Source organism: Peromyscus maniculatus, chromosome 12 (assembly GCF_049852395.1).
Source record: "Peromyscus maniculatus bairdii isolate BWxNUB_F1_BW_parent chromosome 12, HU_Pman_BW_mat_3.1, whole genome shotgun sequence".
NCBI lineage: Eukaryota > Metazoa > Chordata > Mammalia > Rodentia > Cricetidae > Peromyscus > Peromyscus maniculatus.
Window position 1 is genome coordinate 81,724,552 of NC_134863.1, and position 136,078 is coordinate 81,860,629.

Sequence of the window (136,078 nt, forward strand, 5' to 3'; positions counted from 1 at the left end):
CCCCTAGGCCAAGCAGAGTTAGGAGGTGGAAAGAGGCACAGTGTTGACCTTTGGCGAGCAGGCCCAGCAGAATTCCTGAAGATGGTGCTGCTTTGGCTCAGAGGCTAGTCCTTTATAACACAAGGTCTCATGCAGCCCAGGTCGGCCTCTGGCTTACTTACTAGTTAGTAGAAGATGACTCCGATCCTCCCGCTTCCACCTCCCGAGTGCTCAGTTAACCAGAGTGCACCACCACACCTGTTTTTATTCGGTGCTGGAGATGGAATCCAAGCCTGTGTGCATGCCGAACGCATGGCCTACACCAGCTGAGCTGCGGCCTCGGTCCATGCAGCGCTCTCCATGTTATAAAACATGGAGCTGGCTTGTAACTTAGTAACAGAGCATTCACTTAGCATGTCCTAGGCTCTAGATTTATCCTCAGCACCGCAGAAAAAAATCTCAGCCTCGTACTGTAAAATGTGGCTATGAACAGTTGGATTTAGCTACATGGGTAACTAGCTATGCTTTATGCTTGTTTCTGGTTGAAATATGTAAATATGAACAAATGTATGCGTAGAGAAAGATAACTAGGTGGAGTCCTACAAGAACAGCAGCCGAGGAGCATGAAGAAGTACTCTGCCGTCAGCACCCACCTTCTCTGTCGCTGGGGACGATGGACTTCCCAAGCCTAAACGGGACAGCAGCTTTTCATTGAACGGTTCTAAGCTGAAGTCTACGACCTTTGCTTTCGCCAGCCCCATGTTACCCTCCTATCTCCTATGAAATCTAGTCTCACAGTTCCCTGGGAGAGCAATCACGTTTGCTGACAAGCTTGCCAGAAGCCTGGAACAGTCAGATCCTGGAGGTCAGTGAGAAACCTACCCGGCTGTCGGCTCTTCACTGTCCAGCCTGAGCCGAGCATCTGCATGGCTCTAACAGATCGAGCAGGACTTGAGCCTGGCTGGGGTGGAGGAGGGGGGCTGAGCTCTCAAGATATAGAATGGGTCTTAACAACGTGTCAGGGTCCCAATCTTAGACTTAGGTCTCACCTCTTAGAGTGTAGAGGATGGAAGTGAGGGTGATGAAAGGTTGATCTGAGCAGCTGTGTGGAGGTTGCACTACTAACAGAAAGAGCAGGGTGAAGAGACAGACAGATGGACTGAGGAGCGTTCTAGGTTAATCAAGTGTGTCTTCTGAATGTGTGATGTCTGAGGTATCTAAGACTAAAGGTGGGAATTGACTTTTGAGTCTGCAGCCGGAAGAGGCTCAAATCTAGACGTACACTGGGTGTTCCAGGAACTCTTGATGCCAGGGAACTCTTGACACCTCACCCTGGAGAGGGTGAGAGAAGTCTGGGCCCCGGGTCCAGAGCCAGTGCAGGGGTTCGAGGGCCTGGGAGGAGGAGAGAATGCCTCAGTGAGCAAAGGCTGCGCAGAGCTAATGTGGCAAGGTCCCGCTTCCTGCGGGCACTCAAAGGCAGGCAGGGGAGTAGATACCTTCACAGAGGGAAAGGGGAGGCCTTCCGGTCCGCCCTGGCTGGAGGCTGCTGGCCTGGGAAGCCGCAGGTGGGCTGGTGGGAGGTAGGCCAGAGGGCATGTTTGGCTGCCTCTGACCGGGACAGACATGGGGGAGACGTCAGGGACTGATCAAGCCCTGGCCATCTGGGCCGAATGCTAACGATGGGATTTCTGAGCTTCCTGGAGTGGGGATAGCAAGCTGGCTTCCTACGGGTCTGACCCATGGCAGACTGGCTTCCTGGCCGCTTGGTTTTTTATTTGTAGATAAAGGAGATGGTGTCCAGGCGGGCTGCTGGAGGTGGTGAGCCAGAGCTCTGTTGTCCATGTGGTTTGGTCACTGTCCGCTGGGACACTGGGTCTCTCTGAGAATCAAACAGGGCAGGGACCCCAGGAGAAAGAAAGAGGGGAAAGGAGAAGAGGGAAGGGAGGGGGGGAGGGGATGGGGGAGGGGATGGGGGATGGGAGGGGGGATACGGAGGGGGGATAGGAAGAAAGGAGAGGAGAAGAGAGAGGAGGGGGGAGGAGGGGAAGGGAAGGGAGGGGAGGGGAAGGAGGGGAGATACCTCCAGCAGAAACATCCTCTAGGAAGTCATGAAGTCTTAGTGGGGTGGGGGTGGGACACGGGACAGTGGCAGAAGCTGCTTACCTATCTCCTGCCGGCTAAGAAGATGATGACAGGTAAGGGGAAAATGTGTTCCAGACGAAGAGGAGACCCAGCCATTGCTCCTGCTGAGTTCTCAAATGCAAAACACACACCTCCCTGTGGCTTCAAGCAATAGTGGGCTCAGAAATAAATAACTGAGGAAGAGAAAACTCCCCCTCCTTCTGGGACACCAGCTGTACTCGCTGAGAACTGAAGGGCCGGCTGACCGGCCACCGCCATGTTCATTACTTGTCTCCTGCCTGTCACAAAAGGAGGGTTTGTTTGGTCCTCACCTCTCGGGAGCTAAGGCAGGAGGCAGGGGGTGGCTGGTCAGTTTCCAATCAGGAAGCGGAGAGAGATGAATGTCCCTGCTCAGCCAGTTTTTTTTTTCACCTTAATTAGTCAAAGACTCCAGTCCATGGAGTGGAACCATCTAATTTAGGGTGAAACTTTCCACCTCAATTAATCCTGTTTAACTATAATTTCTCACAGGGGTGCCTAGAGACTTGTTTCCACGGTGACTGTAAATCCTGTAAAGTTGACAATCGGTATTAACCGCCATAGCCTTCTGTTCTGAAGAAGCAACTCCCAGCCTAGCCCCGGGTTCCTGAGTGGCTGACAGCCCCAGCAGAGGCAGCAGCCCAGCCAGGCCCAGGCACTTCAGCTGTAAAGCCGCACTAACCCCTCTCATTCCCATTTCACTGACTCCCCTCCTCAAGTCCCTGTAGGAACGTGTGTTACAGACAGGAAGAAGAAAAATTGTTTCTGTATTTCGCCCCCTCGTATTTCACCCTGGGAACTTCAGACCAGCCCCAGGACTGGCAATCACACGCAGGGGTTGTTTAATAATACTTTTTGTTATCATCACAATGCAGACTTCTTCTACCGAAGTAGGGTAGCCATGTTTCAAAAATCTGCAAAGTGGGAAATAGGTGAAATTTACCAAGAAGTCAGTGAGTTGCCAAACCAAAATAAATAAATAAATAAAAAAAAGGGAGGGGCATGGAGTTGAGAGGGTGGGGGTGGATCTGAGAGGAGTTAGGGGAGGCGTGGGGGATGACTATAATCCAAATACATTGAATGAAATTCGCTAAGAGTAATAAAAATATTACATACTTTTTAAAGTTACCCAGTCTCTCTACTTAACATAGCCCTTCTAGAATCATTGTATAGTCATCTTGTTATTTTTATCTTATTTTGTCAGTTTTTTGAGACAAGCTCTCCTTCATGTATGTCAGGCTGACTTTGAACTCACTTTATAGTCAGAGATAACCCTGAAAAGAGCCTGCTTCCTCTACATTCCCAGCGCTGGGGTTACAGATATGCACTGTGGGGATTGAAGCCCGGGTGCTGTGTGTGTGATGGGCAAGTATTCCACCAACGGAGCTCCGCCCCCGACCTCCGTGCGGTCATCTTTGATGAGCAGGGATTTCTGCATCTCTGTGCCAGGGACACTCTCCTTGCTTGGTGTCCAGACAATGCTTATTTCCTCGGAAACTTCCTTAAAGATGCCAGAGGCTGAAGAGCAGAGCAGGGTGGGAAGGGACACTCTTGAGTGACGATGACGTCAGTTCCAGACGTAGGTTTTCTTAGACTCAGGCTTTCCTTCTGGTTCTCCTGTCCCTGCAGCCCAAGCCCAGGTGGCTCTTGTCCTCCAGTGCCCTGGTGTGGGGAGTTATCCTACAAAAGCCCATTCATCAAAGTCTTGGTTGCTGCCCCTGCCACTGCTGGGAGCTTGTGAAAACTTTTAAGATGTGGAGCCTAGTGGGAGGCTTTCAGGCCTTTGGTGTGTGTCCTCAAAAGCAGTGGGGGGGGTTTGGGGATTTAGCTCAGCGGTAGAGCACTTGCCTAGCAATCACAAGGCCCTGGGTTCGATCCTCAGCTCAAAAAAAAAAAAAAAAAAGCCATGGTGGAGTCCTGACCCTCTCCCCATTCTTTACTTTCTGGCCGTGAAGGGAGCGGGTTTGCTCTGCCTCATACCTTTGCCATGATGCCCTGCCCCACCACAGGCCCCAAAGCAATGGGGCCAATTTACCGTGGACTGACGCCTCCAAGACTGTGAGCTCACATAAACCGTTTCTTTTTCTAAGCTGGCTTTTTCTCTGATATTTGTTATAGGAATGGAAAGCTGGCTAACATTCTACAATCATTCCCTAGTCCCTTCCTATCTGCCTTCCACACAGCCACCAGAGAGTCTTCCAAATCCCACCGTACTGCCCTGCTCCCCTACAAAGTCCCAATGGCTTCCCTTTGCTCGGAAGTTCTAAGGCAAATCCCCTAGCAACACAGCAAGTTCCTTCACATTCTATCTCCAATGAGTTGTTCTCAACCTTGGCTACATTCCAGGATCCGGAGGAGCATTAAAAACTGCCCGTGAATTGTTGTTTAATGCGTCTGGCCAGGTCCCAAGTATCTGAATTTTTATTTCATTTCCCAAGACCAGGTACTGCCTTGTGAACTAGTTGTAGATTCCTGGGCCGCCACTGGAGAGCTGGCTGCTTCCTGATCTCAGATCCCAGGAGCGATGTAGGAACTTGCCTCAGGGCTTGAATCATTTTCCCTCCACTCTTCATCACTGATAAGCAGTCCTCAATATTTAGAGATCAGAACCGAGAAAGCTTCCGTGTTACCAAGTCTGGTCTCACTGCTGCGCACAGCAGGCTAGCCTGTGCCAATAACAGGCTATCCCAGAACACGCCTTGTGAAGGTTATATTCTCACCTTGACAGGGTCGAGAATCACTTGGAGATCCATTTCTGGGCATGTCTGTCAGGGATTTTCAGGTTAGTTTAATTAAAGTGGGCAGATTCCCTCTAATTGTGAGCGGCACCATTCCCCAGGCTCGAGTCCTGAACTGCACACGGAGAGGCCAGTGGAGCTCTAGCAGCCAATCCTCTCAGCTCTTGACCACAGCCGCCTCAGCGTCAGCACCTGCCTTCAGCACTAGGATGGCCTGACCCCAAACGGTGAGCCCAAACAGCCCTTCCTTCTTACGGTCAGGTCATGTTGTTGCAGCCATGAGGCAAGTAACTAATACATGCTTCTTTGGCATATGGATTATTGTGGCCTAAGGACCTTTGAGAACAAGAGATTGAGGAAAAGGTCTAAACACACAGAGTAAGTTTTCAGACTAGAAAGGATCATGGGGACGCCACTTTCTCAGGAAGACCCTTAACAGCACAATGGGGGAAGACACAGACATAAATATGTACAATAGATCTCACTGAGCAAGTCAGTTTATCACTTCTCCTGGTCACCTTTCCATAACTTGTCTCACCTACCCAGGTACATTCAACTCCCGCCCTCCTCCCCCTTTTTATAGTTGAGGATGGCATTTAAGCCCAAGTCTCAACCTTATAATTGGGTTGCCCATTTTGTAGCACTAGGAATTTCCCATCATTTGTGGGGCAATGTTGTTGCAAAGTATCTTCAATGCCATGTTCTGGAGTATTCTTGACTTCCCAGATATCACCTGTCAAACAGTTATTGGTCTTTTGGAAGTTGAGATGATCATTCCATTCAAATTTTGTTGCTTATTCTGTAAGACACAGCTTAGCCTGGCTCACTCAGTCTTCATGATTCCTGGGCTGCACCTAGCAAGAGTCAGTCTCTGTTGGTTTTCAACACACTTAGGTTAAGTTAATGAAGGCCAGCCTCTGCTTCATGCCACATCTTGGCGTTCATAGCCAAAACAACAAATCCTGCGGGAGCAAGTATAAAGGCAAGGCATCCTGAGAAGTGTTCATCGCAATGTGTCACACTCATATTTGGCTGAATTTATGTGGCGTGGCTGTTTTGGAAAAATGCTTTCAGTCCCTTACTACATGTATCAGAATAATTTCCTGTTGACTAAAAGATGTCTTGATTAATACAATGTTTCCTTTCAGTGCATACAAACATCAAGGGACAAATTCTTCAGCTGAATTCATCAGAGAGACATATTGCTTGATTGGTCTTTTTTTGTTTCCTTTTGAGCAGGTTTTCTAAAATACCAGATTTTATTTTAATTATTTCCCCAACAGCAGCAAGTTCTGGCACATTCATACAACACCCAAGTCCTTGGCAAGAGAGGAACCAGATGTATGCCAGAGAGTCCCAGGACCATTTCCAAGTACTAGCAAGTCACCGGGCGCCTCTCAGGAGGGAGACACAGTCTCTGGGGATGGACTGGGGCATACTGTGCACTCAGCCCTTGGACAGGGAAGCAGAGACACATCTTACAGATGTGCCTTGTCTGAGTAGTTTTAAATTTTTGTGCAACTCAAGCTGCTTCTCCAACGTAGAACCTCCCTCCACCAGAGCCGCTGTGCCCACGGAAGACTTCTTGCAGCTCCAGAGGACACTGAACTGCCTGAAAAGAGCTATGGAGAGAAATGGAGATCCTTGTCATTGGGACCAAAAGAGACCGTGCAGCAGGATAAGCCATTGTGGTGCCAACGGAGAGACAGGTGGAGAACCAGGTTCGCTTCATGCAGACAACAGAGACGGTGTGCTTATCAAAGAAGCTGAGAGCCGCTCAAAGCTCCACTTGGGGCGGAGAAGTGGTTCGTTGCAGAGGTGGGAAGACACTTCCATCACCCGTCCCCGCCCCCCCCCCAAGCTTGTTATTTCCCTGGAGGTAGATACTCTGCTGTCTGAGAAGGAAGATGAAGTCATCCCCGTTGGTTTCAGGGTGTGTACACGGAGGGGCAGGACCCTGAGGGGCAGGATGGAGGTGGATTAGAAGGTTGATGATGTCTGGATCCAAGAGGTGGTGGCTGATGAACCACATGGGCGTGCTAAGGAGCAGCACTCCCCTGGGGTGTGGAGGCTGGCAGAGGACACCTCTGAGCATGTGGGCCCAAGCCAGTACCCGGGAACAAGCTCAGACATGGGGACCCACCCCCGAACTGTGATCTTATCCCTAGCAGGCCGCCACTCTACAGTTGGCTCGCCCATGACTTCTGCACATGGAGGATGGTACCTGCTAATCACCTGCCTAGATCCAGCCAAACGCTGGACACAATGTGCTCCCAAACAACCCCAAGCAGCTGTGAGATCAGCACATCCCAAGCTTGGCTATGAACTTGATGTTATCACTGACTAGCTAATGTGGATCTGTTGGTCCCACATCACAGTCAGCCACACATATGGAGGCCATGGGGAATTGGGGATTGTGGTGGTTTGGATGAGATGTTCCCCATAGTCTTGGGACATTTGGACACTTGGTCCCCTGTTGGTGGCACTGTTTGGGTAGGTTTATGAGGGTTATGACCTTGCTGGAGGAAGTGTATCACTGGGGAAGGGCTTTGAGTTTAAGACTGAACCCCGTCCTTCTCATTCACCTTCTTCCTCCTTGGGGTTCAAGACTTACTCAGCTTCCTGCTCCAGCTGCCCTGTCTCCACTAGGCCATCAGAGACTCTTAGCCCTCTGGAGCCAAAAACCCACATAAGGTCTCTCTTCTGGAAGTCGCCTTGGTTGTGGTGTTTTACCACAGTGAGAGAAAAGTAGCTCATGCAGGGCCAGAAGAGAGGAAAACATTTCTATGTGGTTTTGCTGTTGTTTCAATTATCTGCGATGATTTCCTTTTTTCCGTCTGTGTGGGCAGAGACCTTTCCATTTGTTAGAATCACCTTAGTAACGCTGGACTTTGTTTTTTGAAAGATTTAATAACAATAATAACTGTATTATTGTTATTATTATTATTATTATTATTATTATTATTATTATTTGAGACACGTCTCACTGTGTAGCTCTGGCTGTCCTGAAACTCGCTCTGTAGACCAGGCTAGCCTCGCATCAGCCTCTGCCCGCTGAGTGCTGGGATTAAAAGCGTGTGCCACCGTGCCTGGCTTACAGTTTATTTTTACTTTTTTATTACATGTAAGCACATGTGTATCTGTGTGGGTATGTGCTTGTGAGTGTGGTGCTCATGGAGGTCAGAAGAGGGTGACAGTTTCCCTGGGGTTGTCAGAGGCAGGTGACCTGCCATGGGTGCTAGGAACCGGACTCAGGTCCTCTAAAGAGTATAGGCTGTCTTAGCTGCTGAGCCATCTCTTCAGCCCCGAGTGCTGCCTTTCTTGAGCTCCTCTTGAGAAGAAAGACTCCGTCCTTCACTCTGGTTCCATTTGTGCCCAGTCATAGCCAGGTCACGATGATGACTCGCATTCCTCTCATTCCCAGTACTTAGCTCCTAATTACTGTTCATTATAAGTGAATGAATGAACAAAAAGAATTCAGCAGGAAAAGAAACCGCTCTGAAAAGCGTCTGCCCATTTCCAAGGTCAATCAGCTCTGCACCTACTGGGAAGTAAAGGTCCCAAGAGCCTTGTTGTCCCAAGAGCTGCTCTGTTCCCTGTGCAGGCCATGCCTGGGGTTCTAATGGCCACTCTGGCTGTTGTTCCCTCCCTGAGCTCCGGGGACCTCACCATGGGCTGTGATTAGGACAGTCCATCCTTACCCCTCAACGCTCGCTGACCTGACTCCACCTGATGAGTGACTAATGGGTCTCCAGGTCAATCACAGGCTTTGCCGAGGGACTGCCATCCATTGTGAAGAGATGCTTGGGGCACTGGTCCTGGACACAGCCAGATCAGAGATCACACTAACACCCCCCTTAAACCACAGGATTCTGAAAGAAACAGGGGTCTAGCCATGTTGGTGACACAACTGGGGTCCCAGCTGTGTGAGCGGTCGAGAGAAGAAAATCACAGGTTCAAGACTAGCCTGGGCTACGTGGTGATCTGTGGCCAGCCTTGACCTGTCTTCAAACCCCATATCAATCAGTCAGTCAATCAACCAATAAATAAACAAGCTCGCAGCTCCAGATCTTTCTAGCTTCTCTGTAAGCTCAATCATCGCTCCCATCAGGTATGAATAAATGAAATGTGATACACACACGATGCAATTATCCAGGCATTGGAAGGAGTGAAGGCCCAACTCACAGCACAGTGGAGTTGAACCTGAGAAATAATTACCCTAAGAGACAGAAGCCAGCTACAAAAGACCACATCTTCTGTGATGCCTTTCAGAGGAAAGCCGTAAGCAGAGAAACCCATGGAGACAGAAGTTAGATGAATAATGGCCGAGGGCTTGATGGGCACGCAGAAAAGGGACCAGGATGAAGCAGAGGCGACAGCTGGTGCTCAGTTTCTTCCAGAGTGATGGAAATGTTGATGAGCAGGAGTTTCTGTGACTATACCAAAACCCATCGAACTACACGTGTTAAGCGGTTAAACTGTCTGTGTGTGGATTGTATCTCAGGAAATCCATTAAAAACAAAACAGCTGGGCGGTGGTGGCGCACGCCTTTAATCCCAGCACTCGGGAGGCAGAGGCAGGCGGATCTCTGTGAGTTCGAGGCCAGCCTGGGCTACCAAGTGAGTTCCAGGAAAGGCGCAAAGCTACAGAGAAACCCTGTCTCGAAAAAGCAAAAAAAAAAAAAAAAAAAAAAAAAAAAAAAAAAAAAAATCAGAAAACGGAATCGACGGGTTGTGTGTGAGAGGTGTGAGACAAAAGGGAAGCAGAGACGTGAGCAGCGGTCTCCCCCTCTGTTCACCCCCCCACCCTGCAGTCACCGCAGCTAAGAATGCATCTATTTGTGCCTGTTTCCTCCATGTGTCCTGAGTGGCCTGTGCACACCTGCCCGCCTTCCGCCTCACCAGTGAGAGCCAACACCTGATTGGTTACTGTCACCCAAGAGAGGTCAGAGCAGGTGTCCGTGAAGGACTAGACTTGACTTCTGTAGTCACTCCCCAGGACATCCACTGTCAGAGTTACTAAAAGCGGAGGATAAGGTCCAGGTTTCACACTTGGCCATCAACAAGCCCGGCCTGCTGTTCTATCTGGGTGTGAAGCCATCTCTCCCCGGGCTTTGACTTTCCACTTTCTCTGTGGCATGGAGCATCTTCCCCGGCTTCTTGGCCATTTGTTTTTGGTCTGAAAGGACAAGGCTCCTCTGGCAGAGCCATGGACCACCTTACCCTCCCTCTCCTCACTCCCTTCCCAGGTCACCACTCACTCGGCAAGACAAGGGACTCCTAAACAAGGGGGGTCTTAACTGTGGCATGTTTCTGGATTATTTATTTGTTTTTATCGTGTGTTATTTTATGGTATGTGCGCATGGGTGTACCTGCCACGCGGCACAGGTGGAGTTCGTTCTCTCCTTCCACCTTTCCGAAGGTTCCAGAGATTGAGTTCAGTCCTGTCGCAAGCACCTTTACTCACGGAGCTGTCTCTGCCCCCTGCCCTGCCCCCACCCCCTCCTATTGGCCAGCTTTGCTCTATGTTTACAGAACAATGCTTAGTAAGTGTGTCAAGACATACCTTCTCAGGTAGCTGGCCAATGAGCTTGCAAATGCTCCACACTGGGGGTTGTTTTGTTCTTGGGTCCCAATAGGAAATCCCCCAGGAATGAATGCTACTCTGCTCTCAGAACGACGTGGCCACAGCGGTTGCATATGGCAGGTCTGAAACTCATGCACGTTCCCTCTGTCCCAGCTCTTCAGACTGGGCCTGAGGAGACGCTTCCAGAAAAGTTCCTGGGTTGCCGGGCTTCTCACGTCTTTGAAATGCTTTCTCGATCTTTAGTTATCGCTTGCTTCAGTTTAACTCCGCTGGCCTGGCAGGTGACAGTGTCATAACCAGGGGCCCACAGGAGGAGAACTAACCCGTCCTCAGCACCTGGGGGAAGCCAGGCTGAAGTTTCCATGTTTGGACACAGCCTCCACTGAGAAAACAACCTGCCCAAAATATTTACAGCCACAGCTGCTTGGCCCCCACCCACACAGTCTCAGCCTGACCCGTGGTGTTTGCGGACATCTGGGTCTATAAAGGGTTAATGAAAAAGAGGGAATTGAGCTGAATGGAAGTAATTCATCCAACAATGACTCACTGAGTAGAGACTGCATTCCAAGCCTTCCGCTGAGAAATCACAGTTCAGCTGGACACAGTCACAGGGTTGGGAGAATTGGGAAAAAGAAGCCAAGTGTTGCCATGGAGTTGAGAGAGGAACAGCTGTGTGGGGAACACCTTGGCTGAGCAGGGCCATATCATTCTTCCTAGTGAGACTCGGGTGTCAGGCAAGGTTCCCCAAAGGACAAGAGGCTTGAGAAGGGTCTGGGAGAGCGATCAGAGGCTGGAAGGTCAGAAGAGGGCACCGCGGGGAAGCCACAGGGGTGAGGAAGCATTGCGCATGCCCCAACACATCCGTGGTCTGGTCTCCATAAGAGGCAAAGGAAGAGTCTCTCCATAGAAGGGGCCACGGCGGGAGGCTGAGTTTGGTCATTGCAGACGAACACGCCCTTCACCCTTTGAAAATCCCATCTTGACCGCAGTGAGGAGAACGGACCAGGAAGACTCTGCTGGTCACAGAGTGAGAACCCGTAAGGGAACGGATGAATGAAATAGCTCTGAACACGGTGGCTACGTCCTAAAAAGAGAAGAGACTGGCCAGGACTTCAGACGTGGCTGATGCAGGGGACGGGGGGGAGGGGGCTAGGGCCGCTTCATGACCCTGGCTTGAGTCACCAGGCAGCTCGGGGTACCCGTTGCTAAGAGCAGAAAACCTGAGGTGCTGTGTCTTGATGCGTCCCCCGAAGTGCGTGGGTTGGAAGTTAATTCCTAAGATCAGGGGCAGCCGCAGAGCCTGTGGGGCAGTTCTGCCCGGAGGCCTCTGCGCTCATGAGTGGAGAAGGCTGTCACTGTACTGGAGCTCACGTGGACATCTGCTTCAAGCGTTGGGCACTCGCTGCCCATGTGAGCCCTCCAGCCGTGCCGTCCCTGATGCAGGAGGAGGCCCCTTGCTAGATGTGCTGCTCCAGGCTCATATGTTATGGGTGTTCCGCCTGTATGTTGTCTGTGTACCTCGTGTGTGCAGTAACCTGCAGAGACCAGAAGAGGGGGTAGGAGCCTCTGGAACTGGAATCACAGATGGTTATAAGCTGCCCTGTGGGTGAACGGAACTGAACCCGGGTCCTCTTCACTGTTGAGCTGGAGGGGAATCTTTAATTTCTTTCTTCCTTCCTTCCTCCCTCCCTCCCTCCCTCCCTCCCTCCCTCCCTCCCTCCCTCCCTCCCTCCCTCCCTTCCTTCCTCTCTTTTTTTTTTGTTTTTTGATACAAAGTTTCTCTGTGTAGCCTTGAAGCCTGTCCTGGAACTCACTTTGTAGACCAGGCTGGCCTCAAACTCACAGAGATCCACCTACTTCTGCCTCCTGAGTGCTGGGATTAAAGGCGTGCGCCACCACCGCCCGGCTTAATTTCTTTACAGTCCTATAAAAACTTGCTGAGATAATCTTAGAGTTACCTTGAGAATGTAAGCACTCGTTTTCTTCTGTCTAGGGCGTTCTTCCCTTCTCCGTATGGCTAAGTCCAACAGTTGCTTCCCCAACCCTGTAATCTCAGGTGCTCTGTGTCCTCGTATCCTATGCGGTATACTGAACCCGCCCGCCATGTCCTTCCCATCCATACAGTCATGTCTTAATCCCAGACTCTGTAGTATGTCATTTTACATAGTAATAAGAGGTTTGCTGATGTGTTTACATTATTGATCTTGGGTTGGGGAGATTAGAATATTTTAGATCATGCGGGTAGTCCAAAGAGAGGCAGGAGGATTAACACCAGTCATAGGAAATGTGAGGATAAGATCTAAGACACAAAGCGAGACTCGGTTTTATATACTGCCTTCACATCTGGTAAAACTGGGATGACCTCGAACAGTCCAGCTGGAAGTCCCCGTGGACAGACAAGTCACCCGTCCTCCTTGCCAAACAGACCAGGGGCGGTTGTCCCTTAGCTATGAGTAGTGGGTTTCACGGGATTGTTTCATTCATGTCGATTGCAACTCCAAAAGTCAGTTACCTGCCCTTTGAAATTATAGCGCGCACACTGTGACATGAGTGTGTATGTTTGCCCAATTCATGTGTTGGAACCCAATTCAAATGCAATAGTATTAAGGAGTGAGACCTTGTTTGAAGATGTCCCTTCTAAAATCCAGGTATTGAAACTTAATGGTTAACGTGACAGCATTAGAAGTCACAGCCTTTATGTGGTGGTGTGTACATCTGTAAATTTCATCATGCGAGAGGCAGAGACAGGAGGATCCATTCGAGTTCTAGACCAGCCTGGTCTACACAGTGAGTTCCAGGGCTCCCCTTCCAGACCCTGTCTCTAACAGCTTTATATTTACCCCCTAACTAATAGCTACAGCACACATTCATCTGTCCCGTTTCCAGGGGCCGCAGCTCAGGAGTGGTTCCTGTCTTCAGGGCGTCATCAGGCTGGCAAGGTGGCAGCTGGAGCTATGGTCTCAACTGAGGTCCCAGGTTCATAGAGGGCAAGGTCACACTGCATGGGAGCTTGTCAGGGAACCTGGGTAGGCTGCTGCCAGGACAAAGCCCTGCTACATACCACAAGCACAAGCCTCTGGGCCTATGCTGAGTGGAGAAGACGTGTGGCTTGGAAGTCACCCAGCGGGGCTCTGTCAGGTTTTCGGGGCCACCCGAGGCGAGCCCTGCCACGGGTCCTTGATTGCCATGGTGTGTTTAAAGGGAATTGTTCTGAAACAAAGGGATAGGGCCGTGCAGACTCCCATTAGCCTCTGCTCTGTTAGCCAAACCTGTTTTCCCGTGGCGGTAGGGCAGGGGTGCGGTTTCCTGCTGTTGGTTCCAGGTTAGACTTTTTTTTTTTAAACCGGAGGTGGTCCCCAAGTGCTTGCCATGGACGCCCCTCTCCAACAGCAGCCACTTACCTTTTCTTGCCAGCAGGGGGCACTGCTGCTCCTGGCCTCCCTTAAGGGCCAGCCTCACGTGGCCAAGCCTATTCCAGAATCTCTCAAATCTCTCTCTCTCTGCCACACAAAAGGGCACAATGCAAGGGTGCCCATCATCATCCGAAGGCCTGCCCACACAGAGAGGGTTTTGCAGGGCCTGTCTACTCCAGGAATGGAGTGAGACTCCTGACGGCTGTCTACATTCATCAGCCACAACCCCTAGACCTTGTCCCTTCTATCTAGGCTCACAGCATGTCAGGGCTGCCGGCCCTGGGGACACACTGACAGCTATGATGAGGAACTGTCTTTCAGAAGGGGACAACCACCACTGAATCTCTTCCCCACCTCTGACAGGGCTGCCCCACCCACTCTGTGCCTGGTCACACCCTCCTCCATCTCTCCAGCCAATGCCCAGACGCCCTGGGCACACACTTTACTTCTTTTCTACTGGGAATGTTCCCTTCCTGGATACCTAAGATACTACAAGCTCTGGCCTTCATTTTCGTCAAGTTTTCACCCAAGCTGCTCTTTTGTAAAACTCCTTTCCTGTAGCTAGAGTTTTCCTGGTCCTGCCTGGCCCACAGTCAGGACAAATCTCTCTCACCCGCCAGTCCCACAGCCGCTCAGACCCAACCAAGTAAACACAGAGACTTATATTGCTTACAAACTGTATGGCCGTGGCAGGCTTCTTGCTAACTCTTCTTATAGCTTAAATTAATCCATTTCCATAAATCTATACCTTGCCACATGGCTCGTGGCTTACCGGCGTCTTCATATGCTGCTTGTCATGGCGGCGGCTGGCAGTGACTCCTTCCACCTTCCTGTTCTTTCTTTTCTCCTCTCTGTTAGTCCCGCCTATACTTCCTGCCTGGCCATTGGCCAATCAGTGTTTTATTTATTGACCAATCAGAGTAATTTGACATACAAACCATCCCACAGCACTTTCCCGATCTTTATATGATCCAGGCTCCTTCTGGGACGCTTCCCTTCCCGTTCCTTCCTGCTGCTGTCCTGGGCTGGTGGGATGCTATGGAGGGAAGCCTAGCCCCCCTCAGGCCCCTGAGCAAGTTCCCCAATTCCCAGCCTCCTCAGGACTGGCAAATCCTGCATGGGGAAGAGACCATGCTGTGTGGGTGGTCTTCCCTCTCCCCACCAGGCCGAGGTGTCCATAGAGGAGTCAGGCTCTGTCCTCAGTTGGGTGACAGGGGTGTGGACCAGCACAGGCATGCATTTGTCCATGTATTCATGATTGTTCTTGGCCTTGTGTGTGCCAGCATGGTGAGGTAGGTGCCAAGCAGGGCCTAGGGGGAAGGGTCTACCATGGTATCCCCGACCGGCTCTCTTCAGGTGGCCCCAAAGAACCTGGCAGAGCCCCGCTGGATGGGCTCCCAGCCACACCACCTTCTGCACTCAGCACAGGCCAAGAGGCTTGTTCTTGTGTTGTACATCAGGTCCTCCCACCATGGCAGCCATGTTGAGCCCGCCACAGGCCCTCAGACCCCTTGCCAGGCAGTGACAGCAGGAGTAGCCACTGCCTGTCCCATCAACAAACCTGACTTCCGTACCTGGCGGCCTCACTTCCAGTAGCCCTCTGTGAGCTTGTGAGATCAGAAGCTGTCCGTAGGGTCCAACCCTACCTGGGCAGAGCTTAAAGCAAAACAAGCCCTTTGGGGTGTCCTTGTCACTTGCCTGAATGGAGAACTCTCCCCATCGGGGAGGGCGGCCATTGGCACGGCACCATCTCAGCTCATCCAAACCTCGACACTCTGCGGCATCCAAACAGTGGCCTCAGGAGGGAGGGCCACTGCACCCAAAGGCCGAGCCTCTTAGGATCTATTAGTCACTCTTGCTTCTCCTTGAGCACCGTCACTCAGGGACCATCCAACAGTAATCCTGTATCCTTTCGAGGAGGATGGATTTTCCCGAAGAAAAAATTTAGGATTTTTTTTTTTTTTTTGTAATTGGTGATTTCTAAAAATACAGTGGCACACCCCTGCCTAGCTTCTATGGCAGGACCAGCCTGGGTTTCATTTCATGTCTTGGGTGTCTGCAGTATTTCTGTCCTGAAAGAGTCAGGGTCCATGGCAGGGACCAACAAATCTTGCCATGCCCATGTGTCTTTCTACAGTTTACATACAAATGTATATTGTTCTTGAAGAAAAAAAGAACACTGGTTTTAGGTATATAGGAAATCAATCATTGTAGCAGGAATCTTCAAAGTTCTTATTAATAAAATCAAACCCGAGGCCAGTTATTGGGGTGAACACTGGAAGATCAGAGAGACAGAACAAGCCACAGCTATCTCACCTTGCCAATTCCTCAGCTGGTCCTGTTTCCTCAGACTGGAAGCCTCTGAGTCCTCATCCAGAATGAATCTCAGCTGAACTATGTTGCTCCAAAGCCTGAAAGCTTAACCAGGCCAAAATCCTTCTAGTTTCTGGTCCTCACACCTTATATATCTTTCTGCTTTCTACCACCACTCTCTGGGATTAAAGGCTGGCTTTCTGGGATTAAAGGCGTGAGTCACCATGCCTGGCTGTTTCCAATGTGGCCTTGAGCTCACAGAGATCCCAGAGGGATTTCTATCTCTGGAATGCTATGATTAAAGGCATGTGCTATCACTGCCTAACTAGTGGCTTTTCTGTTCTCTGACCCCAGATAAGTTTATTAAGGTACACGATATTTTGGGGAACACAATAACACCACAAATCATATAGGAAATCAATCATATGTTAAATTGAAGGAAGTAGCTGCGCAGTGGTGGCACACACCTTTAATCCCAGCACTCAGGAGGCAGAGCCATGCAGATCTCTGTGAGTTCAAGGCCAGCCTGGTCTACAGAGTGAGTTCTAGGACAGCCTAGGCGACACAGAGAAACCCTGTTTTGAAAAACAAGAACAACAGCAAAACCAAAAGGCAAACAAAAAATTTGAAGGAAGTAAATGTGGTCCAAGTTGACTTTTTAAATTTCTATTTATCTTATGGGTTGAGTGTGTTTTGCCTGTGTGTATATGTGAGCACCATGTGTTCACCTGATGCCCATGAAAGCGGCAAGAGGGTGCTAGCTACCCCAGAAGTGGAGTTATGGATGGTGGTTGAGGGCCACCATATGCATGTCAGGAATTGAACCCAGGTCTTCTGCAAGAGCAGCAAGTGCTCTTAACTGCTGATCCATCTCTCCAGCTCCACAAGTTTGATGTTGGCTGTGGCTTGGGGTGTAGCTCAGTGATGGACGCTTCCATAGCATGTACAAAGCTTTAGGGTTGATCTCCTCAACACAACACACACACACACACACACACACCACATACACACACACACACCACACACACACCACACACACACACACAATTGGGCTCCTGCGCCACTATTCTGTGCAACACCATGTTTTAGGGATGTTTAGGTGCATCTTCAGCACATCTCTAAGAGGAGATGAAGGGGATTAAGAACTAACTTCCTTCCTTCCTTCCTTCCTTCCTTCCTTCCTTCCTTCCTTCCTTCCTTCCTTCCTTCCTTCCTTCCTTCTTCCTTTCTTTTCGAGACAGGGTTTCTCTGTGTAGTTTTGGTGCCTGTTCTGGATCTTGCTCTGTAGCCCAGGCTAGCCTCGAACTCACAGAGATCTGCATGGCTCTGCCTCCCGAGTGTTGGGATAAAAGACGTGCACCATCACTGCCTGATCTTCTTTCACTTTTTGTCCACTGTCCAAGATTTGAGTTTTCTCCCTGTGTGCTGATTTTTAAGTCAAATCACCTTTGCGAGGCATGCATTGACAAACTATTGCCATTTGCATGTGTTTGGTGCTCTGTGATGAACGCCCGCCCGCCTGCCCGCCCGCCCGCACCTGTGTGGCTTCAGCTCCGATGTCCCTTCTCTTAGCAGCTTTGATGTCGCTTCTGTCAGGAGGTTGCTCAATCAAGAAAACAAACAATCTCATTACTGAAGAAAGTTCGTCCAAGGCCTTTCCAGTCATTCGCCCTCCAGCCAATCTTCTTCTTAGAAGAAACCATTTTGAACACGCTTTTCTTCTTCTAGGTGATTACCCAGCACAGTCATGTCTCCTAATCCCTGCCTTTAATTTCCTGTTGCATCAGCAGCCTGACAGTTTGCTGGATTAAAGGCGTGAGCTGCTGTTCACGGGCTGGCTGACTGGAGAGGCAGAGATGGGCCCCATTGTTTCCCCATTCTTTCTCAGAGCAGCTCAGTTTTCACTTCTAAACTCCTGTTATCTATCTGTCCATTCATCTATCTACCCACCCACCAATCTATCCATCTGCCTGTCCACCAACCCATCTATCCATCCACCCCTACCCCAACCACCCAACCACCCCGTCCATCCATCCAGCTATCCAGTCTGTCTGTCCAACCACACACTTTCCCACCCATCCCCAGCACCCCACTCATCCTCCACCACTTGATCTACCCATCCATTGATTCATTGACCCACTGTTCTATTCAATTTAGTATTCATCAAGTATGGTCGACGCCTACCATAAGCCATTAACTGGCTACCTGAAATCCAGGTTCTACCCTATGTATGATGGAACAAGGGGGGCAAACAATCATGTTGAAAAGATGGTACACACGAAAAGGGAGAGTGTGGCACAATGGGAGACCCAGCAAGAGTGGCTAGCATTGATTCTCCGAGGAAGAGGCATTAATGATGGAGAAGTGTAGAACAATATTGAGTTGGCTAAGTTTTTATCAATATTTATAGAGCACTGAAGGCCAGGCACTGTGATAACTGCCCATGTCTGGGCACAGAGGAACAGGACAGACACAAGGCTACTCTCGTGGGTAGACAACATGGTGGAGTTAGCTGGGTTGGAGCATTGGGTAGTATTCTGAACGAAGAGTCCATGAGAAACGGTGCATATAGTACAGCATGGTAGAAAACCCAGTGTATGGCCAGAGGCTCCACCTCTGCCTGGCATTCCCAACCTGTGAAGAAGGGTGATCAAAGCCCGGTGAGAATCTCAAGAGGAAAAGTAAACAGCAACTGTGGTACCACAACTCAATCCCTTGCAGATAATTTCCTTGTGCTTTATACTCGTGGCCATGATGAAGATGACCTTTCACGAACAGCAGGGAAGGCTTCCTGGAGAAAATGGGGCATGTGGGAAGAGAATCTGTCTACCCGATGGCCATGTGACTGATGAGTCAGAGAGCTTTTCCAGTGTGAATTACCCACTGCCTATAGAAGAACACTTCAAAGAAAATCTTCCATGTCCTACTTTGGAGGCAGAAGCCCAGAGACCAGGAAAAGGAGAGTGTCTGAAACCCAGAGGATCTTCTTCCTAGGTAATTTTGAGGTAAATTATTTGTGTGGTTTCCATCTGAACTGCTGACTGTTACTGATACATACCTTTTAAATGGAGGCACTCGGCCTACACCATGATGGATGTATCCTAGCTGCCTGTTCAGTTTTGCCCACAACAGGTCCACATGGTGCATTTAATTCTTTGTGATTTAGTATTTTATAAAACCTATTTACTTCATAGGGAGTTCTGTATGTTTTACCTAAAAATTAAAGCGCTCTGAAAACCCAGATTTCCTGTGGGCACTAATTCACAGAACATTCTGCTAATGTCCTCTCCCACATGCTGCGTTTGCAGATTGCAAATCACTATCTATAACCCCGAGCTTCACAGCGTCAAGAACTACCACATTCTGTTCATCGAATGCCGCTATTCAGTTGGTTTAGCATTCATTTCAAGCAGCTTTGTTTCCTGGGATGATCCCAACTTACTCACCACCAGGCTGGGAATACATCCACGAAATCTCTACCATTTAAATATTAGATGATTTTTTTACGTGCCATGTGTTGAAGGCTTCACCCTCTCCACAGCACCTCAATTGGTGACACTATTTTGGGAGGTGGTAGAAATTTTAGGAGGTGAGTTAACTGGAGGGAGTAGGTCCCAGGAGGGGGGTTGTAGGGCGTGTCTGCCTCTGAACTAATACTTGGTTCCGAGCCCCTTCCCTTATCGCTGCTGCCTTCCGGCTGCTGTGAGGTGAGCAACCTCGCCTCCCCATGTCCTTGCACTACCATCTGCCTTCCCAGGCCCAGGAACAACAGAGTCAGCCAGCATGGGATGAACCGCAGAGCCATGGGCTAAGTCTTCCTCCTTTAAACTATTTCAGATATTTGTTACAGCAGCGAAACGTGTTGACACACTGTTTAAGAACTACATCCAACCAACAGCTAATTCCATCATGACCCGTCATTCGGCACCTCTCATCTTAGACAAAGGCAGGTGAAAGTCACAGGCATGTTGTCATCTGGGGGCCCTTCAGATCCAGGTGATGAAGTCAGAACTTTTTCAAACTTTCAGCTGAGATCACACTCATGTCCACCATGGAACTACTCAAAAGAGGTCTTCATGGGGGTGCTGGATGACCTGAGTTCTGTTCTAGGGTCAGCTTCCTCAGCAGTGGGTACCACTTTTCCACACCAGCTAGTCGGGGACTGCTCCGAGTCGGTTACTGGGAAACACTTAGCCCTCTTCTAGGGCTATCTATGAACTAGTGCCTGGGGCCGGAATACCGCTCAGTCTCAAAGTCACCTAGGATAATGAATCGGGACCCCATGCTCTATTCCTGTCCGGAAAACAGTCTCTCCTTTCTCCAGGTAGTCAGTTAATGAATCTGTCCAATATTTAGCTCTGACCATGATTGACATGTTTCCATCTTGAACATATATGGCTTTAAAAAAAAGAATAGCATGAAGTTCTCATGGAGGAATATTTAATGTTAACCTCCATCAAGATTATTTCCATATTTCAGCAAATACTTATCAAGGCTTTTACAGGCTGGCCAGGAATGTTACAATCCCCTTCCAGGGAAAAGGTGACCGGAGGTTCAGATCTTTTGAACAGAACTGGCCTTTAAGGCGGCTCAGCAGGTAGAAAAGCTTGCAGCCAAGCCTCAGGACCCAAGGTTGCTCTACCCCCGCCCCCATGGTCCTAAAAATCCTTACAGCCGAGCCTCAGGACCCCAGGGCGAGTCCCAAGACAAGCAAGGTCTCAAGGGAAGACTATAACCAGCTGCCCTCTGACCTCCACACGTGCAGTGAGGGGTCTGACCACACACATGCATCTATCTATACTAAGTAAATGTCTGAGAAATAGCTTGTCTTCTGTGGCTAATCCTTTTGGTAGAGAACCCCTCAGTTTAACCAGCATCACTAGAGCCGGGGTGTGGCTGAGTAGCAGAAGTGCTTGTCCCACAGTATGAGGTTGAAGTCCCAGCTCCACGAGGAAGGACCGCATGAACGAGTGCGTGGACAGCTCAGCGACAGAGCTGGTCAGCAGGGCTGACGTCATCACGCCATCTGCCCAGGGGAGGCGCTGACGTCATAACACTGTCTGCCCACCTGCCATGGGGAGGTGCTGACGTCATAACACTGTCTGCCCACCTTACAGAGGAGCTGTTGATGTCATAATGCCACCTGCCCACCTGCCCAGGGGAGGCGCTGACGTCATAACACTGTCTGCCCACCTTACAGAGGAGGTGCTGATGTCATAACACTGTCTGCCCACCTTACAGAGGAGGCGCTGACGTCATAACACTGTCTGCCCACCTTACAGAGGAGGTGCTGACGTCATAACACTGTCTGCCCACCTTACAGAGGAGGCGCTGACGTCATAACACTGTCTGCCCACCTTACAGAGGAGGCGCTGACGTCATAATGCCGTCTGCCCACCTTACAGAGGAGGTGCTCAGTTTGAATTTCTGTTTTATCTGTTTGGCCCCTTCCTGAGTGATGTGTGCTTGACATTCTGAATATAACATGACAGCAGGAGTTGACAAATGAATGCATATTCCTGTGACTAGTCCCAGGAAGAAAATGACAAACAACTTTTCCAGAAGAGCATATTGTGCTGATTTATTATAGAATGCAGTTAAAAAAAATATCTGTGAGGTGAGCCTCTCGGCTCAAAAGCACTGGGCTAGAAACACCGGGACAGGGTGCGACGGTCTCTCCCTTGCTGGCCTCCTCCCCCTGAGCACTGTAAACAGGGTTTGGAGAACATTCAATCCATTTCTCATTGCGAACTAATGGAAAACTGAATGCCAACACATATACTCCCCAGAGGAGACCACGTTCCGAACTCCCAAAGCATGCATTGTTAATTGGCATTAGGTTATTTCCGAGTGACAAACTTTGTGATGGCATTGTAAGACCAAAATAGAAGACCTATTTACCAGACACACACACGATGACTAGAAAAGGGGAAATTCCCAGATGCTCACCGAGTGTCACGGTCCATCTGGATGGAAGGGGAAAGGCACTGTGTCCCTCTAGCAACACACGGCTACGACTTTACATGCTCCAAATTCATCCCGTTAAACACACGACAGTAATTTCTACCACATACAAGTCACAGGTAGCTCGAGACTCCTGCCCTCTATTCTCACCCAGGTGCACGACAGGTAATAAGATATGCTCTTGGCTTTATTTACAAGTTTATCTTCACGTTTCAATGGGTGAAAAACTGTCTCAACCAACAGTTCCCGAAGAGGTTTTTGGCTGAAATTCACGCACAAACCACTACGTGAGAGAAACAATGGAAACTGATGTCTGAACCCAAACGCCTAACCTACAACTTCCCTCCCGCCAAAGACACCTGGCAGCGAAACTGCTGTCCTCTCCACCGTCTAAGCTAAACTCTACACAGGAACTCAAGGTCAACATCTTTTGCAAGAAAGCACAAGTGACATGGTGCCCTGGACAGGGTGACGTGTGGCCATCACGGGTGCGACCCCATGTGTGGGTGCTGTCGCAGAGAGGGCGAGGGACCCGGGAAGGCCAGTTTGTCCGAGCTTCTCCAGTGTCCCGGATGGAAACCACAGCGGAATTCCTACACGAACAAAGGTTAGTCTTGGAACCCAGTAAAACACATGCATGAGCATCAGAACATGAGGGAGAGATGAGGACGATTTCCACAGGTGCTGGGGTTGCCCCATAACCTTTCTGCACTTCACATGTGGTGGCTTTGTGGGGTGCCTCTGCCTACCAGCGGGGGCTGGACCCAGAAATCTCTCCCTGTCCTTGGCAAAAACAGAACCTAGAAAAGAGTGAGTACAAGACACTATCATTGCCAGTCCCCTCGAGATGTCCCCAAATGTCCTTGTGTGATTTACCACAAACTCAGTGAATGGCCCAAGGCATTCCCAGGTGCCATGGACATGGACTGAGGTGCAGTATCAGAACAAGGAGATGAAACCTTGATTCTCGTCTGAGCGATATGAACTGGAATTTCTGCCACAGTGGTCACGGCTGTCACCTCCAAAGCTATGACCAGCCACCTGCACAGTAAAAGATTCCTCCCTGTGAGTAGGGTTCAGGACGCGCCATCTTGGTCTGAGAGCCAGTTCAGCTGAGGTGGATAGGCGTGTACTCTGGCCTCCTTGTCTGGATGATTTTGGGCTTGGGTCTCTTCATTCTCTCCATCTCCTCCTCCTCCTCCTCATTCTCTTGGTCACTCTCACACACGTGGACCACCACACTGGGGGTGGTGTCTGTGGCTGCATGCAGCTCATACTTCTCGCCTAGGGAAGGAAACAGCTCCATGGTAACGAGGCAATCGGTAACTAGGGAAAGTCCTTGAGCATGACATGCGGTGGCTGAGAGACCACTACAGAACTGCTCTCAGTCGGGCACTGAGGCAGGGAGGGAGAGCGTGAGTGTGTGTTGTGAGCTGACCCTTCTCCTGCCCACCCAGAGGGCCCCCATTAGCGTTGTGTGGGGAGCGCCAGCTCAGGGGAAAGACAGGCCCAAACCACTCCGGAAGCCAATGTCCTGAGCCTCCCATGCGAGGCTTCCAGCCGGGGCTCCAGAGCACACCAGAGAGGGTGGGGAGGCCCTGTGTGCACGGATGTGCACACATACGTGTGGCTGGCTGCCGTGGATCTGTCCGACCTCCTCACCCCTTCCTTAGTTTGGAGTCAGGGTTCTCTATAGTATGGGCTAGCCTCAAGCTCAGTAAGTGGCTGAGGCTGACCCTACACTTCCATTCCCCTTGCCTCTGCCTTCCAGACGCACCAGAGACGCTGTACCGCCGCGCCTGGTTTACGTGGCATCGGCGGCCAAACTCAGGGCTTCTTCACGCTGAGCAAGCGCTCCACCACCAGGGGGACATCCTCGGCCCAGCTGTCTGTCTGTCTGTCTGTCCACTCATTCATTCTCTCTTTCCTGTATCAGCTACCAGCTGGAGCGGAGAGTGCTCCCTCACTGCTGTCCTGGGCTAGCCTGAGCTTACCCAGGCTCCATCACATTCCCACTGCTCTGCTTCAGCAAGGTTGGGGTGAGCCTTGTGTCACCGAGAAAGGTGGCTGGGAAGGAAGGGTCTGGGAAGTCTGTGGAGGGAGTCTGCACTGGCTGCTGACAGGAGGCAGCATGGCGGGGCGGCTGCCGTGTGGAGTGGGGGAGATACTCGTACCCGGGGATGGCGGGGCGGCTGCCGTGTGGAGTGGGGGAGATACTCGTACCCGGGGATGGCGGGGCGGCTGCCGTGTGGAGTGGGGGAGATACTCGTACCCGGGGATGGCGGGGCGGCTGCCGTGTGGAGTGGGGGTGAGGGGAGATACTCGTACCCGGGGATGGCGGGGCGGCTGCCGTGTGGAGTGGGGGAGATACTCGTACCCGGGGATGGCGGGGCGGCTGCCGTGTGGAGTCGGGGAGATACTTATACCCGGGGATGGCGGGATGTTTCATTCCTTTGTGCCCTTTGCCTCTTCTCCTCTAAAACGGGGCAACTGAGGCAGCAACATTGCCAATTCCATGGGAGAACGTGTTCACGACATCCAGCAGCAGGCTCATGACACCCGTGCCTGACAGGTGCCCCCCAGATTTATGTTTTAAAAAGTGGAGGGTGCTGGGATGTAGATCAAACAAGGGGCGCTTGCCAGCAGATGCAAGGTCCCAGGTTTGAGCCCCATCGTTAACTGAGGTGATGCAGGGGCTTGGGGGGGCCTCCAGCTTCCTAGCGTGCGCCTCAGATGTGGAGGCAGCGGCACTCATGAAGAGGGAGGCGGCCTGGCCCCTACCCCACCCGAGAGGCTAATAAAATGCCGCTCTAACTGCAAGTGCGAAGGAGTCCCAGTTTTGAGGGGTGGCTGGGGAAGCTGAAAATGGAGACTTTTCTACAAAGTATCTCCCACTGCCCCAAGTGCAGAAGGCTCGGGACTTGAGGCTGTATTTGTGAAACCTGAAAGGGACCCAGTCCGGGTTCTCAGGGACGGACAGCTCGCCTCACCTCCTGCCTACGGAACAGGCTGGCTCCTTGTCGCAGGGCCCCTCTGCTTCCACAGTAACACCCACAGCTGCTAAACTTCCCTAATGACGCCTGCTGGGAACTGCCACGGTGAGCCATCTACTTGCTCACGCGGGCCACTTCCAGTCTTGACCTTCACGCCACAATTAGCACTAGTAACGTGATTCTCGCTTCGTACCACAGGAGGAATTTCCGTTTAGGCTGTGTTCTCCGAAATGTAATCTTTCAGCTCGAAACTGCTGAGGGACCATGAAAATAAAACCTTTTCCCCAGAGGACCATCAGATTGCTGGTCAAGGGGAAACAAGGAGCTGGGGGACTGCATTTATCCAGCTTGCTGTGTGGCAGGCCGGAGTGATGCTCGCATCTCTGCACCCTAGACCGTCCTCCGTCCCCCTCCGTCCCCCCCCCCCCCCCCCCCCGCAAGCCCTAGTACATAGGAGAGGAGCGGCTGGCATTTTACCATTCCTAACACCACATACGGAGCACTTAGCTGCCTGTGGGCCAGACACCATGCAGAGTGCTGTTTACAGGGTGATGATTTATCTATGGCCTACGGTTCCATTGGGTGAGATCCATTTCGGGCTCTGTCCTCACCACGACCCGTGACTCTCTTCCCACCCATTAGGAAAGTCGGGTATTAGTGATGACTGCAGATGAACTCTCTAGAAGGTTGATCTGTTTTCCCTTTTCAAAATCCAGTTATTCATCCCATCTGGAACAACACAGTCTGTGGCCTGGGAGTGAGCTGCACAGGTATGCTTGATCGAGTGAACACTTTGGGGACGGTGGTGTAGAAAACCCACAGGCTACCAGGGTCTCTCCTGCAGCCCTCCCAGGGAGCACAGACGCCCAGCACCAGAGGCAGCAAGTGGAAGAATGCAGCCTTCACGGAACACATCTGCAGGGGGTCATGTGAGGCACCTGGTGTCCCGACAATCTCTCCACGCCTCCCAAGCCCTTGACCACCTGAGGGCGCTGCTTACCTGGCCCCAGCTTGGAGATAGCGTATAAAAGGTCGTAATTTATGACTGGGGTGGCATCTTCCACTTGTTTCCAGCCGACGGGCGGAGAGGCGGGAGGAGAGATGAGAAACTGCTTGTCTGGATTGGGCGGAGCGAGGTGTGGACTTCCTATGTGTAATGTCTGAGGAGAGAGATTAGTTCATCGTTATGCTGAGAGGGGGCCATCAGCAGTTCACAGCAGTTCATGGGAGCCTGTGGGAGGCAGGCAAACGACAGGCCTGAGGAACCCTGAAGTGGTCTGTAAGGAGGTGGAGGGAGGCCTGCCCTCTGGTGAAATCAGCTGATGGGAGAAAGGACTTCTCGTGGCCCACAGTCTGGCACGTGGCATGGCAGAGTTCACAGTGGCTAGGAGCTGTAGAAGCATGGGGCCTCTTGCTACACGGTGCCAACCAGGAAGCAGAGGGAGCTTCAACCAGAAGTGGAGCTGGGCTCTAACCCCTCAGTGTCCACCCTGAATGATCCAATCCCTTTAGCGAGGTCCCCACTTCATAAAGGTTCCCTAACTCCCCAAAGCAGCATCACTGAGGACCCAAGCATTACATTGCATAGTCAAACCCCAACAGTGCCAATCCGGTGAGAGCCCCCTCCAGGGCTGTGAGCCTCACACTGCACAGATTACGCCTGCCCTAAACCGGCAGGAATGAAGAGACACTTAGAATAAATGACGGCGCACCTGAGGTTGGCAGGATAAAGGGCGAACCCATCCACAGTCCCCCTCAGCACCTCAGCTAAGCGAGGTTTGGGCCATCTGCTAACTGTGTCGGGGCCCATCCTCCCACCTCAGGACCGACAACCCTGTGCTGATCTGCATACAGGCTCTTCACAAAGCCAGGGCTGCTGGAAGCCATGAGAACCTGCACCAGCTGGAGACCTCTCTTGATGGGTCACTAGCCTAATCCCTGGAAAGTTTCACAGAGATCCAGTGCCCACATCCCAGTGTACCAGGGTAGCCTGCAATGGTGCCCCACTGCAAGCTCCGTGGGTGAACAAGGAGGGTCTGCTTTCCCTCATTCATGGTTCACCCTAGGAAGCTACAGGGTTGCCACCTCTGAGGTGGTTTTCACAAGCACCGGACTCCTCAGAACAGGTGAGAGCCCCAGAATTCAGGGAAGGACTCCTTTTGAGGTGAGCGCTGGCTTCCCAGTGTCTGACATCATCAGCAACAAGATGCTGTGCTGCAGAAGTGCTGGGAGGGGGGACCTGCCTCGCAGTGAACATACTCACCTGAGCAAAATATAACTTCATCTCCTTCCCCAGAAACTCAGTCTTGTGCAGCTGCAGCCTGGCGTCAGCTGCAGATAAGGGGTTGCTGAAGTTTATTCGGACTCGCTTGAAGCTCTTAAAATACTGGAAGGTGATGTCCTTGTCATACGTCCTGAAGAGGGATTCAAATTTGGCCTGAAAAAACACAATATCAATAAAAGGGTTTAAAATTCACCTACTTGTATCCCTAGTCTTTGCCCTCCTTGGTGAAGAAATGAGTTACCAGTCATTTTAAGGACTCCAAATGTCCGTGTGTGTGTGTGTGAGAGAGAGAGAAGCCTGCTTCTTCCAAGAGACTCTGCTGCCTGTCTGTTTTGGTGCTGGGATTAGGGGTTGGGAGGCCTTGCCCATGGCTAAGCATGTGCTCCACCATGAGACTACTTCAGAAGGGCAGAAGACAGGGTTTATTAAAATGAATTCATTTAACCAGCAAGACATCTATCACTCCTTTTGAAAGCAGGATAAGCTAGCTGGGCGCTGGTGGCGCACGCCTTTAATCCCAGCACTTGGGAGGCAGAGCCAGGCGGATCCCTGTGAGTTCAAGGCCAGCCTGGTCTACAGAGTGAGATCCAGGACAGGCACCAAAATTACACAGAGAAAGCCTGTCTTGGAAAAAAACAAAACAAAAAGTAGGATAAGCGTTTTCCAAGGAGGTCAGTCATTATCCGGATCCTGATAGTCCCATGACCCTCTGCTGTCCAGCCAACTCCATCCAGAGTGGATATTGTGTTCTTCGAATGTTTCTTTATGGCTCAAAATCCTGCAGCAAATTTGAAGGAGGGGGACTTCTTTTAAAAGGGAAGAACAGAGGAACGGTGACCTTAAAAAGAAAGTCTTACTCCTCTGTAAAGGAAGCTCTTTGTGGACTCCCACTGTGGGTTTATCTCAGTCTGTTACTTTTTAACTTTCTGGAAGAATACTGGTTTAAAGTGTAATGTGGCTGAAATCGGCCGTCTGCATGCCGGCTCTGCTGTCATGCAGGCACACGCCTCACTCTGGTGTGGTAAGGGCTGCTGAGAATTAGCAAATGCCATGAGCTGTTAGCCTGCGTGGAAAGCCCAAATTCTGGGATTACAAGCTTGGCTCTCGGCTGCTGGAAAAACCTCATCAGCCTCCCAGGAAAGGCCGGGGAGCCCCACCCTTTCCTACAGCAGTGTGTGGGGATGGGGCTGCACCTCCCAGGGACTCCAGAAGATTCTGGAGTTTTTAGAAGCTAAGTGGTTTTTGAGTTCCTGTCTACATGCTAAACACTCAGGGCAGTTTGTGGGGACTTCTGAAGGCCGTGGTGAGAAGGCAGCTGACAGAGATCCTGGGTTCTGAGCAGCGCTCACTTCTGCACAAGAGGGCACAGGGCTTGTTTACAAGCCTACCCTGGAAACACGGAGGGACGCACAGACGGGAGTCTAGAGGCCCCGTGCCTGTTCCAGGTGGGGCACAGCAGAAATGCAGCCTCTTCTCTCCGAGGCAGGTGGCCAGGGGAGCCCAGATGTCTCCCCAGCGTGCTCTCTGTACATTCCCTGGCTTTTCACCAGCTGAGGAGCGTTTCTGTGACTTTCCCACTACAGGCGCGGTACAGAGGTGGACATGGAGCAGAGCAGAGCTGACACTGGACCTGGATCTCCCCAGCTGGGCGACTCCTCTCCTGCATCTCTCTTAGGCACTGAGCAAGTTTCTGGCATGAGGATATCTTGGTAAAGCTGAGATTTCGCATGACCTCATCAACAGGCACTGTGACTAACTGTAGTTTTAAAGTTATGATTCAGGATTTGGGAAAGATGACTTGGTGAATATTTTTAGAATGCAAGTCAGGGCTCTGAACCAGAGCACCAGAGAACACACATTATTGCTAAATCCACAGCACCACGCACTATGAAATAATCTCATTTGTTCTAATAGCCGATACCCAGCTGCTGCACTTGTTGAATAGGAGCTCTACTTAATTAAGAAACAATGAAATGATTTCACTTATCAGGCTAATATTCAGCACATCAAGTCCGTGGTCCCTATGAATAGAATGTGTTTTACAATCAATCGAGAAGCTCTGTCCCAGTTTTTCAAACATTCTACACAATTGGCTGACTATGATTAAACCCTCTACGCGTCCCAATATGGCTTGAACATAAAGCCCCACACAAACACCATCCCCACCAACAGAACACATTCAATATCCATTCATATGATTCTTTAGACTCAATCGATAGTAACTGATGGGGAAAAAAACTCTTATGATTTTTCCAAATAGAGAAGAAAAGTAAAGTGATTAAGACGACTAATTATCTCCATGAGAGCTGCTATCTCATCCCACGCTGAGTTTTACCATGTGGTATGCCTGCACTTTTCTCCAGTCGGAGGCTGGAGGCAGACCATTACTGCAAATGCGCGCAGTCCATTCACAGTGTTTACCTCCCACGGGGAAATCAGGTTATTTGGAACTCCAGGGGCAGGAGCTGGCAGCAGCCTCCCTCCAGAGTTCACAGGAGCCGAGTGTGGCCACACACAAGGTCCACACCTCCCGTGCATACGGAACCCCGGAGCGTTCAAAGCTCGACCCAGCTCCCTCCCCCAGTTAATTCTTCAGGCAACCGCTTCTGATTTTCAAGATTCTAGATACTTCGGTAGTTACCTGATAAACCCCACGAGAGAGCCACCCACCCCTGAGTATTTCGGCTAATTGTCCCAGTTAGCGGCGTGCTTGGAAAATGCTCAGAAAATCACGGGGCGCCAGAAGCCTTACCCTGGTTTCACTTTCGCTGAAGACATCACCGTTTGCCACACAGGCAATCAGGGAGCTAAAATTGTAGTTAAAGTCCCTAAAATGCATTCTGCTTTCTTGGGGGGGCAGACGCTAACAACTCACTCACGCAGTCAAGCCCCAGGCTGGAGGTTCCTTTGCAAGAGACAGACCACGGGTCCTTTCTCCAGCCGGGGCTTATAAAGCGCCTCCTCCGAGGGCCAGCCCCCTGGGGGTGGGGAGGGCTGGCTTCCAGAACCTCCTGTTTGGACAGCAAATTCCTGAGTCAAGTCCGGCATGCTCGCAGGCAGACAGGGACAAAGTGTAAGTTTCTACTGGAAAGAGGTGACGTCAACACCTTAGTCATTTTCCCTATGCTAATTAGCTCTGCTCGGAGGGTGGAAAAGGCCGCCGGCAGAGGTTTGCTGAGCCTCAGGCTTCACCACCCTTCTTGCGGCATAGTTCCCACTGGTAGTAATTCCACTCAGCCGCCCGGACAACACGCTTCTGGGGCTGAACGGGCCCGGCTTAGGATGGAAAATGTTACAGAAGAGAAGGGACCGAGGTCTGCGCCAGCAAACAGCAATTAGCCTCCAGGGAGTCGCGAGGCTTTGAGAGACCTGGAAACCCCAGCTGTGAGGAGTTGCTAGTCCTGAAAAACCTCAATGGATGTCTCTTGCTGGGCATCAGAGAAACATTTTGAAATCTGTCTTGGTCAGTGAGTTCTGTTTTTTAAGAAAAAAAGTAGGGTTTGTTTTGAAACGCTGGGCTTCGAGACAGGGTTTCTCTGTGTAGTTTTGGTGCCTGTCCTGGAACTCGCTCTGTAGACCAGGCTGGTCTCGAACTCACAGAGATCCGCCTGGCTCTGCCTCCCTGAGTGCTGGGATTAAAGGCATGTGCACCACCAACTGCCTGGCTTAAAGCGCAGTGATTCTACCCCTCCCCCAGGTGGACTTTATTGGATAAATGTCTCCCAGTTCCCAGTGGGATGGCAGGAAGGGTGCCCAGGATTCTCCTTTGAAACGCTTCCTTACTGGGCTGGAGGGCCAGGGATGGGCAACATCACATGTTTCTAAAGGGCTCAAGGAATGCCCTAGGAGAATGAGGAGGGTAGGACACAAGCCCTCAAGTCCGACAGAGACGCTGGGCTCTGAGACTGAGAGGAAGGCCTGTTCGACAACCACATACTTTTTCTTTTTATCATAAAAGGGCGGAAGCTATGGGAAGAATGCAGGAAGAATCCAGGCCTAACCGACAAGCGTGTCTCAGCAGCCTCTGCGCCCACGGGTGTGGGTGCTTGCTGCAGACCACCGGGCACCCAGAGGGCCCCAACTCCTCCTCCTAACTACCAGCCTTGGAGGATCAGTCCTTCCCACTTCCCAGCCTCATTAAAGTATTGACGCCTTCTCTAGGTGCTGTGCAGAGTCAGCCTTCGAAAGTCCAGAAGTTAGGCCGTACTGAAAGCTTTGTTCAAAGCACTATTAAAGTCAGTAATTACGGAGAAGATATGCAACCGGAACAAACAGGGCATTTATCCCTCCACAGAAAAAAAGAAAAGAAAAGAAAAAAAAAAAAGCCAAGGCTCCTCCGATGAACGAGTGTTGCTTAATTTCAAAGCCCGGAGCCTCGCTGCCAACTCTGGGGTTATGTAAGAAACCAGTTACGGTGTTTGCTTTGCCAAATCACCCAGGGCTGCCAGCCCCAAAAGACTTAGATCCATTTATTCTAAAAATGTTTGCAACACTGAGGGGTAGGTGCGTGTCAAGACCAGGGGAAATGGCGCCTTTGGGTGCTGCGTGGGGAGTCATGGTCTGCGTCGCCGTGTATCACACCCCACTCCTCCAAGGAGCCCCGGACGAGGCTGCTCCCCCTTAGCTAACCCCCACACTTCCTCCTTTTGTCTTCTCCGGAAGCCCACCGTGGCAAAGTTAAAGGGGTCAGAGGAGGAGAAGCAGCCTGATTTCGTGTGTGCGAGCATCCATGTGTGTTCGCACATGTGCACACAGGCTAGAGAGCAACCTTGGATGTTGTTTCTCAGGAAACAGACACCGGCCTGGAGCCTGCCAAGGGGGTCAGGATCTGCCTGTCCCCACTTCTTCAGTGCCAGGATGCACCCACCCTCACCCCCAGATTGTTCACATGGGGTTCTCAGGACCAAAGGTAGTGCAAGGTGAGCACTCTCCCTCCGGAGGTGCCTCCTCAGCCCGTCATCCTGTCTTCTTGTAAATCACGACCCGGGTTAAGTGTTGTGGGCAGAGCCGGGCCATTCTTGTCCGTCTGAGACAATGGAGCTGGCTCACTGAAATGGACAATTTTGATTTCATTATGTCAATGAAGATGGGGGGGATAAAGTTCGCCAAGGTAGAAGAATATTGCTCAACTCTTTCTCACAGAGGTGACACATCTTCCACGAGGCTGTCCCTGGAGCCGCACAAAACATGTCATTCTGTTCCTGTGTCTGAACGGATTGGCTTTGTCTAAATCAAATTTCACTCAGTGAATGTGAGACTTGCAGTTGCCGTTCAGAATAGGGGGGCTGCTTCAGGTGACAGCTGGCATTTTGCAGGGAGACTGGAACAGGGTGCCATCCAGAGATGGCAATGAGATCCCTGGTCACACAGTGTTCTAGAACCGTGGCCTAAGGCGGAGAGTGCACCTAGGATCTGTCAGCAGAGAAGGTGTCCTTGGCTGCAGCTCCAGGGACGAGGGGCTGACTGGAGGGCTTCTCTGTCACCGGGGAGCCTGGCTCCTTAGGAGCACTGAGGTACCTCCTGTTAAAGGGTGCAGAGCCCGGGGCGGGGGGGGGGGGGTTCTGGAGCACTCATCTCTGTGGAGACAGCACCCCTTCATATCCACGTCACTTCCCTGCATGCTGTCTCTTCCACATGAACCCAGATTCTAACTAAAGCTCCCATAGGGAAAGGAAAATCACCCTTTAGGTCATGACATGTCCTTACCAAGAAGAAAACTGGTCAGCACTTTATTTATTTGTGTTTGTTGTGGTGATCTATTGTGTACCCCAATAAAGCTTGCCTGAGGGTCAGAGGACAGAGCCCGCCAGTAGATTAGACATAGAGGTCAGACAGTGGTGGCGTACTCGGAAGGCAGAGATCCGTCTGGATCTCTGTGAGTTCAAGGCCACACTAGAAACAGGGCCAGGCAGTGGTGGCACACACCTTTAATCCTATCACTCGGAAGGCAAAGATCTGTCTGGATCTCTGTGAGTTCAAGGCCACACTAGAAACAGGGCCAAGCAGTGGTGGCACACACCTTTGTTTGTTTGTTTGAGACAGGGTGTCTCTGTGTAGTCCTGGCTGTTCTGGACCTCACTTGGTAGATCAGGCTGTCCCAGAACTCAGAGATCTGCCTGTCTCAGCCTCCAGAGTTGCTGGGATTAAAGGCGTGTGGCACCATTGTCTGGCCATTTTTGAGACAGATAACACTTATATTTTTAAAGGCGAACATTCTTGCTTGAATGTCCCCTGTGGTTTGGGAGACAGCTGCCTTCTTTTGAGACAGGATCTCAGGTATCCCAGGCTGGTTTCAAAGCTCTGATCCCCCTGCTTTTACTTCCAGAGTGCCAAGATTACCGGTATGCTCCACTATATCTGGTTTATGTGGGGCTAGGACTGAACCCTGGGCTTCCTTCGTGACCGGCAAACACTGTACAAAAGACCCCCCCCACCACCACCACGGGAAGCTGCACCACCGATCTTTATTTGCTAGTTAAGGGGGAGGCATGGAGGGCAGCAGTGCTTGCTGCAAAGGTCGTCATTGAAAAGCACATGAAAAGCTGCGCTCAGAACAGGAAACCTGAAGCCAGGCGCTAAAGGAGCAACAGCCACTTCAGTCACCCAAAGCGCTAAGCTGTGAGCATTCTTCCACGGAACCATGGGAGCCCGGAAGGAGCCTCTCCAGCTTGCCTTGCCCTAGGCGGGCCTGCTCAGGCCAGCGGCTTCTGTGAGGGTGAATCGCTGTTCAGTGAAGTCCATCCCTCCCCTCAGAGAACTGTAGAGCATGGCGCCGGGTTGGGGGGAGCAGAACTCCCGCTGTGAGAACCGCCAGGGACGGGAGGCCTCACCATACTGATGCAGGGAGGCACCGCAGTTCATATAGGGCTGTGGTAGGGGCCTCTTTCATAAGATCCCATGTACGTATTTTATATGTAACATCCCTGGCAGGCGGAGAATCTTTCCTTAAGAGACTGAAAGGTCTTGGGAGTGGGGCTCACGGGGGATTCTGAGGCTGACTGTCACCGTGGCAAGTTTATTAAAGGTATCAGACAGCACGGAGAGGGATGGGGTCTCCGAGGAGTCTGCAGCCTGACTCTGCTTCTCCACCAGGAGAAAGGAAGTGGGAAATCAGGGCACCTGAAGTCTGTTAGCTGGAGACTCAGGTAGTGCTCTTGGTAGGATGCCTGCTGGCATCCCAGAGACGGGGGAGGCGAGGGCGGGGGGGGGGGGGGGGGGGGGGAGGCGAGGGGGGCTGCAGCCATGTGACTGAGCTGCAGTCTGGGCTGGGTTCTAACAGACCACCACTCCCTTTCTTTAGACTTCTTGATGACATGCACGTGAAAGTGAGGAACTCTTGTTTCCGGTTTTAATTGTTTTAATTTATGTGTAGTGTGTGTGTGTACCAGGTGAATGGTGTCCACAGAAGCCAGAAAAGAGCCCACTGGATCTCCTGGGACCGGAGTTACAGACGGTTGTGAGCTGCCACGTGGGGGCTGGGATTTAAACCCAGGTTCTCCGCAAGAGCAGCCAGTGCTCTTAACCATCTAGTCCCTCCCCAGCCTCTTGTTTTGGCATCTTTAAAAGGAATTTCTATTTTGGGTCACTTTTAGGAGCAATCAGGGACCGGGGCACAGTGAGCACACGTGGACTCGGGGATGTATTGTTCTTAGTGTTGTTTTATTACTGGTGAAAACTTGCTTGGTCAAAGGGAAAGAGAACTGTTTTGCATTTGGGGCTAATAAAGGCGTTCTACAGACTGTTTACGCCAGCGCCAAAGGTGATGGGGACAACTGTGCTCCGTGTTCACACTGTTGAGAGTTTAGTAGGGTGAAGGTCATGGTCAGTTGAAGCTTAAAGCGAATATGAAAATTATAACCAGAATATTCTAATGAGAAGGCAGAAGAGGAAGAGGAGGGAGGAGAGGGGAGAAAAGAAAGGGAGGAAGGGAGAAGGCAGAGGAGGAGGAGGGAGAGAAAGATGAAGAGAGGAGAGTGGGGGAGGGGGAGGAGGGTAGGGAAGGGTGGAGGAGGAGAGGGAGGGGGTGAAGAGGGAGGAAGGGGAGGGGGGAGAGGAAAGGGAAGTGGGGGGAGATCACCCAACCCTCAAGTATGGAGGAAGACCATGCTTTTCTTCCCAAGGCGGGAGGTTGCGGCTCACGGACCTTCCGCCTCTTGCTAGCTACATTCCTCGTGTGCTCGGAATCTGATTAGCCCGTTTCCTCATTACCGCAATCTTTCCAGGGCACATAAAGATCACCTTCCTTCTGTTACTTCTTGGAAAAGCACCCTTGCAAATTTAAGATGAAGAAACAGCCTCGGGCAGATGAGAGCGTCCCTAACCACCTGGCGACCATCACCCAGGATTAAGGGAGGCAGCACTGATTGAGCCATCACTAGCCTGAGCTGCTGCCGGCAGCCGCCCCTGTTGGATCACTTGCTTTAATGCCCACTTTTAGCTTCAGCTCTGATCCAGTCCTCACCCAAAGACAGATGCTGGCCCCTCGCACAAAACCTGGGCTGCTGCCTGTGGGGTCTGACCCCGCAGGGTCACTCGCCTGGCTGGCTTCATCCAGGGGCCAAAGGGCTTTCACGACCCTCTGCCCAATCTTTCCAGCAAGTTTTCCTCTTCACCTCCAAAGTGTGATCCCTGCTTTCTGGTGGTGCCACACTCCTGAAACGTCTGCCTTTCCCAGGCAGCAGCTCACCCAACTCATGCTGAGGACTGAGAAAACCTTCCGGAAGTTTCCTCCAGGTAGCTGGCAGACATGGCACTGAGACCCGGTGCAGAGAATGAAAAGGGGAGCTGATCCTGGAGGAGGAGGAGAGAGGCAGAGCTGGACAGCAGACAGACAGGCCAGCTCCAGGGATGGGGCAGCGCAGTGGCAGGAATGTCTGCCTGCTGTACAGCAAGTCCTGGGGTTGGCCCAGCACTGCACACCCTAGCAGGACGCATCCTGTGATCCCAGCACTGCACACCCTAGCAGGACGCATCCTGTGATCCCAGCACTGCATAGACCAGCACGATGCATCCTGTAATCCCAGCACTTGGAAGGAGGAGGCTGGAGGAGAAGAAACTCAAGGTCGGGTATAGAGATGACTCAGAGGTTAAGAGCACAGGTTGCTCTTCCAGAGGACCTGAGTTCAATTCCCAGTACCCACATGGCAGTTCATAACTGTCTATAACTGTAATTCCAGGGGATCTGGAACCCTCACACAGATACACATGTAGGCAAAGCACTAATGCATATAAAAAAAGAAGAAGAAGAAGCTGGGCAGTGGTGGTGCACGTCTTTAATCTCGGCACTTTGGAGGCAGAGGCAGGCAGATCTCTGTGAGTTCGAGGCCAGCCTGGGCTACAGAGTGAGTTCCAGGACAGCCAGGGCTACACAGAGAAACCCTATTTCAAAAAACCAAAAAAAAAAAAAAAAAAAAAAAAAAGAAGAAAGAAAGAAAGAAATTATTTCAAGGTTATTTTTGAGATCCAGACTGTCTGAAAAAAGAAAACAGCAATAATAAAACCCCTTAAATCTAGTCCCCAATAGCCGTGGTAAGAAGCATCCCGTCTATACCCAAGCTCAGAGTCAGGGAGGCAGCTCAGAAGTAGGGTTTGGTCTTGCTGCCGGGACCTGCACTGGCTGCTCTTCCAGAGGACCCAGGTTCAATTCCCAGCACCCACATGGCAGCTCACAATTGTCTGTGACTCCAGTTCCAGGGGATCTGACACCTCACACAGACATGCAGGCAAAATACCAATGCACAAAAAAATAAAAAACCCTGTGATCAGCCATCTGCTAGAGCCAGGCACTATTGGGTGGGGTGCTGGGAGCAGAGGCAGGACAGCTTTGCCACCCCAGGCTCACACTGTCCTGTCTGCAGAGCGTGTGTCCCCCACCTCCGACAGCAGTTCTTTAGATGTCTTTACTTATTTCTGTAGACCATTCGCAGGCATGCCACTCTCTGAGATGACTTGCCAGGCACCTGGATAACGTTCTCTTCTCACTCCTGAAACCTCACGGTCAGTTCCTGGGAATCACAGGGCTGACATGGTTATGAGGACAGCCTCGGCTACACTCAAGTGTGCAGAGACCACTACTGGCTTCAACAGCAATTGCTAGTAAGAAGTGATTTTGCCATTTGGAGGTGAAATGTCCCCACAGGCTCGTGTGTTTAGACAGTGGCACTGTTCTGGAGGCTACGGAACCATGAGGAGGTGAGAGACGAAGCTTCACAGGCTACTGAGGGGGTCTTTGGGGGTTACAGCCCCCCTCTCCTCTAGGTCGAGCTCTCTGCGTCCTGTGTCACTGACCAAGCCAGGGGTCCAGCCGCCATGCTTTCTCTGACCCCATGGACTATGCGCTCTAATCCCCAAGCCCCGCCCCGGCCCCACCCTTCCGGTTGCTTCTGTCAGGCATTCCATAACGGCAGTGAGGAAAGGCATGAACAAAGGCCGTAACCGGAGAGACAGTGGCTGAGAATCAGAACCTTAGCATTTATGGGTCCCTACAGATTAGCTTGTGATGAACAGATGCATTGGGGGAGGGTTGAAGGGAGTTCCAGGATGAGATATTTTCAAGATTTATTTCAAGTGGGTGAGTGTTTTATCTGTACAAATGTAAATATACCATTACATATGTGCCCAGTGTCCGTGGAGGCCAGAGGAGGGCATCCCCGGGAACTGGAGTTGCTAATGGTCATAAGTCATCATACGGTGCTGTGGAACATGGATCCTATCTAAGAGCAGCAAGCGCTCTTAACTGCTGAGCCATCTCTCCAGTCCCCAAGGATTTTTAAAGATACGTTAAAAAAAAAAAAATCTTGGGAAGACAGTATTTTAAACTGTTTATGTAAAGATGTAGGACATATTTGATCAATCACCTTATATTGAAAATAACTATAAAAACCATTCAACCTGGTTTTATCTTTTTAAGAAATATCTTAGGATGAGCCAACATTCTGAGAAATTGTCATGGAGGCTCTATATTGCCCTCACCCGATATGGGAGGGCGATTTTTGGTACCTACAGTGATCAACTTTGTCAGCTGCTGAGGTGGCGGTGGCGGCAAGGGGCGGGAGGAGGGAAGGGGCAGGCCCAGGTAGATGGAGAGAGCTACACTGTGCCTGGCCCCCATGGACACCTTTTTGAACCTGTGGGGAGTCCCAAGGATGGATACCTTTCCCTGGAGCAGGAGGGGTGCTCAGGGGTGAGTACAGTGGTTCCCCTCAGCTCAAGTGGTCCCTAAAGATGGCAACGGCTGAAGGCAGCTGGTGGGGCAATCTTCATTCTGAAGAGTCAATGTCCCAGGTACCAACCGACCAAAAAGGCATGAGTTCAAGGAGATAGAAAGTTTCACCGTTAATCACCTGAAAGTTCTGACACACAGAGCATTGTTTGAACCACAAGAAAGCAGACAGATCCCTCAGACAGGTCATCAGCTCATCTACCGAGGTAAATAACTTGAAAGGAAGTGGAGAAAGGGAGTGTGAACTTTTAGTAATGTCCACTGAAACCCTCAGACTGACCAACAACTCACTCCTAGGAGCTTAGTTTAAGAAAATTCTCATGGCAGTGGACTAAGATGTAAATGTGCCTTTTGGGGCACATGAATATCTATCTAGCTAATGACCAGACAATAAAAAATTAAAAAATGCTAAAATGTATTTTAAAAAAAGATGCTAAATCCATTGAATAAAGAACAAAGACATTTAGGAAGGGCATGAACATGTTTAATATAAAAAGATGCTAACACTTACTGTCAATCATTAGTGTTAATAATAATTATTAATAGTACTATTGGGACAATTTTGGTGAAGAAAAAGAACATAGTAAATAGAAATAATTAGGAAGATTGATGTGTTTTCTCATGGCTTATTGTATTCACAAAATTTCTACAATGCATATTGATTACTTTTTGAATAACAAAAAAGCCCCCCCCCATTCTCCCACTTGATGCTATATCTTGATGGTCAAGGTTAACAGATACACTACATAAAGTTCAAGGCTAGAAAACTGCTTTGGTATTGGGGCCATTAATTTATATTGCATTTATTAGTCAAATTCCTCACCTTGGTGATTTCTTTTAGTCTTGTATGTGTGCACATGGGTATATAGGCATGTGTGTGTAGGCCAGAGAAAAAATCCCAGCTGTAGTTAGTTTCTCAGGAGTGTTATCCACCTTGTTTTCATGAGACAAGGTCTCTTTCATTGGCCTGCAATTCACTAGGTAGGTTTGGCTGGCCGGTCAGGGAGCCCCAGAAGTTCACCTGTCTCTGCCTCCCCTTTCCACCAGTGCTAGAATTACAAAGACACATTACCATACCCAGCTTCCTGTAAGTGGTTTCTGGGAGTCCAACCCAGGTCCTCATGCCTGCAAGGCACTCTACTGACTGAGCTATTACCCCAGCCCAAGTCTGGTGTTTTTAATATACTGATATTTTGTACTGTCAGTCATTGATTTTTTTGAATCCTTTTTTAAACCAAAATTTTACCAAAACTATTTATTTGACTTAAAACAAACAAACAAACAAACAAACAAACAAAAAAACCTGTTCTACAAACCATCTTTAGTGAAATACCTAATTAATGAGTTGTGCTAGCTGAAGTGTTTGCGGTACAATCAGGGCATCCATGTGCCAGGGGACAGTCATTTGATTGTCCTGTGATGTGTTGCAGGTGGCTGGGCCAACCTCTGCATTAGTGTGAGCAGACCTTAGAGCACAGAACGTTCTCCTGACTCCGGTGTGAGGCCGGCAGTGAGAACCCAACACCCACTGGGAGGTCTCCTGTGTGGACATTGCACTTGGATCCTTGCTCACCTGCTTCCACTTCTCTAGAGCTCTGGGATCATGCCAGACATGCATCCCCCCCCACCCCCCTGCCATGGCCCCTTCCGTGGAATCACCCTTCTAACGACACTGGAATGTTACTCAACAAACTTTCCCCATTACAGTGCTAATGATAACAGCTGTTTAATGTGCAAGGCCTTCTAAGAGGACTTCTATTTAATCAGCAAATTCTGGAGATCAAAGTCTCAACACCAAAGGAATGTATTGCTAAAGGGAAAATTCCAGGCAAGAAGTTAGTTACAGGGAAAAACTCTCAGGACCCACAAAGGCCTGGACCTACATCAGTCAGGCTTTCAAGTCTCAAAGAAAATGATGAATTGTCCATCCAGCTATCACTTATTATAGATCTGTTTTGTGTTCTAGTTTGCTTTTTTTGTTGCTGTGATAAATGCCATGACCAAAAGCAACTTGGGGAGGAAAGGGTTTATTCCAGGTCAAAATCTATCACTGCGGGAAATGAAGACAGGAACTCAAGCAGAAACTGAAGCAGAAACCATGGAGGAACGTTGCTTGCTGGCTCCCGCTCAGCCAGAATCCTTACGAAGCCCAGGCTCACTTCCATAGGGATGGTGCCGCCCACAGTGGGCTGAGCCCTCCCACATCAGCCATTAATCAAGACAGTCTTCCACAGACATGACCACAGGCCAAATCTTGTTCATACAATTCTTCAGTTGAGGTTCCCTCGTCCCAGGTGGCTCCAGGTTGTGTCAAGTTGACACTAAAACGAAGGAGCACACCATGCTAGGGCCAAAGGACTCCATCAGTCATCTTGTAAAGGAACCCCAGATTCTTAGCTCTTACCACATTACGATCGAGTTCCTCCACTAAACCAAGGGCAGACAAAGCTACATTCCCCAGAGCACTAAACTCCCTCGCAAGTATTTGCTGAAGGGTACACAGCACCCAGTACGGGCTTTCCCTGGAGACCTGTATGGGAGGAAGGCACAGTTACTCCTTCCAAAACTTCCCAGCCAAATCAGTCAAGACAAACAAACCAAACCTCAGCCATTACCAAGGGTGTAGTACAGTCCTGAACCGTCTACCAGGGGCTCTGAAAACCTACGGCACAATTCTTGGCCACACAGGAGCTTACCACTGCAGCTTGGAGACGGGACTGACGGCGAGGGCTGGGGAAACAGCTCAGGTGGTGAGGTTCTTGCTTTGCAAGCATGACGATTGGAGTTCAATCCCCCACTTCATTCATTTGGAACCCTTTGAGTTTGGCAGTCTTGGATGGTTGTGGCTTGTCCACTTCATTCATTTGGAGCCCTTTGAGTTTGGCAGTCTTGGATGGTTGTGGCTAAGTGGGAATACCTCACTTAAGTCTGGATTATGTTAGGGCATCCTATCTCTGCATACTTTATTTTCAAAGAAAAAACCCCACACAGGTGGCCACACTTAATATTTCGGTAAGAATATCAACATAAATAAATGAATATATTAGATAAATCTTTTATTAGGCCATATGCTGGAATCTGGGGCTGGAGAACAGTGTACACAAGATGGGGATAGATGCAAAGCTGCAGGCCCCTGTGATAAAGATCATCTCTGCAGTCATGGGGTAGATGCAAAGCTGCATGCCCCTGTGATAAAGATCATCTCTGCAATCATGGGGTAGATGCAAAGCTGCAGGCCCCTGTGATAAAGATCATCTCTGCAGTCATGGGATAGATGCAAAGCTGCAGGCCCCTGTGATAAAGATCATCTCTGCAGTCATGGGATAGATGCAAAGCTGCAGGCCCCTGTGATAAAGATCATCTCTGCAGTCATGGGGTAGATGCAAAGCTGCAGGCCCCTGTGATAAAGATCATCTCTGCAGTCATGGGATAGATGCAAAGCTGCAGGCCCCTGTGATAAAGATCATCTCTGCAATCATGGGGTAGGTGCAAAACTGCAGGCCCCTGTGATGAAGATCATCTCTGCAAACACAATTTCAAAAGTCAGCAGCAACACCATCCCTCATTTCACATGGTCCTGTAGGTCAGTGCCATTCCCTCATCAAGAGGTAGTGTGCCTCCTGTCCTACAATGGGGGGCATTGTATCAGTGCTTCAGCGGACACTGGACGGGAAGCATTCTTTGATGCTGACTTTAAAGATGGACGTGTCGGGGGCAAGGAATGTAGTAAGTGCTATTAGGCACAGGGAAGCCTTCGGCAAGGAGGATCTGACCACGCTGGGAGGCAGAGGCCCTCCACAGACTGACGGCAGTGCAGCCCAGCCACGACCCTGCCTCTAGCCTCTGAGAACCAGAGCACCCAGTGAGCATGCTTGGTCCCAACCTCCAGCCTTGTCAGACACCTGTGGTGCAAACCACACGTCTGCTGTCATTTGTTCCACAGCAACAGAAAACAGACACATCTGTTTACTGAGTCGGAAACTGTTTAACAAGCCTTCCAGGTGACTAGGATTGTGCAAGCTGGAATACCACTAGTATGGATAATGGGCCCACCTGGTATAATTCTGGCCAAACTGGATTTGTTTGCTCACATACATACTTAGATTGACCACTGGACATCCTGAAAACGCCAGACTAGCCCCTCTGGACATTCCTAAACAGATGTGAGAAGTGACAAGCCCACCTATGGTTTCCATGTGCTTTCAGGAGAAAATCCAGTCTCTGGACATGAGCTACCTACCGCCAGCTACCTCTCAGCTCCGGTCCGGTGTCCCCTGTGTCTAGACTATCCTGGATCACTGAGGCTCCCCCGAGGCTGTCTTCATGTCTGGTGCCCTGAATCCAGGTCTCCTCCACAAGAGCATCTCCCTTATCTTTTCCTGGCTCGTTCCTACTTTAATAGAAAGTTAAACAGCTCACCTCTTCTTGGAAAGCCTGCCCTGGATGCCTCCTATGGGTGAGCCCTCTGTTGGCCCTCCTTTTTTTCTGGCTCAGAGGACAATGACAACGGATCTTTTTTGTTTTTTGTTTTTGTTTTTTTCGAGACAGGGTTTCTCTGTGTAGTTTTGGAGCCTTTCCTGGAACTTGCTCTGTAGACCAGGCTGGCCTCGAACTCACAGAGATCCACCTGCTCTGCCTCCTGAGTGCTGGGATTAAAGGTGTGCGCCACCACCACTCGGCCCAGGTTTATCTTTTTAACGACCCAGGTTGCCCATGAGACTCCCCAGGGTCAGGCAAACAAACTTGACCCATGCTTTCACAGCTAGGCCAGTTCTAGGCAGCCAGGAGATGGCTCCCTGACTATCTGTTGACAGAATGCCTGGATGAATGATCAGTTCAGAGAGCTGTAAACTCCCAAATACTGACCTGAAAAGAAGAAATGGGTTTAAAAGACATTTGATGCCTTACCACCAAACACACTGGAGAACGGCTGAGATGGAAAGGTTTGCGTTTTATATCCTTCACAATTTTCAAATTAAGGGGGGAAATCCCTGATCTGTTTTAAATGACCGTAGTGGGTTCTGACTTGGGACGACATAAGGCTTCCCCTGCTCCTTCCATCAGTGGGAGGGGCCTGCTGACCCTGAGAGGGCAGCAACCGCGCACCCACTTCGGCTGGAGTCACAGTCCGCATGGGGAGCCACCCCGTAAGTCCTTGGGAACAGTAAGCACCTGGAGTGGCAGGGAAGAGGTACCAAAGCTCCTGTGGGCAGAGGAGGGAGGGCCCTGGCTGGCCCACAGCAGAGCCATGGGATGCAGGACACGAACCTCAAGGTCTGTCCTGAAGCTCAGGAAGTTGGTCAGAGAGGACTTTTGTTGCATGGCATCCTGGGTCTCTGGGACTTGCTCTAGCACTTGACGGCGACACCCTGGGTGCGGGCTGGATAGGCAGGCCTTCTACAGTTCAGCGTCACACAGGCTTCCAAAGGGACGCATCCCCGTGGGAAACTAAAGCACCTTGCAGAATCAAGGCCAAGTCACAAAGTCAGCTCCAGCTCTGGCTCCGGCTCCCTTCCCCCACCCCAGGGTCAGTACCACCTCAGGTGGGTTTCTGGCTGAGTGGGCCATTCTGGAGGGTCGCGCACGTTGTCTCTCAAAGCTCCGTCAGAAAACCCACCGTCTGCTCACAGAAGGTGGACTGCTCCCACACTAAAGGCCATTGCAGAAAGGGGGCAGTGAGTGGTGGGCTCTGCAGCGGAAGGGGCAGGCACCAAGGCATGCTTGGTGTGTGTGCCTGAGGAGAAGGAAGCCAGGCAGCTCACGGGGTAGGAAGGCCCAGTGTCCTAATATGCTGAGCCCTGTTTTCACTCAGCGTTTCTCAACAGAAGACATTTGGGATGAAACAGTATCTCTTTGTGTGGCCCTGTGTGGCCTTCCCCCCACATCCCCAGCATTTCCCCCACGGCCCCTTCTCCTGATTGTCCTCAAGACCAGCCACTGTCCTCTATTTGTTCCCGAAATTGCGAAGCCTTCCAGAGATTGCCAGATCTCCCTGGGAGGGCAGCCTTAGAGAATAGTAACGCTGGGATCTAAAATTAAGCAGGTTGCCCTAACATTCCAAGAATAGCCCCAGCACACCCAATGCACTCCTTTAACGTCGTATTCGACAGGAAAGAATGACCTCTTTTAATCTAGAACACCTTGGAAATGTGCCATTTCAAACAGGTCCCAGGCAGATCCTCACACTGGCCACAACTCAAAAGTGGGTTGGCGCGTGCAGGCGGAAACGCTGGAAGGCTTCCGGGGATCCGGAGTGAAACGCCTCACACATACAAAATGCTCTTTGGCCAACTGAAGGATGCTAACAGGAGGGGACTTACTAAGTAAAAGGGAGTGAGAAAAAACACGTTGGTGATTCAGAAAATGATTCAAGGGCTGGGAATGGGGCTCGCCTTGTAGAGTGACTGCCTAGCGTGAAGGAAGTTCAAGGCCAATCTCAGCTACAAGGGGGTTCAAGGCTAGCCTAGGCTAGTAAGATTCTGTCTCAAAAACAAAACAAAACCAAACAAAAAACCAACAGATTTAAGATCGTTTCAGGCCAAATGGTTTTTTCTTTGTTGTTGTTTTTTCCTGCTTCATTAAAGAAAACCCCACTTCATAACAGCTTTTTACTCCGGCCTATTCCTAAGCCAAGAACCAGTTACACTCTGGATCTAAGAGGAAATGACGCTGAAAAATTGATCTTATGGTATGATGACAGTTTCTTCCTTATTTGAAAAAAATAAGGAAGTTAGTTTAAAAAAGCTAGAAACTTTGTTTCAAACTAAGTAGGCTCTAACTGACATTTGCTGCTATAATTAAATTACTGGAAACCCCCAAATGCTAGAGTATCAACATCCCTCCTGTTTATTCTAGAACTCAATGGAAAAAACAAATGCTTACATGAAGACCTCCTGCAATTCAAAAGTCAACCACCCTTGTCTTTGCAGCCTGAAAACCCAGGCAGCCCTGTCCAGTACCATTACGCACGCAGTTAACTACAGCTCAGAGTGAAGCTGGGAGCCACAGACAGCAGCCTGCAGACCAGGAACTCAATAGGAGGAAGCAGGTTTAGAATAGCAATGGGTGCCCCCCACGCCACCCCGAAATATTTCACAAGAAATGTTTGATTCCATTTCAGATGTGGAAAGAGAGCATGTTTTTCCCACCAAGACTGGAAACAGGAAAGGTCAGGGGCCGTAACCTATGACCATGTCCTATCTGGAAACTGGAGACAGCGGAGCCAGTGACTAGTCAGGAAGGCATGACTTAGGAGAAGTGACTGAGCAATGGGGGTGTACCTGATGAGGAAACTCAGCTCAAATGCTGTGGCGGGTCTGTATGCAGGAGAGAGAGTCACACAGTATACAAGACGGTGAGTTTTGTAGGGCTTCTTCTTCTTGTTGTTTTCACAAAGGGAGCTAGGGTGAAGGCTTACTGGCTAAAGTATCTGTCATACATGCAGGAGTCCCCAGGACCCCCCTAAAGCTACTACAGTAGTGCCTGTCTGGAATCACAGCTCTCCTGTGTGAGACCGGAGGCAGAGGCAGGAGGACCCCTGGAAGCTGATGGCCAGCTAACCTGGAGGTCCACAGTGGTGAAGTGGGGGACTGTCTCCAACAAGGTGGAAGGCAAGTCCCGCCCCCAAGGCTGTCCTGTGACTTCTACTCATGTTGTATGGTATGTGCACACCTGCCCTTATATATGCGTGTGCACGTTTGCACACGCATGCACGTTTGCACACGCATGCACGCACGCAAAGATAAAGCAACAACATTCTCACTTAAGGACACAAAGCGCCATGGGACAGCAGCTGCTACCATGAACAGAATCACGTACAGAGGAACTGGCCAGGGACTCCCACCATACAGGCTCCGACAGTGACCTCGGTCAAACCAGAACAAGAGTCTCCACCAGAGCCAGAGCCTCTTGAGGCTGGAGCTTCCCTGTGGCCTGCTGCTCCTCTCCAGCACGGATGACCACTCTCCTCTCTCACGTGCTCCCTGGGAACACACCACAGGAGTCAGCCTATGACACAGCACGGGAGTCAGCCTACGACACAGGTAGGTAAATGAGCCAGACTGATTTCCCCACTGCTGTGGAATGGACTGTCTTCCACCATTATAGCCATTGGTGGAAGGGACTGTGGCAGATGAGGTCCTGTAGATGGGAATAGCTGCTCATAGGAAAAGACCAGGGAACCTCCTCCCTCCCCTCCCCTCCCCTTCCCTCCCCTCCCCCGCCCCTCTCTCTGTACCATGTGAGTGTCTGTAAAGCAGGGCGAAGCCCTCCCCAGGAACCAGCTGTGCCCTTGGCCAGTCTACCAGGGTGATGGGAAATGCAAGTCTTCTGCGTTAAGCCACCCAATCCGTGGCAGTTTGTGATAGCCTGAGCTAAGATGCCCTCAGGCACTCAGCTTTGGAACCAGGTTTTAACAGTCTATGGACTCGAGTCCAGGTTCCTGACTCACTGGGAGGCAATGATTAAGACAATCAATGTCTCCTTTTAATTACGGCACACTTTTTGCTTTCAAACCAACACAGGACACTGGTTTGCAAAGCTGGCTGTATGCTGGATGAGTGAAGAATTGGTCCCCTAGTCAAACGGCAATTCTTTCCAATAGTCAAACCTCAACTCTCTCCAACATCTGTCTCAGCTGAGACTGCTAAAGGGGCTTTTCCCTCTCCCCTTGGGGAAGCGCGATAACAATGTGAAGCAGCTTCTGAACAGGTTAAAGGTTCCTGAAACACAAGCATGGTACTCTTAACGGCTTTACTGAGTTATAATGTATACGACATTATAATAAGTCAATATAACATTTATGATGATATAGTATAGTCAATATAATGTATATGATATTATAGTATAGTCAACATCTTCAGAACTGAGATATAACTGACATATTGCTTGAGATCATGAATAATGTTTTTACAGTTGTTTTTGTGTGTGGTGTGTGTGGTGCAGGCATGTGATTGTATGGATTCACACCTGTGCACACACATATGGTGATGAGAGAATGACATCATGTGTCTTCTCTATTATATTCCACCTTACTCCCTTGAGACAGTATCTCTCAATGAACCGGAAGCTAAACGCTGTTTTGGCTGGCTGCCAGGGAGCTTCCAGGATCCATCTGCTACCACAGCACAGTGATGGGACTCCAGCTGTCGGCAGCCATGTCCGGAGTGTTCCTTAGTGCTGGGGATTTGAACTCATGTTTGCACAGCGAGTGCTCTAACGCACGGCGCTGTCTCCTCCCCAGCCCATGAGCACTGTTTTTGCTGAAAAATATTATTCATGAAAAATTTAAACTTCCATCTACTCATAAATTTACTTAAATTCCATCTAAAACATGTTAGCAAAACATGTTAAATTCTCCCTGGGTGCCAACTAAGTAAAACCTATTTTTCCAGGCTGAAGAGAACTTGCTGTTCTTGGAGGGGACCCAGTGTCCAGTTCCCAGCGCCCAAATGCCTAACCCCAGTTCCAGGGGCTCCAATACCCTCTTCTGGCTTTGTATGGCCCTGTACACGCATTTATACACGACACATACATTAATGAAACCGCACACTTCCAAGTTCTCCCTGTAAACTCAGGCAGAGGACTACTTGAGAGAGCGATGCGGTGGCCACGTAATGCGTGAGTTTGCTCTGTGTGCGCGCCCTGCTCATTTGTGCAGATTTGATGATTGTGCGGTTTGTAACTGCTGAACTGGCTTGTGGTCGAAGACAAGGAAAGATGTGTTGGCTTGGGACCCAGTTGTGCTTCCAGCTGTCGGGTGCTGGGCTGTGACCAAAGCCTCGTGTCTCGGTTCTCGGACATCTGCCTTTCACTGTCCTGTGGAGGTCAACTTCTGGTCCATGACTAAGGTGCTGTGCCCACACACGCTTGGCCTGAGTGCCGGCGTGTTGTGACTCATGCCCTTGGCGGCCCTCAGAGGGTGAAAGGGGAGTCAGACGGTAAGAGCCACACTTTGGTCAGCATGAGGTCACAGATGTGAAGTCCTCACGTGGGCACCATCCAGAACTTAACCTGTGATTTCATCTAAATATTGTTTTTATTTCCTTTATAATTGTCCACTTCCTAACCTGGTGGTGAGGTGATGGTCTAACATGCTCCGGGGTTTAAAAACACATTGACCAACTGATTCACTGTGGCTGCTCAGAACTGCTATTAGCGGTGAGAACCCAAGACCCTAAAAGGACAAGTCACGGAGGGCAACTTAGAAAACCGGTGCTCACAGCCAGGGTGGCACTGACCCTCCAGCCCAGGTTCAAACAGGGCTGCAGGGTGCCTGATTTATTTCCAATATGTAACACAGAGGGGGGCTTAGCTCGATTGGAGACACACACAGCGGAGACCCGTAAGGGGATGAAGAAGCAGAAGCCATCAACTCCGACCAGGACAGTTCCTAGCCCCCTTCCTTGCTCTGGGGCAACACTGCTGTGGGGTGGACTGATTCTCCAGCATTACCACTTCTTTCAGCCGCTCACCCAGTCAGCCGTTTGCTCCCTGAGCACCAGCCATGGTCTGGGCTCTGGTTAGGCCAAATCTTGGGGTCCAGATACAACTATGTCACCATTCCCACAGGGCACATGTGACCACCCAAAAAGACTGTCGGGGTCCCTGAGCATAGACCTAGGTATGCTCTCGATGCTCCGCCCAATGTCACTGGTGTGTTGGTGACTTTAAAGCGGCCCCCGAAGCGAAGGTCGAGAGCCGCCACCCAGTCCTGTAGGCAGGAGCTCTGGCACCGAGCAGCATCTCTAATCCCCTTTTACTCTGCATTTTGAGACAAGGTCTCATGAAGTTGCCCAGGCTGGCCTTGAATTCATTCTGCAAACCCAGGTGGGCTTTGAATTTGTGATCCTCCTGCCTCAGTGCACTGAGTAGTTAGGATTACAGGCTTATGTCACAGGCCCAGCTATGACTTACTACTTGTAAGTGGCAAAGTTCCACTCAAGTATTTCTCAAGAAGTCTTTGTATGGAGTCGAGTCTTCCCCAGTGGCCTGGAGTAAGGTGTGGAGAATTTCAGTTCTTACTTGCGGGCACGGCTCTAGTCTGCCATCTGCCCACTAAGACGGAGGCTGAATATCCTCAAGAAGGAAGCGCCAGACAACCCAACTTGAGGAATAGATCTGTGATTCACCGTGGGTTCCGTGACCTTGGTTATGGGCCGAACAGCAGCCCTAAATGCATGTGCTGGGAGTCCAATGTCTAGCACCCCCACACGAATGAACCTGAAGGGAGGCCCTTTAAAAGATGCTATGGTTGCCGGGCGGTGGTGGCGCACGCCTTTAATCCCAGCACTCGGGAGGCAGAGCCAGGCGGATCTCTGTGAGTTCGAGGCCAGCTTGGGCTACCAAGTGAGCTCCAGGAAAGGCGCAAAGCTACGCAGAGAAACCCTGTCTCGAAAAACCAAAAAAAAAAAAAAAAAAAAAAAAAGATGCTATGGTAAGAGGCCACGAGGGTGAGTCCTAATTCAGTCTGCCTAATGTCATTATGGCAGACTTGGAGGTGCAAAGGGCCACTAGACAGAAGAAACCTCGAAGGAGACAGTAAAAAGCTAATATCCACATGCCAGGCAGAGTCACAGAAGGAGACAGTTCCACCCCCACCCACAGGTTGATCTTGAACTTAAAGCCTTCAGGAATGAGAGAGAAAAGTCCCTGTTGTTGAACGCTTAGGCAGTGATTCGTGTTGGGGCGTTCTTAATCAACTAACAGAGACGGCAGCAGCATCACACACGTCCATTTTGAACTAACATCTTTATCCTACACAGAAGCTCTTATCTTGAAGGAAATGACCGGACAGGAATGTAATGGCGGCTCCAGGGCACCTACCCCAGAGCACGAACCTACCTTCAGTGCCTAACTCTACTATGGAGTTGAGGGCATTCACATTCTGCCATCCAACACAGGCTGCAATTCACTCCCACATGAGAACCCCGAAAATCACCAACAAGATAAAGGGGGACATGCAACTCTGAGTCATGAAACGCATTTCCCAAATGCCACCTTCCCGGCAGTCACTTGGAAGTCCTCCCCTAATGAGTCCAAGGGAAGTGGCACCAAGACTTTCCAAGGCACCCACCACACCAAGAGAAACACAGAGTGGACTTGTGCCAGGAGTGACTATCTCCCTGGAGCACTGTTCCTTTTCCAAGGGTGAGGAGGAAGGCCTGCTGGCTGGCTCCAAGGTGGAAAACTCACACAGCAGTGTGTCCTTACAGAAAATATCTCTAGTTATTTCTTCCCTGGAAAAAGGGATGCCAGAGCCTGAATCACATTGTTCCGGACTTTAATGATGCTGATTTGCCACTTTCCATTGCAGCAATCGAGGGGAAAGAGGTGTCAGTTCTGCCATGGAGACGGACCTCTCCATCTGGTCACAAGTCCACATTCTGACGATGGGATAGCCTGGCGTCAGCTGCTGAGGGCTGCTCTGATGCTCCCTAATGGCCACTCTGTGGTGATATACTGTGTACCCTAATAAATGTGCCTGAAGATCAGAGGACAGAACAATCCACTAGATTAACACATAGAGGCCAGACAGTGGTGGCACACACCTTTAATCCTAGCACAAGGGAGGCAGAGATCTGTCTGGGTCTCTGTGAGTTCAAAGCCACCCTGGATTGACTCAGTCTAGGAGAGAAACAGAGCCAGGCAGTGGTGGCACACACCTTTAATCCCAGCACTTGGGAGTCACACGCCTTTAATCCCAGCACTAGGAAAGTTGAGACAGGAAAAGATATGGGTGGGCGGAGAAAGGAATATAAGGTTTGAGGAGACAGGAATTGAAGTCTTTCAGCTGAGGAAAGCTTTTCAGACTGAGGAGTCCTAGAGGTAAGAGGTGGCTTGTTCCTTTGTCTCTCTGATCTTTCAGTATTCACCCCAATATCAGGCTCTGGGTTTTTTTTTATTATTATTATTAAAAGACCTGTAGGAATTCGTGTTACAACACTCTTTCCCCCTGTTCCCTTCAGTCAGCATTAAAACCCTGGTAGGCCTCCCGAGCCTTTCCACACAGGACTCTGGCATCTCCTCCTGCTCGTAGGTGGTGCTGGAGGTCCCTGACCCTGGAGGTTAGCAGCAAACCCCCTGGAGGGCACCTTAGCCTGACACTGCAGAGCCTTATAAAAACACCATGGAAAGAAGACGTGGAACTCAGCTGACGGGTTGTATGAGAAGACCTGAATGGCCGAGGTTCTAGACACACTCCTACTAAGACTCCCGAGGGAGAGGGAGGAAGGAGGGACAGCCCTCGATAGGCTTGGGCAGGGCCTGAGGCAGCTGAATGCTCAGGTGAGGATGCAGGCTTCCTAAGGTAAGACTCACACAGCATCTCTACTGGACACATTGTGCATGGGCAGGCCTGTTAGGGAAAGCAGCATCATTGTGACATTTGAGGCCGTGCTTGTTCAGGTCATGATCCTGTCATAGCTTAGGTTTTTGATGGCGCTACAAACACACTTGCTATATAGTCTGGGCCCTTACGGGATCCTGAATCTACATCAGACTTTCGGCATTAACCATGCGATTGCTGGAAACACAGAATCCTGGGCCGCAAGGTCCCTAGAGGACTCCTACGCATAGTGAGGTGTGGGGAGCGTGGCTCTGTGGAGGGGGCGTGACAACACAGGATGAGAACATGAAAACATCCTGAGGTAACTTCTCTGTAGGGAGTGTGTCAGACTGTCCCAGAAGGTCAGTGTGGTTTCCAGGATTCTGTCCAGAGAAAATGTTAGCGTGTTGTCAAGGGTGTTAGCATCACCTGAAATTCCGAGGGTACTCAGCACCAGGGCTGGGGATGGGCCCAGCAGTGTCAGGGCATTTGCGTAAACTGGGAATGGGGCTTAAGCCTGCAATCCCACCACTCAGGAATGGAGGCAGGAGGATGGGAGATTCAAGGACATCCTCTGCTGCACAGTGAGTTCAAGGCCAGTCTGGGACACGTGGGAAAAAACAGACAATGAGCACTTAACTACTCATATACATCCTCCATTCTGAACCGAGTCGTTCTGTTTGATGTGCTGTTTAAAAGTGTGTGACACATGCCAACCCGAGATCCTGGGGGCTGTGTCCATAAAGACCGGGGAGTGGCTGGCTGGACTTTAATTGATTTACATGACCAATAAAGCAATAAACTTCTCTCCCTCGATGAGCAGTTTTCGTGGTTGCCTGTGTTTCCAGCATTTTCCTCTAGAGACCAGTTTTATAGACTTCATATGACTCAAGCCTTTAATCTGCCCCGTTCCCACAAGTTTTTATTTTCTCTTTAATGGGATGAGAGAAGGCTGGGATACAATGGCCTTATTCTGGATTTCAGGCTACCTGAGACACACCATACAGAACCCTTTTTCTAGACCACAAGCGTGGCAGCTTTAGAATCTGCCAGTCCAGGGCTGTGGAAAAAGGGTCAGGCCCAAAAGTCCCATGGCAGCAGCTCTGCCACAGCTAACTAACTGCTTCTCAGACGCGACCAAGAAGCATCCACTGGGTTCCGGATGGACAACCAAGTCCTCGCTGGGGCTGCTGGGGCTGCTGGGGCTGCTGGGCTGCGGGAGCAGATGCCCTTCCCCAGTGGAGATTCTCTGGGGCTGGGGGAGCAGATGCCCTTCCCCAGTGGAGATTCTCTGGGGCTGGGGGAGCAGATGCCCTTCCCCAGTGGAGATTCACTGGGGCTGGGGGAGCAGACGCCCTTCCCCAGTGGAGATTCACTGGGGCTGGGGGAGCAGACGCCCTTCCCCAGTGGAGATTCACTGGGGCTGGGGGAGCAGACGCCCTTCCCCAGTGGAGATTCACTGGGGCTGGGGGAGCAGACGCCCTTCCCCAGTGGAGATTCACTGGGGCTGGGGGAGCAGACGCCCTTCCCCAGTGGAGATTCACTGGGGCTGAAAAGCGATTGGCAGCCTGTGCCAAATCAGCAGTTGTCAATTTTCTCTCAAAAACTAGGGTTGGAAAAAACGAACACCAGGCCCGGCCAGGTGCCTGGAGCATGCTGCCACATGACTTACAGTGCATGAAACCATGGAAAGTCACAATACTTCCTGCTAGCACACAGCCCGGCCGGCCACCGAAACACTCCTGACTAATTCATTCCATGCTGCAGTTTTCCACAGCTGACTCACAGCCATCTACTCTTCTCATTCCCTGAGTGATTCTGATGAGGATTAGTCCACATTTAAAAAGCTGGATATATATAAACCCCAGAAACCCAGGCACAATTCGAAACTCTTGAGTCTAAGCCCCCAATAAATGTTGGGTTTGAAAATCCCAAGAGTTTCGTGTTCTGGGCCCTCAGGGGCCACACCTACTCCAGTGGGAGAGCCTCTGGCCAGCACAGCCTTTGGGACCCCAACTCCCAGTTCAGCCCCCCAGTCAGAGTTACTGCCAGAGAAACAGGAGAGTGCGGGAGGCCTGGAATCCAGAGATCAGGAGTTAATGCGCCAACGGGCCAAGCCACAGCACACAGTCCCGCTCATGCAAGATGTGCCTTATTAAAGAGCATTTATTTGAATATGTTATCATTATGCTTTTCCTACCAAAGGAGCACTGCCCGCTCTGGCTTGTCTGGGCTTTAAAGCCACTTGTGATTTCTTGCACACATTTCAGCTGGCACTTACGGACAGACGGTGAACAACTCTAATTCGCCACCAGTCACTTCTCTATTTGCCTTCCTCTGCATCTGTGTTTTTATCCCTCTCTTCTTTTTTTCACTGTTGGGGATCACTTCCAGGTCCCCAGGGATGCTGGGCAAATACTCTAACCCTTGGGCCACAACACTTGACTTTGATTTTTATGTTTCTAGTCATCGACCTGAAAAGTGTCCCTAAAGAAAGACAAGATATTGTGAATTGTGCAATCACTTTGACCTACAAAGCATTACTTCATAAGAATCACTCAATGTTTTAAACACCTGCAATTAAACGAATTATTATTCTAAAAGCAAACTTTCAAACTGATTCACACATTGCGTGAAGGCTAGGTTCTGGGCTGCTGAAGGCTTGACACCGACGAACTGGAAGGTAGGGTCAGCAATGGGTTTCAGCCCAGTGGAAGGCGAGTGGACAATCAAACAAGACACTAACTGGTGACCAAGCTTCCACCATGACTCAGCGGGAAGAGAGGCACATCAGTGCTGCTGAATGGGTGCAGTCCGATGTAGGAGGCAGCCTGGGTCCCATTCCACTTGGGAGACCCTGCTGCAGATCATGTGTTTGCTCAGGTCAGGGCAGGAGTCACGGGCCAAAAGCACCTAGCTGGAGCAACTGTTCCCCAGCAGGCAGCTTTATTACCAGAAAATGCTGCAGAGCCTGGGAAATGATAAACTCAATGACACACCAGACGCATGTTAATGGTATCATGAGGGAGCTTTTTTGATTTTGAGGTAAGTTTTAAAAATAGTAAAGATGGAAACAAGTTTCACATGCAGCATACTTGAAAGATGAGAAAGACGGTGCCCGCTGTTCACAGACGATGACCTTGGGGATTCAGCAGCACCTAGCAAGCAATGGTGGTGACAGGCACAGTGGGACAAGTGGCACCCACCACGGGGCAGCTGACTGCACCTGCCAGGTGCCGAGGTGGGCGCCCACCACGGGACAGCTGACTGCCCCTGCCAGGTGCCGAGGTGGGCACCCACCACGGGACAGACGACTGACCCTGCCAGGTGCCGAGGTGGGCACCCACCACGGGACAGCTGACTGCCCCTGCCAGGTGCCGAGGTGGGCACCCACCACGGGACAGCTGACTGCCCCTGCCAGGTGCCGAGGTGGGCACCCACCAAGGGACAGCTGACTGCACCTTCCAGGTGCTGAGGTGGGCACCCTACATTCATTCTCACCCCATTCTGAGACAGGCCAGGTTGTTTACAGGCACAGAAGTAAGGCTGCATGTGGTCCTTAGGTCTCTTGGATATCTGACTTGCAATCAGGATTTAAAGCAACTTCACAATGAAACTCTACCCAGCTTGACACAAATTCTTCAAATAGTGAGGGATGATCCATCAACCCTGGGACAAACTCTGCTGACAAGTTTGAGCTGCCCCGGCAGTGCCCACGGTCCCAGGAAGCACTGCTGGAAAGAACCTATGGTGTTCAACCCTGGGGTACCCGCCCCCCACCTGCTGCTGTGCCGAGGGCATCTACAGAGAGGCCAGGGAGCGCCCGAGGAGAAGGCTGCTTCAGACGCGTCAGGCGCTCTACAGGCTCCGTGCTGCCCTGCAGAGGAGCCCCACACTAACTGACTGGTGTGTGAGGAAGCTGGGGGCTTGGCCTAGTGGGTAGAAAATCTGCGGACCGTGCACAAGGCCCTGGGTTTGATTCCCAGGCTGTAAGGGAAAAAAAAAGCCACAGGAATAATAGTTTTCTGAGCGTAATTCCGACACTCCAGAAGCTTCGGCGGGAAGGCTGGACATCTGAGGGTAGCTTGGGGTACACAGTGGAGCCCTGCCTCGAACACACGTGGGGGTGGGGAGAACCCACACTCAGCCACGGAAAAACACGCAAATTAAAGAGCATCCGGCAGGATGGAGAACCATCCTGGGAAGGTTCTCCAGCCCTGTCACCTCCCCCCAGGAGGGCACACCTTGAGCTCAGGCACTGGGGTTCCTGGCAGCCCCCACTACCTGTGACTGAAGCCTGCGGTGACAGATGAGCTATGGACAGCAAAGGCCTTACTAAGAATTACCAGGAAAGCCAGCGGATGGATGACGGGGTTGCTGAGATAAACTGCCTGGTAGAGGGACAGAGGTAGAGGCGCTCAGGTTGTCCTCTGAGGGCCACATGAGTGTGTGCCCTCTCCCCCAAGTAATAGATGTAATAATTTCCTTTCTAAAAAAGAACAAAATGCTGACCTATGTATAAGAATGCAGGGTTGGAGTGCACATGTCCTACACCAATGGTTCTCAACCTGCCTGATGCTGGGACCCTTTAATACAGTTCCTCATGGTGTGGTGACCCCAACCATAAAATTACTTCATTGCTACCTCATCACTGTAATTGTGTTACTGTTATGAATCATAATGTAAATATCTGAAATGCAGATGGTATTAGGTGACTTCTGTGGAAGGGTTGGTCGACCCACAGGTTGACAACTGCTGTCCTACACGGATGCCCAAATGGTCAAGCCACATCCATCCACTTGTAGAAACCTTCAGCTCTACAGCAAAAGCAGCTGTCCAAAATGATGGTTCTTTCTAAAGGATTTCTGACGGGAGCAAAGTTTGATTTTGGTTCTCTGCAGCAGAACCCAGTGGCACCTTGGGAGCCTGGCTCTGGTTTGTGCCCTGGCACTGGCTGTGACAGCCTCTCTGCTCCCATGGGCCTGACTTCCTGCTCCCTGCACTGCAGTCTTGTCAGCCCTGATGCTCAGAGCCCAGCGACTCCACAGGGGTGCTGCTGAAAGCCATCGTCCCGTTAGGTCAGCTTTGCTAACTGGACCCAGTGTGGGAAAGAAAATGCTAGCAGACAGCCATAAAGATGTTTCACCCGAACACCAAAAATAGGCTCCACGTAATCCTAACGGTAATAAAGACCATAACATTGTGTCAGTTTGGCTGCACAGAATTCCCACCGGGGTCACTGGAAACTGTGAGAAGGCGAAGGTGGAGAAATGCAGGCTGGAACTCCAGGAAGAGTCGGGAAAGCACGGCGAAGCTGAATTGGAGAAACAAATAGACAAACATGCAGCGCTGTCAGGTGGTATCAGGAAGCAACCCAGTATGTGTTTGATCCTCAGCACAGGACGCCTGCAGGAAGAGCCGTCCAGCTCCAAACCGTTCATGCCGGGCGGGCACTGGTCTACACACCGAAGAGTTCTTCAGTGTTCAGCGAGGCATCTCAGTAGACATCACTGAAAGGACCCCTTTAGTTATCATGGACAGGGATGAAGGGAGAGGATAAAGAACTCACTTATAAGGGGCAAGAGTGCCCCCTGGGCAATAGTCTAGTAAGACCATGCTCTGAAATATCTCTTTGTTCCAAGTGGGTTAAGTCAGTCCAAATGTCTGGACCGAGTCTCACAGAAGGGTCTGACATTCTTCTGAACGCAGCTCACATTTTCCAGCTTATGAGGCAGGCTCTGTCTGACAACATGTCCAAGTGACACTGGACCTACGCTGTGCAGCTGGCAATGTCCTTTTCCCTGCATTAACACACTCATTAAGAAATTCTGACATTTGTAGGGAAATGGGTAGAACTGGAGATCATGACAGGAAGCCAACTAAGCCAGACACAGAGACAAATATTAGGTACTCTTTCCTGTATGCAGAATCTATACGTATATATGTAACACACACATGCCATGCATATGACATGAAAGGAGGCGGAGCCACCTCTGGGCAGGTGGTTCTGTGTATAAGAAAGCAAACTGAGCAAGCCATGGGGAGCAAGCCTGTAGCAACACTCCTCTGTGCCTCCCTTCAGCTTCCGCCTCTGGTGCCTGCCTTGAATTCCTGCCTTGGTTTCTCTGGATGGTGGGCTGTAACATGTAATCTGAATAACCCTTTCCTCCCCAAGCTGCTTTTGGTCATGGGGTTTATCAGAGCAAACTAGAACCCTGACAGGTCCTCAGATTGCCCAGGAATTAGTGAGAGCAGTGAGTGTCAAAGTCTCTGAAAAGTTTCCTATGCTAGCCTGCTAAGTGCTGGTCAGGGTCTAGGGCACATCTGAATGCCCTAATGCACACTCAGAACCTGTCTAAATCAGTGTTAGAGTGCGTACACGGGGCTCCCGCAGCTGGAATGGTCAGTGTAGGGAGTGTGCACACACAGGGCTCCCGCAGCTGGACTGGTCAGTCTAGGTCTAGAGTGTGCACACACAGGGCTCCTGCAGCTGGGCTGGTCAGTCTAGGTCTACAGAGTGCACACACGGGGCTCCCGCAGCTGGGCTGGTCAGTCTAGGAAGTGTGCACACACAGGGCTCCCGCAGCTGGACTGGTCAGTAGTCTGAAGGCATTTTTTATTCCAGACACACTGGCACTATATTGGAGGGGCTGAAAGTTTCTTCAAAAGGGCTAATTTTAAAGCCTCGAATTCTCCATATAAGACTATCTTAGTCAGTGTGTGTGTGTGTGTGTGTGTGTGTGTGTGTGTGTGTGTGTGTGATGAAATATTTAAGACTTGGTAATTTATGAGTAAATTGATTTCACTCAGGGTTCCAGGGCCAGGAGCCACTGAGAACCTCCTACTCCTTCAACTCAAGACAACGCTGGGCCAGCAGGTGTGTGCTGAGGACTTGAAGCACAAGAGTGGTCTTGTAGTAACGCCCACTCTTGTAGGGAAACAGTCCATCCCTTGAGAATCGGCCCAGGCCTTTGAGAAGGGCCTTACTGGTTCTGAGCACCCCAGTCACCCCAGACAGTTCCCCCTCCTTCACCACTATTCCCGGGAGTTAGCTTTCACTGTTTTCAGCCCCACAAAGCACACCTGAGCACAGCAGACCCCTAGAGCTCTCTCTGAGGCCGGAAGCAGAGCACTCCATTTCCTTTCTCCAGCCTTTACACCGAGAACAAGGAGGCAGTGGAGAATGGGAATTCAAATTGAGGAGGGAGAGGAGGGGAGACTCAAAGGCTTTCTGTGTGGACGTCCTCCTTGGGGCTGTGGGCCTTGGTGGGGAACCAGTTCCTGGAAACATCTTTACAGAGATAGCTGTAAATGAGGAAAGCAGGCTTTTATAATGGAAACTGTTTTGCAATTCCTTAATACTTTTAATGCTTAATAGAATAATCTAGAATGTTCCAGAAGGAACCCTGGTTGAAGCGACAACAAAGCAGAGTGTGTCAGAAGTCAGTGATACTGACACGGCTTCAGAGACACCGGAAGGGCCACTCGGCCGGCTGCCGGGGAAGCTCTGGGGCCTGGGGCGGGGGCAGCGAAGACAATTAGTGGTCAATAGGAAACAAGGCAGTGCCGCCACGTCCAGTAAACCCTGACTGCGCTGTGAGGCGCTCTGTGCTGAAACCACGACAGCACGGACAGGCAACGGTCCCAGTCCATGACCAGCGTAAACAGAGGAAGCAGTTTCCGTCCAATTTTCTCCAGTTTTTTTGTTTTTTGGCAAGTGGTTACTTTAAAACTTTTATTTTTAGTGCAATGAAAAATGATCCCTAAAGTATACTTGTAAGCCACGGTGGGACTATTTCTGAATCCAGAAACAGTGACCTGCCTGCACACCCTGTCTGTATTCAATTCTATTCTAACTCTGTGTATAAACACAAAAGCATTCAGAACAGTTACATCTTCCTCCAAGGGATAAAAATACTGAGCAAGTTCTATGTGGCTCAAATATTTATTTATTTTAAAGAGATGTACTGTTTAAAATTTTTGTGTGTTTCACCCACGTGCATGTAAGTGCACCGCATGTGTGCCTGGTGCCTGCCGAGGCAAGGTCCCCGGAACTGGAGTTACAGATGTCTGTGAGCCACCAAGTGGGTGCTGGGAACTGAGCCCAAGGGCTCAGAGTGACTGAGCCATTTCCCCAGCCCCTGTGAAAGCAGAATTATAGGAACTAGCCATTTCTGGAAAGTGTTGCCTCTTTCTGGATTATTATAGGTAGAATCTGCACCAGACATTTCTTTATGAAAAGCCTGAATCCAGAAACAGTTATGAGGAAGTAAAACCCCAACTTCTGATAATCCTAGTGTGGTGGTTTATGCTTTGGGAGGCTGAGACAGGAGGATTGCTGAACTCCTGGGGAATCTGGCTGCACAGTGAATGCCAAGGCAGTCTGGGCTACAGAGTGAGACCCTATTTCAAAGCAACAACAAAAGCCTAAATTTATCTTAAAACATTCCTAATTTAACTTTACAATATTGGCTCCACATGAACAGACGGACACAGTAGTCTCCCTGTTAGAAAAGCTGTGGATGGGGAGCTGGCTCCCGCAGACTGAGTTCTCCCATACTCGAAGGACTCGGGGATTTGGTTCCATAAAAGGCTCATAGTCCTACTAATCCAATTTAGGCGCTTACCCAGAAATTCCAGGTCATTTATCATTCCTGCGCCACACTCAATTACATTTTTTTGCACGTAGCTGCATCAGCTTAGGTGGGGTTCTCCCCCACCTGCCTCACAGTTTCTGTGAGGTCATGCAGAGCAAAGTCTCTCAGGTGGAGCCCACTGGGAGCTCTGTGATTTCCATAACGAGAGTTCACTTCTCTCTAGGACAAACCCTTAAGGCAGAGTTTGGCTAAACATCAATACAGTGACATTACTGCTATGTCTTTACACTTCTGGAAATCAAAATATGGCCAACCGTCTGTATCCATGGGTACTGCCACATGAATCACAGACTGCATGGAACAAATTAAGAAAGGACCCTGCATCTCCATGTGCAGACTTCTTATTTCCTATATGACACAGTGCAGTGACTGTGCGCACAGCGTCCACGTTGTACTAGTTACTGTGAGCACTCCAGAGAGCCATGGGCTACATGCATACACTACTGAGTTTTACATGCAGGACGGGAGCACCTCCAGGCTGAGATCCAGGCCATCCCAGAGCCCCTCCCATGGGGATGATGATGCGGGGCTGTCCTCTGTATTCCACTCTCCTGTAAGCATTCTGCTCCCTTCAGTCATCAGGGTGTGGATGACGACTACATGCCAAACAGTCCCATATTTCCTAGGGGAGCCCAGCACGTGGGAAGCCCATGAGGAAGCCCAGCAGCAAATGCTGTGAGGGGAGCATGCGCTGGAGTGGTCCAGAGAGCAGCAGCCCGCGGCAGCCCATGCTCAGCAGCAGCAATGCCCCTCACATGTTCTGTTATCCCGGAGAGGGCTGCAGTCCCTGACAAGATGCTGGGTAGAGGGGCGTGGTGGTGGAAAACAGCTGTGTTATACAGTGGCACCACCGCAGACACACAGATGTGCTTTGCCGATTTCTTACAGCCCTGTGTGTGGAGGACAGTGTAAGATTTATTGTCCCCCAGCTCAGAAAGCATTGCTGGCCTTAGAAAGGGGGCCTACCATCCAACAGACCTAGAACCTCTTAACGGCTCAAAGCTTTTTCTTTTTTTCTCTCTTCCTGTCATTTGGAAAGGCAGCACCGGATGAATTCAGTGGCCTTCCTATGCGCTCTGCATAATTTGCAACGTGAAACAAACAAACACCTGTGACTAGTGTCCTAGTCACCATTAGCTGTCAACTTGGCACAGCGGAGAATCACCTGAGCAGTCCGCTGAGCAAGTGTCTTTATCAGGCTGGTGTGAGGGCATGACCATGAGGACTGTGTTGACTGTTATTGGTGCATGAGGGCCCAGGCCACCGTGGGTGGCATCGTCCCCAAACAAGGGTCTTGCGCTGTATAAGGAACTGAGATGAGCAGGAGCCTGAGCAAGCCAGGAAGTGAACCAGAGAGTTCTTCCACGGCTCCTGCCTTGGGTTCTGCCCTGAGCTCCTGCCCGGACTTCTTCAGTGATGGAGTGTGGCCTGGGAGCTCTGAGAAAAAACTAAGTTGCTTTTGTCCAGATGCTTCATCACAGCACACAAGGAAACTGGAGCAACGGATATGGAAAGGGGTGTGCTTCTCTGGGTGTGGGGACACAGACCTGTAATCCCATCCACGTGGGAGGAAAAGGCAGGAGGATTGCAAGGTCCAGGCCAGCCTTGTCTGCAACACAGTGAGAGTCTATCTCAAAGCAAACCCAAAAAACAAACTAAACAGAAACACGAGATGATAGATACACCTTTGACTCACACACTGCTGGGGTCTCCTCACTAATGACTGCGTTCCACAAAGGTTGGCGTCTGCCTGAGACAGCTCTAGCTCCAGCCCGTGTGTGTGTGTGTGTGTGTGTGTGTGTGTGTGTGTGTGTGTGTGTGTGTGTAAACATGCGTGTGCATGTGCTGTACATAGCACTGAATGGGGGACAGAATGCTAACCCTTATGATGGAAGGGCACAGGACATTGGTGAGTCTTGCCCTCTCCTGACTCTTGCACAGTGAAGGCTGCCATGACACTGGTCATGGTGAAGGTCATCACAGTGGTCACAGTGAAGGTCATCACACTGTCACGGTGAAGGCCATCACACTGTCACGGTGAAGGCCATCACACTGTCACAGTACTGGAATGCACTAGATAACAGCTCTGACGAAAGGGGACATTTCTGGCTGAGTGCACAGGAACACTACTAGAGAACCACGTGAAGAGCTGGCTGTCTGGGGCCTGAGGAGGCTGCTCTACCACAGCACAGACAGAGGCTGAGCCGTCACTGGTGTGGGAGCAGCATGAGCCAGTGCCAAAGAGCTTCTGGGTAAGGGGCTTTCAAAGTCTGTCCCAGCTCCATCCAGTACAGTCTCCCAGTTCCCTTTCCTCTCCGTTCTCATCACGTGTATGTGTAGTGTGTGTATATGTAGTGTGTATGCATGTATATGTGTGATGTGTAAATGTATGTGTTCGGTGTGTATGTTATGTATATGTATGGTATGTATGCACGTGTGTATATGTACAGTATATGTATGTGTGTGCACGAATGAGTATGTATGGTGTGTGTACGCATGTATACGTAAGCGTATGTGTGTGTGGTATGTGTGTATGTACAGAGAGATCACTAGCTTCTGGTGGTACAGCTCCAGTCTGCAGGAATAGAGACTCGAGCCCCACCTGCAAAGGGACACAGAATGACAGACCGTTCTAATAAACTCACACCATCATTCTTCAGTTGGATGATGGCTTTGAGCCTAAAATCTTACCCATCTACCCTTCCTACTCCTCCAAATGATACTGTGACTCTATGTGTTTTTTAAATTTGAAATTGTGTAAATATAAACAAAATGCTTCAAAATAAAGAGAAATACTGATAATTCACAAAAATAAACTGCAAACAGGTACAACGTTGGAAACCCCAGCTCTATGGGGGCGGCCTCTGATACATACATGGTAACCGTAATTATTCAGGGTGATCCCAAATCAGTTTGGAAGCTTTGGAGCTCGTCCTTGTAACTGCCTGGGAAGACACTGGGCCAGACTTCCGTAGGTGAATCACAGAAGAAGAAGGCCCTAGCAATATGGGCTTCGTGATAACTTCCTGCTGCTGCCGTTGCTGACGCCATGAACTAGTAACAGACGACAAGAGGGGCAGGAAGCCTCACTATGGCTGTTTATATCCAGAGTTCATTCATGGCTCCACGGTGGAGGAGAAGAAGCCTTTTCCTAGTCTCTCCTGCAATTGGTCAGCCAGTCAGGACTCAGCTCTGGGAACATGGACACACCAGGGTAGCAGTGTACTTCTAGCAGTTTCCACCTGAGTCTCCTTCAAAGGCCATCCTACCAGAAGGAAGGTCAACAGGTTTTCTTGAAAGCAGGCCTTGCTTCAGCGCTGCAGCCTCCTGCTGGGTCCAGGGCTCCCCCTCATTAGCCCCCTGCCGTCAGAACTCAGCCCAGAAGGCCAGGCTTCTTTGTGCCTCTAACAGAAGGAGACCAAAGGCCTTGGTGCTGGGTACAGCGCTTCCCTCAGCCCAGTGTCTGTCAAAGGGCTCTGCTGTATAATTAGAACTCCATTTCCAATGTGTTTTAAGGTTTCGATTCACTTTGAAGGTTGCGCAGCTGGAGCCTGGAGCCAGGCTGTGCGGGCTCCCTGCAGTTTCCTGGCGTCTGCAGTGGAACTACTGAGGTTTGAGATGGAGACATGTATGTGAAGTCCATGTTCAGCTGGGGCTCTCTCTGCAGAAAGCAGCCTTGTTCCTGGGAGGAAGCACGCTTACAGATGGCTGGCGTAACTACCGGCATAGGATACAGTCAGTTGCTTTCCCAGGATGCAGAGTGGCCGAGAGCACCTAAGTCTCCTTCCTTGGGGCTCCTTTCTTTTAGCACTTTGCTGTAGGGTTCCAGACCAGCGCTTGACCACATACATCTAGCTACACTGCTGGCCGCATAGTGTCTGTAGGAAAGACCTTCCCAGCACCAAGCAGGGGGCTCTCAGAGGCTCTGGAATTTCTGACATGGGGATTATGGCTGTGTGGGAGCCACATCCTATGTTCTGAAGAGCAGGGCCTCAAGAGGCTGTTCCATCACAGTTATCTTAAAATGATGTAATAGGGGCTGAGATGACGCAGAGGGTAACGGGACTTGGTCTTGTGGAGGAACGAGGCTTGGTTCCTGGCACCCACATAGTGGCTTATCCATCTGTAACCCCAGTTCCAGGGAATCCAGTGCCCTCTGTGGGCACAGACATGCATGGAGGCAAACACCCATACAAATAATAATAAGGAAGACAACACCAATAATTTAACACGATACTAAACCCCTCATGGCCTCCTGGATTCTGAAGTGATACAGTACATACTACCATGTCCTAGATGAATACCATGTTGTAATCACAGTCCGTAGAAAGAAGAATAGGGCTCTGCTGGGAAGCAGAGGCCTCTGCCCCACACTGAGGGAGGTCCTGCCCTTGTGCAGACTTAACATGGGCACTGCTGAGAACATCTGGATGAACAGGTGTGGGTGGGGAGGAGAGCACTTGGAGCCAGAAGGAAGGAAAAGGAGGAAGAATCCTGCAGTTTAAGTGCGGGTGTGCCGCACTGTGCCAGGTGTTCACGCACATACTTCAATTTCTCACCCTGGCTGTGAGGTAGGTGTGGATTCCTGTCTCAAAGAGGCTTTGCCTAGGCCCATTCAGAATTCCTTCAGACCCAGTCTTTGAAAAGAAACTGGGACGAGATCTGCCCTCAGGGACCTCTGTGGGACTCAGTGGAGGTGAGGAGGATGGAGGGAAAGAGGATGAAGTCAGGTGGGAATTCCATCACTTATCCTGGAACCCTGGGGCAGACTGATGGTGAGGGTGATGGAGGTCAAGGCCCCAGCCTGGACCTGGGGAGCACAACTTTCATTAAGTACAACCACAGAAATCTTTTTAAAAGATGCCTTTTAATTGTTTTAGTTGTGTACGTGTGTGCGCGCGCGCGTGCGCGCGCACGCACATGCATGTGGTTGTCCACTGAGGCCAGCAGCTGGAATTATAGTGTTGACCCTGAAGTTGGAGTTATAGTTGTGAGCCACCCAATGTAGGTCTTGGGAACCAAATTCAGGTCCTCTACGAGAGTGGTACCCACTTTTAACCATGGAGCCATCTCTCCAGCTCCTAATGGACCCCAAACAGGGTCGGGGGAAATGTCCTTTCCTTTCTACATATCTATATAGAGTCAAAAATGTTACAGGGAAAATCTGAGCCAAAGAAAACAAAGAGAGCCAGGAAAATAAGGAGGATGGCGAAAGGAGGCCTTCCTGGCTCCGGAAGTCCCCAGAGGAAGTTCTCCTGCACTCCCTCAATGCCCACTGCACTGGAGAGGAAGACTGGCATCTGAGAAACACGTCACCACATCAGAACTCAGCCACCTCGTTCACAGGAATGGCCTGTCTACAGCCCTAGGATTCTAGGAATGGGAGATGTTCATAGACTTTGTGGAAATGTCCTGGCTGACAGTGGACAATATACAGAGTTAGGGTTTGACTGTCCACAGACGTGCTAGGTGACTCATGCTCCTCAGTCGTCTTACTGTGCTTGAAGAACTCCCATCGCTTTCGGTACTGGTGGGCAGAGGTCCACTAAGGAGAACAGGGTAGGTATGACATCTTGGCGATCTGCATTAGGGCTTAGAGCATCCTGCCTCACCTCCTGAACAAGTCTGACAACTGAGAGCCAGCCCCTCCCCCTTTCTGATGAGCATTTGAAATAAAAACATGATACATGCAGTCAACGATGAACCCAGCAACATAATTTTAAACTAAAATAGAAAGTGGCCTGCTGTGGGATGGTCTGTATGTCAAATTATTCTGATTGGTCAATAAATAAAACACTGATTGGCCAATGGCCAGGCAGGAAGTATAGGCGGGACTAACAGAGAGGAGAAAAGAAAGAACAGGAAGGCGGAAGGAGTCACTGCCAGCCTCTGCCATGACAAGCACCATGTGAAGACGCCGGTAAGCCACCAGCCACGTGGCAAGGCACAGATTTATGGAAATGGATTAATTTAAGCTATAAGAACAGTTAGCAAGGAGCCTGCCATGGCCATACAGTTTGTAAGCAATATAAGTCTCTGTGTTTACTTGGTTGGGTCTGAGCGGCTGTGGGACTGGCGGGTGACAGAGATTTGTCCTGACTGTGGGCCAGGCAGGAAAACTCTAGTTACAGTGGCCATCACCCACCTATGATTCTCATGTGACACTCGGGGAACATGCGTTTAACATAATATGAAAAGATGTGCCACATGCTTTTAGCAGAAGCACACAACGCTGTATCAAGGATTTTTCTTTCCCTTTCTCTCTCTCTTTTTGAAAAGAATCATTTCTCTAATCACGGACTGTGCTAGTTGCACACAAAGACCCACAAACATGGAGCAGGTGAGAAAGAGTAAAGAGTGAGGGGAGCTGTACTGGGGAGCAGCTGTACTGGGGGAGCAGCTGAACTGGGGGAGCAGCTGTACTGAGGAGCAGCTGTACTGAGGAGCAGCTGTACTGAGGAGCAGCTGTACTGAGGAGCAGCTGTACTGAGGAGCAGCTGTACTGGGGGAGCAACTGTACTGAGGAGCAGCTGTACTGAGGAGCAGCTGTACTGAGGAGCAGCTGTACTGAGGAGCAGCTGTACTGAGGAGCAGCTGTACTGGGGAGCAGGTGTACTGGGGAGCAGCTGTACTGGGGGAGCAGCTGTACTGGGGAGCAGCTGTACTGAGGAGCAGCTGTACTGAGGAGCAGCTGTACAGGGGAGCAGCTGTACTGGGGAGCAGGTGTACTGGGGAGCAGCTGTACTGGGGGAGCAGCTGTACTGGGGGAGCAGCTGTACTGGGGGAGCAGCTGTACTGGGGGAGCAGCTGTACTGGGGGAGCAGCTGTACTGGGGGGCAGCTGTAGTGGGGGAGCAGCTGTACTGGGGGAGCAGCTGTACTGGGGGAGCAGCTGTACTGGGGGGCCGCTGTACTGGGGAGCACCTGTATTGGGGGCAGTTTTACTGGGGGCAGCTGTACTGGGGAGCACCTGTATTGGGGGCAGTTTTACTGGGGGCAGCTGTACTGGGGGCAGTTTTACTGAGGGGGCAGTTTTACTGGGGTGACTGCTTTATAAACACATGGGACTCAACTGAATGCACCACACTGCCATTAGTTTCCTGATATAGTTGTTCAATTATTCTGACAACAAAAACAAACAAAAGTAACTACTTAAAAACTGGTTACATATATCCTATAACAATTAATGTATCTACTTCTTTTTTTTTTTTTTTTTTTTTTGGTTTTTCGAGACAGGGTTTCTCTGCGTAGCTTTGCGCCTTTCCTGGAGCTCACTTGGTAGCCCAGGCTGGCCTCGAACTCACAGAGATCCGCCTGGCTCTGCCTCCCGAGTGCTGGGATTAAAGGCGTGCGCCACCACCGCCCGGCCTGTATCTACTTCTTAAACACAAGCAGTGCTGTTGGAATATGAAACTACTGTAAAGAAATTAAATTTCCTTAATATTACCAATTAATTAAATTAGAACTACATAGAGAATACAAATAAGTCTCTTAAAAATACATCATTAAGTTAATTTACTTAATTTGGCAAATTACAGCAAACTGCTTTTACTTGATGCCTACCCAAGCTCTAATTTAATAATGACTGACAATAACTGGGAACCAAGAAAACAAGGTATGATCCGTCAAGTGTGAGAAAAGCCCTCTTCTATCACCGGAGGATAGCAGAGCTGTCCTCAGCATCCATGATGGATTAGCTCCAGACAGCCCTCAGATACCCAGACCCTCACACGAGGCAGACTATTTGCACAGACATCACACACCCTCCCACGGCTCTTCTGTCATCTCTGAACTACTTCTAGTATTGACAGGAAAGGACTGTGATCCAGGTTGTTAGTGACCTGTATTATTTAGAAAATAATCACATGCGCAGACAGCTGCACACGCCACCAGCTTTCATTCCATCCTCCTGAGCTGCCGCTGGCTGACCCCACAGGTGTGAGAGCTCTGCAAACAGAGGGCTGGCTGTACCCCGCTGTTCTGAGGTGGCCACTGGCATTTAGCGCAGTAGACTGGAACATGGGCAGAGTTCACCTACATTTTATCTGAGGGACATGGAAAAGGCCCATGAGACGAGAACATGGCTCCGCTATGACCAGGAGACAAAACCCTGAATTAAACCCTTGTCCTGGAGTTATTCCTCTTGCCTCAGTGAGGAGTTGGAATGTCAGAAGTCTGAGTTCAACCACGTTCTTGTTGGTCCTGGAAGCTGCTGCTGCTGCTGCTGCTTGGGCAAAAATGTAGGGGCCAGGTGCAATTCCAACCCCTCTTCCTGGCTTGATTTCCTCAACCATAAAATAGACATTCTAGGCACTGGAAAAGATTCAGTGGGTACAAAAGAGCATATTGTAGGGCTTCAAGGCACAGTGGGACAGCTCAGTATTTATGTCAGGATTTGGTAAAAAGAATTCATTTGGAAAATGTTTCATTCAGAACAACATCAAAAATTTAAAATGAACCTTTTCACAATCACTGAGACTTGCTCGCTCGCTCATACTTCTTCTAGCTTGGTCAACTCCAACATCCATGGAAGTGTGTGAATTTTGCTCATCTGCTTTCAGTTCCCAGCAAACATCAGTAGACATTCTGAATGCAAGAATCACTTTCTTGGGTGAGGATTTGGTTTTACACCTGGGATCCAAAGATACTGTCTGAGCTGTGTTTGCTGTTTGGGTGGATGCTGAAGGATGCTGTCTGAGCGTTGTTTGAGTGGACATGGACCAATGGTGTCTGAGAGCTATTTGCTGTTGGCATGACATGGAAAGAAGCTAACTACTGTTCATACAGAGGTAGAAGATGGTGTCTGCGTACTGTGTGCTGTGTGTGTGGACAGGGGAAGATGCTGTCTGTGTGCTGTGTGCTGTGTGTGTGGACAAGGGAAGATGCTGTCTGTGTGCTGTGTGCTGTTTGTGTGGACATGGGAAGATGCTGTCTGTGTGCTGTGTGTGTGGTCATGGGAATATCTGTGTGTGTGGACATGGGAAGATGCTGTCGGTGTGCTGTATACATAGAAAGATGCTGTCTGGGTGGTGATGGCACACGCCTTTAATCCCAGCACTCGGGAGGCAGAGACAGGAGGATCTCTGTGAGTTCGAGGCCAGCCTGGTCTATAGAGCGAGATCTAGGACAGGCTCCAAAGCTACAGAGAGAAACCCTGTCTTGAAAAACAAAACAAAACGAAAGATGCTGTCTGTATGCTGTGTGTGTGTGGACATGAGAAGATGCTGTCTGTGTGCTGTGTGTGTGTGGACATGGGAAGATGAGGTCTGTGGCTGTTTGGGCATACATGGAAAGATGCTGTGTATTGTGTGGATAGACACAGAAAGATGTTCAGTGGAGAACCATGGCTTGTGGCACCCAGTTTCCAGGTTCCATTTGCTCTTTCTTCTTCTTCTTCAGACAAGCACCGGCATGGAAATGGTGATTCAGTGCGGCAGGAGACCTAGAGATGAAGTCACACATTTGGACACAGTTCTGATCCCTTAGCTGGTCTCTCGTGGTAACCCTGAGTGATGGAAACAGTGTGCCTGATGGAATCCCCTCATCAGCATTCCATCACCGTGATGACTGTGCCCATTTCAATCCAGCTCTTGGTCATGGGTCTTACACCAGCGCTAGGAACCAGGCTAACTGGTCCCACTACAAACACACCCTATGTAACTCCAGACGGGTCTGCAAGGCTCTGGGTCAGCATCAGCCTAAGAGATGACCCCCGCTGCATCACGACTCCAAGACTACCCTTGTACTACATAGAATTCGACTTGATCTGAGTGTGCATCTCTCTAGTCCAGAAGAAGCAACCACTTGTTCCCTCCCAGAGAGAGAGAGAGAGAGAGGCTCCTTTTGTTCCCGCTAGCCCTCCTGTTTGCTTCTCCTTCCCCAAAGAAGCTGCCCTCTTCCTCTCCTGTTTCAGGACCCTGCCCCTCCAAGGCCTTCCATCACCCTCCAGTCACCCCTGCTTGTCACTTCTGTTGCGGCTGGTACAGTTCACGCTGCTTTCCCAGTTGCTAGAAAATGGTTAAAACTACCAGTGTTGCAAAAGCATACAGATAGAAAACAGTGTCAGAGGTGGACAACATTTCTTTTTTTTTTTAAATTTTTTAAAAATTTATTTGTGTTTTGCCTGTATGTATGTTTGTGTGAGGGTGTTGGATCCTGGAGTTGTAGACAGTTGTGACTTGCCATGTGGGTGCTGGAAATTGAACCCGGATCCTCTGGAAGAGCAAACCACTGAGCCATCTCTCCAGCCTAAGCATTTCTTCAGGAGGTCTAGCATCACCAGAATCCATCCCATAGAAGAAATAAAGGAAGAATGTAAGAACACTTTAAAAAGTTCCTTGGGACCCAAGGAACTGGGCCGTGAAAGGTCTAGAGACAAGGTGGAGAGATGTTTTAGGAGGAGACCTGCCAGGGACTGGACCTCAGGCTTCTGTCAGTCAAATTAGAGCAGAAACAAGCATCTCCAGCCCCACCCCACCCCAGAAATCAAGACTCATCAGAGAACAAGCAGATGCCTTAAGTACTGCAAGGGGGAACATGTGCTTTAAGGTATTTTCAAGAGGGAGGAGTGTGGTGGTTCACCCCCATAATCCCAGCATGTAAGCTGAGGCAGGAGGATCATGGGACGTTTGAGTTCAGCCTGGACTACACAGTGAGATTCTGAACAGCATCAAAACAAAGAAAAACAACCAAGTAAACATATTATTGAGAAACTACATAATTTACTTTCCATTCTTTCCTGTTTGGGGGTATGTGTGTTAATGTGGATGTAGCCCATCAAGATCAAGGCAAATCCACAGGAGAGGAGGAAGTCATGGGGTTTGGACGTCAGTTCAGGAGGCTGAAAGGACGCTGTGGTGGGAGCAGCTTAGCCTCAGATCTTAGCAAGAGCCGATGTAGAGTGTACAACATGAAGGGCAGACTCCCAGGAGAGGCCCCAACTCAGGCCTGTGATACAACACATGATGCATTCAACAAGACATACAGAAACAGAAACGCCACTCAAGAGAGGCAGGACCTACAGGGGCCAAAGCACAATGTGACGTGGTCTAGGTCCTGACGCTGGGACCCTTTAACACAGTTCCTCATGGTGTGCTGATCCCAACCATAACATTACGTCACAGCTACTTCATAACTGTAATGTTGCCGTTAAGAATTGTAATACAGGTATCTGATCTGCAGGCTATCTGATATTCAACAGCTGTGAAAAGGTTGTTCAAGCCTGCAAAGGGGTCGGGACCCACAGTTTGAGAACAACTGGTTTACATGGTGCCAGGCATGTCAAGGAGGCACATCCCCTTGTTCCTTCCTGCTCAGAGCCATGGCTGCCGGCCCTGTGGGGTATTTGGGTTTTGCTGAGGTAGACACCTGCTAGCCCTGCTTGCTGACTTGCAGGTCTCAGTTAACTTAGGGACTAAAGACAGCCGGGGCTTGTGTTATCTCGTCAGGGAAGTGTAGTGACCCGGCCGGCCGGGCCCTTCAGGCTCACACCCGCACCACGGCACACCGCAGCACTGCGCTGGGGACTGTCGAAGCTGGGCTCCAGGTCCTACGAAATGGCCAAGAGACAAAAGCCTGCCAGGGACTAGCAAGGACAGCGGGCCTGGAGCCCTACAGAGAGCCCTGCCCGCGTCCCCAAGTGACCCACAGAGATGAGGAAACAGGGTTGTCGGGCAGAGTCCAGGGTCGGCCAGTATGAAGGTCAGCATGCCGAGATCTCAGAGAATGAGACAAGTGATATGGAAATGCAAACTCTTGCACCACTCTGACCTCTAGCTGCCAGGACATCCCCCACCCCACCCCTCGCTGCCCAACACATACCCAAAATGTATAATTTGAATAAGCACATGAAATCATACTGGACTTAGTGGTGACTGAAAATGGGGTTGGACACGATCTGGAAACCAGATTCCACCTATCTGATTGAGCACTGAGCTGGGATGTTCAGTCAGAACCTTCAGGAAGAGTTGGGGCGGAAGACGGACATTGGCTTGTTTTGTATGTTGGCATGCCATGCAGGCTCCTGTAGGAGGAAGCCTAGAATGGCCTGAGAGCACAGGGTAGCCAGTCTCTCACTGTGAGCAGCTATCAGCCAGGCACCCTAGGATGCCAAGGAAGAGCAAACAACACATTCCAGTCTCCTAGGCACGCAGTCGCCACGGACAGCAGATGGAGGGCGAACTTCGAACCTGAGGTCAAGTGCTAGCATCCAGTCTGGCCTCAGAGGCGTCCCTCTGTGGGCACTGGGTCAGAAGGAAGGCGAAGAGGAAGGCGAAGGCTTTGCAGGGGGCCCCACAAAGAACCCATCCTAAGGGGTGTGTGAGAGAGACTCCTTAACCTTCTGCACCGTCATCTGAGAAGAAAGAACTGCCTCCTTGGGCTGCACCCGCCTCGCAGGAGCGTGAGGTAGGTTACAAAGAGTTAGCAGAAGTAGGCTGCCTCCTCATCGAGTAACAACAAATAACTAGTCGATAAAAAAAATAACTATGTTTAGTGATTTGTTCTTCAAGTGGGTCCCTGGAGAGAGTTTTGGCTTGCTGGTTAGGACTCCCACAGAGAGCCTGTGGAACTGCAGGGCTGGGTGAGGAGACTGCTCAGACAAAGAAAATGCTTGCCTTGCAAGTATGAGTTTGATCCTCAGAGTCCAAGTTGAAAAAACAAAACAAAACAAAAAAGCCAGGTGGATCCCTGGGACTCACTGCAGGCCAGCCTAGCTGCCTGTGAGTTACAAGTCAGTGAGAGACGCCATCTCAAAAACAGAAAAGGTCAATGACACCTACGGCTGCCCTTGGCCCTTCACATATACACACAAGTACACACACACACACACACACACACACACACACACACACACACACGCATGCACACACACACACACACACACACACACACACACACACACAAATAGCAGAGATAATAGAATCCAAGTGTTTGACAGAATCTAAATTTTGCATAAGCTCTTTCCATGACTCTGACACATAGCCAGACTCTGAGACCACTGGATAAACTGCCCCAAGTCCAACCCAGTTCTCATGGCACATGACTCCACGTGTATGTTTACCAAGCTCTCATGACCAACTCAGTGATGATGCCCTAGAACTGAACCAGAGGCTGGCAGGACCAGGCAGAGAGTACGATCTTTGTCTGTTGAGGCTGCTGGTCTAGTCATGAGTCTGAACACTGGAATTCTCATTTCGTTTCTTTCAAATTACCCTTCCACTCTGTACACCAGCTGAAAGGAACACATGGCATCAGCTATCGTTCTGACAATCACCACACCACCAGGTGTCAGGGCTCGAGGGGACAATGCCACCCCAGTTCTGTCAGACCCCAAGTGTCTACAACCACGATTACCTCGGCATCTTAAAATAAAGATAAGTGGCCAAGGTCTACCAAGGAGAAAGGGGTGGCTGGCGTTTTGCTCTTGTGGATAAGGAGAGTCCAGTGGGACACATCAAGCCATCTTATCTGTCATCAAGTGTACAGAGGCGAGGCTGCTCCGCAGGGTCAACAGTTTCAACTTCCTGTAGCTAGTCCTGCTGGCATGCAGGCCTGACAGCAGCAGGTCAGCATGAATGGAAAGAATGACAGTGTGTCCTTCTACCTTCCTGAGGCCTGGCTGATATGGAAACTGGCTGGCCTGTGGGGATGGAAAGTATGAATCCATTCTTGCTTAGGGCTGAGTGACTGAATGAACAGTCAGCCTGGGGCCCTTGCTAAAATATCACTGCAGCTCACTTGGCTGGCTGGGATCCAGTCGTGTCCTTCCCTGGGCTCATGGGACCTGAGGAAGTGCTCGCAAAAGTGGCAGGGACAGGCTCCTTGGAGCTGCTGCGGTGTGGTGGCTGCAGGTGTCAACACCCACAGACACCCGCAGTGGGCGGGCGGCATACACTCGTCCTCCTGCTCCCCACCAGGGTGCTCGTCTAGTCTCGGGGGATCTTCAGAGCTCTGTAGCGCTTATCCCACTCTACGGATGAGAGAATGGCTGGTCTGAGATTGCACAACGCAGGAAGACTCCAGAGCCTGCCTATCTACGGCCTGCAATCACCCCTCTTACACACACACACACACACACACACACACACACACACACACACACACACACACACACACACCGGGGACCCAGCAAAGCCCCGGGAGTCAGATTCTGCAGGGGAGGCCTGTGAATGGGGCCGCGGAGAGAAGGGAGAACAGTTTCCCATCTACACTGTTGGAAGTGTCCTGGAGAAGGCCAGGAGAGGCAGGGAAACTAGAACCCACGGCTGGAAGAGAGAAGATGGGAAGTCGGCTTTCCTCAAACAGCACCCCGAAGCTGTCTCCCCCGATGGGCAGGCATTCCTCAGAGCGAGGGAGTGCAGTGACAGCAGAGAGAGATCCCAGCCCCCAAGCTTCTAACTCTGCTCTCCACTGACCAAACTGGCGAGGGACATCCAGCCAGCCCTGAACACAGGAAGCTGTCACTCCCAGAGATCCATGCCATCAACTCTAAGGAAAAAACAAACAAACAAACAAACAAACAAACACAAAAAAAAACCAAAACCAAGCAAGCAAGCAAGCAAGCAAGCCAAAACACTGGCCAGGAAAAGTCTGGGTCACAATGAGAATAGTGACAGGCAATTAAGGGACGATCGGTTGGAAAGTGGTCGATAAATGCAGGGGGAGGGAGGGAGGGACGCAGACTTAGAGTTGAGTGACCGTGACCCCTCCAGCTAGGAATCCCTTATCAACCAGCAGGGCTCACCTGTAAGCCAGACGCTTCACTTTGCAGGCAGTTTTTCCTGGGTGTGTCCCGAGTATGAGGCAAGGACCCCACAGGCTCTTCCCAGCTCAGGGCTGGGCTGAGCCTCAGGAGAGGGCTCTCTGCTCTCAGCCTTTGACACCCCGGACTCACTGAAGCCACAAGAGGACATTTATCAGTGTGACATTCATTCAAGAACCAGGTGCTGTCTTAGGTGCTGGGTGCTTGGGGAGGTCAAAAAGACAACTTCCTGGGCACAGTTGACATTTAGTGATGGTGTTCTGAGCTGTCAAGAGGTGACCTGTGCCACAGGGCAGCTAAGAAGATCAAAGTGGAGGCCAGCGTGCTGCTGGGGAGGGGCCTGGGATGTGTTGGGGACCCAGAAGTGGTCTGTGAGGGGGAAGAATGGTGTAGGAATTCCAGGTAGTACCCACTGCACTGGAGGGGAGAAGGGCCCCCGCCATGCCAGAAGCAGAGCTGAGGAGGATCTGGAAGGGCAACGCAGCCAGTTCACAATGTTCATGAAAGTTCCGTGGCGTGCAGAGCAGGTCCTGAATGTGCTGGAGAAGCCCCAGCATGACTAGCCAGATGTGGCTGATGTGTAGGGGCACAGCTGGCTTCTATGGGGGCAGCACTTCAGGGACAGGAGACGCGACCCTCAGGAGGCTGTGGCTCAGAGGTGCAGGAGAGGAGCTGGACAGGTGGCTCAGTGGTTAAGAGCACTTGTTTTTGCAGAGGACCCAGGTTCAATTCCCAGCACCCACAGCTCCCGACTGCCTATAACTCCAGTTTCAGGGAATCTGATGACCTTTTCTGGCTTCCCTAGGCACTAGACAAACAGGGACATGTAGGCAAAACATTCACACACATAAATAAAATAAATATTTTTTAAAAAGACGTTGAGGCTCTTGGGGGCTGGAGAAAGAACGCAGGGGTGAAAGGCGTGTACTGCTCTTACTGAGGATCCCAGCTCCCAGTAATCACACTGAGCAGACGGCAGCCTCCGTAACAGCTCTAGAGGATCTGATGCCCTCTTCTGGCTCCTGTGGGCAACTGCACTCACATGCACCCCCCTCATCCCACCCCCGCAACACACACACACACACACACACACACACACACACACACACACACACACACATTTTTAGAATAAAATTTAAGTTAAAAAAGAAAAAAGCAGCTATGCCCACACAGGCAGGGGATGTGGAACTCCTCAGACACGTAGCATTTCCTATGAAGCTGTGTGAGGGTCTGGAGAAGGAAGCCTGGGACCAGCTGTGTGGACGCTGGTGTGATTTTTATTTCAGAAATAAGACTGTTTGCTAATAAAGTCCGGCAGGTATTCTGGTTTTCCCTTGGAGAGCCCAGGTCACCCTCACAGCTGAGTTGAGTCCTGTCTCTCTGTTCCCAATGACAGCTTGCCTCATGCAAGGTCATCATAGGCCGCGTGTTTGAACACCTGGTCCCCGGCAACTAGCGCTGTCTGGGGAAGTTGTGGGACAGGTGGCCTTGCTAGAACCTGTGCATCCCTGGGGGTCGGCCTGGAGGCAACCGCCATTTCTCATTCTAGCCAGAGCTTTCTGCTCTCTGACCTGCTGAGATCTGAGAAACCCCTGCCATGTTTCTGCCACCACAGACGAGCCCACTTCTGCCACCGCTCCTCCCCTGTCATGTGGACTCTGTCCCCTGAGACCCCGAGCCAGAGTGAACCCTCATCCCCTAAGCTGTGCCTCTGGGCGTTGTGTTAGAGTGGTATACATACAAGCAGCTCCTTCCGACCCAGCACTCACACCCTCGCCGCCAGCTGTAGACGGGGCGCTGGAGTCTTATCAGGGGGCAGGTTAACCCCGGGTCACTAAGTGGGTCTGGATTCAACCTGTTATCTCCACAAGACAGAAAGGCTGGGGTACACAAAGGTCACTAGAAATGTGTGTGCACTGATGGACGGCCTGTGAGGATACGGCGAGCAAAAGCAGCCTGCTACACAGCCAACAGAGAGGCCTCAAGACAACCAACCTGCTGATGCCTTGACCTCAGACTTCCAGCCTCCCAAACAAAGAGAAGGTTCCGCTGTTTAGGCCACCGGTCTCTGGCATTCTGTTCTGTCTATAGGTTGGTTTATAACTTACAGATCACATGGCCAAAGCAGCCTCTGCAGAGCTCTGAAGTCTATGCATTCACAAAGCACCCCAGCCTGCACACTTACACGCACGCACACACGCACGCACGCACGCACGCACACAGGTGTTCGCACAGAAGCACGGTTCATGGGTCGTGGCAATCACAATAACAAAGTCTAACTGAGAGCTTCAGCTTTGGCGTACACTTCAGCTCCCTTGGGACAGCCTCCTGGTGGCCCTGCTGCCACACAGCATGGTTGCTGCAGCCCCCATCTGACCCCTGAGGACAAGGCTGGCCAAGACAGCTTAAAAAGACACTAGAAGGTCCCAGGACACTCTGTCATGATGCAGCAATTTATTGTATTTAAATCTTTTACCAAATTTATTGCATTTAAATCTTTTACCAAACTTAGGTCTCACCCCGTACTTACGTTATCTCTGAGAACACCTCCCCCTGACCCCCAGAAGACATTCAGGAGCTCAGTTATGCCAGAGATCCCAGAGCATCTCATTTCCTGTGGATCCACCAAACACCCTCACAGCAAATGAGGATGAAAATCAGCCTTCTAGCACCAGAGTTTTTCTGAGTGTTCTGACCAACTCTGGGGAAACCAGCACTCTAGTGGTTAACACAGTGCCCATAATAAGAACAAGACTTATAATACACTTGGTTCTTGTGAATGGTACCTCAGACATATCCCTCTGGCAGAGGGTTTTCTGCTGTGACTCATTCTCCAGCCATCGCTGAGTCGCTGACTGCTGTGGAAAGCCGGGCTCTAGTGCTGAATACAGTCCTGTTGATGTTAGCACTCGTTAAGGTTTCCGTCAAATTGCTGGGTGAGTGGTGTAATGAGGAACAGTGGGGTGATCACCAAGATGCAGAGGGGTCAGTCAGAGAAGGAAAATACCCAAACACCATCACTCCCTGAATACCGGCCTCCTGGCCAGGTGTCTCCAGAGGACTGCAGAGGCGTGCACTTGCTTGCCCTGGGCAGCCCGGGGATTAGCCTGCACCACACACACACACACACACACACACACACACACACACACACACACACACACACGCTTTCCTTGCTGAGCCCAACCCTACCAGACTTCGGAGGAGCATTGAGATACCGAACAGCTTCATCTCAGAGAACGGCCCAAATCAATCCCAAGTGAGGGTCACGCTGTGGAATGTTGTAATATTTTATACATACTGTACTCACGCTAAGTCACTTAAAAGTTATTCTTGTCTAAAATACTTGTTTCTTAAAAAGGGAAACCAGAAGAGCTTAGTTTCCAATGATCACCAAGGCTTCACCTGTGCCCTTTTGGCTCAGTCCGGTGGTTATTTACCCCAGCCTCCCTCCCTATGAGGACTTTGCAGGCTCCACTCTTCATACCAAAGCGGGGAAATGTAGATGCATGTTCGTTCATTGGCTAGAAGAGCTAACGAGAGACGTCGAAGACACTGGGTCCACACGCACGCCTGCGTTAGACCAGACGCATCACCTGTGCAGAGCCACGCAAACAGGAAATCCCCATCTTAACAGCCAGGCTACTGCAGGGGGAAAGGAGTAATTTCCAAAACTACTTCAACGGAAGTACGGTCCCAGAGACCACGGGAAACAAACAGGGACACATGCGGAATAAAAGGCGAAAGTGAGAGCCAGCCAGCCACCAGTCAGGGGAGACCCAGGTCAGCTGTGCGCACGGTGCAGACAGGCTCAAAGCCAAGCATTCCTAGCAAAGAAGAGGTGCTGCAGCCTGACTCCTCGAGGCCCTGCAGAGGTGTGGCTCTGCTGGGAGCTGATGGACCTGGGCGCTCTCCTTAGGTTGCTCACTGCCAGTAGCGCTCTCCTGGAGAGAGAACAGCAGGTCAGCCTGACCACAAACAGGGCTGCTAAAAACTCGGAGATGAAAACGAACCTTTCTTCCTACAAGGTGAGTACTTCGGGGACTCTGTCACAGTAACAGAAAGCTTAGAGAGACGCATCTAACAATGAAAACCCTAAGGGTCATTTTTTGCCAATTCCAAGTCTGCATGTACCTGGTGAATCTATAGCTTCAAGTACATGCAAAGCAAAGGCTGGCAGAACAGAAGGCGAATAAGCAAAACTCCAATCATGGCTGGGAGTCTGCACACGCTTCTCTCCACGTGGGACCCCACCTCCTGTCCACCCTCAGGCGGACGTTGCCATCGCTAGCCGCACGCACTGGTTCTCAGGTCTGCGGACTCTCGCGGAATGCCACCACACCTGTCTGGGTCTCCTGCTGGCAGGTGGCAGGCTGTGAGACACAGCCACACAGGTGTACCTCCACAGGACAGCTCTACCCACATCTCCATGCATCTGTTCCGCTGCGTCTGTTCTCTGGAGACCCCCGATCCAAGGTGCAGATGATCAAGTTCTCTTTAGTCTTGCACACTGCCCTGTGTTTACTGCCTTCTGTTCACACCAGCACCACAGCTGGTTCACACCTGTGTTGTTCTGCCAGAGGCCTTGGGGCCGATCACTCCCTCTGCTTGGCTCTTCCGCATCCCTCAGACCTCAGCTGAAAAGTCACCTTCTCACACACTTTATCCGTGGTAAAAGTCACATGTAACTACTATATTCTGAAATAGCATCTGACGCGCATGAAGATGCACATTTTGCTCCGTGCTTCTGTGAGTGGGCTTTGCTGCCGGAAGGAATGCATGTGCATGTGTTGAGCGAGCTAGTGGATGTGCGGTGCAAAGTCTCACACACTCGGATGCAGAAGGCAGCAAAGACCGGGCAGCGACAAGAATCCCTTCTTTCGCCGGGCATTGGTGGCGCACGCCTTTAATCCCAGCACTCAGGAGGCAGAGCCAGGGGGATCTCTGTGAGTTCGAGGCCAGCCTGGGCTACCAAGTGAGTTCCAAGAAAGGCACAAATCTACATAGAGAAACCCTGTCTCGAAAAACCAAAAAAAAAAAAAAAAAAGAATCCCTTCTTTCTAAACTGCATCCCTGTGAGTGTGTGCTGTCTCCACGTCCATCCCAGCATGCAGCAGTGGTGGCACCTTCCCAGGCTCTGATCCCAGCCACTGAGCACTGCCCATTGCGTCCTACTGGGGCCTGGTCTGTCACATCCTTGATGGTCCCTGAGTGCAAGGCGCTCTGAAGGAAGGTTACAAGAGGACTAGAAGATTGTCCTGTGCAATTGCTCCCTCAGAATCCTTAAGGAAGTGGATCCAGGATCTAAACCTCAGGCACCGAGGTTCCTTATGTTGTAGCATCTGACAATAACCTACGCACATCCTCCTGAATGCCCCACGTGCCCATGCTGGAACGTGACTTTTCAGCCAGGCAGACAGTCCCACTATTAGTCCCTGATGGTGGCACTAGCCACATGCCCACGCTCCCTTGGCCCTGCCATGGATGATGCTAAAAATAAAATAAAGCTCGGTAAGTCTCAGGATCAGTTCTGGACTGCTGGTGGGAGGCAGAGGGGGCAAAGTCCCTCTTCCCAATTCAAGGCCTAGCTGGAGGTTAATACATAATGGGCCGGTATGTACCAGCACACCCGGGCCCGACCTCTGACCTCCTCTCCACTAGAGCCGCTTTCCTGGGTCTGGGAGCATCCCTGCCACTGCCCCATGTCAAGACCCAACCTTGCTCTCAGTAAGGAATCATTTCTACCAAACCACAGGCTCGACCATCTGTACCTGTGGGTTCCAATTCCGGGGGAAACAAACACACTTCCTGGCTGAGGTCGGCTCCCCTCTGCCCAAATTTCCCTGTGTAATGTCCCTAGCGTGCTCTAGTGACTGCCCCTGAGACATTAATCTATAATTATAGCAAAGCCTCGTGGCTTGACTTAATTGGCACCCGGGAGGCCATGGCCCTATGTCCACGGGAAGGGAACGTGGACAGGACTGTTCTGCTGTCACCGTGTTCCTGGCACTGAGAAAGAACGCTTGCATGCTCCTCCCCGAGACAAGCTCGACCCTCCCCTGCCACATGTCTACAAACTCTGCCCCGACTTTCTGTAGCTGATGGGCTCTACTTTGCTAGGTCCCCCAAGCCTGTCACAGGATGATCTCTGCGGGCCCTGGTCAGAGGGAGGCACGGCAGGGACACACTCACAGTCTCTGGTAAAGGTGCCGAGTGTCGGTGAGTTCAAGCGCTTCAGCCTGTTGCTGGCTGGCCCTCACCCAACTGCCACCTGCCGACGGTGCCTGTAGCTGCCAGGTCGGGGTGTCCCGGCAGGACTCTGCCAACACACTGGCTGGGTCATCTCGAGCCGCGGTCTTCCATCTGGGGCGTCGGGAAGCACTGTCGGGCAAGGCGAATGCATGTTCCACTTTCCCGTCACTAACAGTGGCCCTCAGCAGCCCGGACTGACTGAGGTGGACGGACGGTCGGCAGGAGACAAGGGTGACCTCCTGTGTTACAGGATAGCTCTTCCCCCAGGCCCAATGCTGCAGGGAGTCCGGAGAGGGCATGAGGCTTAGTAAACAGATGGAAGCTGTCTAGAACGCTCAGCCGGATCCCATCTGCCCTCAGTACAGGGGGTTCAGCCAGATACATACATGGTTTATGCCCCAGGGTGACCAATGCCCCGGCCAGACCCAGAGTCCCACAGTAAACAGGAAAGCAGGCTAGTGTTCACTCGCTTTGAAATTCTGGAATTGGAAGGGAGGGAATGGATTCTGGAATTGGAATGGATGGAGTGTGCTCTTATATGGTTATTCAGCATCGTGGGCCAGGGAGAAGATTCTGAGCTGTTGTGAAGGAGAAAGGGGACAGAGATGTTCCCTATAGACTGATGACTTTAGAGGGATGTCTCTCCTGGCCCTTGAATCAGAGGCGGGCCTCCTAAAATAAACAAACAGAAGCTGAACAGATGAAGGCTCTGAACTGCCACCCACAAGAGGCAACAGAGCCACAAGCAAACACGTGGGAAGAGAACAATCTTGTAGCCTGAGAAAAATAGTGTTCTGTGCAGCAAAGGGGAGCGGCCACACTTTCGGGAGCCTGTGGGCCCCTAAAGTGTAATGTGGGGGTGTCTCAGTTTCTCCTCCTGTGATAAGACACCAAGGAGAACAACTGAAGGGACTCAGAGATCAGGTACCGTCCAACCCGGGGTGGGGGTGGGGTGGGAGGCAGTCAAGGTGCTGGCGGCTTGAAACAGCTGCTCACGCCACGTCCACCCTGGACACAGACAAGGATGCACACAAGCTGCTGCTCAGCTCCCTTCCTCCCTTGCACAGATCAGGATCCGAGCAGAGAATGGCGCCACCCACAGTGGGCAGGGCTTCCTACCTCAGCTAACAATCAGATAAAGAAACCGGGTGGTCACAAAGTACCACCTTAAGCACACCTTCTTCAAACACATCAGGTCTACCAATACTGAGAAACAAATAATTCTAAGGAACACAGGTATAGCATAATTGCAGCGTGTCAACATACTTAGGAAGAGCATTAAAGTCAGATCCTGTCCTCGACTCTAGAAACATAACATTAATACCAGGTACCTCCTAAAAACCAAATGCACAACACGGAAGAAAACGAAGTCCCTGCACTCTTGCCTTCCATGCTGGACTCTGAGGATGAATTCCTGGACCAGGTGCTCCAAGTGGACAGTTAACACTGACCATCCCAGGAGGCACGGAGCAGGACAGCGGAGGGACTGGAGGTGGACGTGACAGAGGCAAATGCTTGGGAAAGAATGAATGGTGCCAGTTCTGCTCCACGGACACATTCCCCAGGCCTCAGTGTCCTCACAGGAAACGGGTGTCCCAGGGGTCCTGGGGGCTAGACACAGGCCAGGCCAGAGCAGACAGGCAGCAAGGGGTGGTAAGAACACGGACTCTGAAATAAGACAATGGGGGTTCATAGCTAACGCTCCCCCCCCAGACACACACACACACACACACACACACACACACACACACACACACACACACACACACTACTTGGCTGTGCAATACCAGACAAGTGACTCCAGCTCCAGAGGCCTGGACTACCACACCCAGAGAACTGGGAAGAGCTCAGAGAGCATGCTGGGAGGCAGGAAACAAAAAGGGTCAGTGTCTAAGAGAAAGGAAAAATAACTGAACGTTGAAGCCTTTCTTGCCTCAAGGTTCTTCCCTGATCATGGAAACAAAATTGAGCAACAGCTGCGGAAAGACCGGAATCCAGCTGTGAGAGACCTTTCACCAGCGCCCGCTCTGCCAAGGGTGGGCGCACCCCGCTCACTTATTCGGCACCGATCCCCGTGTTGGGGAAGTGAGTCCCAGAGCTGGGCTCTACAAGTGGCTGCTGTTATCCAAGCCCCTGCAGAAGCTGCTGCTGAGAAAGGGAGACGAGGTCCCTGTCACACCCAAAGAGCTGACTTCTTAACTGACCACAGGTAGGACATCGCTCAGATGAAATACCCGAGGGCACCAACGGAAAAAGCGAGAGGTTTATTTTGGCCCGTGGGTTCAGAGGGTCAGTTCACGGGGCATCATGGGGAAGGGCACAGGGAAGGAGCTGCTCACCGTATGGAAGCCAGGAAGGGTGGGAGGAAGGGATGAGTGTGTGAATACACCAGGAGACAGGGACAAAGTTCATCTTTTCAGGGTACATCCTCATTGACCGATTTCCTCCAACTAGCCTCCATCTCAAAACAAACAAACAAATAAAACACTGAGTGCTGAATTCTCAATAACAACCAAGGCATCAACACATGTGCTTTTGGGGATTTTTAATCTAAAATATAAATTCCTGCCCGACAGTGGGCAAGCTGGGGTCCCCAGAGCCCACTGTTAGGGGCAACTGGACTCGGTAGAGACTCATGCGACCACACTACCGCCCCCCCTCTAACCTTCAGACCTAAGGTGGCCGGCCTTCTTATCCACCAGAAAAGGCTGACGCGTCCTCCGAGGGTGGCTCACTCTGCTGACTGGATGGAGGAAGGGGAAGAGGGGATGAGTGGGCAAGGCTTGGCATCTCCATCCTGAGGGTCCTGCACTGACGGCAGTCTCGGCTGCTTTCCAGAGACGCTCCTTCCTGCTTTTGACCCCAGGTCTTACTCTGCAGCGCAGGACGGCCTTTACCTCGCTGTCCTTCCCGCCTTCTGCCAGGGAGCTAAGATTATGCGCACTCACCACCATGCCTGGCTTGGCACTCTTGATCCCCTCAGCACAGACTCACGGAGGCCAGTGTCCGCAGCAGACACTGGCTGCCAGAGGGTGCTCTACCGATGTGGAGCAGAAGGGCCCAGGAGGCAGGTCACCACTGCAGAGCACGCAGAGGCCTTCGGATGAAGGACAGCCAGGAGGCAGGACCTGAACCACAGCTACCGCCTTATCGCAGGACGAGAGTGAGGTGGCGGCGTAAGCCAAAAATTCAGTACTTACACAAACACCTGGGCCAACCCAGACATCCGCGGGGCAGATGCCAGCGCAGGGCGGTCTGTGCACTGTGCTATTTGCTGGCGTGCCAACACGGGGCCAGGGGTACCATTCACGGAGGGAAGTGGGGGCAGAGGGGCGGGGGGGGGGGGTGCTCACGACTAAGAATAAGAGGCCCAGACTTCCAGGTTGGATTCAGTAATGAATTTGCTGTGTGATTTGGGGCCAGTCTCAACCTCTCTGGGCGACATGTGTCAACAGCAATGAAAATGAACTCGCCTTAAAATTAAAATTCAGTTCCTCCCAGAAGCACCAGCTACAAGTGCTCAGTGCAGTGTGCCAACTCAAAATAAAGTGCATGAAAATTTAATAGAATTGTAAGTCTGGTCCCCCAGTCCCAGATGGCACATTCCAAACTCTCGTAGCCATTTCTGGCTCACGGTTACTGCCCTGGACTACACAGAACATTACTATCTGGATGCACAGAGTTCCACTGGGCAGCTCAGGTCTGCAGTTGAGGACACGAAGTTCATAGAACATTCTGGAGGCACTTTTTAGGGGGTGCATGACCTACACGAAGTCCCGGGGAAGAAGCCCACGTGTATTTTCATCCCGCAGAAGGTCTACAGCGAGAAGGTGTTCAGCAGCGTGGCTGAGTAGGCTGAGCCACCACACAGTGTGCCACAGGTTGGGCCCACGGGCAGACGTTAGTATGTCTCCGTAAAGCGGGGCGCCCACCGGCCACATCTGTAATTTAGTGGTGAGGTCTGATCTGCACAGGAGACCAAAACATGCACATTACAGACGATGCAGTCACCGTTTTCAGGTGACCACACAGTACGCGATAATCAACCAGCAGCGGAGCACCCTGGGTCCGGAACGGAAGTCTGACGGCCCCTCATGCAAAGCCTTTAGAACGCTGACATGGCATAGGTGGAAGCCTCGGCGTGGAGGGCAGGGTTGCCATGGAGACACGGGTACAACAGAAATGTTCCGTAAGGCTGCTCTCGGGCCATGTGTATGACGACTCCTGTTTAGACCGGAGCCCTGCCCACAAGACACCACACTGCAGGGACTCGGCCGTGAGAAGCAGCACGAGGCTTTGGGACGAGGGCTGGGTTACAGGGTCTAGACAGAGACAGACACTTCCCTTATGGAAAAGTACAATTAGCAGTGAGTTCTCACTTGACGCTTTTACTGCGTTTATTTAGTTAGTGTGTATGTGTATATGTGTGTGCACACATGGCACGGGTGTGTGTGTGTGTGTGTGTCTGAGTGCGCGTGTGGAGGTGAGAGAACAAGGTGCTGGTACAGGTTCTGTCTGTCTACCACGTGGGCCCTGGGCATGGAACTCAAGTCACCGGGCCTGGTGGCAAGCACCCTTACCCACTGAGTCACCTCGCTGGCCCGGCTCCTATTTTAACACATTTATGTAGGTGACAGAGGACGAACAGGTGATTAAGAAGGACAATGGGAGAGAATCAGTCCTAACATAACACTAAACTAGTCCGTAGTCACAGAATCAGGACAAAGCTGGTTCAGATGTGGGACAATGAGATCATCGGGGGTTCTGACAGAGGTGTGTATGAACGCCATTTAGGCTGCATTTCACATGTGCAAGGGCCTGCGTGGTAGGCAGCACAGGGACACGTCACAGGTAACATGCAAACGCTAACTCCCTGCCTGCGGCAAAGGGGAAAAGCCGGCACTAAGAACGCAAAGGTGGCTGCGCACACCCTTAAACCCAGCACTCGGGAGGCAGAGGCAGGAGGATCTCTGTGAGTTCGAGGCCAGCCTGGTCTACTACAGAGTGAGTTCCAGGACAGCCAGGGCTACACAGAGAAACTCTGTCTCCAAAAACCAAAACCAAAACCAAAGCACTAGAAGAAAACACTCCCTGATGCCCGCGATGAGGTGAGTGCCGCATGGGAACTACAAATGAGAAGTAAAGGTTCTGTGAGGCCGCCGCTGTCTGTCGCCAGTTAGAGAAATATCCGCAAGATGAATGAGAAGGCGCCGAGTGTCTTAATATGTGTAAATAAATAAACAGCCCTCTCCATGAATTCTTAGCCACAGGCCAAAAAAAAAAAAAAAAAAAAAAATCACCAGAAAAACAGTAAACGACCTAAGTTATTCACAGAGACGATGCAGCAAGTGACCAAGGATCCTGTTAAGATGGATGACCCTGGTCCTAACTAAGGACAGGCTACTTAAAACAAGGAAGTATTATTTTCCATCTGTCAAAGACCCAAAACGGCCAGGGACAGGACTGCACAGGGCTGGTGGCAATGTAAACACAGCCATACGGTAATACGGTGGACCGTAAACTGGCAGAGGCTGTTAACTAGTCATCCACACCTCCCGCCTCAGAGACGTATTGACACACATAAACAGACATATGTGAGAGACGCTGAACACAACAGTTTGTAGTATGAACAAGTTCCCCAAAGGAGCTAAGTGCTCGTCAGTGGACAGGGCTTGTCTGAGATGGTTGCGTCACAGTGGACCTCGGGCAGCCAAAGGAACGCGGAGTCCAGGCCACCACTCAGAAAGGCAAGCTAGACAGGCTTGACACAGTCAGCACTCTACAGCCCGTAAACGCGGCCCACGGTGCGCATCATCTGCTTATCGCTACCCACCAGACTCTTAAAAATGTACGAAAAACAACACATGACATGTGCCAGACGCCACCTCTGAGGAAAGGGTGAGCGAAGACGAACCCTTGTATTTTTCTTCTTATGGCCACTTTCGTAATTACCCTTTGACTCACAGAGCAATCTAAACAAATGTAATCATCTACGGCTGGTACTTAGCACCCAGTGTGGATGAGTTGCGCTCTCCAGACATCCCACCCTAGCGCTACCAATTAGCTCTGCAGCCAGCGGCATGGTGCAGAACTAACAGCTGGTGGGGAGCTGTCTGCTGAACTCAGATTAGCTGTGCTCTCTGGCTTCGAGGAGATGAAGGAATCATGGGGACCCCAAGAACTGAGTGTGGATCACATGAAGCCAAAGGCCCTCCCTCTGCCCTTCATCCCCTCCAGGCGCCTCTGTGACAGCCATCTTGCAGTGCTGACTAGGGCCAGGCTGTTAGGTGGCATGGTGCTGCAGGGGTGAGGACGGCGTTTACAGGGCTGCCTCGTTTAATGAAAGTGCAGCAGGGCCTTGACGCTTAGGAAGCCAGCACGCACTGATGGTGGTGGGTCGCCTTCCCTGGCACAGCCTCCTGCAAACCAGGATGGCATTCGGAGATAAAAAGGCCCCAGCTGCTTTGGCCTTCTGCGGACTAGACATGATAAAGGATGGCCAGCCATAGTCGATTGGGAGCTGGAGGCTGGCAGGGGCGGTGGGGATACAGTGGAGGAGGGGAAGTTCTGAAGAGGTGCTCATCTCCTAAAAGGAGAGAGGGGAGGAAAGAGGGGGGAGAAAGGAGCAAGGCGGGGGGGGGGGGGGGGGGGACGGGGGGGACGGGGACGACTCCACAAGCATTAGCATGTACTTTCCAATTAGAAGTTTGTTTTCAAATTGCAGGGGACCCAAGGACTTGCTATCTGCAATACTTACTGATGGGCACATCACAGTTCTCTATATCTTATATTTTTTAATGTGCTTTAGTGCCTAAGTTGCTATCAACTTTGGGGCAAAGCTCATTTCATACTAAGTAGCCTATTAACACAGTCCTGCTAGGCGGTGGCGGCACACACCTTTAATCCCAGCACTCTGGAGGCAGAGGCTGATGGACCTGTGAGTTCAAGGCCAGCTTGGCCTACAGAACAAGTTCCAGGTAGACGAGTGCTACACACAGAAACCCTGTCTTGAAAACCAAACCAAATCAAAATAAAACAAAATACCGAAGTCCCAAAACTGCAACATATTCTAGGTATTTACAAGTGACATGCGATTCTAGACTGTGCATCATACTATAGTATTCTGGGTGTTTGGAAACATGTAGAAAACACACACACACACACACACACACACACACACACACACACACACACACACACCCTCCTCCACTCCCCTAGGAAAATAAGGGTTACCATTTCATGGACTTGAAAAAGCCATACTGGCTGTGTGGTGGGACAGTTTTCAATCCCAGCTTTCAGGAAGCAGTGGCAGGCAGACCTCTGTGAGTTCAAGACCAGCCTGATCTAAGTAGCAAGTTTCAGATCAGCCAGGGCCACATAGTGAGACCCTAGCTACGAGGGAGGGAGAAGTGATATTTTTCATTTTTATGGTGGTCTTACCCCCACTGCTCCACAAAAACTTACGAAATGCCTTCAAGTGGCAAGCCCAGCTATCTTTGTGTCTCTACTAATTATAATAAAACTCTGACCCATGCCACACGTCTGCTGTGCGTCTGGCATTGTTCTGCGAGCTCTCTACTGGCCCCTTCCATCCTCAGTAGTCCCCTGAGGAGACTGTCACAGAGCAGTTGAGTTGCTCCCACAAGTGACACTGCCAGCAGTTGGTGACCGGGGCTTAGCATTCTAGCTGACCCGACTCGGGGCTCAGCCTCTTCTTTCTGCACGGTGTGGCCCTTGAGACAGCTCTGGCGGGGAAGGGACTCACGCGCAAGGAAGGCTGCGTTCCACCGTGTGTGGTAAAGTACATCTTTATCATATTCCTGCTCTCGTGAGGACTAACCAGGTAAACAATATGCAGCAAGAAGCTCTGTACTGGGTTCCACCGTGTGTGGTTATGTACATCTTTATCATATTCCTGCTCCCGTGAGGACTAACCAGGTAAACAATATGCAGCAAGAAGCTCTGTACTGGGTTCCACCGTGTGTGGTTAAGTATATCTTTATCATATTCCTGCTCTTGTGAGGACTAACCAGGTAAACAATATGCAGCAAGAAGCTCTGTACTCGGGAGAGCCTGCCGAAGTAATCCTGGCACTAATTAGTTAGTAAGGGAAACGAAGGACCAGAAATTGAAGGAGGAAACAGACATCCAATGGTGAAAATATGGAACCACATGGAGCCAGGGGGGACGTATTCCCTGGAGTACAGTGAGGGCCCTGATGGATACAGGGTCATTATCGGCCAAGTGGCTCCCATCTTCCACGTGGTCATAAATGCCACCCTGACAGTTCTCACCCCCCAGCATCCTTCCCGGCGGCTTTCTCACCAGATCCTGGTCGAGCCTCCTTAACCTGAGGATCTGAAATGCTGTCATTGGATTTTTAAGGCTGTTCAACTGGTAAAGCTGTGCAAACATCCCAAAGTCACAAAAGCTCCCAAATGGGCCCCAGCCACCTCTGGTCCCAAGCATTTCAGCTAAGAGAAACTCTCCCCATGAGTGAGGGGACGGCTCGGGATCCCTGGTCACTCCCTGCCCAGAAACTGCGGTTTCATTCCCAGCCACATGTCCCCGCTGTCCTCTGCACTGAGTGTAGGACTCACTGCCCGGCGCGCAGCCCTCTACCACAGCCCACCTTACTCCGCATTCACTCCGAGAGCTCCATCTTGGACTTACCGAGTCGAGGAAGCTACACACCTGAACAATGGCCCTGAATCACCTTGCGACCAGCCATCCGCAGGGGTGAAGGGCGGCCCAGAGATGGGCTCTGGGTGGCTGTCTTTAGGAGCTGTCAAGTTTTACAGAGCACTAGCAACGCTTACCCGGGAACCACGGGTCAGGGAGCATGAAGGAGGCTGAACCCAACCCTGCCGCCCAGAATCTCAGCCCCAGTCCAGGAGGATGTCCCATGTGAGTGAGCAGGTCTGAGCACACGGCTCTGGTGACCCATCTGTGGGCATTAGCTTGCCCTTTTTAAAGTAATCAAGTTAGCAACGCTGCTCAGAATGCCCTAATGTTTCTGAAATAGTGGGTATTTTCACGAGTGAGTTCTCTGATATTTTATTGTGGTGGTCATGGTGCGGGCATGGAACCCAGGTCCTCGCCCGGGTCAGGCAGGTGCCCTACCATGGCGCTACACCCAGTCCTAGTTATTTACTCTGATTATTTATTCGTATTATTAAAAAGTCAAGTTTTTGGAAAGAAATTTCGTAACCTGTGCCAGGGCACAGCTGGAGCAGGAGGGTCATTCCATTAGGAGGGCTTCCCTTGAGGCAAACTGTTCTCCGACTTCAGTGTCCAGCCAGTAGCCAGCCTGCCCCGCAGGGAGGGCCGCAGCAGGAAGCAGCTTCCTGATTGCTTAGTTCCTGCTAGGAGATGGAATGGTGTCTCCCTGCCAAAGCTGAAATTACAAACTTGTCTTTGCAGCTCTGGGTATGACTGCTGGCCCCCTTCCTTTAGAAAAAGGTATGCTTGGACAGTCTTAAGCCAACCAGTGGACCCACAGAGAACCCAGAGGAAGTTACCCCCTCTGGTGGTGACCACTGACCAGCACAGGTACAAATCTCTTCGCAGGCAGGCAGGGGCAACTTGCTCTTTGGCAGACCCTTAACAGTAGCCGGGGGACAGCCTGCTCGGACTCCCAGTGTCCTCCCTGCTGCCTGGGTCCTCTGAGCTCATTTAGGTGGAATAGGAAAGGAGAAGTCTCTAGGGACCCAGAACTGATGGAGCTGCCCGCCCTAGCAGGCTGACAACAGAGACCTGCGTTCAGTTCCAGATCTGTCCACATCTGGTGGACACTCTTCAGCCCATACCATCACCCACCTGGGTCTCAGTTACTCACCAGACAAATGCAAGGTGAGGTTCACAGGCCACCTCTTCCCATGGGCTTTGAGAGTGTCAGAATCAAACATCCAGGAACTATGAGATTCTACGATGCTTAGTATTTTTATAAAGAGAAGTCACCTTTGTCTAGAAAATGAGCAAATAACAGTATCTCCCTTAGAAGGTCATAAGAAAGACTAGAAAGGGTGGCACTCATACAGAGTTGGCACAAGTAATAAAATGCTTGATCGATGTACTTAAAGTTAGTTTGGGAATTACTGATTTTATAATTTACCACCCCAAATGGAAAGGTGTGTTACTGAAAATACCTCTAGCCCAGAGTGGTGGCATGTACCTCTAGTCTCATTAATTAGGAGGCTGAAGTTAGGGTTGTCCAAGGCCAGGAATTTCAGGACAGTCTGGCCAACACAGTGAGACTTCATCTCACAAAGGGAGGGGGGGAGGAGGAAGAAGAAGAGAAGGAGGAGGAGGAGCAGGAGAAGAAGAAATTTCCCCAGGCAGTAAGCATAAATCGGGTGGATGGACAGCTACCAGCCGTCCTCTCAATAGGTAAACCCGCCGTGACATTTGGAAACTCTCCACAGTCAGACTTTAAACAAATGTCATTCTAGTGTTTTGGCAAATCTTCAGACGGTCGCTGGACCATTTAATGAGCAGGGCTGGGGATCACTTAAATCCTCACTGGTGCAAGATCATCAGATTAATTTTACATGAATTTCCAAAATCAATTAAAGGTACAAAGTTTAAGTGTCTGAAATCCTTCCTTTAGCCACAAACTAACCGTATGGTGGGGGAGTAGATGGAAGGCTGGGGAGATGGATGGAAGGCTAGGGGATAGATGGAGGGCTGGAGGGCTGGATGGAAGGCTGGGGGATGGATGGAAGGCTGGGGAGATGGATGGAAGGCTGGGGAGGTGGATGGAGGGCTGGGGAGATGGATGGAAGGCTGGAGGGATGGATGGAAGGCTGGGGGATGGATGGAAGGTTGGGGGATGGATGGAAGGCTGGGGAGATGGATGGAGGGCTGGGGAGATGGATGGAGGGCTGGGGAGTGGATAGAGGACAGATAGTATGCACTGGAGACACCTCATTTTGAGCAAATTCTAACTGGGGGAAGTCTGACTGAACCCCTGGGTTGGGGATCAGGAAGGAAGTAAGGGGCAAGTAGGCTATGGCACCCACAGGGAGAATAGTACACTGTGGTTCTGGAGCTAGAAATGACCTCAGAGACTCCAGTCTAACCTGCTCAATCGATAGGAAGTAGACAGGTTTGGACAAGAAGGTAATTTGCCCAACAAAATAGTTCATCATTTGCATGGCATGAGCAATACCCAAAATTCACTCTCATGTCTTCTCTGTGGCCTGTGATTTGGAAGGGGAGGTGTTCACTGTCTGGGGCAGTGGGCCTTCTTAAATGGACTCTCCTAGACTTCAGGTAGAGATGGGCTCCCCCGGCTGGTTTTGAACTATGTAATGCTCAGAATGTGAGTGGTAGCCAACAAACATCTGTTGAATGAACACACGCATGGGTGGATGAGTGAGATGCTGGACCCACGTCTGCCTGGCTCCAGGGTCCAGGCTCTAGTCAGCTTGAACAGATGACCAGCATCGGGGCTGCCACTGCACCTGACCATTGGGATCGCCCAACAGCATTCGCTCAGTGTGAATGCACAGCGGAGGGGGGGCGGGGTTGTAACCTGTCCATCTGCAGCCACGCACAAAATCAGGTCCTTCACAAAACTCCCCGGGAGTTCAGTAAGATGTGTGTGACATGTGCAATATCCAGGGGAACCTCCATGTGCGTTACTGCCCCACTGTGAGAGGGTGGGCGGCAAGGCCTTCTGAGTGCGTGAAAGCTGGGTGAGTCGGGGCCAGCGCTTCCAGACATGTGACCTGGGATTGGTGTCACTGAGCCACCACCTAAGCAATGGGGTGATGACGGCAGTGCCCACTTCACAGGGCTCTGGGGAAGGGAAACAATAAACAATGTGTATCGCGCAAACGGGTGTTAATAAAGCGCTCGTTACAAAGATCACCAGAAATGCAAAGGCCGGTAAGCAGGCACTGACTGTTTTGGCCCTTCCTCCTCTATGAAGACCTAACACCGGAGCGGCTGGACTGGGAGATGAGGGAGATGAGGTCTCTAAGAAAGCTATTAGTCCAGGGTCCAAGGGCGGAGCCTTGATGGCTTTCCAAGTCCTCATAAAAGGCCACAGAAGGGCTAGCTCCCTGTCCCCACACACCAGGAAAGACCCTCTGAGGACACAGTGAGAAGGCGCCACCTGCAGGCCAAGGAGAGAAACTCCACCCTGATCCCAGACGCAGAGCCTCCGAGCTGTGAGAAAATCAGTCTGTCCGTGGTATTTGGGAAGGCAGAGTAAGGCCACGATAAAGTAAGGAAAGCTACTGTTTGTTATCTCGAGTGGAAAAAAACTCCAAAATTAGCTCTCTAAATTAAATAACATTTTTGTCTTCTAATTCTAAATTCAGGACAACCTCAAATACCTCTCTCTACTGGGTTAATTACGATTGCGGTGGGAATTTCATACCTCGCCAGTCAAAATTAGCAACAAAAGGAAAAGTACTGGGCCTTCCAAGCCGGACAGGGGTCAGCTGTTCCCATTCAAGTCAACCAGGCCTGACCGCTCATCCTCTACGGTGAGCCAGGGCGCTGTGGTCGCCAATGGGTTCAGTTTCCCAACTCCTTTCAGAAACTCCCTAACAGCTTTTGATTATCCGGATCTCCACGGCCCACCAACTAGGCAGTTTATGAAGTGCAGAGGCCAAAGGTGCATCCTTTCATGAAGTTGAACTTCCAAAGAAAGAGAATGAGAAAACCTTCATAAACACCTGTTTTCAGTGCTGGGGCTTGAACTTGGGGCCTTGAGCATGGCAAGCGAAGCTCTACATACTGAGCTCTCTCTCAAGCCTGTTTTAGTAAACATCTCTAAACATTAGTAGCTCCACAGAAGCCTAAGGGGTTTACAAGGAAAAAAAAAAAAAAAAAATAAAACCAACAACCCAACAGGTGTGATGGCACACACTCACAGTCCCAGCAACCAGGAGGCATAGGCAGGAAGATCAGGAGTTCAAGGTCATCCTCAGCCCATGGGTGTGCTTCCTGAGGCCTCTCTAGAAGAAAATAGCCAGGGTAACAAAGGGGTCGCTGTGGTGCTGCTGGGCGGCCCGTCTTTGGTCCTAGTGACCCACCTCCCAGCACAATTGCCTTGTATGATGGCACCCACAAGCATCGCCTTTACTTAAGGGCCAGGAATTCTAAAATTAGGGAAAGAGGGGGCGAATTCTGCACAAGCCCCCATTTGCACCTCACTCCTGGAAGAACAGCCCAGCAATGGCTCCCACTCTGCGACTCGGTTAGGGAGGGATGGTGGGTCCCATCCATCTTTATGTTCTCTTGCTCTGAGGGAGGCCAGCAGCCATGCTCTGAGCTGCCCTGTGGAGAGACCCAGGGACAAGGAACAAGGGACATCCTCCACCCCCCAGCTCCCACCCCGTCTTTAGTCATCAAGGGGCTGAGGAGTTCCCCAGTAACAGCTCCCAGAAGTCTCCCTTAGCCAGTCTTCCTGACTGCAGCTCTGGGCCACGTTCAGCCACCCCTGCACCCCACAGCCATGCCATTTGCTCACCAAAGTGTCAGGTGGGTTTGTTACAGGCAGCTGAAAACGGACACGTAACTCCCACTGAACCTTTGCTAAAGCCCAGTCATCCACTCCCCCCGGCCCCATAACTACTATTACCACCCCCATTTCACAGGCAGGAAAACTAGGACACAGGTTGGGTGAACGGAGCAGACTGGAGGAAGACCTATGCTCTTAACCACTATGCGACACTGCCTCCTTGTGGACAGGCCATGCCAGGATTTCTAGAGACGGAGTTTTAGACAACAGGAAGACAGTATCCCTCCACCGACTGGTACTGAAGAGAAGATCGTGTTTTCTGGTCACGGGTTTTAAAGGAGATAAACAAAGAGACAAAAGGCTCAGCCTGAAACGTAAGCTCAGAGTCAGCAGCCCCGTCCCTTGCTCTATCACGAAGGAAGCCCATTTTTCTGTCACCTCACGTCACTGTCCTGAGGACTGAGAGTCTGCAGTTGGAGGCAAAGCAACAGTTACAGCTTCTGCCATGGAGAACGCTGCGCGCTTTGGTGGCGGGCTGACTTGTGGGGTGGCAGAGGGACTAAACACTCAACAAGGAAAACAAAGTGTGGCTATAAAAAGCATCCTATTTGTGAACAGTCTGACATTCTAAACTCAAGGAGATAGTGGGTAAATCCTAAACCAAGCCTTGCACCTAGCTAATGTGGATTTTTATAAATTAACACAGCAGTCCAAATAAATCTAGATAAACTAAACCCACTACACCAGAGGCCAAACAACAGAAGAGAAAACTCCACCTGAGAGAACACACGCTTTGCCCTCACAATAGGCTGAAGATTGAAAAAGCCTGAAACCACTTGGATTCCTACCCACCCCATCCACTGCCCGCCCAGGATGTCATATTTCCAGTATGTTACACAGACTGATTTGGGATGGAAACAGGCAGAAACATGGCTGAGGATGTTCAACCTTGGAGTGGAAGCTGTGGACACTGGTTGTACCGTTCCTGTTCCCCGTAACATTTCAACCATCAAATTACCATGGAATGAGGACTTGCCTACAAGTCCATGGTCTGCCCTTGGGAACTGCACATAAGGGTAAACTGAGGCTCTGAGACCACTTCCCAAGGACACAGCCCCTCCTGCTGATAGTCAGTAACCCTGCTTAGGCTTCAAAGTCACACAAACTGGCCAGGAAAGGGAGCCTCAGGTCAGAGAACCCGACCTCCATGATGGACTAGAAGAAATCAGGCACAGGCAGGCTGGGTATCTGCTTAGACAGGACCCAGTTACCAACTTCTCGGTGTTCTCTTTCAGTTCTGCATTGCCTTTTTCTTTCTCCCAGCCACCCTTTCTCGCCACAGGGTTTCACGCTGTAGCTCATGCTGGACCACAACTCACTGCGTAGCCTAGGTCTCAAATAGAAGACAATCCTCCTGCTTCAGCTCCTTCGTGCAAGCAGGAGCTACCACACTTGGCTAAGACCAACCCCTTCTAGCTGCATGGGAGGCACAGCTTCAGACTGTGACTTGACTAAGAGAGTCTCCCACGGGCCATTCCCAGCTCCCACACCTGAGAACGGAATTAGTGTGGAGCACATAGGACGTGGGAATTTCTCAAGCCTCCCTTGAGATTGGGGGGGTCGGGGTGGGGGAGGGGTGGTGAGGTGGCTCAGCAGGTAAACGCTTGTCACAAGCAAGCCTGATGATCTGACTTTGAGCCCCAGGAACCCCGTGAGAAACCAGACGCTGTGGTTCACATCTAATCCCAGGGCTCCTACAGTGGGGTGAGCGGCGGAGACCGGAAGCACGCGGCTTTCAGGCCATGGGCAGAGCCTGAAGTCTGCTGAGCCTCAGGAACATGAGAGACTCTGCTTCAGAAACAAGACGGAAGGGGTGAACAGGTTCCCAAAGGTGTCCTGGCCTCACATGCATATCCCCCGCCCTCGTCACACACACACACACACACACACACACACACGCACGCACGCACGCACACACACACACACACACACGCGCACGCGCACACACACGCACGCACGGGCACACACACGCACACACACATGCACGCACGCACGCACACGCGCACACGCACACACCACAAACACACACCACACACACGCACACGCACACACAAACACTCCCTACACACACGCACACACACATGCACGCACGCACGCACACGCGCACACGCACACACCACAAACACACACCACACACACGCACACGCACACACAAACACTCCCTACACACACACACACACACACACACACACACACACACACACAAGCACACGCACACATACACACACACACAATTTTTACAAACAGATTCTAAGGTGTAAGGACAATTGGGATCTCCTTGCTTGGGAGAGGGCATGTATGTAAAGAATTTATGCAGATCAGAGTATATGTTATTAAAAGAAAATTATCTATCACGAGTCATAATCATTTTTTAAAGAAATGTGTGTTTAGCAGAAACAAGTAGATTCCGTATGATTTCCAGACGGGCAAAACTCTATCCATACACATTCGTGCTTGAGATGAGCAAGTGCATGTTTCCCTACTGTCTTGAGCTCCGTCCGTAGACGCCAAATGGGAACTCTGAAACTGCCCGTCAGCTTGGTGACGACTAGGTAAAGGGAACCAACTAACTAACCAGTGCCAACAGCCCACAGCACAGGTAATCACTGGTTCAAAGCACAGCTTTGCTTTCTAAGTAGAAGAGCTAGTAAAAAGGAGAATGCCAGGCAAATATCTGCTCAAGCAGAAAATAAGCTTATTTTAATAAAGGTTTCCACTCACTGGTAACAGTATGACTCTCTCTAGTGAGATTACTTTACATTAACGATGATGCAGTTTTTTTTTTTTTATGGAGACATTTAAGTAACATATTCTACTAAAAGCAAATCTCACATATCTGACTCACATATTAATAGTTACAAAAGTTTCAGAAATTCTCAAACACACGAGCAGTTCAGTTATTATTTCCTTTAAGACTCAGGGTATGGAATCAGGGGAGTCACAGGTACTGAGTGTTCTTCTGTGGGCGATCACCCCCAGGTGGCCCCGCAGCACTGGACAGGCGGATGCCAGCTCCAGCGACGTGTGTCAGCTCTGCAGTCAGTAGTAACCTATTCCAGGGTAGACACATCTTCCAGCTCCCACCCGGAGGTGACCACAGACAGCAGGCTGCAACCCCAGAACCAGGCTTCCTCACTGGGTAACTGGGAGCCAGTCCGCTTTCAGGAAGGCCTCCCAGTGACCTGCCAGGATGGCCGCTGTGCCAGGCTGTCTTCCCAGAGAGCTGTTTGCCCTGCGGACTGGCACCCCTAGCCCAGTGGATTCATGATGTCTGCATCACTTTAACCCTCAGGACCCACGAACTGGCAACTCATCAGTGCTGGACACTCCCCACCCCGTTCCTTCTGAAGATCCAGACCTCAAGGCAGAGAGGAGGGGGAGGACCAGCCAGGCTCTGCGTCTTTCCCCTTCAACACCACACCTCTGCATTAAGCAGACTCTGTCCCGGCAACCCTGACAATGACCACAGCCTATCCCTACCTGGCCTGCCTCTCCACGTCCGCTCCTGCCCACCCACCTTCCTTCCCTGTAGGCCACTTTCCACCCAACTTGGAAGTGAGAGTAACAGCCCCCTGGGGACCCTTCCCTGGTTGCTCTTCAGATCTCCCCACCCTGGCAACCTGCCCTTCAACACTCACTCGGACTCCTTCCGGCCTTTACCTCCAGCACACCCGGCATCGCCCATCAGCACTGCTATTCCTTTTTGCACGGATTCCAGATACAAAATTCCCCTCAAGGAGCTTCTTCCCGTCAGCCTGTGCAGGGGCCATCCTGGGCTACTCGATCTGACGCCTCTGCACCCACACTGTCCTCAGAGCCCTTCTCTGGACCCTGGAAGGCAGGCCCTACCATTGGATCTGCCTTGGGCGCCCTTGGATCTGGGATGCCAGGGTTAGTCAGGCTCCTTCCCTGCAAGCTTTAACACCTCAACGCCACACCTTCAGACCTAGAGCGCCTACCAGGCAGCTCCTCACAGGGGTTCCAGCCACGCTGCTTCCTCTCCTAGATCTAGCTTCTGGCTGCTGCTCACAGCCAATGGTCTGGACACCTCCTGTGGGGCTCCTGAGGCTAGCCCAGTTAGCCAGTTCTTTGGCCCAACATCCTGAGCCACCGATGTGCAACCCTGTAAGCACCTGGCTGCCACTCAGCCCGCCACCTGTCACTACTACCTGTTTCTGTTTCACATTCCACATTCTACCCACCCACCACTTCTGTCAGTCAGCCTTCGGTACCCACAGGCTCCACATGTACAGATCTGGGCAATCTGGAGTCAACTTTTTTTTTTTTTCATAAAAAAACTGCACCAGCAAGAACAGGCACAGACCTTCCCTTCTTGCCATTATTTAAAAAAAAAAAAAATGGTACAACAACTATTTATATAGCGTTTACAACCTATTGGGAATCATACGTCACCTGAAGAGTTAAAGCACCTGGGATGATATGCATACGCTATTTGCAAGCATCATGCTATTTTACAACGGAAACTCTGCCACGCATGGACTGTAGTATCAGAGGGGTGTCCCAGAACCAAGAATCCGCCACAGATACAGAGGAATGTCTGTTCATCTCCACACTCCAGAATCCAAGCCCCATGAAAGCAACAAGCTTGTCCAGTTCACCACCCTTTCCTCTGAGCCTGGAAGTGCGTCTGGAAACCAGCATCAGTCATTAGCAAGAACCACCTCGTCATTCCAGAGAGTGTCACTGCCCATTTGATGCATGGCAGCCAACTCCTTCCTCCCTCGGACCTCTACGCCCTGGGCCGTCGCCTTCTGCTAAGTCTGATATTTACCTTTTCTGTTTCCCTCAATCAAACATGTCAGCAAGGCTTTCTTTCAGCGCTTGGCGCTGGGTCCATATGTCAATGAACTGTAGCTGAAGGTCGCTGCCAAGAGAAACACCGCTGTGTCCCGGTTTTTTATAATTTATATGCCCATTTACTTTCAGAAAGGATTTACAGGGGCTGTGTAAGCTTCCGGACATCCTGTGCAGTGCAACAATTGTCACAGTTCAGGGGCTCCCTCATCGCTCACAGCAGGCTTAGCTCCGGCCAGCACTTCAAACCTCTTTTAGGGATCCTAGGCTCTCTCTTTTCCTCAGACAAGATCAGTTGTCTCACCATGAGGCTGTACTTACTTGCTTGGGTGCCTGGCAATTCACACCATTTGTGGAAATATCCCAAAACCGCATTGTCTAAGGATCTGCCCCCTTGGCCAGCTGCTAATTTCAACATTTAGTAGGAGTCTGTTGTGGAGCTGTTTGGGGATCTGAGGACACAGCAGAGAATAAAATTGCAATTTTGCCTCCAGGGCTAACAAGCAAGTGCTGGACCTCAGAAGGAATTATCATCTGAAGTGGCCAGGGGAGCGATACCTTGTCCCTGGGGGTTCAGCCCCTGCCCTGAATTTACTCGGTAGGGGAGGGGTTCACCTCATTCATTGGGAGGAAGGAGGAAACAGACGTGACTCACTGTTCAGAAATAGGACTAGGGCTCTGCATTCTCAATCTGCACTGTTGGAAGAAAAGCCGGTGTTTGGGTGAGGAGCCTGGTTGCTCATTATCGTGCGGTTGATTGGTCAGTTTTGGTAGAATGGTGTTAGGGGGTAGGGGACCCTTTCCTACGCCTTTAGAATATTTAGGTCCTTATAGGGGTGACATGCCACCATCAGGGACACTCAGTACGCTGGGACTTGTCCCTTCCCCTCCCTAATCCGCACGATTTTGACACTCTGGGAAGGAGAGGGGGCAGGTAAGAGTAACCAACCGCGGCCGTGGAGAGGAGGAACTGATTTCAAATATTCAGCGATCCCCTAGAACACGATCTGGACCACGTAGGCGGTGCAGAAGGAAGCCCGCCTTCAGAACCAGCGACCCCGGGGAGCAGGGTTGCGGCCCGTCCCCGCCCCGGCCGCGCCCCGCAACAAGTGTCCGCCCTCCGCCCCGCCGGCCGCGCGGTCCTCACCCGGCACAGGCCGTCCACGAACACGCGCGGGTCCAGGTGGCAGGCGATGGTGGCGCTGGGCAGGTCCTGCAGATCCACCTCCTCCATCTCGCAGTCGATGAAGCTCCAGTCGCAGCCGCCCTCGTCCGCTGGGGCAGCCGCGGAGAAGGGCGCGAAGGGCCTCAGAGTCACCCTGGTGGGCGCCCGCGCCTCGACCGCCTCCGCCGCCGCCTCCCCGAGCCGCCGCGGCCCCGCCACGCCGTCCTCCATGCCCGGCGCGCGCTCCTTCGCTCCTTCGCTCCGCGCCGCACCGCGCCGCGCTGCCGCCGCCGCCGCCGGCTCCGGCTTCACCCTCTCGGGGGTCACCGCGGCGCCGGGACGCCGGCTTCCAGCGCCCGCCCCGCCCGCCTCCGCCCCACGCGGGAGGGGCAGCCAGCCTGCGCCCGCCGCCTTCGAGGGGCCGATCCCGCGGAGCCCAGGAGCGGTCCCTTTAAGGTCGGTTCGCTCGGGTCACTAAGTCCCGCCCTACCTATAGAGACGGCCAATAACAGGACAGGGTTTCGTCACGTGAGGCCCGTCCCGCCGCCCTAAGCATGAAGCCTCAGGGCGGCCATATTTGTTAGGGGCAGAGGCCTCTTGCCGGGTCGGCTTCCCTGACAGCTGGCGGTGCCTATTGAAGGACACCAGCCCGGTCGGTGTCAGCCCGCGGACGGTAGCCCGGGAGGCAGCGCTTCGGCGGTTCCCACGCGGCGACGTTTGGAAACATAGCAGCCAACTCTGGAGGACTTACACGAAATCTAGTTAGAGGCTCTGTTCGGTTCAGCGGCCGTTAGCCGCCTTTCCATACTTGGTGTGTATGTACTGCCACGGAAGCGCAAGGTTTGAATAACGCCATGACAACATGCCTTGCGTTTGTATTTCGACCTAATTAGTCTTATCACTGTCCAATTTTTAGATAATTAGAAGCATTTTTTTTAGCACACAAAATAATGGGTTTCATGAGTACATTTTCACACATATACCGTGTGTGTGTGTGTGTGTGTGTGTGTGTGTGTGTATGTATACACGGACATCGTCGTCTTTTGCTCACATCTGCCGGCCAGTGCCCTCCCCTGTGCCCTTTGGCCCATCCTGGCCTCCTTCCTTCCCTCTAAATACTTCCTTTTAATGTTTTCTTAAAAAAAAAAAAGTTACCGTGCGTATCAGTTACTTTTCTGTTACTATGATAGAATACCGTGACCAAGGCAACTTACAGAAGAGTTTATTAGAGTTTGATATAGGGTTCCAGAGGGATGAGAGGCCGTTTTGGTGGGAAGACCACGGCAGTAAGTAAGTAACAGGCGTGGCAGCTGGAGACTGAGAGATCACCCCTCAACCAGGAGCGTGAAGCAGGGACAGTGAACTAGAGACAGAGTGAGGCCACATATATCCACCAAAGCCCACCCCCAGTGGGGCACTTCCTCCAGGGAAGCCATACCTCCTAAACCTCCCCCAAACACTGCCACCAACTGGGGACCCAGTATTCCAGTACCTGAGCTCGGGGGTGGGGGTGGGGGACTGGACTGGACGACACACTTCTCATCAAACCACAGTACAGCAGGACCGCGGTTCTCAACCGGGGGGTCGGTCGACCATCTCACAGGGGTCACGTATCAGATATCCTGTGTATCAGACATTTACGTGATGACTCATAACAGTAGCCAAATTACAGCGATGAGGTAGCAATGAAATAATTTGATGGTTGGGGTCACCACGACATGAGGAACCGTGTTAGAGGGTCGAAGCGTCAGGAAGGATGAGAACCGTTGCTGTAGGAAATGAGGCAAGACATTGGGGCTTGGTTTGGGGGCAGTGATTATGGGGGGGAGCAGGGGACCTCAAGCGAGCACTGTGTAAGGACAACGTGGCAGACTGAAAACTTGAGTTCCATCTTTCTGTTAATTACTTGGAGAGTAATCTAGATCCTGGTTTCCTTTCTAATTAAAAGAGGTCAGATGGGAAAGAACCCAGTACATGCTCAGTAAATGGTACCCTCTGCTATTGCCTTTAGGTTCTTAGAGGGATGTTGAGTTAGGACCGTGTTTTCTCCTAGAGCAGGCACACCAACTGGTCAGGAAGTGGAGCTGTTATTATGAAGTGTACACCCCACTAAGAGCTGAGATATACTCAAAGTGTGCCATGTGGAAGGTCTTGTGGCTGTCCGTATGATGCCCCGAAGAATCCAGGAGAAGAAAGGCAGCTCATACAGAAATAATTCACAAAAGCCTGGAGGATGTGAGGATAGGAAGAAGCAGGAACCCTCAGGCCTGCAGGTGGATCCATGAAGCTATACAAACACCCTGCTATTAGCTTGGCGGTCCTCTAGAAAAGAAAAATCTGGAGTTACCATGTGACCCAGAATTTTTTTTCCCTAGGTATAAACCCAAGAAAAATAAAAACCAAACAGCCACACAAGAACCTGCATATGACAGTTTATGGAGTCGTTTTTCTTGGCATCTTTGTTCATGGAAAGAACCCGAGTGTCTGTGGGTGGATCCACACAAAGGAAAAGTAGTTTGCATACAGAGGAAAGAAGTATTAGTATTGTCACCTGCCATGATGGACCTTGGAGACATTGTGCTAATGAAAGAAGCCACTCACAAAATGTCATATATTCCATTTATATAAACGCCCAGATTAGGCAAATACACAGAGACGGAGAATAATAGATGAGTGGTTGCCAGGGCCTGATGGGAGGGAAGTCGGGGGTGACTACAAATGAGTCACGTTTCTTTCAGGGGCGATGAACAACTAACACTGACTTGGTGATACCCGCCTGACTCCCTGTTTACTGGAAAAATCACTTTGTGATGCTCTAAGGGGCAAATCTCATAGCATGCCATTGTCTCCACACAGCCAGCATTTTGAAAATAGACTATGATAAAGGCCATGTGGGATGAGATGTTCAGCAGAGAGAATGACGTGACAGAGTCAAAAACCATCTGCCAACCCCAGCCAGACACTCCGAAAAGAATGACAGAGGACTGGAGGGCCAGTGTCGGAAAAACAACGGCCAGCCAAGCAGTTGCTGGGTGGGTCTGTTGTTTTCATTCTTGGGACAGGGTACTGTGTCGTGGCCGGCGGGCTGACTCTAAGCCGAGTGTGGCAGCAGAGAAGAGGCCTGATGGGCAGAGAGAGTGAGAGGACAGGACACACCACGGAGACAGAAACCCAAGATGTGGTCAGGCAGGAGAATGAGGGCAACCTCAGGCAGGTGGCCAGGACCAGGTGACTGACCTGTCATTAACCGTAACGTGCTGCTGGTCACCACTAAGCTGTGAATGGAGAAGTCTGCCTGATCCTCCCCAGGCAGCAGAGTGGAGAGAGCACTGGTGCTTAGATGACCTAAGACTTGCTTGATATCAAGTCAGCTTCTCCAAGAGTAACACGGTACTTTTTAAATTTTATTCTCCCTCACCTCTCTCTCTCCCTCTACCCCCTCTTTCTCCCTCTCCCTCCTCTCTCTCTCTCTCTCTGTCTTTCTCTCTCCTCCTCTTTCTTCCTCCCTCCCTTCACCCTCTCTCTCCCTTCCTCCCCCTTCTCCCCTACCCCATCTCCTGGAGCTGGAGGTACAGATGGTTGTAAGCTTCCTGTTGAAGGTGCTGGGAACTGAACCTGGGTCCTCTGAAAAAGCAGCAGGAAATCTTACCTCTGCATCTCCTCGGTGCCAAACAGGTTGTCTTTTTTTATTATTATTATTATTTTTGTAATGCAGTATTTCATGGGTGCATCTGTAAGCCAGCTCACATCCTCAAAGACAGGTGTTACTCCTGCAGTTTCTCGGAATGGAAGCCCTGTGAATCCATCAAGTGACTTTTCCTCAAGCCAACCGTTCTCACGCTGTTTTTGTCCCTTCATATTACAGCAAAAGAAATATGGGAAAGGTCCAAATTAACACAGTTTAAAAGATAGAGAAGGGGGAAATAAGGAAAAGGAAAGAAGAGAAAAAAGGTGGAGAGGCCGAGAGCAGAGGGTGAGTGATGTTTGAAGCTGAAAGGCGGGGGCAGCGATAATGATCCCAAGAGAGAGTTCAGCCTCTCTCCACACAGGCTGCCCTACAGGCCACACCCCGACACACCTGAACCAGCTCCGGCAGCATGCACGCAAGACAGGTCACTCTTAAAAATACCAGGTCAAAAGCTATGTACAAATAGGAGTAGCACCATGCCCTCCATACCGGGGTAGCCAGAATTCTTGCTTCCCACAGGCAACACTTTTAATAATAAAACGTCCCATTTCTCTTTGCATTTAGAATATAGCATTTTATAGTCACCGGAACCTTCGCCATGCCTCTTAAATTCAAGCTTAATTAAGCCATGCCTTATGCTTTCAGTGACACCATCAGTATCAACAATCAATAGCTGTTCCTAAAGAGGGAAAAAACAGAGAATGTAAGCTGTCAGCAGCACAGGCAGAAATGAACCATGACACATCCCTGGAATAAATATAATCATAGCCATTTCTGAAGGGAAATCAACTGAACTTGGGGGCAGCCTTTTCAGAGAGCATGCCACCATAAAGCACAGATGATCCCCGGCACCCTTTGGGGCTCGTTACCCGAAGCTCCTTTACTGGCTGCAGCCACGGAACGTCAGGTCTATGTAGTGTCTGAGTAGAGAAATTTCCTTCCTCACTGGCACCAGACCTGCTGCTTGCAGATGATTTGATCCAGATGGGAAAGGAACCAGAAGAGGAGAAGAACTGATCAGGTTTTTCAGATGGGGTGGGGGTATTTTAATTAGTATATTGCCCCTTCCTCCCACTCAATCCCCCTTAGGCTGCTCTATGCCGGCCATGACAGCTCCCCGGTATGAAGGCAAAGGAGGCTCGGGATGCCATGTTTAGTTATTTTGCTCCTAGCGCCTGCCTCTTCCCTTACCCTCCCCCACTTATGCAGACATGCCCACGAGGGACGAGCCAGCCCATTCATCCGCCAGGTGAGAGGCTTCATTTTACCACACCTTCGGCTGCTCTCTAGTCTACCCTGTTCTGAAGATTGAAGGGGCTGTGTGCAGCAGGCCTTTGCTGAATGTTTGCTAAATGAACCGAAGACATTCCTGCAGAGTCTGAGAAATTACAGACATTTGCAAATTTTACTTACAGTGGAAGGTAAATTGCTGACTTTCTGACTGTTCCAAAGATTGCTCAAGCAATGAGACTGAGTAACCAATCAGAACTCCCACTTTGTTACTCCACACAAACGAACCAGAATGCCATGCGATTTTTGTGTATTTTGCTTTGCTTTATTTATTTTTTTTATTTATCTTCTTCCATTTTTGTGTGTTTGTGTGGTGCACATATGTGTGTGTAGATGTATGAAAGTTGGATGTGTGTAGCTACACATTTGTACAAGTCCACAAGCACACGGATGTGCATACATGTGGGGTTCAAGATTGACATTAGGAATCAGTCATTCCTACACCACAGTCATTGAGGCGGTGGTGTCTCTCAGTCAGGCCCAGAGTCTGCAGAGAAGGCTAGTCTCGCTTGACTGGCAGCTTTCTCTGGGGATGAGCTGCTGCCTCTCGGAGGCTGGACTATCACCACATCCACACAACACTGTGTGGATTCTGGAGACCTCAAATCTGGCCCAAATTCTTGCAACTCAGGCACTTTAAGCACATTTCCAAGTCCCCAGCCTCTTTGCTTCACAGAAAGACACATTTTTCTCACTAAGGTTCATTCTTAAAACTCATTCCTTCAAAGCTCAGATAGTTTTGATGTTCTCAGATTTAAAAAAAAAAAGCATCATATAATTAACTCAGGGGAAACAGTCATCAATTCAGTTTGGACAAATTTTTGGAATGTGGTTGTGAAAAGGTCACTGAGTGTTTGCATTTCTCTTCATCTGCTTGTGGACACTCAATGCAGATTCCATGTGAGTTAGGATTCTTCCAGCTGTGAGAATGGGAATCTCCGACAGTGGTTCAGTTCCTTTCCTCATTGCTATGACCAAATACCCACTGAGAAGCAACCTGGGGGAGGAAGGACTTCTCTGGCTCCCGGTTTGAGGGCATGCAGCCTGTTGAGGCAGGTGCAGCCTGGCAGCTGGCAGCTCTGTGCAGCAGATGCATCAGGCAGCCGTTTCCTCGCATCTCAGCCGACCAGGACACCAAGGACCGCGAAGCAGGCCAGGCTGTAAGGCTCAAGATACACTCCTCCAGCTTGCCAGTTCTTCCAGCTAGGTGCCATTTCTCGAAGATTCTACGATCTCCCAAACAGCACCACCAAGTGGGGAACAGCTATTCAAATACATGAGCCTCTGGGGGCAATTTACATCTACACCGCAAACCGTAACAGCCGGTGTAAACGGGAGCTTTTTGTAGAGGTTTATATATGCTCAGACTTGAACACAGGAGAGGGTGGGTCAGGGAAAGCAATGCACACCTGTGGTGGTTTGAAAGAAAATGTCCCCAAAGGGAGTGGCACTATTAAGAGGTGTGATCTTGTTCGAGTAGGTATGGTCTTGTTGGAGGAAGTGTGTCACTGTGGAGGCGGGCTTTGAGGTCTCATATATGCTCAAGATACCACCCAGTGTCTTAGTCTACTTCCTGTAGCCTTCTGATCAAAATGTAGCCAGCACCATGTCTGCCTGCATGCTGCCATGCTCCCCGCCATGATGATAATGGACTGAACCTCCGAACTGTAAGCCACCACCTCAATTAAATGTTTTCCTTTATAAGAGTTGCTGTGGTCATGGTGTCTCTTCACAGCAATAGAAACCCTAACTAAGACAGCATCCAAAGGTGGGTGTATGCTTCTTGAGACATTCACCACAGGAAATAATTTAAATGAAGGATGCACCTCCTGAGAGGCAAAGGGAAGAATGCAGCCAGCCGGGCCTCGGAACCCTGACACTCCCCAGAAGTTGGGCTGTCTGTGGGGGTCATTCTGAGCTCATCTCCTGAAGGTCAGTGACCTGGGCATGTTCAGTGAATGCTCATTGTTCAAAATGTCCCTTGATTCTGAGTTCCAATAGTCACCACCATCTCAGAGTCACACATATGTGTGCAGCCGGGGAAGCCAGACAGACCTTGTGTGGACTTCACTTCTCACTGTGGCTGGAAAGAAATCACCCAAGCACTTTGACATAAATAGCCTCCTTCAGAGATGCTCCAGGAGCTTGACGAAATGTCCAGTCAATGCCTCAGGAGGGGACTTAGGATGGAAGGGATCAAATTCTTACACTTCATCTTCTGTTCAGAGACTCACTTTCCTTCTGTAGGACGGTCTTTTGACAATGTGAGAAGGTCTTCCCCTCTGGCTGGCTTCTAGGGAGGGAGTGCTATGGTGCAGTCCGGGTCTGGACCAGTTCCTTCCTGTCTCAGCTTGGAGTTCTCCAAGTTGTGACTGAATGGGCCATAATGACTCAGTCCATCTCATCCCCAGGCAACTGACTGCACTAGTTAATCAAAATACCTGGTGTTTTGATAAGGAGTGGACTTCGAGGAGGAAGGGTTTGTCTTGGCTTACAGTTTGAGGGTACACAGTCCATCATGGTGTGGAAATAACTGCAAGAGGGGTGTGAGGCAGCAGGTGTCAGTACATCAGCAGTCAAGAAGGAGAGAGAGAAAGAGAGGGAAAGAGAGAGAGAGAGAGAGAGAGAGAGAGAGAGAGAGAGAGAGAGAGAGAGAAAGATATGCTGGTGCTCCGACCCCTTTCTCTTTTTACGAAATTGGGGACCCAGTCTGGAATGGTGCTATGTACATTTAGGGTGGGTCTTTCAGTCTCAGGTAACCTAATCAATCTATACAACCTCTCATGGATTTGTCAAGAGGTCCGTCCCCATGGTGATTTTAAATCCCATGAAGTTGAGAACTCAGACTAACCATCCTGTCTTGTATCCTTGGAAGCTACTAGTGTGCTGGACCAGCCTGCCCTGGACTTGACATCCATATGTTGTCATGGAGAGATGGTGGTGTGTCCCCTGCATGGTTCCCAGCACAAGGGCTAGAGAGTGGTGTGGCAGCAGGCAGTTCTGGGGTTGGGGAAGTTCTTCGTGTTTGTTTCAATCTTAGTGAAATGTATATGCTAAAATATATGCATATATAGTAATAGAAGTGAGCCAATATATGTAGATGGATTGCTAAATGGCCTTATTAAATAAAAAACACAGAGCCAGATAGAGGGGTGAAAACCTGAGAGATAACAGAAATAGGAACAGCCATAAGCTAACCTCACCTCACCTCAGTCTCCAAAGTGAGCTACTTCCTGTCTGCCCACGCCTATATTCCTTTCTGTTCTGTTCTCTCATTGGCTCTCTGTCCAGCTACATCACTTCCTCTTCTTGCCCAGCTCTGTCGCTTCCTGTCTGTCTGTACAGACCTCCAGACCTCTATGGTTAGTGCTGGGATTAAAGATGTGTGTCACCACAGTTGACTCTGTTCCGAGTGTGGCCTTGAACTCACAGAGATACAGACAGATCCCTGCCTCCTGAATGATAGGATGAAAGCTGTATGCTACCATTGCTTGACTTCTATGTTAATAGAGTGGTTGGCTTTTTCCTCTGATCCTCTGATAAATTTTATTGGGGACACAGTATATTGGGGGACACAATATATCACCACAAATATATACTATTTACAACATACAGCAGCACAGTTATAACCTACAGGGCCTGAAATATACTATATGCAATGTGGTACAAGAAAATATGTCCACACATCATACATGAATATGGAAATATGATTGGTAACATGTAATAACATTGTTATGTTATATACACTAAAAATGAAAAATTTTAAACACATGTATTATTAATGATCTCTATTTCTTCTACTCTGTTGCTAAGTTTAATGCCTGCTATAAAACATACATTATGATAATACTGACAGCTTAAGGAAGAAAACAGCCGCAGATTTAAATATTTCTTGCAGGTCCCCTGTTCTCTAGCATGAAAGCTTGATGAAGATACAGTGTTTATCCAAATTATGATCCATGTAGCCTAGAACGTTCTAAACACATATAGGGTCCAGTAACATCTGCTAAATGAATTAATAAAATAATGTGTTTTACTTATTGTGATGTAGTTGTCACCGTGGGCACAGTGTACAGTCACCTGTGAAGAGTCCCAGTGAGGGCTTGTCCAGCTCGGGTAGGCTTGTGGGCATGTCCGAGGGAGACTGTCTTTTCACACAAACTGATGTGGGAAACCCCAGCCTGAAAGTGGACGACAAGTTCTGTGAGTCTGTAAAGGAGTAGAATAGAGACAACCAGCTGAGCAGAGGGCAGGTGTGAGCGGTGGGCAGGTGTGAGCGGCGTGAGCAGTGGGCAGGTGTGAGCGGTGTGAGCAGTGGGCAGGTGTGAGCGGTGTGAGCATTGGGCAGGTGTGAGCGGCAGGCAGGTGTGAGCATTGGGCAGGTTGAGCGGCGGGCAGGTGAGCGGCGGGCAGGTGTGAGCATTGGGCAGGTGTGAGCGGCGGGCAGGTGTGAGCGGTGGGCAGGTGTGAGCGGCAGGCGGGTGTGAGCATTGGGCAGGTGTGAGCGTCGGGCAGGTGTGAGCATTGGGCAGGTGTGAGCGGCAGGCGGGTGTGAGCATTGGCAGGTGTGAGCGGCGGGCAGGTGTGAGCGGCGGGCAGGCGAGCACTGCTCTCTCTCCTTTTGACTGGATGTAGCTGCTTCAAGTTCACACCATGACTTCTCTTCATGGACTGTAGCCTGGACTTATCATCCAAATAAACACTTTCTCCCTTAAGTTGTCTTTTGCTGTGGTGTTTTATCCAAGCAACAGGAATAAAACCAGGCATTTACCAAGACTCTAAGACAGCTTAGCTGGGTGTGGTGTGGCATGCCTGTGTCCCTCATACCCAGGAGGGAGGTGTCATTAGATCACAAGTCTGAGGCCAGGCCGGACTTTAGAGAATCCACTCTCAGAATAAAATAAAAGAAGAACGCATTTTGCCTTCTGAAAACCCTGTGTTCCTATTGGTCGCTTGTCGACAATGACCCCATTAACCCCACTTCCTCTTTGAGACATGCCACCATGGTGCACCATGCTTATTAATTTACAGTATTCATATTTTCAAACCCATCTCCATATACACAGAGGAATATTACTCCAACTTCATGCAGTTAATGTATTTCCACATCCCCTGATGTCAGTGAGTTGCTCTTGCAAATCAGTTGCAAGTACTAACTTTTATGAACTTCACAAATGGGTGCAACCCACAGGGCCCCTTGAAAGCATCCGACTGAAAATTATCTTCAAGTTTTAAAGTGTGAGAGAGGAGAAATTTTACAGATACCACACCTTGGCTTTTGGCACTAAAATTGCTTCATGACAGAAACCTTTCCAAACTTCTGTTTTTTAAAATGTTCTTCTGCAACACAATTTTCCAGCAGGAAGTGGTTACTTTTTCACTCACTGTTAGATGTCCCCTTGCCCTTGGGTGCGCAGGTGATATTTGCTTATATATTTTAAACTACTCTCAGTGCTCAGTCCCCCTAACCATGGCTGGCAGTTGTTTATACCGGGAGCAGGGGGATGCCAGCCTCTTCTGTCCATCTTACTTGCTTTGATAGAACCAGCTCACAGTGTTTCTTAGCATCTCTGTAAAGCGCTTGTTCCCTTCAGGGAGGATTAACCTGGTTATAAGTGAGATAGTATAATCCCCAAATCCTCTTCACAGGGCTTCAAGATCTGCAGTACCAGCAAAACTCTGCAAGCAGTGAGGGTGTACAGAGCCGTTTTAGCCTACATCATGTGAACCCCAGGTGTCAGTCACATTAGTGGACTCTCTACATCCTTGGCTTGCTTGGCTCCTGCTGGGAGAATGAACTGGGACTAGCCCAGGTACTCTGCAGGTGTCTGTCCCATGTAGGACCCAAACTCTAGCTTCTGCACCAGCCAGTTCACAGAGCAGTAGAACATAATGTCTTTTTTGTTTTGTAAAGAAAACTCCAAAAGAAACAAAAGTCCAAATGTTTTTCACTGATTCCAGTGAGTGGAGGCTATCACTGTCCACCATGGAGTCCCGATCCAGTATTACAAACAAGATGGAAGGAATAGGACTCCACTATTGACAACTGTCTCCACAGCAACTGTATCGCTCTGAGCTCCTGCATGTGACGACGGACTGTGGGAATTACTGTGTTTGCCCGTGTCAGAAACACAGACCAAACTCCCAAGACTGTTTCAAGTTCAAAGGACCAAGAAGCAAGCCTCCTGCCTCCTGCCAGGCTGGCTCACTCTGCTCTGCTCTTGTCTATACCTCCAGTCTTCTCAGTCTCTGGGAAGAAACACGGGTCCCCTGTAAACTGCTTTCAATTCACCCGTCACCAGAGGGCTGGGCGTCAGGTCCTGACCACTTCCCTGGGGCATCACTGTGCCATATTGATGAAGTTAGCGGCTCTCCTCTCTTCCTTCTTTGGGTTGGCTGGCTCAGGACTGGACCAGTTCTCATGTAGCTCATCTCAGATGCCTCATGGCCGAGACCTTGCTCCAGGTCTCGTCTACCAACCCCAGCTCTTCCCATCCATCCTTCTCCCAACCGACCACTAGTAGGTTTCTTCTCTCTGTGTGTGAATGAAATGAGTCTGTGTGCAATTTAAAGGGCATCCCAGTTTCATCTTTATTTTCCATGGGTTTCTCCTCCTTAAGTGTGGTAGTTTGAATGTAACTTCCTCACCCCCCATAAGATCATAGGGAGTGTCACTATTAAGGGGTGTGGCTTTGTTGGAGTGGGTTGGAGGAAGTGTGCCACTGTGGGGGTGAGATTTGAGGTCTCATATGTGCTTAAGCCATGCTCAGAGTTTCAGACCACTTCCTGTTGCCTAAGGGTCAAGATGCAGGACTCTCAGCTCCTTCTCCAGCACCATGTCTACCTACAAACCACCACGTCACACCATGATGATAATGGACTGAACCTCTGAAACTATAAGCGAGCCACCCCAATTAAATGTGTTCCTTTATAAGAGTTGCCGTGGTCATGGTGTCTCTTCACAGCAATAGAAACCCTAACTAAGAGGTTAAGTCCTGGCTTTATTATATTAGATGTCTCTAAGGATTTAATTAGATTGTGTGTGTGCATGCTGGTTCACATGCATACAAATTTATGTGTGTGGCTTTTCAGGGGCTGTCCACCTCAGTTTCTGAGACAGGGTCTCTCAATTGGCCAGCATTCACCAAGTAGACTAGGCTGTCTGGCCAGTGAGGCACAGGGCTTTGCCTGTTTCCACTTGTCCAGCACTGAGATTATAAGTGTGTATTGTCTTGCTCAGCTTTTCTTTATGTTAACGTGGTTTTGGGAACTGGAACTCAGGTCCTTCTTGCTCTCGTAGAAAGCCCTACCCATCAAGAAAGTCCTACCAGGAGTATAACTATTTTGCTTTTGACATGTTGAGTTATTTTAGTCACTTTCTCCTCACTTCTCCTGGTCTTTGATTTTCAGCTGCTTCTCTTTAGGTGACTGCTGAACCATGATGGGCTTCAGGAAGGACCAGGTCCCAAGCATGCTCGTCCTTTGCTGTTATTAAATAAGACCCGCCCCCTAAGTGATTGGCAGTGCTGTGCCCAAGGAAGGAACTGCTGAGTGAGCTAACGGTTGGCTGGTACAGGGAGCAAGCCAGCTGCTGATCTTGGGATCCCCAAATGCTGGAAGGGAAAGTGTGTTCCCTAGGATGTCACTGTGGCAAGGGCAGTAGTTTCTCCAGAGTCTTCACCATGTATGGGAAGACCTACAAGTATTTTTGCTGTATTCTGTATGTTGTATGTAGGCACAGACGTGTGTATACACAAGTTTATATGTATATTGTGTGCAGGACACTCAACGCCAAGAATGAACTTTGAAATGTGAATTTAGTTAATAGTTGTGTGTCAACATTGGCTTGCTAGTTTTAACAACTGAAACACACAACTGCAAAATGTTAGTGACAGGAAACTGAGGGGAGAAGAGGTAGGTGAGCCATTTGTAAAACTCAGTGTGTCTTCCATTCAGTTTTTCTGTAACCCCAAACTGCTCTAAAACGTAACCTGTAACTTTAAAAGCAGTAGTGGGTTCACAAAAGCAATCCGGGAAAGCGAGAGAGTGCGTTGCAAACTGCACCTCTTCGGCATCACACAGGAAAGCTGTCAAAAGAATGATTTCACTCTTACGAGTTGTGGCCTTTCCTCTCCTTTTAAATATGTGTAGAACAGAATTCATTCCCAACTCGAGTCCTCTACCAGCAAATTCCAGTTCGGACGAGCTGCCTGTGCAAACACTCCCCCTAGTGGTAAATGACAGACTTCCAAAACCGTGGTTTACCGCTCTGTCCGATTTCATTTTCAGTGACAGTGTATCTTCAGCGGGCACATGCCCACGACCCTTTAGAAAAGCGAGGAGAAGAAAGGAAGAAAGGAGAGAGGTGAATGGGAAAAAGGAGAGTTGAATGCAGAGGAGGTCAGGTCCCTAGTGTTTTCCATCAGGTCAATCGGCCTTGAGGAAACAGTGGCGTCTGGAGAGCTGCTTGCTGGGCCACACGGTTCTGTACACACCCCCTCCTGTGTTACACAAGAGGAGAGTACACAGCCTGCCCTCATGGGGTGAGCATCTGGCAGGTTCTGTTCTGATGAGGCACGCTGTTAGGAGCTCAGGTGGATGTGTTTACGCTCACATGCTCTTGCTGCAGTGCACATGTAAAGATCAGAAGACAGCTTTCAGGAGCTGACTCTCTCCTTTCTCGATATGGGTTCTAGGGCTTGAACTCGGGTCGTGGGGTTTGAGAGAAGATGCTTTGCCTGCGCGGCCGTCTTGCTGGTCCTCGGGATGGAACGTTTCCCACGGTGTCTGGAAATAGGTCAGCATTTTAGTGCCTCTAAGGGTGGGAGAGATATGTTCTTCGGATTCTGACTGGCATGTCGGGTGGGGACTTTGGGAGGCAACTCTGGAATTAGGAAATCGGGAGCCAGAGCTCCTGGCTAGGAGAGGATATTTAAAAGGTGGTGTAGTGGTTTAAATGTGAAATGTTACCTACAGACTTTGTGCATCTGGACATTCGATGTCTGGCTCATGGCACTGTTTTGGAAGTTTTGGGGAACATCTGGGGGCTTAGATAGATAGAGGAGGTATGGCTGAGGGGCCTGGTCCTGAGGCTCACGTATTCGGCTTCTAGCCTGTGGTTTCTGTTGTAACAAGTTATGCCAAAAGCTCCTGGCTGGAACCTGTGCCCTCCTCACCCTGATGGACCATCTCCCCTTAAACCACAAGCCAGGACAAATATGTCACTCTTCATTGCTTCAGTCTATTACTCTGCCCCAGTGATGAGAGAGTAACTAATACAGGTGTCACCACCAAGCAGATGGGAGGCACATTGGACAAGAAACAGAGGTTGTAAAGACAAAGAGCCAACTTCATCCTGACTTCAAGTCAGCCATGGACAGCAACCCCTCTGCCTCTGGTGAATATGGCAGCCAGTCAGGCAGTGGCTGATCTGTGTTACTTTGCCTCTGCAGACAAAGCTTTGCATCTTAAAGGGACCCTGCCAGAGCTTAAGCCTCTGCTCACACAGCTAACCCCCAATATGGGTTTCCTGAGGCTACAGGGGATGCAGTACCAGGCTGGGAGGAGGGGATGCTGAAACCAGTGGACACTGTTTTTCCTCCAGCTCTGGGGACCAGAGTCTTAAGTCAGAGTCAGCAGGACTGGACTTCTTAGAGGTCTAAGGCACATTGCCTCCTGCCTCTGCCAGCTTGGGGCAGTCCCTGGTTTTCCTTAGCTTGCACTGCGTGGCTCTGATCTCTGTCTCCATGTGACCTTTTCCTTATGTGACCATGGTTCCCAAGCCTCCTTCTCTTTATAAGGATTCCAGGCACCGGATTTAGGGCCTCCTCTCATCCAGTAGGACCTCAGTTTAAGATGATTACATCACAAAGACCCTACCTCCAACTCAGGTCAGAGTCACACGTACTAAGAGTGTTTCCTTCAACATTTAACCCCAGCGCCTTCCGGATAGAGTGTAGGAAGCAGTCCAGCAGAGCGGCTTCTCGGCTCATGCCACGGCCACACTTGACTTCTCCAGTTTCCAAAACTCGTCCATATCCTCCGGCTGAGGGCCCCACGTCACACAGACCCTGCCTTTGCCTCCCTGTCTCTTCCTCTTTGGCCTCTCCTTTCATATTTTAAGGACATTTAGGATCATCACATTAGCCCTGCCAGGAGAGTCCAGATCATCTTAAAATCAGCTGATCAACATGAGTCATTTTATTTACAACTTTAATTTTTCTTTGCCATGTAGTAACATTATAGGTTCCAGGAACCTAGGCATGACCATGCTGAGGGCATCCTACTCCCAAAAATGTTGGAAAATTCATAAAGGTGTGGGTCCTTTCTTTTCTTTTTCTTTTTCTTTTTAAATTTATTTATTTATTTGTGTGTGTTTCTCTATGTATGTGTCATGTGTGTCTGTGGGTATGTGTCTGTGTGCTTGTGTGTGTCTATGTATGTCTGTGCTGAGTATGCAAGTGGCAGATACCCTGCATCTTGCCCTCAGGGCTTCTGAGGCCACTGCTACCCCAGATCTCTGTTACAATCCATGATAAATGTCTTTCTGTGCTCTGAACCTATGTTCACCAAGGCACCTGCTGGTTACAAATCTGCTTCCCAGGTACCTGGATGACAGGAAAACAGCATCTTGGATAGTAGCCCGGGCTGCCCCAGGATCGCTAGGAAAGCCCATGGAGGAGACAGTGTCAGTGGCAAGAAGGCCCTCAGAGGGCTCAAGGGAGGAAGGAAGTCTCACACCAAAGCCTGGTTCTGGCTCACTGTAGCAGATGGGTGCCAACTCATCAGTCACCAGACTGCTCAGCCTCTGTATCGAGGTGGTCACCTCGACTTGCATGTACACACACAGAGGGACCCAAAGATGAGGTGTCATGGGCACACCCAGAGGGTCAGGTGAAGGTGTGGGTGCAGTATTCCATATCCGCTTGTACGGGTCAGCTGAGAAGAATCATTCATGATGAGACACAAATGGATCTCAAGCCTCCAGAGGATCAAGGACATACAGATGACGTCCCTGTCACAGGATGTGTTCAGCTCTGCACCCCAGAAACCCCGACTTGGAAAGGTCCTAACAAGTGGCTGATGTATTGATTTGTCTGACCATGTGTCTGCAGGAAGCTCAGACTTCCAGGATGACCAAACCCAGGGGGGCTCCAGAGTTAACTCCCATAAGTCCCTACACAGAGCCTTTCGATGAGATGGATAGTGTTCTGGGGTTCACTTCTAGACACAGCAACATCCCAAGGTCCGCGATGTATTTTCTTTTGTGCTTTTCTCTGAAGAGCAGAGGAGGGTTTTGTTGTTGTTGTTGTTTGTTTGTTTTTTATCAGACCCCCCTCCATGATCTCAGCGACCCTCTGTTCTTGGCCAGTCTTCAATGCCACCTGGCTGCATAAAGAGACTCCGTGACCACAGAAGTTAGTGAGATGTCAGTGAAAGTGTTGGACTTGTCTCCAGATGAGGATTAGGTGTTAAACAAAAGTTGTATCAAGGACTGAGGTTGTGGCTCCATTAGTAAAGTGCTTGCCTGGCATGGAGGAAGTCCTGGGTTTGATGGGCAGCACCTTATGAACAGGCATGGTGATGCATACCTCTGGCCCTAGCACTTAGGAGGATCTGAAGTTCGTGGTCCACCCTTTGGCTGCATAGGGAGTTTGAGGCCAGCCTGGCTCCATGAGAATCCATGTCAAAGTTATAATGACCGGATTTTACCTTTACTCATGGATTTTACCTTTACTCATTTATTTCACTTTTACAGTGCTTTCCCATGACCACTTAGGATCCCGTGAAATGACTCAAGCCAGTGTGAGTGGTTACCAGTTCACATCCTTTCCTCTGAGGAGCCTGACAACAGTCATTTTATAATACTCCAAGAAAGTCATGGTGTCACCATGGCATAAGTTACTATATAACAGTCTTAAGGGTTACATCTCAGACGTGGTGGGCAGAGTAAGGAGACCATCGGGGAAACCATGGGGAACAGAGAAGGAAAAGAACGTATCCGAAAACTCCAGAACTCTGCTCCAACAGCCCGCCACTGCTGTTTTCTTTGCACCTGCTAGAGACCAGAACCCCCTGATAACACAAAAGCCAAAATGGTCTCAGATGGTCAAGAGAGAGAGAGAGAGAGAGAGAGAGAGAGAGAGAGAGAGAGAGAGAGAGAGAGAGAGAGAGAGAACCCCATCTGAACCTTAGATATTCCTGTAACAGGATTAAGTTGTCAGCAGACATCACTTCAGGAAATGAGTCTGCCCACAGGAACAACTTTACGGAATGGAATATTACTCTGAATCAGAGAGTTCCAGACCAGTCTAAAAACAAAACAGAATGAACAACAACAAAACCAAGTTAGCATCCTAAGGAATGGTACCACAGGTTAACATCTGGCTCCCACACATGCGCATATCTACACATGCTTTTGTACATGTATACCTGTACACACAGAAACAGACACACCCACAAGTTATTGCACACTCTGAAGTTATTTCAGAAAGATTTATGCTGCCGTTGGGGGAAGGAATGCCAGTTCTAACATGTCCTCTGATGGCCATACACATCCTCCAAATCCTGTAGAGAAAGGGAACCTCCTCACGTGAGCTGTCCGATTTCCTCCGCATGAAATCTTCTCTCTGGTCCTTCAGGACTTTGGCTCCCACAAAGAGAGCCAGCACAGGAACAGCCCTTGGGGACCCAGGGAGACTTTGGAGTCTAGGTACCTGGGCACAGAGACATACCAAGTATCTGGTGCTGCTGGGCATGTCGTAAATTCCAAAGGCCCTCCAGATAAGGGAGCTTGGGCCCCATAATCTAGGGCTTTGGTAGCATGTTAAGGCTTCAAATTCCTGGAGGCTGATCACCTGCCCAAAGCTCCTTAACAGGTGAATGCATTCTGAGAGGGGTGCTCACACACCTTGGATATACGATCCTAACCATCAGCCCAGCCTTTTAAGAGCCTTCAGAGCGGATGGTGGCAGGGGAAGAAAACAGGAACTTTGACCTCCCAGAGATGTGGGTCTTAGTGCAGGATCAGGTGACTCATTCAAAAGCTTCCCAGGGGGAAGAAATGAATTTAGCAGGTAAGCCAGAACAAAACAAAGTTCACCGAAACCAGACGAAGGTGGCTGGCCCACGAGAGTTTAAAAGGGAGACGGAGCCTTTTTTAAAAGACATAGGATGTTCGCCTGCTTGGTGCATGTCATAGGAAATCAGCAGAATGTACCTGACATTTATAGGAAGTATACAAAGTAGTCGGTGTTGCATTTTAATAAAGATGCCGCACGTTTATCAAGAAGGAAGGTCTTTAGAAAATCTGGGATCTGCATATGAACTTCAGAAGGGGATGGACATTTGGAAACTGGACTTGCTCATCTCTTTAAGATATTACTTATTATTTTTCCGTTGGCCATAACTCAGAGATTCAAAAGTCCAGGCCATGCTAAGAAGGGATTCGCGATGGCAGCTCACTCTCGCCCTCACACCTTCCCTTTGTTAGTCTCCAGGGTTTCTTTGGGGAGATACAAACAGCTCCTCCCCGTGATTTCCCCACCCTGGCGAGCAAAAAGAAAGGGGGGCACAGTTTAAACTTGGTCAGAATCCCACGTGGCCAAGCCGAGCAGCTTAGTGCCGGTGCCGGTCCACTCTCCACCGCAGAGGGGAGCCTCTCGCCATGCACAGAGAGGCAGGCCGCTCCAGAGTGGTTGGTGGGAGTTAACGTAGGTTCGAGTCCAGCTCTACTCGATGGAGGCCATAGACAGTTCTTCGAGGAACCAGGGAATGAGCTTTCCACTCCAATTTCAATTTTGGGAGGCTAGAAACTTTTGGTCTAAATATTTTTAAAGCCCCAGAATAAATAGAACAAACTTTTCCAGTCTAGTCAGCCCCAAATGTCAGCATTTTGAGATGCCTTTTCCCTCCAGCCAGGTATGTGTGTGTGGGGGGTGTCTGTTGAGGATTGAATTCATATGTGATATACACATGCTGTGTACTACTGGGCTGTATTTCCACAGCCAATTGCTTTTGACTGAATGCCTCTGTTATTAGTGGGAAAAAAAATCAAACATATATTATCAATATTCCAATTTATTATAAATATATTAGTAAATTTCTCTACATATTTACCACATACAATGTATTTTCTTCATATTCTATATATTAGTAAAAATGTTACTATACTTGCATATTATTTGTGCTCTAAAATTACACAACAAATATGCAGTAGGAATGAGGTTGGCACCCAAGATGTCTCAGTATGTTCTCAGAAGGACGTGGCCTGATTCTTAGGGTGTGGGCACCCATTCTCCTAGGGACTACTGCTCCATATCCCTTAGCCCTGAGAGTGGCTATGTTGGTTTGGATCTTCTCAGCAGCCCCTCACTGAATGTTCTAGATTGCTGAAGAGGGAGGTGTAAGGGTTGGGTGTTAACTGGGTATTTGTAATGAGCCAGACATAGTCTCAGCTCTTCATGTCCTGGCAATGGGGTCATCTGACATACCATCCATCCAGGTACCTGGGTATCCGAGCAGGGGTCATCTGACACCATCTGGGTACCTGAGTATCTGAGCAGGGGTCATCTGACACCATCTGAGGTACCTGAGTATCTGAACAGGGGTCATCTGACACCATCCAGGTACCTGAGTATCTGAGCAGGGGTCATCTGACACCATCTGGGTACCTGAGTATCTGAGCAGGGGTCGTCTGACATACCATCCAGGTACCTGAGTATCCGAGCAGGGGTCATCTGACACCATCTGGGTACCTGAGTATCTGAGCAGGGGTCATCTGACACCATCTGGGTACCTGAGTATCTGACACCATCTGGGTACCTGAGTATCTGAGCAGGGGTCATCTGACATACCATCCAGGTACCTGAGTATCTGAGCAGGGGTCATCTGACACCATCTGGGTACCTGAGTATCTGAGCAGGGGTCATCTGACACCATCTGGGTACCTTAGTATCCGAGCAGGGGTCATCTGACACCATCCAGGTACCTGAGTATCTGAGCAGGGGTCATCTGACACCATCTGGGTACCTGAGTATCTGAGCAGGGGTCATCTGACATACCATCCGGGTACCTGAGTATCTGAGCAGGGGTCATCTGACATACCATCCGGGTACCTGAGTATCCGAGCAGGGGTCATCTGACGCCATCTGAGGTACCCGATTATCTGAGATGGGTGATCTGTTACTTGGCACTCCTGGCTGCAGATGGGTGTGACCCCCATTGCGGACCTGCTCTGGGGTGTCAGGAGATTAGGAATGGATTTGAAAGCCAGTGAATCAACATGCCATTTTACTCTGTTCGTTTTACTGTGTAGCATTATAAAAAGATTTATTAATTGGTAATTTTAGATTGTGTGTATACATGTGGGTCTATGCATGGGTTCATATATGCAGAGGACCTAGGTCAGACCCATGCAGGCTCTTTGACTGTCGCTCCAGTCTCTGTCAGCCCCTACAAGCCCTTCTTAGCTGATTCTGTGGGTGGTGTTCTCCTGGTGCCTTTGACCCCTCTGGCTCCCACAGTCCTTCCTGTTTCTGCCCGATTGCCTGAGCTCCGCCTAACGTTTGGCTGTGGGTCTCTGTGTCTGCTCCCATCAGCCGCTGGAGGAAGCAGTCTGGTGACAGTTGGGCTGGACACTGATCTAACAGCAGGCGGTTGAGGATTTAGCTCAGTGGTAGAATGCTGGCGAGCACAAGGCCCTGGGTTCGGTCCTCAGCTCCGGAAAGAAAAAAAAAAAATCTAACAGCAGAATATCATTAGAAGTCATTTCATTGACTTTATTTTTTGTCAGTGGTGTTTGGTTCTTCCCTAGGTCTCTGAGCCATTCAGCTTCCAGATCCTGGCCGTCCAGGCAGTGTTGGGCATGGCCTGGGCTTCAAGTTAGACCAGTCATTGGTTGGCCACTCCCACACGCTCTGAGCCACCATGGTCCCAGCTCATCATTCAGGCAGGACAGGTTGTGGGTCCTAGGTTTGGGGGCTGGATTGGTGTCTCAGTCCCACCAATGGGAACATAGCCTGGCTGCAGAGATGGCAGTTCACGTTCCATGTCCTCCATTACTGGGAGTCCTTGCTAGGGTCACCCTCAGGTTCCAGGAAGTTTGCACTGCACTAGATGATACATATTTTTGCCTGGCAAGGATTTTTCCCAAGTTCATTTCTCTTTCTACTTAGAGTGAATGTTGTCTCCTACCTTTTTATTTTGGAGAGGGGCCAGCTAAACTTCTCTTCCCCTATAATGTATACCTTTGACCTTAGATCTGATTAATCACATCTCCAAACTCAGTTCCAGGTCACAATCGGGTCCTCACCTTACATGCTCCTAAATATGCCTACCATTTCATCTCCAAAGTGTTGCTACTCATTTAATTGCTTGAAGTCTCCCAGGAATGTGGCTTCCTGAGGACATAATCTGTATGACCTTGTCACCCCTGTGTCCTCAGCCACAGCATAGTGACAATTACCCCAGCATGTCTCCATGCATATCTTCGAAGTGTGTACACACACAGCTCAGTGCCAGGAATGAGCACATGTGGTCCAAAGGGGAGGGAGGGTTAAGTCCCAGATGCCAGAGCCAGGTTGTCTAGGGACATTCTTGGGCTCTGTTGCTTTCCAACTGGGTGCCCTTGGGCTAACTACATCTCTAGTTCTTTTTCTTTAGTAGAGAGGTGGCAATAGCAATATTCATGTCAAAGATTATTATTAAAATCGTATGAGCTGATGCATACCATGTGCTTAAATAGGGCCTGACATATAGTCAACTTGAGAATTTCTTGTAGTTTCCAAATTTTTCATAGACATTACTCTCAGTGGAAAGACAAGACTTTGGTTTGAGGAGGTAGTAGGTGGTTGTGGTGGAGCGAGGGATGACCTGAGCTAGGCTAGGAATCCTCAATAAGAAAAGATCAAAGCCAGAACCTAGAATTCTGAAAAATGACATCAGGCAGGCTGGAGAGATGGCTCAGTGGTTGAGAGCATTGGGTACTCTCTCCGTGGACTCTGCTTCAGTTCCCAGCACCCACATGGTGACACACAACTGTTTTTAACTCCAGTTCCAGGGAGTCTGATGCCCTCTTCCCGCTTTCAGGGGCACTGCATGCACACAGTACACAGACATATATGTAGGCAATACACCCACACACATGAGATAGAATAAAAAAAAAATAACAACAGGCCCCCGAGAGGGAGATGAACGCGGGTAGGAATATCTCAGAGTCAATCGTTTTAAAGGAATTTATGATAGATTACTAACTTTGTATCCACGAAGGAAGAGTAAAATAATGTCTTCTCTGGAGGAAGACGGGCCCAGCGGCAGCCCGCTGAGGTAGACGTGCAGCGGCCGACAGGGACATTCAGGCCCGGTGGCGGCCCCCAGAGGCAGACAGACCCAGCGGCAGCTGACAGGGACATACAGGCCCTGCGGCGAACCGCAGAGGTAAACAGGCCCAGGGACGGAGACAAGCAGACACAGCTTGGAACAGGGACGCCCCTAACCCCAACATCTGGGGAAGAAGCTATCTCCGTGGGTCAGAACCAGAACGAATCTGAACACTCCGTCTGAGGACAACCCAGGGCCCAGCTGCTGATCCTGTGAAACCCAACAACTTGGAGGTGTTGGAGAGACTACCCTGCTCAGCTGAAACCCATCTGGGAGAGGATTCAGATGCCTACAGTTTAAAGTCTGAAGAAACAAGATCAGCTGAGGAGTTGACAAATGAACAAAAAGTGACCTGAGAACACAGAAGAAGGCGCTACCCAGACACCAAACCAGATCACCAGAATCATAAGTATATAATTCACCGATCGAAATCAGCTGCCCCTGAAGAAATAGCCCAAAAGCACCAATTTAACCAAGAACCCCTACTAAACCAAGACTAAAAATTAGAACAAGAGAGGCACTCTCAGACACAGACACCACCTGCACCTCACAGAGGAAGAGATGAGTAGGCGCCAGTGCAAAAATACAGGCAACAACATAAAGACCTATATGGCAACATCAGAACCTAGTGATTCTACACCTGCAAGACCTAAACATACCATGACAGAAGAAACAGAAGAAATCAACCCTAAAAATGACATTAAGAAGATGATAGAGGCCCTTAAAGAAGAAATAAAACATTCCCTCAATGAGGAAATAAAAACTTTCCTTAAAGAGGAATTGAAAAACTACCTTAAAGAGGAAATAAAAACTTTCCTTAAAGAGGAAATAAAAACTTCCCTTAAAGAGGAAATGAAAAACTCCATTAAAGAGGAAATAAAAAACTCCCTTAAAGAAATGGAAGAAAAAACGAACAAAAAATGGGAAGAAATCAAAGAAAGCCAAGAAAAAGCAATTAAACGGATGAAAGAAGCATTCCAAGATCTGAAAAATGAATTTGAGACAATAAAGAAAACACATGCTGAGGGAATGCTGGAAATAGAAATCCTGACAAAACGAACAGGAACTACAGAAACAAGCATAACCAACCGATTGCAAGAGATGGAACAGAGAATCTCTGACACTGAAGACACGATAGAGAAAATAGATTCGTCAGTCAAAGAAAACAATAAAGACAAAAAAGTCCTAACACAAAACGTCCAGGAAATTTGGGACACCATGAAAAGACCAAACCTAAGAATAATAGGGATAGAAGAAGGAGAAGAATACCAACTCAAAGGCACAGAAAATATATTCAACAAAATCATAGAAGAAAACTTTCCTAACCTAAAGAAAGAAATACCTATGAAGATACAAGAAGCTTACAGAACACCGAATAGGCTGGATCCAAAAAAAAAGTCCCCTCGCCACATAATAATCAAAACACTAAACACACAGAATAAAGAAAAAATATTAAGAGCTGCAAAGGAAAAGGACCAAGTAACATATAAAGGCAAACCCATCAGAATAACACCAGACTACTCAATAGAGACTATGAAAGATAGAAGATCATGGACAAACCTCATGCAGACACTAAGAGACCATGGATGCCAACCCAGACTATTATACCCAGCAAAACTCTTAATCACCATAGGCGGAGTAAACAAAATATTCCAGGATAAAACCAGATTTAATCAATACCTGTCCACAAACCCAGCCCTACAGAAAGCACTAGAAGGGAAAATTCAAACCAAAGAAGCTAAACACATCCATGAAAAATCAAGCAATAGATAATCCTACACCAACATACACCACAGAAGGACAACACAACACAACCAAAAAAATAACAGGAATTAACAATCACTGGTCATTAATATCCATCAATATCAATGGTCTCAACTCACCTATAAAAAGACACAGGCTAACAGAATGGATTAGAAAACAGGACCCATCCATATGCTGCATACAAGAAACACACCTTAACTCCAAAGACAGACACTACCTCCGAGTAAAGGGCTGGGAAAAGGTTTTCCAAGCAAATGGACCTAAGAAACAAGCTGGTGTAGCTATCCTAATATCTAATAAAATAGACTTCAAACTAAAATCAATCAAAAGAGACCAGGATGGACATTACATATTCATCACAGGAAAAATCCACCAAGATGAAGTCTTGATTCTAAACATTTATGCTCCAAATACAAAAGCACCCACATTCATAAAAGAAACACTACTAAAGTTTAAAACACACATCAAACCCCACACATTAGTAGTGGGAGATTTTAACACACCACTCTCACCAAAAGATAGATCTACCAGACTGAAACTTAACAAAGAAATAAAGGACCTAACAGATGTTATGACTCAAATGGACCTAATAGATATCTACAGAATATTCCATCCTAACACAAAAGAATATACCTTCTTCTCAGCACCCCATGGAACCTTCTCAAAAATTGACCACATGCTTGGACACAAAACAAATCTCAACAGATACAAAAAAATTGGAATAACCTCCTGTATTTTATCAGACCACCATGCCTTAAAGTTAGAACTCAATAACAACAAAAATTATAGAAAACCCACAAACTCATGGAAACTGAATAATACCCACCTGAAACATCAATGGGTCAAGGAAGAAATAAAGACAGAAATTAAAGAGTTCCTAGAATTCAATGAAAATGAAAGTACAACATACCCAAACTTATGGGACACTATGAAAGCAGTGCTAAGAGGAAAATTCATAGCTCTAAATGCACACATAAAGAAGATGGAGCAATCCCATACCAATGAATTAACAGCACAACTGAAAGCTCTAGAACAAAAAGAAACAAACTCACCCAGGAGAAATAGACGCCAGGAAATAATCAAATTGAGGGCTGAAATCAACGAAATAGAAAACAAGAGAACAATACAAAAAATCAATGAAACAAAGAGTTGGTTCTTTGAAAAAATCAACAAGATAGACAAACCACTAGCCAAATTAACCAAAAGGCAAAGAGAGAACACCCAAATTCACAAAATCAGAAATGAAAAGGGAGACATAACAACAGACAATGAGGAAATCCAGAGAATCATCAGATCATACTTCAAAAACCTGTACTCCACAAAAATGGAAAACCAGGAAGAAATGGACAATTTTCTGGATAAATACCAAATACCAAAATTAAATCAAGACCAGATAAACCATTTAAATAGACCAATAACCCCTAAAGAAATAGAAACAGTCATCAAAAGTCTCCCAACTAAAAAAAGCCCAGGACCAGATGGTTTCAGTGCAGAATTCTACCTGACTTTCAAAGAAGAACTAATACCAATCCTCTTCAAAGTGTTCCACACAATAGAAACAGAAGGAACACTACCAAACTCTTTTTATGAGGCTACAATTACCCTGATACCCAAGCCACACAAAGATGCAACAAAGAAAGAGAACTACAGACCAATCTCCCTCATGAACATTGATGCAAAAATACTCAACAAAATATTGGCAAACCGAATCCAAGAATACATCAAAACAATCATCCATCACGACCAAGTAGGATTCATCCCAGGGATGCAAGGATGGTTCAACATACGGAAATCAGTCAATGTAATACACCATATAAACAAACTGAAAGAAAAAAACCACATGATCATCTCCCTAGATGCTGAAAAAGCCTTTGACAAAATCCAACACCCCTTCATGATAAAGGTCTTAGAAAGAATAGGAATACAAGGAACATTTCTAAACATAATAAAAGCAATTTATAGCAAGCCAACAGCAAACATCAAATTAAATGGAGAGAAACTCAAAGCGATACCACTAAATTCAGGAACAAGACAAGGCTGTCCACTCTCCCCATATTTATTCAATATAGTACTAGAAGTTCTAGCTAGAGCAATAAGACAACAAAAGGAGATCAAAGGGATACAAATTGGCAAGGAAGAAGTCAAACTTTCACTATTTGCAGATGATATGATAGTATACATAAGTGACCCCAAAAACTCTACCAGGGAACTTCTACAGCTGATAAACTCCTTCAGTAAAGTGGTAGGATACAAGATCAACTCAAAAAAATCAGTAGCCCTCCTATACACAAATGATAAAAGGGCTGAGAAAGAAGTCAGAGAAACATCACCCTTTACAATAGCCACAAATAATATAAAATACCTTGGGATAACACTAACTAAACAAGTGAAAGACCTTTTTGATAAGAACTTTAAATCTCTAAAGAAAGAAATTGAAGAAGATATCAGAAAATGGAAGGATCTCCCATGCTCATGGATAGGTAGGATTAACATAGTAAAAATGGCAATCTTACCAAAAGCAATCTACAGATTCAATGCAATCCCCATCAAAATACCAACACAATTCTTCACAGACTTGGAAAGAAAAATACTCAACTTTATATGGAAAAACAAAAGACCCAGGATAGCTAAAAGAATCCTATACGATAAAGCAACCCTTGGAGGCATCACCATCCCAGACCTCAAACTCTACTATAGAGCTATAGTAATAAAAACAGCTTGGTACTGGTATAAAAACCGACATACGGACCAATGGAATCTAATTGAAGACCCTGACATTAATCCATGCACATATGAACACCTGGTTTTTGACAAAGGAGCCAAAACTATACAATGGAACAAAGAAAGTATCTTCAACAAATGGTGCTGGCATAACTGGATGTCAATATGTAAAAGATTACAAATAGATCCATATCTGTCACCATGCACAAAACTCAAGTCCAAGTGGATCAAAGACCTAAACATAAATCCAGTTACACTAAACTTAATAGAAAAGAAGATAGGAAGCACTCTTGAACGCATTGGCACTGGAGACCATTTCCTAAATAAAACACCGACAGCACAGACCCTGAGCACAACCATTAATAAATGGGACCTCTCAAAACTGAGAAGCTTTTGCAGGGCAAAAGACACAGTCAATAAGACAAAAAGACAGCCAACAGATTGGGAAAAGATCTTCACCAACCCCACATCTGACAGAGGATTGATCTCCACAATATATAAAGAACTCAAGAAACTAGACATCAAAGCACTGAACAGTCCAATTAAAAAATGGGCTAAAGAGCTAAACAGAGAATTCACAAAACAAGAACTACAAATGGCTGAAAGACATTTAAAGAAATGCTCAACATCCTTAATCATCAGAGAAATGCAAATCAAAACGACTCTGAGATACCACCTTACACCTGTTAGAATGGCTAAGATCAAAAACACCAATGACAACCAATGTTGGAGAGGATGTGGAGCAAAGGGAACACTCCTCCACTGTTGGTGGGAATGTAAACTTGTACAACCACTATGGAAATCAGTATGGCGGTTTCTCAGAAAATTAGGAATCGAACTACCTCAAGACCCAGCCATCCCACTCTTGGGCATATACCCAAAGAATGCTGATACATACCATAAAGATACATGCTCAGCTATGTTCATAGCAGCACTATTTGTAATAGCCAGAACCTGGAAACAACCTAGATGCCCATCAACGGAAGAATGGATGAAAAAAATGTGGTACATATACACAATGGAGTACTACTCAGCAGAGAAAAACAATGAAAGCATGAAATTTGCAGGCAAATGGATGGAACTAGAAAAAATCATCCTGAGTGAGGTAACCCAAACCCAGAAAGACAGTTATGGTATGTACTCACTCATTGGTGGATTCTAGATATAAAATGAACAATCAGACCACAACCCATAGAACCATAGAGGCTATATATATAGCATGGAGGTCCCTAGGACGACTGTGGCTTATAATAAATTTCAGTTTTACTCAATTATTGAAAAAAAAATAGCCAAATGAATGGAAACACATGAACTATGAACCAAAGACTGAGGGGCTCCCAGCTGAATCAGGCCCTCTGAATAGGTGAGACAGTTGATTGGCTTGATCAGTTTGGGAGGCATCTAGGCAGTGGGACCAAGTCCTGTGCTCATTCCATGAGTTGGCTGTTTGAAACCAGGAACTTATGCAGGGACACTTGGCTTAGTCTGGGAGGAAGGGACTGGACCTCCCTGGACTGATTCTACCAAGTCGATCACAGTCCTCGGGGGAGGACTTGTCCTGGAGGAGGTGGGAATGGAGAGTGGGCTGGGGGTAAGGGGAGGGCGTGGGAGGGGGGAGAATAGGGGAACCCATGGCTGATATATAGAACTGAATGGTATTGTAAAATAAAAAATATATATCACAAAAAAAAAAAAAAAAAAAAAAAACCCTGTCCTCGAGAGAAAACATTTTAACAGAGTCTACTAGGATGGGTTTTTTATCAAAGTTGACCCTCTCTATAGGAAGGGAAACCTCACACCAACCCCTTCTTGCCCTCCTGTCCAAGCCAGCGGTAAGCATAAAACTGAGAAGCCAGAGAGAAGTTCACAGTCCAAAAGTTTAATTCACCAAAAGGTGGGGGCTAAACTAGAGAATGACAGAACAATTTTGTTCTCCACCTTTACCACTATTCTCTCCAGGAATATTTATTGCTGTCTCTTTAACAACACACACCAATGTGGTAGTGCATTGGCTTGTTTTGTGTGTCAACTTGACACAAGCTAGAGTCATCAGAGGAAGGTGCTTCAGTTGAGGTAATGCCTCCATGAGATTCATCTGTAAGACATTTTCTCATTTAGTGATCAATGGGGGAGGGCCCAGACCATGGTTCGTGGTGCCATGACTGGGCTGTTGGTCCTGGGTTCTATAAAAAAACAGCCTGAGCAAGCCATGGGAAGCAAGCCAGTAAGTAGCACTCCTTCATGGCCTCCACAGCAGCTGCTGCCTCCGGCATCCTGCCCTGTTTGAGTTCCTGTCCTGACTTCCTTCAGTGACGAACAGCCATGCTGACGTGTAAGCCTAATAAACCCTTTCCTCCTCAAAAAAAAAAAAAAAAAAAAAAAAAAAAAAAAAAAAAAAAAAAATGTCTTCTCCCCCCTTCTCTCTGGACTTGGCTCTGGTTGCTGCTTTCTCTAAGCATGGATTTTAAGATCCAGCCCTCTGACTTGCTGGTGATTCCATTAGGAAAGGGGCCCAAGTGTTACATGAGACCAGGCTGATTTTGTTTCACCAAGCATTGGGTGAAGTAGAAAAAAAAATCTGCTGAAAGCGTCTCTAACTCCATGTTTAGCCACAGGATACTACACCAATTCAAAGTCCTCTATTTGCATTTTCAGTTTGCATTCAGCTAGAGAGAAGCCGGGGGGTGTGCATACAGGGTGTCTTAGAGACACCATGACCAAGGCAGCATAGTGTTCTTATCTAAGTTGTTCTGTTACCAATACTGACTCGGGAGTCAGATATTGGGGTGAAAATCTGGTAGATCAAAGAAGAGAAGAAACGACCAGCTGCCCTCCCCCTTTTCACCAGAGACCCAGGGAGTGTGTCTCTCTCCACATGTCCCAGACCAAGAAGACCTTGAATCTCTAAATCCCTCCCTACTTCTTCTTGTGCGTCTTCTCTATCCACCTCCTTGGGTCCTCTGTACTCTCTATGGCTAATTCTTGTCAACTAGGCGCTGGCTCGTTCCCTGATCCAAGGTTAATTTTATTAACACAGTCTTGAAGTTTCACAGTGTGATCAAACATCCCACAAGAGGTTATAAAACAACAACAACAACAACATTGAATTGGGGGCTTGCTCATAGATCAGAGGGTTAGTTAGTCATGGTCATCATGGTGGCAAGCACCCAGGCAGGGCACTGGAGCACCAGCTGAAAGCTGGTATCACGATCCATAGGCAAGAGACAGAGACAGGGAGGGAGACTGGGTCTAGCATTGGCTTTTGAAACCCCAAATCCCACCCCAATGACTCCCTTCCTCCAACAAGGCCACAAGCAGTTCCACCAGCTGGGAAACAAACATTCCAGAGAATGGGCCTATGGGGGCCATTCTCATTCAAACCACCACAGAGGGGAACGGACCTCAAACTCCTGAAGTAAGTTCGTTGCTGGTGGAGAAGCCAAGGGCAGGGACATTCTCCTGGGCTTTGAGCCTGCATCTGTGAATGCATCGTGATCTGTAGACCACCCTATCATCAATGGCTTGGGCTCACACAGGTTCAAGTGCAATGGGAATAACCCCGTTACCCAGCAGGTGTTGGGTTAATTTGGCCTTACCAATATGATATAGTTAATGAAAACCTTAATGCCCTAGGACCTGGAAATGTTAAACAAACCATGGTATATCCATATAGCAAAACACTTCTCAATGACAACGAGAGCAATAACAGTAATAATAAATAAAAATAATAAGCTATTGATATATTCAACAACATCAGTGGATCTCAAACTCATTATAAAAAAAAGGAATAAGCTCAGGATAAAATATTCTAAGCTGTATGACTTAGATAATTTGGTTGCAATAACCTTAAAAAGGGATCAAGCACCTTTTTGATGGTTTCTGTGTACATCTGGAGGATAGAATGGGGGTTATTTTGTATGCTGACTCACGCCTGAGTGTAACACACCTATTTGGAGCAGAACTATAAACTTACTTATTTCTGTGACCTCAGAAACTGCTCATTTTACAGCAGTCCAACAATGATTCCTTCAACCCTGGTGGAAGAGAATGTGAATGAAGCCCAAAATGTTCCCTCTAGCAGATGGAGCACGCACCTTCGTCTCTACCTGGGAGACGTGCTGCCCAAGCTTATCACAGCGGCCACACACCAAAGGCACAGCCCAAAAGGGTGAGAAGGAAGAAGTTTAGCTAAGGGTAGAAAATCCAGGTGATGGTTTGTGAGCTCAGAGTTTCTATTGAAACAGGGGCCAAGGTGATTCTGGGAAAACGCGGCTTCCTGGTTTGAAGGCAGGCTTAGAAACAGCTTTGAGTTTTACGTAGATCAAATGCCTGCAGACTCACCCAACAGGAATTTCTTCAGAGGTCATGAATAAGAGTGCACCAGAATCGTACAGGCCAGCAACGTCTTATAAACCACAGACTTATAAGTAGAAATACATTTAAAAAAATCCCAGCTCTACCCCAAATAAGGTTATTTTGAAGAATATTCATTCACTCATTTTCTCATTCCTCAAACAACTTTTCCATTTCCATCACATAGGTGAAATTACTTTTAGAATCACAGGTGCGTTAGTTACTTCTATATTATGAAGACACATGTGGTGAGATTGTACCTCAATGACATTCTTTACAGCATGGCATGATGTCAGCCACCTGTCAAAGTACGAAAAAAATCTCATTTGATGTTTAGATGCCTTAAAGTTTTAATGGAAGCTTTTATTTTTCAAAGAGAGAGAGAGAGAGAGAGAGAGAGAGAGAGAGAGAGAGAGAGAGAGAAAGGTATAAACACTTGGAGTTATTACTCACTGGCCTAAGTTACTGTGAAGGTTGATTGTTTGATTCTTAGAGTGGTCTTCCTCAATCTGGAAGAGCATGAGACATTACTGCGAAGCCCATGTGACTTCCTGAGGCTGCCCAGCTGGGAAAGAGTGTCAGCAGGTTAGGTCTGGAACCATCCATTCTTACATGCTCACCTGGCCATTCTGATGTACAACTGACGTTAGCCACCCCTGCCTCTTAGCACTAACGGTCTGGAGAACAATGCCTTTCCTTTGTATGTCCACATAGACTCTTACTTGGTCCTAAATGAATGTGAGGTCGACTTGTGGGGCCACTTTCCATTAACACATACAGGCTGGGAAACTGAGGACTGGAGGTAATAAAAAGGTCAGCGGAAGATACTGAGACACCAAGTTCAGAGAAAGAGGCTGAACTTGTCCTTGCCTTCTTCTTGAAACTATGGAAAAGCAATGTAACCCATGGCATTAACACATACCGTGAGCATCATCAGTGAAAAGCATGGGCTTGCATGGGAAACAGGACCTTTTTTAAAAGCTTGCACTTTTTAAAAAGTACAGTCAGGAGTTGGGGAGATGGCTTGGTGGGTACGCTCCTGATGCACAAATGTGAGCACCAGAGTTGCGATGCCTGGAACCCATGAGAAAGCTAGATGGGTGTGATGGCCCGTCTGCAATCCCAGCACTTGGGGGTAAAAGCAGGCTACATCCAGAGCAAGCTGGCTAGCTACATTAGATGAGAAAGCTCCATGTTCAGTGAGACACCCTGCCTCAGTATAGAAGGTATGTAGAGGAAGACATCTGATATCAACCTCTGGCTTCTACACACACACACACACACACACACACACACACACACACACACACACACTGGACATACACACGAATCTACACATGCGAATATGTACACACATGCACACCACACACAGACATGTAAAAGTAATTTTTAAAAAAATGAATACTGAGCGAAAGCCTTTCAGAGGGTCAGTATGCTGAATATTAAGCACATATATTTCTATTTTGAATCTTTCATTTTTGGTGAGAGAAGCTACCATCTGTGGGTCTGCAGAGGAGGAGTGCTATGGTTTGGGGACAAATGAAGACGCTATACCACATCAAGAGAGACAGGGTTGCCTCCTGGCCTATGTGTCCTAAGCTGAGGCATTCAGACTCAGGACACCAGGAAGAGACTGGGTATGTAAACCCATGGAAGAGTGGGTATGCAAACCCTTGGGACTGAATTGTGGGGAACATCCTTCAGACAACTTGGAGGCAAGAGACAGTGACACCTCCCTTATAAGTTTTAGCTGCTGTGACTCGTTGAGATTGTGCAGAAAGGAAATGCACTCATCACTTGAGCATTGGCTTTGGGTGGGAGGAGGTATTAATGGTTTCTTCCTGAAGAAACTCCTGAGGTTGTGGGTCAGTCATTACTGGGGAGACCCTAAAGAAGATATGCAAATGCCATGTATAAATGTATGCAAATATATTCAGCAAGGACAAAATAATGGAATGGTGTTGAAATCTTGTTTTTATACACAGTTCGTAAGGTGATTTATACACAGATCCACCTGGGCACGAACTAGAGTCCTTTGGTCAATTTGTGCCTGTTTGATAGTTGGTTAATGAGATGAATGCATAAGAATGTTAAGTGTTTGTATTTCCTTTTCAAAAAAATGTATTTTACATTTTCCATGAGAGAAGCTACCGTGTATGTAAAACAGTAGTGGTTTGTTCTAGTTGTGTAAGTGATGGGTGTTCCAGAGGTGAGGAGTCCTCCCCACACAAAACGAATCCTGTCATTCACATTTCCAAAGCCTCTGATGGGATCAAGGCAGTTTCTCTGGGAGCCTCTGTCAGGGGTGGGTGGAGGGTGGCTGGACTTCCTCCAAAACAACTATTGGTATTTTTATCTAGTGAATGATTATAAGGGTCTCTAGAGATTTTAGTGTATTTAACAACATCCCTGGCTTCTGCCACTAGGAACCAGTAGTGCCAACAATTATGACAACCAAAAGCCTGTGTCTAGACATTATCAAGTGTCCCTCAGCTGAGACTACTTCTCACACAGTCACATACCTGCTTCAGCAGGCCAGCATCCACCTAGATTCCAGAGTTCTGTCCGGAAGATGAGAGGTGAGCAGGAATGGGTAAGAGGATACTCAAGTTCCTTAAATAGGTATCAAGAAAATACAGGAAACTGGATAATTTTAAATATGTATTTAAAACTCCACAGGTAGGGGTGGGGGTTTCAGCTGAGTTTCTGTTAAATTTTTGTATTGTGAAATTTCCAGAAGGATTGTCCCTCTTGGTTCTGGTGGCAAAAGTGAAGGTCTTGTGAGAAGGGGAGGCTAACACTGTGGACTCCAGGACCAGTCTGGGATGAGGACTCCACTGTCTCCCCCCCAAGCTTCTCCCCTGCAGTTGACGGTTGCATTACATCTAGGGCCTGTGATAGCCCTCTGCTTCCTCTCCAGAACTTTCAGGAAATGGTTTATAATAAAATCTCAGAGGAAGGTCTTCTCTGTCCCTCCTTGTCCACCTTTCCGACCACTCAAGGAATATTTCTTCAAAATTAGATCTGTTTTGAGAGGGGTACACAGTCACGTGGAATGTCTCCAAGAACGGAGAGCAAACCCTCCAATAATCGAGTTGGGTTTCTGGTGTGTTTCTCTGCGGTTCCTACCCCACCCCAGGAGCCCCCTGAGAGTGGCAGGGGTGTCCTTGCAGTCATGCCGTGGAGACCACAGGCATCCTTTCCAGCCTTGTCACCGGGTAAATGACAAGGGTCACCCTAGTCCACGTGACTCTCCTAACACTTACTGTACACAGGCTGTCAGGAGGTGATAGCATTGTTGTCCAAGACAACACGGTAAGGTCACCACGCTAACAACAGCAAACGCTAGGCAAAGCACCGATAGGTTATCAGACTTAGAGCTCACAGAGACAATGCTCCTCTCGGGACCCCCGCTGACCCAGGGGAACGATAAATAAAGATCTCACAGTGTTTCTAAGATAGGGTAGTAATCCAGATCCGGCAAACTGACCAGAGGATCTGCCCGTTTTGCTCGGTTATCGTTGAAGTTAGTTCCTCACAATTGTTTTTTAATCAACTTGCAGGATGATAGTGTGGAATTCGTTCGGACCTTCCCGACTGATTAGCCAGCTCTACAGCCCCGGCTTCCTAGTTTAAGCCTACTTTGTGCCGATATCCACTGCTCCGCGCTGGTGCCGGGCAAACATTCTACCGCTGAGCCAAATCCCCACACTGAGCAAAAC

At 49.6% G+C, this 136,078-nt stretch overlaps 1 protein-coding gene and 3 long non-coding RNA genes across 6 annotated transcripts; 3 read left to right on the plus strand and 1 right to left on the minus strand.

The window, feature by feature from the left end:
- Positions 1-21,743: 21,743 nt before the first annotated feature.
- On the minus strand, positions 21,744-101,433 carry Rcan1 (regulator of calcineurin 1). 3 transcript variants are annotated; one of them, XM_042259560.2, is made up of 4 exons: positions 101,144-101,433; positions 27,410-27,583; positions 26,147-26,306; positions 21,744-23,437 (listed from the first exon to the last, which is right to left on the minus strand). In XM_042259560.2, exons 1-4 carry the CDS (start codon positions 101,390-101,392, stop codon positions 23,262-23,264), a joined length of 759 nt encoding a protein of 252 aa, XP_042115494.2. In that variant the 5' UTR covers positions 101,393-101,433; the 3' UTR covers positions 21,744-23,261. The 3 variants fall into 3 exon arrangements, with proteins under 3 accessions (XP_042115494.2, XP_076405338.1, XP_006983628.1); XM_076549223.1 differs by lacking the exon at positions 101,144-101,433 and adding an exon at positions 81,585-82,120; XM_006983566.4 differs by lacking the exon at positions 101,144-101,433 and adding an exon at positions 30,183-30,479.
- Positions 37,845-46,647, plus strand: LOC121821791 (uncharacterized). Its single transcript, XR_013043875.1, has 4 exons — positions 37,845-38,000; positions 45,772-46,005; positions 46,096-46,310; positions 46,419-46,647. It is a non-coding gene; the product is annotated as an uncharacterized LOC121821791 (long non-coding RNA).
- LOC121821790 (uncharacterized) lies at positions 82,143-84,973 on the plus strand. Its single transcript, XR_006062681.2, has 3 exons — positions 82,143-82,568; positions 83,584-83,853; positions 84,525-84,973. It is a non-coding gene; the product is annotated as an uncharacterized LOC121821790 (long non-coding RNA).
- A 740-nt stretch (positions 101,434-102,173) lies between the features above and the next one.
- On the plus strand, positions 102,174-103,587 carry LOC143268167 (uncharacterized). Its single transcript, XR_013043876.1, has 2 exons — positions 102,174-102,451; positions 103,215-103,587. It is a non-coding gene; the product is annotated as an uncharacterized LOC143268167 (long non-coding RNA).
- Positions 103,588-136,078: the final 32,491 nt, after the last annotated feature.

Bases quoted from the DNA above. Each gene is read 5' to 3' on its own strand.
- Rcan1 (XM_042259560.2), bottom strand. From the start codon at position 101,392: ATGGAGGACGGCGTGGCGGGGCCGCGGCGGCTCGGGGAGGCGGCGGCG. The intron at 27,584-101,143 runs GTGAGGACCGCG...GTGTTTTTTCAG, and splicing joins TCGTGGACGGCCTGTGCCGG to GCCAAATTTGAATCCCTCTT. The intron at 26,307-27,409 runs GTGAGTATGTTC...CTCTCTCCTCAG, and splicing joins TGAAGTTATATTTTGCTCAG to ACATTACACATAGGAAGTCC.